General features: G+C 45.6%; 1 protein-coding gene across 1 annotated transcript; it reads right to left on the reverse strand.

Annotated features, from left to right (window-relative positions):
* Nucleotides 1–27,023: 27,023 nt before the first annotated feature.
* LOC123757244 (synapse-associated protein 1) lies at nucleotides 27,024–69,272 on the reverse strand. Its single transcript, XM_045740758.2, has 5 exons — nucleotides 69,090–69,272; nucleotides 65,403–65,542; nucleotides 60,429–60,559; nucleotides 53,408–53,554; nucleotides 27,024–30,614 (listed from the first exon to the last, which is right to left on the reverse strand). The coding sequence occupies exons 1-5, from the start codon at nucleotides 69,255–69,257 to the stop codon at nucleotides 30,466–30,468; spliced, it is 735 nt and encodes a 244-aa protein (XP_045596714.2). The 5' UTR covers nucleotides 69,258–69,272; the 3' UTR covers nucleotides 27,024–30,465.
* Between the last annotated feature and the right edge of the window lie 74,907 nt (nucleotides 69,273–144,179).

The raw sequence follows: 144,179 nt of genomic DNA on the forward strand, positions 1-144,179 counted from the left end.
GAGGCTACAGTTAAGGATTGGCACCCGGTCAATCCTCCCCATCCATGATACGAACCCAGACTAAAGTGCTCGCGAAGCACCGGGCGAGTGCTTTACCACTATGCCACGGGCACTGCTTAAATATTAATTTAATATTAATATTATATTAATATAAAATATGCTCGTAGCTTTTATATTGCTTTGATACAATTTGCAGACGAGTATTGTCTTACACCTCCGTAATTTTTCTCCTAAACAATTACAAGGCCTAGATGAAGTACAAAATGATGCTAAGAGTATCATCTTTGGTTGTTCTTGAACTGTTAGAATTGTTAACATGAGAATGGAACCAAGACTACCTTCTATTTAGAGTCGTTCTGTTTTCTACACAAATTTTGAAAAATAATCGTCCCTCAAGAACTATTCAAATTAAATTTAGATCCATTCTAAACATCTCCGACTGTACCCTTAATCCTCCACAAAAAACTCATTACAATGTGTGGCTCAGTTGTTTGTGTCAATAATCTTACGAAATTGAATGTATCTGTTAACTCTGGTAATTTGTTTAACTATATTCACCCTTGGAAAGACGTGCAGCCCTCTATACATTATATACCCATCAGCTTAAAGCAAGCTTATAACACAATCTACAAGATATATAACACTAGAAGCTACTGACAGTCATCTTTGAAATCTGAAACCAACTTAATAATTCACAGATGGTTCTGTACACTTGGGCACAGGTAGATAAGGTTGTGCAGTATACAAGGCAAATTAAATGATCATCTCTAGAATGCAAAGCTTGAACGACTAGGAAAGCACAATACACCAGCTATTGGGTTGGTACTAGCTAGTTGGTACCTTATACTTAAAGCTGGTGGAGTGACAGTGTTCTGCAGTATTCAAATAACCTACCACAATTAATGTCTGAAGTAGCTTGTAATATTAAATGGAATAAAATAACTTTTGTATAAATTTGTTGTGGATCCCATCCCATGTTGGAAAGCACGACTTCGTAGATCGATTGATCAAATAGGCTTGTAGGAAAGAAAATACACTGACTTTGGACCAACCAATGAAATGATTAAAAACATACAAATTAACGAGATCACAGCAGAGTTAAAAGAACTAAGACATGTCCAAAGACCTGAAAACTATGACCGATACTACTGCGGTCACCTATATCACGGCCGTTGCCGATACACTTGGGAAATGTGGCAATTGTGTACTTAAATGGACTGTATGAATTATTAGGTTACTTTACCTAAGTAAAGTTCCACACAGTTCTTTATTTTCATTTAGGTTGAATTTAAACAGTTCAGTGGACATGAGGCAACCCGTTCTCGCAAATTTAATAAGTCAATATTGACTTACTAAATATGTGCATAGGTGACACTTAACATAATAGTTTCCCTTGAAAAGCTTCATAGAAAACACCGACCTTACCTAACCTACTTAGTATGTTAAGATAAGCATCTTATTGCTTCGTAATTACAATTATTACCTAACCTATACCTATAATAGGTTAAGTAACAATTGTAATTACGAAGCTATAAGATGCTTATTTTAACATACTAAGTAGGTTAGGTAAGGTCGGTGTTTTCTATGAAGCTTTTCAAGGGAAACTATTATGTTTAGTATGTCACCTATGCACGCAACTAATAAGTCAATATTGACTTATTAAATTTGCGAGAACGGGTCATGAGGAATCTTCATTTAAACTTAATTCCAAAGTTCTGATTCTTGTTATTCTAGTTTTCACTCGAGTGACCAGCCAAACGGGTGATTTGGGTGGTCTGATCTGGTGATCTGCACGAACAAATGTGGTACATGGGACAAACCATTAACTTGGACCTCGGCAACACGGCCAAACGACTTCAGACCAGAATTGTGTCCCTATACCGAACCTAAATTGAATTATCAACAACCACTGGACATAAACTTAACAATTACTCAGATCATATAGTGTTAGTAATAACTGGGTTATTTAAAGGACATAAGCCGTATCTGGCTAGGATTCTGGTCACGGTCCAATCCCGTTCAGGTGCCAATATGGCCTCTCTAACACGCGTTGATCTCTAGTGGTGAAACTTTTCTCTCTAAAATCATTCATGCCGGCAACGCAGCCGTTATATTCACAAGTGAGGTAAACATAAAAACCATCTAACACTTGTTTGCCAGGTATGCCTAAAGATCTAGACGATATTTCCGTTATGATTATGGTTGGCAATCCTAACACCACTACTCTACCACCACCTAACATTATGGTTGGCATTCCTAACACCGCCACTCTACCACCACCTAACATTATGGTTGGCATTCCTAACACCGCCACTCTACCACCACCTAACATTATGGTTGGCATTCCTAACACCACTACTCTACCACCACCTAACATTATGGTTGGCATTCCCAACACAGCCACTCTACCACCACCTAACAACCACTTATGTACACGTATAATCCGTCTAACTACTGCAGAACAGAATGTGAGGTGGCACTTAACGCTACAGATAGTGCGTGTGTGTGTGTGTGTGTGTGTGTGTGTATCACTTAACGCATCGACCTGTTGTGGTCAGTGTCTTAACTGTCTGTGTCTGTCCGTCTGTCCCTCTCCCTGTCTCTCTGTCTACTGGAAAGTCCACAATAATTAATAAATGTTTAGCACACGCAGGCTTGAATATTTACGAATACAAGTCGCAAATAGTATAACTCATTAGTTCATAAAGAACTAGTCGGATTTCCTTCAACAGAAACTTTTCAACACCTATTCAGATGACGCTAGCAGCTCATTTAATGGCGTGTAGCAGAGAGGTGACGGCGTCGCCCAACCCTCGCCTCTTCTATGCACTGATTATCATATTAATTACTAAATTCAAAGCAATATTAGCAACAATGGAATTTAAAAGATGCATTATGCATAATCCTATTTGTTTATGTGTAAACAGGTTCGTTTCTCGTTAGAGATTTGAATTATAAACTGTTTTGTTTAGAAAATTATCAATCACCCTCCGTCACTATGTGATGGAGTGAGAAAAGATACGTGAATTCAGAGACAATTCTATAACCAATGTTCCAGCAATGTGTAAATATTTCAGCAATGTGTAAATATTTCATTCAAAATGATGTGCTACCAGAAATTTTAGCCAACTATCCCCAGTTTGCTAACTGTAGGTAGTAACTAAGTAGGTAGTTTAGCAGTCTCCGTGGTGTAGTGGTAAGACACTCGCCTGGCGTTCCGCGAGCGTTGTCATGGGTTCGTATCCTGGCCGGGGAGGATTTACTGGGCGCAATTCCTTAACTGTAGCCTCTGTTTAACGCAACAGTAAAATGTGTACTTGGATGAAAAAACGATTCTTCGCGGCAGGGGATCGTATTCCAGGGACCATAGGATTAAGGACTTGCCCGAAACGCTACGCGTACTAGTGGCTGTACAAGAATGTAACAACTCTTGTATATATCTCAAAAAAAAAAAAAAAACTAAGTGATTGTAACCTATCCACCGCTGCCCACTGCATGGGGGGCGATGTGCAGAACATATCAATTGTGACATTAGCTCTCCACATGTCAGTTTTTTAATTTAGAAACTGTACTTGTGGTCGATCTCGAACCCATCGATGATGTGACACTTGTACTGAATTTTGTAACTAGCTCATCAAGATTGTAACTTGCTTAGCTAAATGAATTATGTGGTTCAGTCCCTGAGCCCATTATGTGCCTCTGTAACACCTTCCACTACCGCCCACAAGATGGGTATGGGGTGCATAATAAATGAACTACACTAACTAACCCACACACCGGTAGTGGATATATTCCCCCACACAACCGTCGACGTCTCTGATACCACTGCTGTCACCGGCATTACCACCGATACCACTACCCTCACAGATACCACTACCCTCACCTATATTTTTCAACCTCACCTATCACTGATACTTCTATTAATCAAATATAAAAGTATTTGAGTGCTGCTGTTTATGTGCCCAATGTTTGTCTACTCCATAATTCTGATTTTTTTTATATCTATAGCCTCTTACATTTCTCACTGTTGTCTCTCTCTCTCTCTCTAAAGCCTCTTACATTTCTCACTGTTTCTCTTTCTCTCTAAAGCCTCTTACATTTCTCACTGTTCTCTCTCTCTCTCTAAAGCCTCTTACATTTATCACTGTTGTCTCTCTAAAGCCTCTTGCATTTCTCACTGTTGTCTCTCTAAAGCCTCTTGCATTTCTCACTGTTGTCTCTCTAAAGCCTCTTGCATTTCTCACTGTTGTCTCTCTCTCTAAAGCCTCTTGCATTTCTCACTGTTGTCTCTCTCTCTCTCTAAAGCCTCTTGCATTTCTCACTGTTGTCTCTCTCTCTAAAGCCTCTTACATTTCTCACTGTTCTCTCTCTCTCTCTCTCTCTAAAGCCTCTTACATTTCTCACTGTTCTCTCTCTCTCTCTCTCTCTAAAGCCTTTTACATTTCTCACTGTTCTCTCTCTCTAAAGCCTCTTACATTTCTCACTGTTCTCTCTAAAGCCTCTTACATTTCTCACTGTTCTCTCTCTCTCTCTCTAAAGCCTCTTACATTTCTCACTGTTCTCTCTAAAGCCTCTTACATTTCTCACTGTTCTCTCTAAAGCCTCTTACATTCCTCACCGCTCTCTCTCTCTCTCTCTCTCTCTCTCTCTCAAGCCTCTTACATTTCTCACTGTTCTCTCTTTCTAAAGCCTCTTACATTTCTCACCGCTCTCTCTCTCTCTCTCTCTCTCTCTCTCTAAAGCCTCTTACATCTCTCCCTGTTCTCTCTAAAGCCTCTTACATTCCACTCCACTCCACTCACTAAAGCCTCTTACATTTCTCACCGTTTCTCTCTTTCTAAAGCCTCTTACATTTCTCACTATTGCTTCTCTCCAAAAGCCTCTTACATTTCTCATAGTTCTCTCTTTCTAAAGACTCTTACATTCCTCACTGTTCTCTCTCTAAAGCATCTTACATGCCTCACTGTTCTCACTTCTCTAAAGTCTCTTACATTTCTCACTGTTGCTTCTGTTTAAAGTCAATTACATTTCTCACTGTTGTCTTTTTCTAAGGCCTCTACATTTCTAACTGTTGTCTTTCTCTATAGCCTATACATTTATCACTTATATCTAAAGCCTCTACATTTCTCACTGAGGTATCTAAAGCCTCTACATTTCTTACTGTTAACTTTCTCTAAAGCCTCTATATTTATCACTGTTGTCTTTCTCTAAAGCCACTACATTTATCACTGTTGTCTTTCTCTAAACCTCTACACTTACAAATAATGTCTTTCTCTAAAGCCTCTACATTTCTCACTTTTCTTTCTTTAAAGCCTCTAGATTTCTCATTGTTGTCTTTCTCTAAAGCCTCTACATTTATCACTATTGTCTTTCTCTAAAGCCTCTACATTTATCACTGTTGTCTTTCTCTAAAGCCTCTACATTTATCACTGTTCTCTTTCTCTAAAGCCTCTACATTTATCACTGTTGTCTTTCTCTAAAGCCTCTTACATTCCTCACCGATCTCTCTCTCTCAAGCCTCTTACATTTCTCACAGTTCGCTCTCTAAAGCATCTTGCGTGTCTCACTGTTCTCTCTTTCTCTAAAAGTATCTTACATTTCTCACTGATGTTTCTCTCTTGAGCCTCTTACATTTCTCACTGTTACTTCTCTCCAAAAGCCTCTTACATTTTTTACAGTTGTCTCTCTCTCTCTAAAGCCTCTTACATTTCTCACTGTTGTTTTTAAAGCCTCTTACATTTCTCACTGTTCTTTCTCTCTAAAGCCTCTTACATTTCTCACTGTTGTCTCTCTCTCACTCTAAAGCCTCTTACATTTCTCACTGTTGTCTCTCTCTCACTCTAAAGCCTCTTACATGTCTCACCGTTCTCTCTCTAAAGCCTCTTACATTTCTCACTGTTCTCTCTCTAAAGTATCTTGCATGTATCACTGTTCTCTCTTTCTCTAAAGTCTCTTACATTTCTCACTGTTCTCTCTCTCTAATTCATCTTACATTTCTCACTATTGTCTTTCTCTAAACCCACTACATTTCTCACTATTGTGTCTCAAAAGCCTCTACATTTCTCACTTATCTTTCTCTAAAGCCTCAACATTTATCACTGTTGTCTTTCTCTAAAACCTCTACATTTATCACTGTTGTCTTTCTCTAAAGCCTCTACATTTCTCGCCGTTGTCTTTCTCTAAAACTTCTACATTTATCACTGTTGTCTTTCTCTTAAGCCTCTACATTTCTCATTGTTGTCTTTCTCTTAAGCCTCTACATTTCTCATTGTTGTCTTTCTCTTAAGCCTCTACATTTCTCACTGTTGTCTTTCTCTAAAGCCTCTACATTTCTCAACATTAAACAACCTGTTGTAACCATCAGTATAAAGCCGATTACAGGAATAAAGTTACAGATCTGAATGTAATTATTAATTACATTAGTGTATGAGTAAAAATATAAGTATCAGTGTAGGGTGAGAGTGGTCTGACCCGACCCGAGTGTAGGGTGAGAGTGGTCTGACCCGACCCCGAGTGAAGGGTGAGAGTGGTCTGACCCGACCCCGAGTGAAGGGCGAGGGTGGTCTGACCCGCCCCCGAGTGAAGGGCGAGGGTGGTCTGACCCGCCCCCGAGTGAAGGGCGAGGGTGGTCTGACCCGCCCCCGAGTGAAGGGTGAGGGGTGGTCTGACCCGCCCCCGAGTGAAGGGCGAGGGTGGTCTGACCCGCCCCCGAGTGAAGGGCGAGGGTGGTCTGACCCGCCCCCGAGTGAAGGGCGAGGGTGGTCTGACCCGCCCCCGAGTGAAGGGCGAGGGTGGTCTGACCCGCCCCCGAGTGAAGGGTGAGGGTGGTCTGACCCGCCCCCGAGTGAAGGGTGAGGGTGGTCTGACCCGCCCCCGAGTGAAGGGTGAGGGTGGTCTGACCCGCCCCCGAGTGAAGGGTGAGGGTGGTCTGACCCGCCCCCGAGTGAAGGGCGAGGGTGGTCTGACCCGCCCCCGAGTGAAGGGTGAGGGTGGTCTGACCCGCCCCCGAGTGAAGGGTGAGGGTGGTCTGACCCGCCCCCGAGTGAAGGGCGAGGGTGGTCTGACCCGCCCCCGAGTGAAGGGCGAGGGTGGTCTGACCCGCCCCCGAGTGAAGGGTGAGAGTGGTCTGACCCGCCCCCGAGTGAAGGGTGAGAGTGGTCTGACCCGCCCCCGAGTGAAGGGTGAGGGTGGTCTGACCCGCCCCCGAGTGAAGGGTGAGGGTGGTCTGACCCGCCCCCGAGTGAAGGGTGAGAGTGGTCTGACCCGCCCCCGAGTGAAGGGTGAGAGTGGTCTGACCCGCCCCCGAGTGAAGGGTGAGAGTGGTCTGATCCGCCCCCGAGTGAAGGGTGAGAGTGGTCTGATCCGCCCCCGAGTGAAGGGTGAGAGTGGTCTGACCCGCCCCCGAGTGAAGGGTGAGAGTGGTCTGACCCGCCCCCGAGCGAAGGGTGAGAGTAGTCTCACCTGTGTAGGGCGAGAGTGGTTTGGCCCGACCAGAGTGTAAGGTGAGAGTGGTCTGACCCGCCCAGAGTATAGGGCGAGAGTGGTCTCACCTGTGTAGGGTGAGAGTGGTCTGACCCGACCAGAGTGAAGGGTGAGAGTAGTCTCACCTGTGTAGGGTGAGAGTGGTCTGACCCGACCAGAGTGTAGGGTGAGTGGTCTGACCCGCCCGGAGTGTAGGGTGAGAGTGGTCTGACCCGCCCAGAGTATAGGGTGAGAGTGGTCTCACCTGTGTAGGGTGAGAGTGGTCTGACCCGACCAGAGTGTAGGGTGAGAGTGGTCTGACCCGAGTATAGGGTGAGAGTAGTCTCACCTGTGAAGGGTGAGAGTGGTCTGACCCGCCCAGAGTATAGGGTGAGAGTAGTCTCACCTGAGAAAGGTGAGAGCTGTCTCACACTGCCACTGGCGCTGCCTGACGAGGATGACGGCGACCACCATGACACCTCCGACTGGCCTCCTCCATGTTGCTGCTGCTGCTGCTCTCACTCCCTTCACCACCTAGCGTCCCCCGGGGGCTGGAGAGTGCTCTCACCACCACCACACACTCGTGTTCTTGGTTGTGGGGGGCGACGACAATCGAGTGGGGTAGACCCGGTATATCGCTGTTATATTGATGCGTTTGTGTGGCGCATGGAACACCCGTCGAGGAGCTGAGCGTGCACGTCTACCCCGCCCGGCTGTCACCACGACACTGGCGGCTGGCAGTCCGGTTGCTTGACTATCCAATACACTCAATGGAAAATTTACAACAGATTATGGCTTTTTAATACTTTACTATCACACCTATCACAAGTGTGTTACCTGATTACAGGTGTTTAATATCTGTGTGTTAGGACATATCTAACCACAGGTGTATTAGGAAATATCTAACCACAGGTGTATTAGGAAATATCTAACCACAGATATGTTAATACATGTCTAACCATAAGTGTGTTAATTCATATCTAACCACAAGTGCATTAGGACATATCTAGTCACAGGTGTGTTAATGCACATCTAACCACATGTGTATTAGGACATATCTAACCACTGGTGTGTTAATACATATCTAACCACAAGTGTGTTAGGACACATCTAACTATAGGTTAGATATGATCCCTAACTAATTAGTTAGATATATAGCTAAAATACAGCTGATTGGACAACGCTCGGGATCCGTAGCCCTGAGGTTCCAGGTTCGATCCCCGGTGAAGGCGGAAACTAATGGACAGAGTTTCTTTCACATTGATGCCCTTGTCTTCCTAGCAGTAAATAGGTACCTGGGAGTTATACAGCTGCCAGCCCAATAGTTTGGGATGCTTCCTGTGGATATGTAACAAAAAGGAGGCCTGGTCGAGGACCGGGCCTGAGGTCTGAGGCAGAGTTTCTTTCACCCTGATGGCCCTGTTACCCAGCAGTAAACAGGTACCTGAGAATTAGACAGCTGTTAGGGCTGCTTCCTGGGTGTGTGTGTGAAAAAAAATAGTAGTAGTTAGTAACAGTTCATTGACTGACAGTTGAGAGGCGGGCCGAAAGAGCAGAACTCAACCCCCGTAAGCACAACTAGGTGAATACAACTGGGTGAATACATGGGATAGCTCAACTGACAGCTGAGGCATACAAGATCATCATCTCAAATCATCTCAAGAAGATCTGCTTAAAGCATGTGCCTGTGAGGAGGGTCAGAAAGAGGACGCAGACAACTGTACAGAAGGACAAAAAATCACGGAAATGCTTAATTAAACAGACGCGATTATCACAAGAAAGGAAAATAAATCTAAATAGGGAGATCGAAGAAATAGAGCAGAGGTTGAAGCGATCACACGAGTCTGAGGAAACAGATTCAATAGAACTAGACTAAATAGAATTGGAACAGAAAGCTATACTGTACAAGAGATAATGAAAAATCCATAATATGTTTTCACATATACAAAATACAAATAGAAACCTTCTACCTGTGTTAGACCTTTACTTACAACCGAAGGTACATACACAGAGGACAACAAAGAAATTAGTGAAATTCTAAAAGGCCAGTATGAGGCTATGTTTAGCACCCCAATAAACAACATGAAAGTTGAAGATCCAGACAGCTTCTTTGTGAATGACATCCAAGCTGCAGATATGTAACTAATATTAATACGAACTCGGAAAACTTTGTAAGAAAAATTGACAACAGCCCAGTTCGTGGAATTCAATATTCGTAAAGAAATGTACCTATTTATTATTTATTTAACGGTAGTAGGACGTTAAATAAAGCCTACTATATTAAATAACGCCTACTATATTAAATAAAGCCTACTATATTAAATAACGCCCTACTACCTATTTAACGGTAGTAGGCCGTTAAATAAAGCCGGCCTCGGGTGAAAGAGGGCTGTGACGATCTCTGTCTGGGATCCGTAGGTGCGGGACCGGGACGTCCACCTCCCGGGGCTTGTGCGGCCCCCCAGGCTCTGCTTCATGAGGCTGGGGTCGTTCATATCCTTGATGGGGTGGTTCTTCTCTGCCCACGACCACGACGGTCTCCGGGTTTGGAGGCCCTGAGCCTTTTTTCATCAATTTCGAGCTCAACTCCGGAGCTCTCAGTTCCTGCGACGGCGCTGGAACCAATCGTATTGGAGTTTGCCTTTCCATTGGAGACTTTCTGTGCCGTGGAGAGGGGGAGGACCTTTTGCATGGGTAATAGCTTCTCCTTCAAATCAACCTACCATGGCTTTGCGTCCTGGGGAGGCCACTCCAAACCGACAACCAGAGCGCAACTTCATAGTCTCCAGAGACTGATGGATGCCTACTATTTATATATATACAAGAAGGTACATTGGGTTTATGAGAGTACATAGCATTGATGATTTTACTTTCTTGTAAAGCCAATAACACGCATAGCGTTTTAGGCATGTATTACACCAGTAGCACGAGCACTCGGTGTAATACGGAGAAAGAGCCAGGTCCCAAACTTGCACAGTGAAATAACAGCATACTGGAACGAAAGATATGGAAGGAAATACAGAATAGAACCAGTGAAGAGTAGAGGTGCCATGGGCACAATCAGAGAGCACTGTCTGAACATCAGAGGTCCACATCTGCATGATTAACACCCTTCCAGCAAGCATTAGAAATACTACCGGAACAAACGTGGATGCATTCAAGAAGCACTGAGGTAGGTTTTTGCAAAAGTGCTGGACCAACCGGGCTGTTGTGGACATGTGAGCCTGCAGGCCGCTCCAGGCAACAGCCTGTTGGACCAAGTTATCACAAGTCGAGCCTGGCCTCAAGCCGGGCTCGGGGAGTAGAAGAACTTCCAGAACCCTCTCCAGGTATGCTCCAAATGTGTTAATACATATCTAATCACTAGGTATGTTAGGACGGATCTAACCACAGGTGTATTAATACAAATCTAACCAAAAGTGTGTTAGGACATATCTAACCACAGGTGAATTAGGACATATCTAACCACAGGTGAATTAGGACATATCTAACCACAAGTGTGTTAGGACACATCTAACCTCAGGTATGGTTATTTATATATATATATATATATATATATATATATATATATATATATATATATATATATATATATATATATACACATATATATATATATATATATATACATATATATATATATATATATATATATATATATATATATATATATATATATATATATATATATATATATATATATATATATATATATATATAGGTCTGACAGCATAACGCCATATAGTTATATATAGTTACAGCATAATGTCACACAAGCGTAAATCCGGGTAGCCGAGCCCTGCCACACGCCGTTGTCCAAGGATCACAATACCGCCTCATGATCTTGTATTCAAAGAACATAATTCCTTAAGGGCAGCGCTCGAGTCCAAATAGCAAGTCGACAAATGGGCTTATATGCAGACAACACAGCGCCCAATAGACCTGACTCCAAACAACACAGCACCCCGTAGACCTGACTCCAAACTACACAGCACCCGTAGACCTGACTCCAAACAACACAGCACCCCGTAGACCTGACTCCAAACAACACAGTGCCACCTAGACCTGACTCCAAACAGCACAGCACCACGTAGACCTGACTCCAAACAACACAGCGCTATGTAGACCTGACTCCAAACAACACAGCGCCACGTAGACCTGACTCCAAACAACACAGCGCCACGTAGACCTGGCTCCAAACAACACAGCACCCCGTAGACCTGACTCCAAACAATACAGCACCCCGTAGACCTGACTCCAAACTACACAGCACCCCATAGACCTGACTCCAAACAACACAGCACCCCGTAGACCTGACTTCAAACAATACAGCACCCCATAGACCTGACTCCAAACTACACAACACCCCATAGACCTGACTCCAAACTACACAACACCCCATAGACCTGACTCCAAACTACACAACACCCCATAGATCTGACTCCAAACAACACAGCACCCCGTAGACTGGACTCCAAACAACACAATGTTCCATAGACCTGACTCCAAACAATATATCACCCCATAGACCTGACTCCAAACAACACAGCACCCCGTAGACCTGGCTCCAAACAACACAGCACCCCGTAGACCTGAATCCAAACAACACAGACTCCGTAGACCTGACTCCAAACAACACAGCACCCAGTAGACCTGACTCCAAACAATACAGCACCCCGTAGACCTGACTCCAAACTACACAGCACCCCATAGACCTGACTCCAAACAACACTACGCCTCATATACCTGACTCTAAACAACACGACGCCTCATAGACCTGACTCCAAACAATACTATGCATCATAGACCTGACTCTAAACAACACAGCACCCCATAGACCTGACTCCAAACAACACAGCACCCCGTAGACCTGACTTCAAACAATACAGCACCCCATAGACCTGACTCCAAACTACACAACACCCCATAGACCTGACTCCAAACTACACAACACCCCATAGACCTGACTCCAAACTACACAACACCCCATAGATCTGACTCCAAACAACACAGCACCCCGTAGACTGGACTCCAAACAACACAATGTTCCATAGACCTGACTCCAAACAATATATCACCCCATAGACCTGACTCCAAACAACACAGCACCCCGTAGACCTGGCTCCAAACAACACAGCACCCCGTAGACCTGAATCCAAACAACACAGACTCCGTAGACCTGACTCCAAACAACACAGCACCCAGTAGACCTGACTCCAAACAATACAGCACCCCGTAGACCTGACTCCAAACTACACAGCACCCCATAGACCTGACTCCAAACAACACTACGCCTCATATACCTGACTCTAAACAACACGACGCCTCATGGACCTGACTCCAAACAATGCTATGCATCATAGACCTGACTCTAAACAACACAGCACCCCATAGACCTGACTCCAAACAACACAGCACCCCGTAGACCTGACTTCAAACAATACAGCACCCCATAGACCTGACTCCAAACTACACAACACCCCATAGACCTGACTCCAAACTACACAACACCCCATAGACCTGACTCCAAACTACACAACACCCCATAGACCTGACTCCAAACAACACAGCACCCCGTAGACTGGACTCCAAACAACACAATGTTCCATAGACCTGACTCCAAACAATATATCACCCCATAGACCTGACTCCAAACAACACAGCACCCTATAGACCTGGCTCCAAACAACACAGCACCCCGTATACCTGACTCCAAACAACACAGACTCTGTAGACCTGACTCCAAACAACACAGCACCCCGTAGACCTGATGCCAAACAACACAGTGTTCCATAGACCTGACTCCAAACAATACAGACCCCATAGACCTGACTCCAAACAACACAGTGTTCCATAGACCTGACTCCAAACAACACATCACCCCATAGACATGACTCCAAACAACACAGTATCCCACAGACCTGAATCCAAACAACACAGCACCCCGTAGACCTGACTCCATACAACACAGTATCCACAGACCTGACTCCGAACAACACAGCACTCCGTAGGCCTGACTCCATACAACACAGTACCCCACGGAGCTAACTCCAAACTACACTATGCTTCGTGGACCTGACTGTACCACGCCCTGCTCTGGTGACTCTCTATTACTCCCTTATCTATCCTTATCTCAACTATGGTATTTGTGCTTGGGGTTCTACTACCCAAAATCACTTACGTCCTCTAATTACCCAACACAAAGCCGCTATTAGAACAATATCCAACTCTGGCCCCAGACATCACTCGGTACCCCTACTCAAATCTCTTAATATGTTAGATATTAAGTCACTGCACATTCTCTCATGTGTATTATACATATATAAAACGCTAAACTATAATGCCAATCCTGATCTTAAAAGCTTCATAGAAGGTTGTAACAGAACCCATGAGCACCACACCAGAAATAAATACAGTTTTGATATTCCTAGAGTACGTCTTAATCAAACTAGAAATGCTCTGCAAATCAAGGGGCCCAGAATGTGGAATGACCTTCCCAACCATGTTAAAGACTGTACCTCTCTCAACCAGTTTAAGATAAAAACTAAACACTACCTAATAAATTCCCTGTAATCTACCTCACTCCTCTATTGTCAACCCATGTCTGTTATTTTCTTTTTTTTTTTTTTTTTTCTTTTTTGTAATCAACACTGTTTGTCAACCTATTGTATTTGTGCTGCTTTTTCAGTCATGTTCCCCCTTTTTTTTATCTTTATTTGTATTTGTTCTCAACATCTTTTATTCTTTATGCTCAATTAGTATTAAGTTCTAGATATTAATGTTTTTCTTGCCCGAAACGCATTGCGTAATAGTGGCTTTAGGCATTGTATGTACTAGCTCTATCTATATATCAATCCATTAATGTAACATCACCTGTATGTATATACCTTACCTGAATAAACATCTGAATCTGAATCTGAATCTGACTCCACACAACACTACGCCTCATAAACCTAATTCCAAACAACACAGCGCCCCATCGACCTGATTCCAAACAATACAGTGTCACGTAGACCTGACTCCAAACAAATTACAGAGCTCCATAGACATGACTCCAAACAACACAGTGCCCGCAGACCTGACTCCAAACAATCCATCGCCGTGCAGATCTGACTCCAAACAAAATACAAACGCCTCACCGACCTGACTCCAAACAATATAGCATCACATAGACCTGACTCAAAACATCATGCAGCGTTCCATAGACCTGACTCCAAACTTCGTGCAGCGCCCCCATATACCTGACTTCAAACACCGTGCAGCGCCCATAGACCTGACTCCAAACATCATACAGCGCCCCATATACTTGACTCCAAACATCGTGCAGCGTTCCGTGGACCTGACTCCAAACATCATGTAGCGCTCCAAGAACCTTACTAAACAACACAGCGCCCCGTAGACCTGACTAAATGACACATTGCCCCATAGACCTGACTAAATGACACAGTGCCCCATAGACCTGACTAAACAACACAGCGCCCCGTAGACCTGACTAAACATCACAGCGCCCTATGGACCTGATAAACAATACAGCACCCCATGGACTTGTGTCCAACTAGCACAGTCCTTAAAAGCTTAACTTTTGAATTCTTCACACTGCCACTGATGTGCCTTCCGTGTTAGAAATTATGTGCTTGCGTGACCTGGAATGCAGTTATATATTTCTCAGCTTGCACGCGAGTGTATTTTTTCACGCGTACGCATATTCCAAAATGATAATTGCGAGGGGTCAGATTCACGAAAGAACTTACGCAAGCACTTACGAACCTGTACATCTTTTCTCAATCTTTGGCGGCTTCGTTTACAATTATTAAACAGTTAATGAGCTCCGAAGCACCAGGATGCTGTTTACAACAATAAAAACAGTTGAATGGCAAGTTTTCATGCTTGTAAACTTTTTAATAAATGTAACCAAAGCCGTCTATGATTGAGGAAAGATGTACACGTTCTTAAGTGTTTGCGTAAGTCCTTTCGTGAATCTGGCCCGAGGTCTTTTGTAGCGCTGCTACTATATCAGATTTATTTGAGAGCTTGTGCATATCAGCTTATTTTTACTTGCGTATTTTTTCATTTGCTTACGCCAGATAAATTGTGGGTATAATTGCTGGACACATTAACGTGTGAAGCTACATGATTTATTTGGAATATTTTGTCATATACGAGTGTGGGAAAAGTATTTAACTGAAGTTGCTTGAGGGCCACTATCTCTCTCTAGAGCAGGGGTCTCCAAACTATGGCCCGCGGGCCACATCCGGCCCGCCACATAATTTCATCCGGCCCTCCAAACAAATCCCTGTGTGGTGGCCTTGAAAAAATAATTATCGTACGAATGGCATCGCAGAATTATTCAAAGCTGGGGCTGCTGACTGGTGGCGCTCAACCCGAGTCAGTTTTCCTCTCTCTCGATAGTGTGACGCACAGATACTAATACTGGTAGGTATGTGTTGTGCATTACAACCAATCAGTTGTGTATAACTGTATATTGTGGGGATGGAGGGCGAGTGGGGCTTCGCTGCTTCCGTTTCAGGGAGCACAAACACTGTACAATATTCTTTTCTCTGTACTTTGACAATGCCTTTATCTTAGTTATACAAAATAGCAATTTCATTTTTTATTCCTCCGGCCCGCATAAATATGGGAAATATATAATGTGGCCCTTACATTGAAAAGTTTGGAGACCCCTGCTCTAGAGGTCTCGAAGGGAACAGGAAGCTGGTATCTTGTTAAACGTGACCCCCCCCCCCCCCATCACTGTTCTTAATGAGCTTTTTTGCCCGAAACGCTGTGCGTATTAGTTTCTTTAGGCATAGTATGTAGTGTATGAGCTCAATTATACGGATGATATGGGAAGGAACCCCATTCGGATAAGCCTAACATCCGGATTAGCTGACTTTTTACCAGGAAAGTACACAAATTAATATTCAAAATCTTTTTGCACCACAACCAACGTAATTTGAATTTTCACGCACACTATAATTAGTGTGCGTGGCTGGGTGGGTGGTCAGCTGCCTGGCTAGTAAGTGGGCAGGGCAAGCAGGCGGGCAGACAGGTGGGTGAGCGGGCGGGCTGGATGACTGGCAGGAAAGTGGGTTGGATGGGTGGATGGCAGGCAAATGGGCTTGATGGTTGGCAGGCTTCCCGCACTGGTTCAGCAGTGCGGGACCCCCCCCCCCCCACTCCGGTGGTGCGGGAACCCCCCCTACTCAGGTGGTGCGGGAGCCCCACTCCTGTGGTGCGGGAACCCCCTCATTCAGGTGGTGCGGGAGCCCCACTCTGGTGGTGCGGGAACCCCCCCACTCCTGTGGTGCGGGAACCCCCTCATTCAGGTGGTGCGGGAGCCCCACTCTGGTGGTGCGGGAACCTCCCCCACTCCTGTGGTGCGGGAACCCCCTCATTCAGGTGGTGCGGGAGCCCCACTCTGGTGGTGCGGAAACCCCCCCACTCCGGTGGTGCGGGAACCCCCCCCACTCCGGTGGTGCAGGAGCCCCACTCCGGTGGTGCGGGAGCCCCACTCCGGTGGTGCGGGAGCCCCACTCCGGTGGTGCGGGAGCCCCACTCCAGTGGTGCAGGAACCCCCCACTCCGGTGGTGCGGGAACCCCTGTCGCAGTTGCTGGACCACTATGATATGGCATTAGATGCTATGGAAGACAAACAAAATGCTGATGTAATTTACACAGATTTCGCAAAAGCTTTTGATAAATGTGACCATGGTGTTATTGCACATAAAATGCGTTCAAAAGGAATTACCGGGAAAATAGGCAGATGGATCTACAATTTCCTGACTGACAGAACCCAATGTGTAATAGTCAACACATTTAAACGATTCTTCGCGGCAGGGGATCGTATTCCAGGGACCATAGGATTAAGGACCTGCCCGAAACGCTACGCGTACTAGTGGCTGTACAAGAATGTAACAACTCTTGTATATATCTCAAAAAAAAAAAAAAAAAAAAAAAAAAAAAAAAATAAAATCCAGCCCATCAACCGTGAAGAGCTCAGTCCCCCAGGGTACTGTGCTTGCTCCAGTACTTTTTCTCATCCTCATATCGGACATAGACCAGAACACAACCTATAGCACTGTATCATCCTTTGCAGATGACACTAGGATTTTCATGAGAGTTGGCAACATAGAGGACACGGCAAACCTCCAATCAGATGTTGATCAGGTCTTTCTATGGGCTACAGAAAATAATATGGTATTCAACGAGGATAAGTTTCAGCTCATGCGCTACGGAAAAATTGAAAACATAAAAACAGGAACCACGTACAAAACGCAGGCAAATCATAACATAGAACGAAAAGGCAATGTAAAGGACCTGGGTGTACTCATGTCGGAAGACCTTACCTTTAAAGAACACAATAAAGTAGCCGTCACAACTGCAAGAAAAATGACAGGTTGGATAACAAGAACTTTTCACACTAGAGATGCTATACCGATGATGATACTTTTCAAAACGCTTGTGCTATCTAGAGTGGAGTACTGCTGCACAATGACAGCCCCTTTCAAAGCTGGAGAAATTGCTGACCTAGAGAGCGTGCAGAGATCCTTTACTGCTAGAATCCACTCAGTAAAACATCTAAATTACTGGGACCGACTAAAGAGCCTAAATCTGTACTCCCTTGAGCGCAGGCGGGAGAGATACATAATAATTTACACGTGGAAAATAATTGAGGGGCTGGTCCCAAACCTGCACACAGAAATAACACCACATGAGACCAGAAGACATGGCAGGATGTGCAGAATACCCCCGTTGAAAAGCAGAGGTGCAACAGGTACTCTGAGAGAGAACTCTATCAACATCAGAGGCCCGAGACTGTTCAACACGCTTCCACTACACATAAGGGGCATAACTGGCAAACCCCTCACAGTGTTCAAGAGAGAACTGGATAAGCACCTCCAAAGGATACCTGATCAACCAGGCTGTGACTCATACGTCAGGCTGCGAGCAGCCGCGTCTAACAGCCTGGTTGATCAGTCCAGCAACCAGGAGGCCTGGTCGACGACCGGGCCGCGGGGACACTAAGCCCCGGAAGCACCTCAAGGTAGCCTCAAGGTAAGGTAAGGACCCCACTCTGGTGGTGCGGGAACCCCACTCTGGTGGTGCGGGAACCCCACTCTGGTGGTGCGGGAACCCCACTCTGGTGGTGTGGAAGCTGTGTTGCTGCCAGTAGTGTTGTATTTCACTTTTTCTTTAAAACGAGTATTTTTACTGCTCATCCATTTTATATGCTCTTAATGATTAACTTCTGGAGTGCTCAATTCTCTCAGCCCTGGGTAACCATAATGCACAATTCTTTAAAAACTGTATGTATTTGAGAATAAATAATTCTATAAGTGATTTCTTTGCATATAAGTTAAAAATACTGAACAGTTTAAATTTTGTAATTCTATATATTTAATTCAATATTCAGAATTTTAAATTACCATAATTAAATTTAAATATTATATCATTTCCTGAACTTTGAATAGTATGTTACACCTTTTATTTTGTGTTTTTTCATGTAGGATTCACAAAAAATAAATATAGGTGCACGATGAAAAATACCAAAATGTCTCAAATTTAATATTGTGAATACAGTAATTTTTTTTTGGTGGTGGTACCACGTTCTCCAAAATTCTTCTAATTAATACTCTTTATGTAGAACAACAAGGTTTATCATTTTATTAGGTGGTAATAGCCAAGGAAGCCAAATCTTGGCAATTATAGTATAGAGATTTATATTAAAAAACCAATTTCCTTAACATTTTATGGTGAAAAGTGTACTGTAATATGACATAAGCCAAATTTACGTTGAAGGGTTAAGATGATATTATTTGTAATCCACCCATAATTTGCTATTGTTATATAGACTACAAATGCCCTACTAGCTACAGAATCTTTTAACTTAAATTTTTCAGCTATAGAAAACCAATATTGACTACTGTCTTATTTTTAGTAGACACAGTTTTGTTTGATACCCATTCATAATAATATACACCACACTCAAATGACCAATGTTACAACAAAATCTGCCATTTGGACATGTCCCCTGCTCTCAAAGCCAATTTATTCACAGGTTACAACACAATAATACATTAATCCTTATTTGTATGGTGAAGATGAGTTACTTTATCCAGTAATAAATCCTCACATTGTTAGAGTGGACAGGGGATGGGAGGAAAAAGATGTGTTGGGAGGGACTAGTGAAACATTTCTAACATATACTGTACATGTATTATTTTAAATATTTATAAAGGCAGGATTTGGAAAAATAAATTAAAGTACAACTGATGAAAATTGTTTTACACGAATAACTGATGCTCCAGAATTCATCGCTCTAAAATGGAATGCAGTTTTATTTTTATATTTTTTTTAGTATTCCAAATTTATATAAAAAATCTAGTAGGCAGATTTGGTCCAAATTTTCAAGAAATTCAATATGTTGGAGTCCGGATTTTCAGGGTGCCAATATACTGTATACAAGTTCAGTATTTGATTCTGGGACCTTGGTGAGAAACTATTGAGTTCAAATAGAGGGACTAAGTATAGGAAAAAAGTAATTTTCAGAAGATTATGCTAGGTCAGTATGTATATGAAGGTTTTCACATATAGCACCTTTTACTTACAATAACTGATTAAAACAAGGTGAAGATCAACATACAAAAGAAGGAAGACAAGATTATATACATTAAAAAGAGATCAAGTTCACTATGAGTGTACCTATACAATATCCAACTTAGGGTCATTTTGCAAGTACTGTACTAGTATGGGCATTCAATGAGGTGTGGAACTATCAGTGAAATAAGACAATTTGGGGCAATTAGGGTAAGGTTTCCTTCCCATTAAATGAGTCTTTTGAGCTAATCTAATATAGCTAGTACACAGATAGGCTAATGAAGCTACCCATTTTTAGTTCTAATGACCTGAAGAAAGCCAATGGGAAACATGTTTAATTAAAACTCAATCTTACTCTCTCCATCTCTGACCACCTCCCCAATAACTCATATCCACCTGATAACAGTTCATCTAATTACCCAAAGCAACCCAAATTTACTCAAAGCTACCCAAAGCTTCCTATCATTACGTAAGTAATGAAGAAATATGAAATATTTACTCACTATAATGTTGGTGCTAAAGGTAGAACATGAAAAAACATATTTTAACTCTGAAATAATATAAATTTATAACGAAATTAGATGAAACTGTGGCATGAGAGGCCATAGGAAGTCGACGATCCAAGCGACAATGTTGTGGAGCGACTTATCTAAGATGAACAAATTATTCAAGATATATTGTTGCCTAGTGGTTATATTAAGTTATGTTTGGATAGGTTAGGTTTAGTTAGGTTAGGTTATGGTTTGGGTAGGTTGGTTAGGTTAGGTTGGTACAGGAGGCTCATATGCCAACAAACATTGACGCTTGGACCGTCGACTTGCTTTGGCATCACCAGCTTCTTATTCTCATCTAATTTCGCTATAAATGATACTTTTCAGAGTAAAAATATGTTTTTCATGTTCTACATTCAGCACCAACATTATAATTAATAAATATATCATAGTTATTCATTACTAACGTAATGCTAGGAAGCTTTGTGTTGCTTTGAGTAAGTTTTGGTAGCTTTGGGTAATTAGACGGACCCCCTGATAACTACTTAATTCCTCTCAAAACCCAGCTCACCCACCCAATCCCCTCCCAGATCCTGCTTATCCAGTCCCTAATCCCAATCCATCCAGCCTATCCAATCCTACCCACAGTATGGATTCCCCTCAACTATGCAGTGCTATAACTCTGCAACCTCTCAACTATGTATTGTTGACCTCTCAACTGTATAGGTCTTGCCAGTTACTTGCCAGCTTGTAGATGGCAAGTCAGTCTTTTTGATAGCTTTGTGGTGGTCATACAAATTTAGGTAGATCGAAAGGAACAACCTTAATTAGGGCATGCAAATTTGTATACATGTTTGCTTTTTTTGGAGGGGGTTGCATTGTTTATTGGGCCTGTTCCTACTTAGCAGTCCTTTTTGTTTGGAAGTAAATAATGAAGTTAAATTTTTGGTCTGGAGCTGTTTCACTCCATTTGAAATTATATTTTTTATTATTCTTTCTTCTGTTTTATGTTGTGAACTCATAGGATAGGATTTGCAATAGAGTTTTATAGGAGGGGGTTGCTTCTTGTTGTGGTGGTTGTATCATTTTTTCTAAATATCTTATGATATGGTCAAGGACTTCTCTATCCATTGTTTATTACTACTTGAAGGCTTCTGTCCAATTCTTTATGTTATGCCAGTCAAAACAGTGCACAAGAGCTCTGCATATACGAGTTTATCACACTAGTCTTATTTCTATCTGGGCATTTGCTGTGCCCATTCACACACATTCCAATGTATATGAACGTGTATGAGACCAAGTAACGCTATAAACACTAAAAAAATAGTTGGAGAAAACTTTGGCCCGCATCAGGTCGGTTTCCCAAGGAAGATAACAAGGCAGATTTTGAAGGATTTGGAGTTAAGAAAGTTAGCAAGAACAGGAAATTGTGAGAGTACTTCTAGCATACTTTAGAGCGACTAAGTCCCCAGAACTTTGAGTACAGCTGGTAACAAACACTAGAAGATGACATTGATAAATGGATAGATTGACAGAGATGCCCCAATCTTTCAAAACATGACTGATGAAGAATTTACAGATTTAGTTACAGAAAAAAGCCTGAGGAGTGCAATGAAGCTGATGGTGAAGAAGAGGAGGAGGAGGAAGTGCTAAAGGAAAAAAGTAACATGGAAAAAATTCAACAACATTTTGAAGGCATTCTTGCATTTATGGAAACAAGTAATTGTGTGATTGACACTAAAGACATGATGAGCAAGTACAATTTGTATATAAAGTTTTTGCAAAAAAGTGAAGGGAATGAAACACATTTCAATTTCAGAGTTGCAAAGGCTTCCAAAGAAACTTGCATTGAACTACCTGCACCTAACTCATCATATGTTGACCCAATAAATTAAATTATTGGATTCAGTTACAGTATTGGGTGAATTATTTAAAAAGTTTTTTTAAATAATTGACACATGATGGGTCACATGTCAATATATGACCTATCGTATGTCGACACACTTTTTACATAATTTTTTAGATAATTTTCCTGGCACATTGATTCAGGGAAAGAAACATGATTTCGAAGTAGGACAGCCTACTCAATCTTATAATGAATACATGAGTGAAAAAACAGGGTGGGTGCCTCTACAGTTGATGCAGTGAGCCCAAGAAGAACAGTCCAGCATAGTATGGTCAGATGAATTACATATAGGGTAAAGAAACCTCACTATGGCACTTTGATGCCCCATGGTTGAATTTCCAACACCTATTGCAGAGGTGTGGAGAAGGGGTGTACTGTTGCACATAGCGCCAGCATGTAAACCAGGAGTAAACTGCATCCAAGCATCCACAGAATCTATAAGATGTCTATGCATTTGAAAATCAGGGCAAGAATGGTCAGCAAGGAATACATCAAAGTATTCGGGTCATGTAGCAGGACCAAACAGGTTCCATAGTAGTAGGTGTAGGAAATGTGCGTACAGTACTTGATGGTGGGAACAACGCCTTGGGCCACGCAGGAGGAGGAAAACAAATGGTGCCATAGTAACTACCAAGGAATTGGTCATTCCAGGTGCTGTGGTAAATATCACCTGGAAAACTACAGTTGGCCCCTCTCAAGGAAGAAGCAGGAGGGAGAAGGGAAATTTAGGTAGTCCTAGACAATGCCTGGTCTGGGCCGAAAATAGCCAGACCTATGGAGCCTGATGTTCCAACATGATCCAACTCAGGGAAAAGGAACGGGGGGTGCCCTGGTTACCAACCCCACAGGTCTGAGAAGGGGACACAGAAAAAAAGAGGGTAACACATACAAAAAATAATACTGAAAGACTGTGCAGTCCAGCACCCCACAAACTATGGAGCCCAACAAGGGAAAGCACAAGCACACTGGTAAGTACCCTCTGGCAAAACAAGACCAGTATATGCAGGCAATTAACGAGAGGCTAAACAGCATCCCAGAGACCAATAGGGAAACCAACCCTACAATGCCCACTTGACTGTCTAGCTAGGTGAGGCTAACTAGATAAGCCAATTGGTGGGCCACACTGAGTCTCCTGTTTTTACTCCTGTTCCTTCTCACCAAAACAGCATGTTGCTTCCCCGGGGGCTGCAGTTGCTTAGTAGGCTCAACTCCCAAGTGTAAGAACATCAGGGAAAGTACAGGTCTCCATGTTCAGCTAACACACAGGAGGGGGGGGGGTATTTAGCTTGTGCACCACCACATCATGCAGGAGAGGAGAGCAGGAACCACTACTTACCCGAGGGTGGCGTGCAAGAGCCCCTAACCACATCAAGGCATCACCAACTATGGGGACCCAGAGAGGGTAGGAGACAGCATATTTAGATCACCAATGAGTTTAACACTCCATGGAACAATGGGTATGCCCATTATTCTATGGCCATTTGACCCCAGTCCAAGTAAACCAGGTACCTAGACCAGTTGTTAATTGATTCAACTGGGCTACATTGACTCTTCCAATAAAATCCTACCCAAGACCAAAAGGGTATATTGCCCCAGGAGCCACATCATCCTATGCAAACTCACCTCCCAAATGAAGGGAAATGAACAATTACAGGACTCCGTGTATGGCAATCATATGGGCGACACAAAGTCACAGACAGCATGCAGTCAGGATTCTAAACCAGTAGTCAGTTTAACAAGGTGGATGACCCTACCAGGTTCCCAAGGAACCTACCAAAGGAGGTGAATGTAACTGAACAAAGCACAGAAGCCCCACCACCACACCAGGGTTGCTGCCACAACAACATATTAAGGTGTTATTTCACATAATTATTGTATATTACAGTATACAGTAATATTATATATACTGTGTATCATATGAGAAACTAAATGTATATTGTACATTGGATTCTGATTATTACCTAAGTGTAGTTACAAGATGAGAGCTTGTGGTGTCCAGTTTCCCAGTACTCTGTCATACAACGCTATGAAACTAATGACGGTTTTGACCCTCATCACCTTCTCACTTAGTTTGTTCCAACCGTCTACCACTCTGTTTGCAAAAGAAAATTCTAATATTTTTTCGGCACCTCTGTTTCCTTAGCTTGAATCCGTGTCCTCTTGTTCATGTAGTTGCTGGTTTCAGAAATTCCTCAATTCAATTTAGTTGATTCTTCTTAGTATTTTGTAAGTGGTGATCATATCAAATATTTTTCTTCTATCTTCTAGTATTGGCATGTTTAACGCCTCTAGTCTTTCCTTGTAGCTCTTGTTTTTCAGTTTCGGAAGCCATTTTGTAGCATGCCATTGCACTTTTTCCAGTTTTTTGCGCTTCTTGAGATTTGGGCACCATACAACTGCTGCATATTCCAATTTTGGTCTCACAGAAGTCATGAACAGTTTCTTTAGTATTTCACTATCCATATAATTAAAAGCAAGTCTGAAGTTGGAAAATAATGCATATGCTCCTCTCACAACGTTCTTTGTGTGTTCCTATGGTGACAGCTTAATATCCAAAACCACCTCTAAGTCTCAGTCTTTATTAGAGTTCTGTAATTCCTTTCTACATAATTTGTATGTTGTGTGTAGTTATTTTCTACAATTCAACATTCAATAATGTGGCATTTGTTCACATTGAATTTCATTTGCCACTTGATGTTCCAAGCACTTATTTTATCTAGATCAATTTGAAGGGCATTACAATTGTATGCATTTCCTATCTTCCCCAGTATCTTATCATCATCCACAAACATGCCTATATAATTCTGTATTCTTTCTGGTAGATCGTTTATGTAAACGATGAACATTCCTGGTGCAAGAATGAACCCTGTGGTACTCCACTAGTAACATTCCTCCAGTCAGATACATTGCCTCTGATTACTGCCCTTATCTGTCTGTCAGAATCTTATTTTCATCCATGTCAGAAGTCTCCCTGTCACCCCTCCTGCATATTTCAGTTTCCAGAACAGCTTCATTTGTGTGACTATTAAAAGCCTTTTTTAGGTCCCGATAGACACAGTCAACCCAACCACCTCTTCCCTGTAGTATCTCTGTGGCTCTATCATAAAAACTAAGTAGATTTGTTGCACAAAATCTTCCTGTTCAAAAATCATGCTGTCTGTACATTATGATGTCACTATTATCTAAGTGTTCAACCCATTTGGGTTTGACTATTTTTCTAGAGTTTTGACTACCAAGCTTGTTACAGCCCATCCTTCTGTTTTGGTAGTACTTATAGTAACAATGAGGACCATAGTACTGGCATATATACCGCCGAACAACTAAATTAGAAAGTAGAAATCTGAACTATTGAGTTGTACAAACCGGTAAACCATTTCTTACTTGTGTTGCTTTGACAAACTAAACTAACCTAACCTCCCTAGGCCTAATACACAATATCTGAGGCTAATATAGTACATGTGTGTGGTATATTAGGCCTAGGAATATTAGTTTGTTTTTAGCTCAATTTATTTTACAAGAATTCCTTACTAGTCAGTATATTACTATCTAAAAGCCACGTATGGACGAATTCATGATTATTGACGAAAGTCCCAATAGGTACTACCTTAACAGGAGGATGGGTTGTTTGTTAATGACATGGGTCTATAAATTAGATGTTCCTCTCGACTACTATTTTTATAGATTGGTACTATGTTTGCCTTTTTCCCTATATCTGCCAAGAGTCCTGTGCACAAGCATGTCTGGAATATTAATTGGCGTGAAATGTTATGCTCAGTTGCACATTCTTGCAGCACCCAAAGTGAAACTCCAAGTCCAACCGCTTTATTTCTTCCTGGCCCCATGAGTAACTTTTTCATTTCGTCTTGTGATACCTCTATGTATTCTATGGCATGCTCTGGAAGTGGTACTTGATCCAGCTTTCTGAAATTCTCATTTTGTACAAACACATGTTTTTTATATGAAAACACATGTGCTTTTTAATCTGTTGAGTAAATTGAATTGAAGATAATGGAATCTAATTATACCCGGTATTATTGAAGTTTAATCTTTGGGTATACAGATTAAGGGAGAGTGAACCTCAAAATATTATCAAAAGAAAAAGTATTTAAAGATTCCTGCTGTTACATAGCTCATAGCTATGTAACAAAGTTGCATAATAACTCATTGTTGACCAAACCACACACTAGAAATTGGAGAGACGATGTTTTGGTCTGTCCAGGACCATTATCAAGTCGATAGAGTTCGGTCCAGGACGGACCGAAACGTCGTCTCCTCTTCAATTTCTAGTGTGGGGGATGTGGTCAACATTTTTCAGCCATGTTATTGTGACTCATCATCTGTATAATAGCTCATTGTATTGGATCAGCTAGATGAGCAAGTAATAATGAGAGAGATATGGGTAGGTATAGGTTTCCAGCTGCAAGATGAAAGCAAGGTTAAGGTAGTCTAGTACAAGGAAACACTGAGCAAGGCAAATTATGAAGAATGGACAAATTATATTTTGTCAAGTGAATACTCTGTCTGGAAATCAATTAAATGTTTACACTATTTAGGGCAATTAAATTACCTTTTAGTTAATCCATTTTACTGGGCACAGGTACCATAGTATAACATAGTAAGGGACAACATTTCTACATCACATGGCAGAGGACAGCTGCCAAACAATGAACAAACATACATACAAACAAACCATCACACAACATCCGTCTAGCTACAGTGTTGAGGCACCATCCATACTTGCACAGTGCACCAAGATGGTGCAGTGTGCCAGTGGAGGTGTGGTCACTCTCAGCTTCTTCACATCTTCATGCTCATTTCCAAGGTGTCTAAAGTTTTCTTATAATTTTAAGTTACGTCGGATTAGAACCTTAATGTAACTGTAAACAATGACAATCAAAGAATCAATTACATTTTTAATGATGTAATTTTTATAATGAATTTTGCAGAGGTAACATTAGCTTTATATATCAGCAGTTGCAGTAAAATATTGTCAGTATATTCCACGAGTAATATCCCACTAAAACTCTTTCATGAAACATTCACGACCCTTAATGAAGCATCTTGGAAAATACTCCAGAAACTCAAAGACAGAAAAGCCACTGAAGCTTTCCACTGGATGCCTCACCATGTAACATTTTAACCAAGTTATGAAGAAGCTGAAGAAGGGCCCAGTGTCCAGGCGGTTTGTTTACAACCATTCATAATTCAAAGTCGTCTGTGCCCAAGTTATCCCAAGGAAGCATGTCTCATTTCATTTCAAGCATAAGCCTACAGACAACATAAGAGGTACTTTAATAATTGTTTGCTGCCTACTGACCCAAGACCCTTAAAAATGACCATTGGTCCAGTGTTAATATATAGGACATTCAAGTCCACCTTATGCTGCTCATGTAATTGGTTCCACCACTCACAAATGGAACTAATGGCTTACTCTTTTATACAAATGCTGTATCATACATCCTAAATGAAAATTGCAATTATTTTTGTAAACAGTTCATTATAAAGATGGTGAGTAAAGAATTGCAAATCAAACCCATTAATATATTCTAATGGACATGGCTACTATCCCAAGATCAAACTTATATATTGTATATATATATATGTATGTATGTGCATAAGTATTACACACATGTATGTATGCAATGCATATTATATATATATATATATATATATATATATATATTATATATATATATATATATATATATAAAAAAACACACACACATACATACGAGGTAAATAAACCTTATTAAAAATATTTTAAGAATACAGTACAACACAAACATACCATGTGATATTTCCCATTAAAACTTATAAAACATCTAGTAAAATAAATTGTATAGCATCTTAAAAATGTAACTGTAGTGGTTATCTATTGAAACACTCATTCAAACTGTATGTTACAAACCATAAAATTAATATATTCTCTGAATATACACAATTAATAAATATTTTATCCACAAAATCAAAATTATTTATATTTTATATTATTTTCTCCACAAAAAAGCTGTGCAGAGCAATGTAAAGGTGTTACCTAAGATTTGTCAACAGCATTGGGCTCTTATTGGTAGTTAATGTCAACACTTTCTCTGCCTCTTGCTTATTGATATACTGATCCAACAAGCTGTCCCTGTTAATAGGTGGTGATACTGCCCAGACAATTAACTTGGATGACAGTCCGAGGGCTTATGTGCTCGTCTGCACAAGATCATGGAGTAACTGCTTTTGTTTGCAAGACTTCTGAAAACACAGACCCATAACAATGGTCATAAAAAATGTCATCCAGTACATGAATCTTCTATATTGAAATAAATACTGTCAAAAAACAGCAAAAGATAACTACTTTCTTGCATAATAAAGCACAGAAAATGTGATGGCTACCTGGGATTTTTTGCTGTTTCATGAATTTCAAAATTTTAGTTACTTGCCACTAAACTATGAAGCTAATTACAATATACCTCATAGAAGCTGGTGGATAAGGGCTTACCAAGTCCATATAACAATGTGGTCCAAATAGTGGCAAAAATCACTAGTTCACATCACATATTAACACTATTTAGAGATAAACTATCAAGGTACTGCATGACTGTTCACTTATTTAATGTGCAGATCATGTTGTGACTAGATCAGCTATTACGGGCCCTATGTACAGTTGGAATAAAGTTCAGTTATCCTTTTAAAATAATTGGAAACTGGAACTCCTATTTCAATGCATAAGGCACATAATCACAAATCTTGATATTATTACATGTGGAAAATTTTTGGTTATGGATGATGGAAGCAGAGAAGTTTTATTATTGCAATGAAAGACAATTTACTAAGCAGAAAATGAAAATCACTACTTATTCCCTTCTACAAATTATTCTGGTTGCAGTACACCTCAAGTTAGTACAGAGTGGACGTAATATTCCTGAAGTGTCAAATGTAAAGATGTACTGTATGTGCTTTGTAGTATACCTTACACGTTTGAATCTTGGCAACTTTGTTAACAGTGTCTGACTGAAGATTTTCATCATGTCACCATAAGCACTTTCAGGTATAGTTTCCATGAATTCTAATGCTAATCTCACATTGTAAAGAAGAAGACAATCGTAACCTTCAAGAACTAATGTAAGACCAGTCTTTTACACAAAAAATCCACCTCATGATTCTAACTTGCCTACACAACTATATTAAGGTTTTTCTTCCTTTAGCTCTAGTGTTCCACATACTATGTTTAACTTCTACAGAACTCCATTCATCTCATTGGCTATTAGGTCCAGTTTCACAAGGCAACATTACTTAGACTCCAAATGTCATGTATTTATGAAGTGTGGGGTAGTGTAGCTTTGTATTTAACCAATAAGAGGAGGGAGACACTGAGAAAATAAACTGATAATAATGGCTTATGGTTTAATTTCCGACCGATTTCTTTCTGTAAAGACTATTTTCTATAGCTTAAATTATAGAAATTGACTTTACAGAACAACCATCTGAAGTTAAGAGACCATATCCACTTATACACTCATATTTAATCTGTATATAGTTGGAGTGTTTCAAATACCAAATGGAATATGAAAATTGATACAAACTGATAAACAACTTTGTTTTCAATCTTGTAAATATTAATACCTGTATTAGAAAATCTGGGACTGATAACTTTTTTGTATCTTATAAGGAATTTTTGTATTCTTATTGTTTATTGTACAAAATTAATGCATCAATCACACCAACAATGAACTTTCAAGTACAATATTAAGTAAATAATGTGTTTATAACTGATAACCTGACAACCCTCATTTCTTAAGGCTACAATTATTAATTTACATCCTTCTTTATACAAGAGATTTTTCACTTATGAATCTGAGGGGCTCCTCGATTACTGTTATGAAACATGGACAGCCTCTGATTCGTTATGGCTAGTCATATATGTTGCCAATCATTCATTATCCAAATGTAATCCTAGTCCTAAAATTTCTAGATATATGAATACATATATAAACATCGCATATCAGGAATTTAAGCCAATAATTATCGGAGGTCTCCAGAATCTTCATCATCGATCATATTTTGAATTTCTTCTTCCCATTTTTCGTTGTCCTTTCCAGCTCCTCCAACCACCTCGTATTCGCCCAATTCCTCTCCAAGTTCTTCACGAAGCTCCTTCTCCCAGTCCTCCTCTGGCACAACAACAAACAACGTCAACGACATTGGCTCACCAACCCCAACCTTTGGCTCAAATATGGGAGTGACATTTATGAGTTGAAAAATGAATAAATCTTTGCTTCTGCATTTATACACAGTATGGAGGATGGCTAAACACAAGTGGTTCACTTTTCTGTTTACTCCATTCAGTGATCCCTCATTTGTACAAATTCAAATAAGTCTTAAAAAGGTAATAAACGAGCTTTCACTAAGAAGAATCTGAAAATATGTTTACAATTTTCTTGAAACAAATTTTTTTGTATTATTCATTTAGTTTCAGGTATTTTAATATTAATCATATTCAGTACAAATAACTTTGAAAAAATTACAAAATCCTTGAACATGACATAATTACCAACCAATTTGAAATAATCAGTTTCAATATTAAGAGTAGAGTGAAAAGCTTATGAAGCTTTAATTAGCAAGTTAAAGTGCCAATAAAGGACTGATACATTTTACAATGCTTTTAGTAAAAGCACAAACAAAATTTCCAGTTATGAACTCTACCCATTAACTGAGCCAGAAGTGGGGGAAAATGTGGGTCCATACAAAAGCTTGTCAAAACTTAAATTTGGTAAACTGATTAAAATGGAACAGCAAATTGTTACAATTTAAAATGACTAATGTTCAAGTATTTTATGTCTAGAATATTCAGGACTTCAATGATTAGTAATACAATATGTTTGGGAGTATCGTTATGTTCCATTTTGTATCAGTTGCTGTAATGGTATCGAGCTGTGCAATTTAATAACTAATAAGTGAAGTGAAAACTATTGACATCATGTCTGCTTTACAAAAAGTTGAAATTGTGAAGCATAACAGGCAAGAGGAAATTGTCAGTGTCTGACAAGAGTAAGAGTTAATGGTATGTATGTCAGTTATATACCATTTAGATGATACACTGTACAGAAACATCTTTCTTTAATTAAAATTTATGCACTTATTTGCTCCAACTTAAAAAAAATAATGAATTGGGTGGGCTGAGTGGTGCATAAAACATTAACGTTGAACTGCATGTATTATAATGTAACAAAATGACTTTAAAGACAATAATATGTATTCCCAAGAGAGAAAACAGTAACTTCAGTTTTAACATGAATCCGTTTCAAGATTATTGAAGAATTAAATCTGTATAATAACTGTTGCAGAGTTTTAAATAATAATCTTAATTTAACCACTATGATTTTGTTCTAGGAAACAGCCAAACATATAAAAAATGTATTTATTATTTGATGAACTTGATGGCATAAACACAAACACATGAGGTAAACAAGTTGCAAACAAAAACCCAGCAGGACACCAATGACAAAAAGCCAACTCAACCATGCATCAACATTTCATTGAATACACATTTCTACAGACATTTATTAGTTTACTGTACTCTACAGAGCAACATTAAACTTTATGAAATATCTGTAAAATTAGAAACTAAAAATACTTTAATAATTGTTTATTATTTATAACTACTGTAATACACTTACTAATCTAATATCATCCATCCATGCTCACAGTGGAAAAATAATACTATGACAGTATAAATTTAAGAGTTATGGGATAGATGACAGCACCTTATTGGACTATATTAAGTATATCACGGTCATCACAACTTTTATAATCCATTATAATAGCTGGAAAAGATGAATTATATATCAGCATCTATCCCAACATGCTAAACATAACCACTCAAACTATCTCGGTAAAACATCTACATGCTCTTGCGCAAAAAACCAAGAAGTGCCAGTGGGACAAAAGGAGGATCGAGCGAACTGTCTCGACTCTTAGGACCACGGAGGGCTGGCTGAAATGAGACAACAACGACAACACTGTTATCAACCCTACACTTGACCTAAGATCTATGATGAGGTGAGTATCAGCTTTGGCAAGGATGTCAAATTTAATATGTACATGAGGATGGGTCACCTTCAGACAATGAAGGTATGCAAACTGCATGTAAATCATAAAAATATAAATTAAATACTTAATGTAGACAAACAAAAAATGTGTCTTGTTTTCAGACAGAACCAAGATATTTAATATGTGTATTAAAGTGTAAGATGGGCCAAGGCCAGCCTGACATCCTGCAAAATCTGAGCCTCTCCTAGAGCAACATTCACTGCCTACACACTGCAGCACTCACTCATACTGACCCCTTGAGATGGAGCAGCCCTCACCAAAGGAAGTGTTAGAGTTTAACCTACAAACACACAGAAAACACAGTGTTAGTCTACACTAGTTCATTTGAGAGACAATTCAGATATTAGTGGCATGTAGGATGATGTAATGGAACACTTTACACACTGTATACTCTTAAATGCATTAGTGTAGTTTTTCTTGAAGCCTCTACACCAGCATCTTCTTCTGGTCAGTACACACAAATACTCCACTCTTTTAAAACTATATCTTAAAATAAATTTTGCTTATTTCATATTTCATTTTCTGTCTATTAACAAATGAGTGGAAGCTTAAGAATATCATAAAAAGGAAAGAATAGGCAATTAAGTGTACAGAAGATTAGTTTCATATTAGAGAGAGGTCTGTAATGTCATTGCTGAAAATGTAATTTTACAATTTTCTTATGTTTTCTTTTGTCAAAATAATCCACGAAAGCATTTTTAATAGCACTATAAAGTTCAATGAAAATTTTTTAGTGTGTTCATTTATCACCTGGTTTGAAAACATATTGGTGGAAAATTTGTTTATTAAAAAAGAAAGAAAACTACTGATCCATCATGTCTAATTTGTATTTGACTTTACTCACTATTAGTTAATTTGTTGTGTGATTAAGCTCAGTATACTGTACTGTAATATCTCAGTTGACATCTACCTTGACATCTACCAACTGCTCAGTAATGAGATCCTGTACTAATTTAAATATTCAGATCTTGTCAATGAATTTATGTGAATAAACAGGTAGTGTATATCAACACCAAACATGAATATGTGATAACTGAATAATACTAAATTACTATAACAGCCCAGTGAGATTAACACACAGATCATAATGATTACTATCATTATCTGGCTTCACACGTTAATAAGGCTGGGAGGGGGGTCCATCAGCCCCCCTCAAAAGAGGGGAACATTCTATGTATTGCAAGAAAAAGAACTGAAAATTAGAAATTAACACACAAAATGATAAGGATATTGACAGTACTATCCATAAATGTCTTCTAAATTTTCAAATATAAATAAATAAATTACATACATATTTTATTTATATATATATATATATATATATATATATATATATATATATATATATATATATATCGTACCTAGTAGCCAGAACGCACTTCTCGGCCTACTATGCAAGGCCCGATTTGCCTAATAAGCCAAGTTTTCCTGAAATATATTTTATCTAATTTTTTCCTTATGAAATGATAAAGCTACCCATTTCATTATGAATGAGGTCAATTTTTTTTTATTGGAGTTAAAAATAACGTAGATATATGACCGAACCTAACCAACCCTACCTTACCTAACCTAACCTATCTTTATAGGTTAGGTAGCCGAAAAAGTTAGGTTAGGTTAGGTTAGGTTAGGTAGGTTAGGTAGTCGAAAAACAATTAATTCATGAAAACTTGGCTTATTAGGCAAATTGGGCCTTGCATAGTAGGCTGAGAAGTGCATTCTGGCTACTAGGTACGCCATATATTTTATATATATATATATATATATATATATATATATATATATATATATATATATATATATATATATATATATATATATATATATATATATATATATATATATATATATATATATATATATATATATATATATATATATATATATATATATGTATGTTGTACCTAGTAGCCTGAACATCGTACTCGGCCTACTATGCAAGCCCCGATTTGCCTAATAAGCCAAGTTTTCCTGAATTAATATATTTTCTCTAATTTTTTCTTATGAAATGATAAAGCTACCCATTTCATTATGTATGAGGTCAATTTTTTTTATTGGAGTTAAAATTAACGTAGATATATGACCGAACCTATCCAACCCTACCTAACCTAACCTAACCTATCTTTATAGGTTAGGTTAGGTAGTTGAAAAAGTTAGGTTAGGTTAGGTAGTCGAAAAACAATTCATGAAAACTTGGCTTAATAGGAAAATCGGGCCTTGCATAGTAGGCTGAGAAGTGCGTTCTGGCTACTAGGTACGACATGTATGTATGTATATGTGAGAAAGCTGCATAAACGAGCAAGCCATATAACACTAAGAACTCTTTGACCCGGCCAGGATTCGAACCCATGCCGTCCAGGATCACCCCTAAACGTACACAGTACTGTGACCACCGCACCAATGATCGTCTCATTGGTGTGGTGGTCCCATGCCGTCCAGGATCACCCCTAAACATACACAGTACCGTGACCACCGCACCAATAGACGATCATTGGCGCGGTGGTCACGGTACTGTGTACATTTAGGGGTGATCCTGGACGGCATGGGGTCGAATCCTGGCCGGGTCAAAGAGTTCTTAGTGATATTATTATAATATATATATATATATATCTATATATATATATAAGGGTAGATATATATATATATATATATATATATATATATATATATATATATATATATATATATATATATATATATATATATATATATATAATATATATATATATATATATATACACACAGTATATATATATATATATATATATATATATAATATATATATATTAAATATTTATTTATTTATATTTGGTGCATCTGGTGTAGGGTGCTACTGGTATGTTAGTAAGTCTAGAAGAATGCTCAGTGAACCCAAGTGTGGCAATGAAGGCTCAACATAAATGGCATCAGCTTCCACAGTAAGGCATTAGTAGTAGGCATCCATCAGCCTCAGGAGACTATGGAGTTGCGCTCTAATTGTCAGTCTCCATTTATTACCCAAATAAACCATACTCTATAAAATACATCTTCACAGTCAAATTGGAAAATAAGTTGGTTTATGGTACCAAGAACATGCAATGCAGTTAATTCTCAGGAAAATTATTCCAAGTCAAGAATTAATTGTCTCAAGATCTCAGGAAAATTATTCCAAAGTATACTACTGTATTAGCAGCCCGTCCTCCAAAAATGGGGTGGTAAATGTAAGGAGACAAATAAGTGCAATTATGTACTATTCATAGCAGTTAGAAATTGTACTTATTTTCACTTAGTATTAAATCGTACTGTCAAATATATTGTGAATATTTGAGTTTACCTGAAAAACTGAAGAGAAAACCACAACCTCACCTAACCGTCTTAGTTTTTGAAGATAATAATTGTATTGCTTCTTAATTACAATTAGTACTTAACCTATAGCTATATTGATATTACAGTTTTATAAAACTAATAAAACAAAACTAAAATATATCAATAAATTGTAAAGTAACTCATGATATTTTAAAATTTTGTATAAAACCTATATTGTTTAATAAAACTGAAAAAGAAATTCCTGATATTTAAAACTTGTGTATTGCTAATTGAAATTGAAAACTGCATCCTAAAATTCTAAGTGTGTTAACAGAAAACGAGGAGAATTAAATCGGGGAAGGGAGTTGGGTAAATGTAACGGCCCCATAAGTACAATTATTCACTGGTTATGACAGTACGAAAGTGTACTTATTACACTTAGTATTAAATCGTACTGTCAATTCGGAGGATGGGTTGGTATTAGGCACATAATTTGTTTATGAAATTAATGTCAACTCAGTATACTGTATATAACTTCCAAGGAACATTAATTCTAATATAACTCGCACAAATTTTGATTTTTGTTTTATTAAGTTGCATCATATTAATGAGCACTGCAGACATCAAATTTAATGTCTACATTGATGTTTGACCTACAAATAATGCCAATAACTTCTAACTAGCAAATGCCTGTGCTGTAATGCAAAATTATATCAACAGTAATGACTAGAACACATTAGAATATGAAGATAGTTTGAGCTATATCAATAAGGCACTGTTGAAGCTTTCTCTTCATTTAGCGTACACATAAAATGAGCATTCGGCTAAATGGAAATGTTGTGTTTAAGATGACACTGTGTTAGATAATTAGCATGTGAACAAGTTAGTCCAGTCTGATTTATAAAGAACAGACCTTCCTCATCGTCATAAAAATTAAAACATGTAGATCTGTAGACTTGTAGATCTGAAAACAAAGCCAGTACAGACCTCATCACTTCCACACTAAAGCAATCAATGTCAATAAAATAATAAGCACCACCTCTGTACCAAGAGGAGAAATAATAAACCTAACAGTATGATATGAACACATTATGAAGAATAACTCTACAGAACAAGATTTTTCATTTTGAATCATTATAATAACTTAATCTATGAGGCATTTCAAAAGTTATAACTGGAAGTGTTCAATTTCACTTCTTAATATAAGATACATAAAGCAATATGCAGCACAGTACAGTAATGTGAATAGAAATATTCTAGAGAGCTGATGCCTTACTTTCTCCCAGGAGTCCCCAATTACAAGTGACCACGTTACAAGTTTCTTCAGGAGGCTTTATTACCAAACAAGCCCTTCACTCGAGATCTTTTACCTATTCCTCCACTCTTACTTTCATATACTGTTATACTCTCCCCTTCCCAGACACTGGTCATCTACCACTACTATATGATCCCCTTATTTCACCCCTTGTACACTCTTGTTAAGCAATGCTTAACATCCTACTAATGTCCATATCACCTAACTGAGTTGCATCTCATCCACTCTACAACTTACTATTTAGTCCTCTCGTCCCTTTCATTCATACCACATCTCTCATATACTATCTCATTGCTATATCCACTCCACATACTTACACCAGCTGCTGCCCTCAAAAATATAATTTCTACTGTTTGTACTTTTGATCACTCTGCCTCTTTCATTGCCTAAGTTTCACTTCTATGTCAGGGCTAGGAGTAGTATACATCATTCTATTTCTCAGTTCTATCTTAACTTCCACTAACATTGCTTCTTTGCATTATCCTATTCAATTCTCCTACAGCTCTTCTCCCATTCATTACTCTCTCATTTCACCTACCATTCCATTCACCTGGGCTCTTCGTGACTCGAACTGTGGACCCTATGCATGTGAGGCCCAAGCTCTTATTATTTCACCTATTTTATCATTTCACCTACCATACATCCATTTTTTTAAGAAAAAAAAGTGTTTCAACCTTGCTACCACTTCCAGTTTCTCTTCCTCCATTTCAGTTCTACAGTTCAAATCCCTCCGTAGTGCAAATCGGTAACACACTGCAAAATCCACAACATGCCATTCCCTTCCCTCAAACACTACAATTTTACTTGTTTTCTTTATTGATCGTCAACCTTTTTTCACTTGTGCACTCGAATACAATATACAGAAACTCCTCCTCAGCCAGCAAAGAATGCAGAATTATCTGCATACAGATTTGCCAGTGAAATGTATTCCCATCAGAGTCAACTTCCACTCACATCCGTAGTGTTCATGCCTTTACCTCATTAATAAAAAATTCCTGTATACAGTATTAGAAGGCCAGGGTGACTGTTTTAAAACCCACCCTAATGCAGTGCTGTATTTATTCTGTTTTTCATTTCACACACCCACACATGTTGTTCTATTCATGTAAAAGGCTTTCACAGCTGATAATAACTAAATTCCACCTCCCATAATGTTTCACAATCAATCTGTCCTTAAACATTTGCTAAATCCTTGATGATAGCATACCACATTAATTATTTCTAATGTGTCAGCTACTTATCACCATAATCACTAATAACACAATCATTAATTAATGACATCTGTAATTACATTAGTACATGTTTGCCAACGTTTCCACAAATCACTTAGGAAAGCCAAAAGTAACCAGCAAGCTTCCCCATCAGGCCAAATGATGATCAACTTGCCAGAAGCAAACCGTGTCCAACACAAGGTTACGTGAAGCTTGGATACAAGCCGATCAGGAACATAGTATCATCAATAACTAATAGTGTTTCACTCACAAACTGCATTCGAGCTTTCCAATCCCATTCTCATTGGAGCTCTATGCTCTCGTTCTCCTTTGAGGACAGCACTTCAGATTCGTAGTCCTGAGGTTCCGGGTTCGATCCCCGGTGGAGGCAGAGTCAAATGGGCAAAAAGTTTCTTTCACCCTCCTTCCTGGAGGGTGAAAGCCAACAGCCTGGTTGATCAGTCCAGCAACCAGGAGGCCTGGTCGACAACCGGGCCGCGGGGACGCTAAGCCCCGGAAGCACCTCAAGGTAACCTCAAGGTAAGGTAACCCTGATGCCCGTTACCTAGCAGTAAACAGTTACCTAGGAGTTAGACAGCTGCTACGGGCTGCTTCCTGGGGATGTGTAACAAAAAGGAGGCCTGGTCGAGGACCAGGTCACGAGGACACTAAGCCCCGAAATTATCGAGATAACCTCAAGATAACCAGGCTCTGTTTTTGGCTCCAGGTCATGCACAAGCTCTCAGTCTCCAGCCACCAACAGCACAAGGTACAGGCTTCACACAAACTTTCCATCTCCGGCCACCACCAGGACTATGTCCTACCTAACTCTGCCAGTAGCACATAACAAGCATCCTTGTCTCAACCGATCATGACACTTCATCTGACTGCTGCAACCATGACTGTATTAAATAAAATATCAAAAAGCACCATACTCTTTGAATATTGTCACCCAAAATCGTATACTTCCTGATCTAACTCTCGAGCCTCAATCTTTCGATTACTCCATCTATTTGTGTGCGAGTCTGACCCCCCCTGGTGCCTCCATCTTAAGTAATTACCTATGAGAGGCCTATGTAGTTTGGTGGCTGTCCACCAAGTTGCCATAGCGTGATCTGTGCACCTACTCAAACAACCCAGTTTTGTTTAAGTGTTTGCCCACGATGGACTAAGCCCTTCCAATCTCTCACCATTTTATATCTGTGCATATTTTTTGCATCCTGCTACTATGCATCTGGAAATGCAGGAAATCAATTGTTCGGGCTTCAACAAGAGAAAGAACCAAGAAAAAACATATTGTAAAGAATTTTAAACAAAAAGTTCAGCCTATAAAGGAAGTTGAAACTGGAATTCCTAAAAGTGTTGTGTGTGCCAAATACAAAGTTAGTAAAACCATTCTTCATGATATATTGAAGGCTAATAAGATGATGAGTACAAGTTATGCTAAAAGTGAAAGTGAGGTAACAATGAACAATATTTTTTTAGTAGTGCCCGTGTTAAAAGTGTTGACGAGGTTGTCTGGAAATGGTATAGGCAGACACATGACGAATCAGAGAAGCCAGTGCCAGCCAGGCTGATTAAGGAAAAATCCAAGTTTTTTCACCAACAAATTTAGCTTCATGATAATTATGTGTACAGTGATGGATGGCTAAGGGGCTTTAAGGTTTGTCATAGCATTAGACATGTGAAATTACAAGGTGACAAGCAATCTACTGATCCAAAAGGTGCAAAGGAATGTGTGTCAACATTTGGAGAGATTGTGCAGGATGATTCTTTATCTCCTGAGCAAATTTATAACATTGACGAAACAAGCTTGTACTGGTGTATGTTGGACAGTTATACATACGCTCATCAGGATGAAAGTGATGGTTCTGCTGGGTTTAAGGCAATGAAAAGCTCTCTTGTACTTAGTTGTGCAAATGCAGCTAGTGTGCACAAATAAAAATTACTAGTTATTGGCAAAAGTGAAAATCCAAGGGCATTTAAGGGTGTTAAGAATACTATCCCTGTGATTTATAAGGCTCAGCCCAGTGCATGGATATCTAGAGCTATTTTTCATGAATAGTTTTCAAGTAATTTTGTACCCAAGGTGAAAAATCATTTTATCAGCATTGGCTTGCCAGAGAACAGCAAAACAGCAAACTGGTGCTCTTTCTTGATAATAGCTCAACACATCAACATGAAAATAAAGTAGTTAAGGGCAATATGTTTGGTACATTTTTGCCACCCCAACACAACTTCCTTGATCCAATCCATGGTTCAAGGAATAATTTTGAACCTCAAACTCCACTTCAGAACTGAATTTGCCAGACAGTGCCATGCAGAGAAAGGGTAACATCAAGGACTTCATGAAAACATTTACTATAAAGTCAGCTGTGTTGTGTATTGCACATGCATGGGAAATGGTCAAGCAATAAACCTTGAAGCATGTCTGGGATAGACTTTGGCCTGCAGCCAATTTGTTTCCTGGCGACAATGACATTGCTGCAGATTTTGAAGGATTTGGTGGAAAGAAAATAAGTGAGATGAAGAAACTAATCCAAGAACTCCTTGCCTATGTTAAAGGAATAAACAAACAGTCCTGACAACAAAGAAATTAATTGATTACAGCCAATCTTGAGGAAGAAATGGATGTATGGGTTGAGTGTGATCGAGATGATATAATTAATTTGGTGACAAAAAATAGCCAGACGAATTTGCAGGATTCAGAAGATTTGTTAGAGAAGGTTGGAGGAGGCCAGAGCAACTCGAGCAAACACGGCAGAGGTATATCTTGAGATGATTTCGGGGCTTTAGTGTCCCCGTGGCCCGGTCCTCGACCAGGCCTCCACCCCCCAGGAAGCAGCCCGTGACAGCTGACTAACACCCAGGTACCTATTTTACTGCTAGGTAACAGGGGCATAGGGTGAAAGAAACTCTGCCCATTGTTTCTCGCCGGCGCCCGGGATCGAACCCGGGACCACAGGATCACAAGTACAGCGTGCTGTCCGCTCGGCCGACCGGCTCCCTAGAGAAGAGTTTTGAAACTAATTTTTTTTCTTTTTTTTTTTTTCTTTTTTTCTTTTTTAATGGAGAGAAAATCTGATGTCAATCCTCAGAGTTTAATGTCATTTTACAGATTTTAACAGTTTTCAAAAATGGAAAGAGATGGATTAAGACAAGTAACACTCAAAGAACCTTTTGAGAGAGCTTCCAAGAGTGCAAAGTGAAACCTCTTGGGTTCCTCCAGCGTATAACCCTCAACATATACCTCCATCTTCAATTACCGCCACCATACTCGCCTAGCCACTATTCCCAGATTATATGTGGAGAAACATCTGCACACTTGGTGGTTACAATATATATTTTTTGCTGTATTACTGTACTGTACCAATATTTTGTTGTGTTTTGTTTAAAGTATCTAGTGAAACAATAATGTATTGTTTCGTATTCGTATTGAACATAAAATTATTATTTGCATGTGTCTGCGGGGATTCGACCACATATCCAGACAACTACTGGTACATATCCAATCACAATTGAAACCAAAGTGTTCAGAAGGGAAAATGTTGTGTGTGTGTATACGTAACACGTGTAACTGGCTCCACTATCCTATATTATGTTCTATCTCTTATTCTTTCAATTTACACTCTTGCATACACTAATCCAATGATAATAAGTACACTAATTCCCTTATAGTTCTCATAGTCATCCTTATTGCCCTGTTCCTTGCATACAGGAGCCATAATGTATTTGGTCGAATCCCCAGGCACCCCCACTCCATCACCTAATTCTCAAACCCATTAGTGATACATTAGTGACTGGCTTGGGACACCATCACTCTGCTGTGCACCAGGCCTTGGCAACCTGGAATAGGGCTTAAGTGTAGTGCCTTGCTTCCTTCTATTCTATTCTTCAATGACTAATGGCAGGTTTTTATACATAAACAACTAGCATTACATGTTGGATTACAACTACCTGTAATAAGAATGGTAAAACTGTATATTACCCAAGAAGCGTCATACTTGGTGAAGACAATAACTGGCAAATATATGTGATTTAAAAATGTATCAATTTGAAATAGCTGCCTGTAGTGAAAATAGTAAACTTATGCTTTATATATGTTTGGCTGCATTCCATGCTTTTTCCATTATACAGTATTTTTGTTTCAACATTTTCCATGACCATGGGAACTCTGAATAATTTACAAATCTTATACTGTATATTATTATTCTTTACCCGCTCTCTATTTCTTTCTCCAAGTCACTCAAGTAATAATCAGTACATTTTAATCATTCAATTCTATATCCTGCACATAGGTATCCCACCCATATGTATCCCACACAATGGTATCCTGTGCATATGTATCCCACCCACACATATCCCACACAATGGTATCACACTCACAGGAATCCAACACAATATCCTACCCACAGGAATCCCATATTAAATTTAAATGCATTTTTTTTTGCCAGAATAGTCAGTATATCTGGTCCTCTATTCCGGGTAATCTGTCCGCCTTGTATTACTACACTGTGTTCCACTTAATACCTTCTCCGTGATGCAGTCTTCTACACTTGCTTCTACAGGTGAGGGATTTCCTCACCACATTATCCTTCTTTAATTGTGTCATTAAAGTACTGAATTCAAACTTTAAGTAAGTTTAATTTACAATGTAATGTTCACAATTTTACCTTATCTGTACATAAAGGAACAAGCGTTGACACTGATATAATTTTCTATCAAATTCTAGAATACTACACTTAACCAACCTAACTACCTTCCCCCCCCCTCCCTCCCCTTCCCTAACTCCCTTCCTTCCCTCCTTCTCTTCCCTTCCCCCTCTCCCTCCCCTTCCCCCTCTCCCTCCCCTTCCCCCTCTCCCTCCCCTTCCCCCTCTCCTCTCCCCCTCCCCTTCCCTCTCTCCTTCCCCTTCCCTAACTCACTCCCTTCCCTCCTTCTCTTCCCTTCCCCCTCTCCCTCCTCTTCCCTCTCTCCCTCCCCTTCCCTCCCTCCCTCCCCTTCCCTCCCTCCCTCCCCTTCCCTCCCTCCCTCCCCTAAAGTGTACAAAGAACTTTCACTGCACTTCCTTGTATTACTCTGTCTAATTTGCAAATTCTGTACCTGCCTTACTATTACAAACTTTTCACATTAACTATACTAGGAAGAAATATACACCAATTATTTTGAAGTAACTGAAGTTACTGTACTACACTTACAATACAGTACATCTAAAGTAAGTGCAAACTGATTGTCTACTTCCATTGAACAAGTAACTAGCTTATTCTCTTAACTACTACTACCAATACTCACCTTATAAACAATATCACTTTTATTAATACTTTACCTTTCATTATTTCTAAATGGCAGAATTTGTAATTATTCCATATTTCTTTTACCACTATTTATTTTATGCTCAACCTGAGCCTTGATAACCAAAAATTTATCTTTATTTGCTAATACTTCTATACATCTCCCTTGCTATAAGCCATACAGTTCAATACACCAATGCTTGGCAACTTAATTTTCCAGCTTTTTTCTGTTCAAATTTCCCACCATGTGTGTGTTTGCAGTAAGTCCATAATATTTTCCAATATTTTTGGAAAGCATTCTACAGTATTTTCTTATTTCACAATCACAGTTATTAAATAAATCTAATATTAAAAAAGTCTAAAACATTGTCATCATTATTTGTTTTCCAATTAGGCTGCCATATAACTGAATACAAATGTAATGCCTCATAGTTTAAATAATTAAATAATTATCCTTATACATAAAGGGTATCTGAGCCAGGAAAATATTACGGGTAAAAATATTTACATAAACAAAAATTCTTTACAATCCATGGGTTAGTCCTCAAGTCACACAAGATGAAATCAGCATTCGAGTGTGAAAAATAGAAAGCAAAACAATAAATCTGTCTTATAATAAGGAGAGGAAAATAGATAACCTTTTTTTTTTTACATACTGTATATGTTATATACTACAGCTTTTTAAACTTTGTTTATCCGAGATCCGAGATATATACAAGAGTTGTTACATTCTTGTACAGCCACTAGTACGCGTAGCGTTTCGGGCAGGTCCTTAATCCTATGGTCCCTGGAATACGATCCCCTGCCGCGAAGAATCGTTTTTTCAATAATTTAATTTTTTCAACAATTTTCAATTTAAAAGTCATAAAAAATTAGTAATGAAGGCTTTTTTAACCATTAAGGTGTAGCAGCTTAATGGTTGACGGCCTTAATAACCGTCAACACCGCTGTGCGCAAGAAATACAAAAATTAATAACAAAAAATTCATCTTATAAAAGTGTTCATTGTGTTCCCTGACCCAGAAGGGGGAGGGGGGGGGGGGGGATTGGGAGTAATGGGGGGGAATCATAGGCGACATATTTTGGCCGCAATAGGGCGAGGAAGTCTGGCAAAATTGAGGCGTTGACAGAGTAGGCGTTGACAGATTAGGCATCGGAGGCGGTCAACTCCACCCGAGCTGTCAGGTGGGAATTGCCACAAAGATATTATTACCTAATTATTTCAAAGTGTCTGATTTTTTCTTAGTTTTTTTTTTTACAGTAATATTATTCAATAGTGTGTAGTGTGATATATTTATATAATAAAATATGTGTGAACTATCGCTATACTCAAAAGTATTGTGATCATATTAGTGATTCAATTATTATGTTCATAAAACAATAAACAAATAGTTTTGCTGTTATTACAGCATAATTATTTCATAATTATTACACTATGTACACACGTTATATATAAGTATCTGTATGTTTTGTTCACCACAACGAACTACTAAGTTGATATAGTGAGTCAAAACAACAAAAGTGGCCGCCACACACCAGCCAGCAAACGAAACGATGCCACCGTCCCCCTCTCACCAACATTCCTCCTCCCACCATACTGGTTTTGCTTTTATTACACTATGTACAGATGTTATATATAGGTATCTACATATTTTGTTCACCATAACTGTACAACTATGCTGGTATGGTGAGTTCAGACAATAACACGTTGCCACACAATCAGCTGAAGATCTTTTGGTGCACCATGCTGCAATCTGAGAGTACCACAGGTGTATACACCTTGTTCACGCAGCTTTTCACTTAATTGAACCGAGTTATCATAGTTATCCATGTATAAATGGTAACCTTTGCTCTTCAGTGGTTCAATCAAGCCCAGAACCGTTTGAATCGTTGTCTTCCCAATTCCTGCACGCACTTCAAAATCATAGATGTAACCAGTATGTGATTCAGCCAGCATGTACAGCTTTATTCCATACTTATCGGGTTTATTTGGATTATAAATCTTGAAAGCTAGACGGCCCCTCCATGACAATGTGCCTTCATCCAAACACAAATTTTTCTAAGGAATGTATAATGTTTTGGATTTTTGTGAGATATTCCATGAATGTTCTAACTTTTAGTCTTTCTTGATTGTCTTTGGGAATGGCATTATTGTTATAAGTATGAAAATCCTTTTAAATCAATTCATATCATTTCACAGTCATAGAAGTATTGAAAGAAGCTACATGCCACAATTTACCTGTTTGCCAATACTGTACATTTTCATCGTTGGCAACTTCATAATGTCCATCAACACTGTCAGTCCCAAATATCTGGCAAGCTCTTTTATACTCACTTCATCCCACTTATTGTTCAAGTTGTCAGAAGCATTGGACAAGCTTTGTGATGCATACAAGTTTGTTTCATACACCATAAATTTCAGCAAATCTCATGCAATGAGTAACTGTAAAACTCCCAGAGGAGTGCTTGGTACTGGAACAGTCAAGTTTGGTGTTCCAGTAAAATTGTCTACAAATGGTGCATTGCTGTCAGTAGACCAGGCTTCACAAGAACTGGTGCGTGGGGTACATGCGGTACAAGTTCTAATAGCTGGTCCTGCACATGTGGCTGTGGCGGTATCAACATCAAAATCATCACTTCCCCTCACTTTCAATTTCATCCTCACCTGCTGTTTCAGTTTCACTATCTACATTATTGTTACTTTCGTCACTTTCAAGATAAGAAAATTCATCAACTAAATCAACTATACTTTTGGCAAACACTACTTAGCTTCTCCCTCATACATGTTATATATGCTTTCATCCTGGAATAGCACTGTTCTTGATCACTATCCATCTTGGAGTAAATGTAGAGTGTATAAAGGCAGTAACAAATATAACCAAGGAAAAATAACCAGAATGGGCACACATGTTAGATGCAAGATGTGGCCACAGCGGTCACAAGATTTCAGACAAAAACAATGAGCCTACGGCAGCAGGCGGTGCCTTGATGCCACACATGGGCCATAACAGAAAATGGGAAGACTTTGGTGCAAAGTTTAAAACACATCCCATAATGATCAGATAAAAAATGGAATTTTAACAAATATATTAATTTTGGACGCTACATATGTCCCCGCCAGACATGTGCAGAGTTATTTGTGGATATCAACTCCGTCCCAGGAGGACAAAAGTGTTAAATGGATGGAAACCTCCAGAAGGATGAATCTGAGGAACTCAAGGACTCCAAATAAACCCTTTAGGGAGCTGAACCCATATCACTCGTACAGGAAAGAGGGAATGCGAAAACCCCGTACCCTGCAACAGACCCTGCAACAGAAAACTCTCCGCAGAAGAAACAAGAGTCCACGAGAGATCAAGTAGGGTCCAACAGCCCATGTCAGGCCTGGGAACCACAGCTGAGCAGAGACGTCATCCACGCTAGAGACCACCCAAGATAGAGAGGTGGAGTCCAAGGGAAATGCTTCAAATGTTGGGCTGGCTGATAAGAAGACCCAGAAGCCTCAGCAGGATCATCAGGCTCAACTGCTTCTGTACCAAATTTGGAAAGGGCAAACTCCAAAGATGACCAGGCCACATTCTGAGCTAAACCTTGCCCCAACCCCAAAACCCTCGGATAATTTGGGCTGGTAGTAAGAGGGGAAGACCAGAGGGAGGGTGCACCTCACCCGAAGGGAAAGGAAGAGGTGCAGATGGAATCACGGTTGAATTAACCAACATCTCCAAATCCGAGTCCCTTAACACCAACTGGGGCAGCTCTGAGGCATCCAACTAGACATACAACCTAGGCCTCTGCAAAACAGAATACCTCAAGCATAAAGCACTCACTGCCTGAAAACCCTGAACATCACAAGGGTTTGTAAGGTCAGTAATGTGTGGAGAACAAGTCCAACATGACTCTGGGTCGAGTGTGTTACCGACCCAGCAGACAGCACAGCAAAGGTAGAAGGTATGAGCATCACCCCATGTCACAGACGATACACAACCCCCGTACTCGCACATGTCAATCTTGAGGTTATCTTGAGATGATTTCGGAGCTTTTAGTGTCCCTGCGGCCCGGTCCTCGACCAGGCCTCCACCCCCAGGAAGCAGCCCGTGACAACTGACTAACACCCAGGTACCTATTTACTGCTAGGTAACAGGGGGATAGGGTGAAAGAAACTCTGCCCATTGTTTCTCACCGGCGCCTGGGATCGAACCCAGGCTCACAAGTCCAGCGTGCTGTCTGCTCAGCCGACCGGCTCCCAGGGAGCAGGTTTAGCAGAGGATATCCATTGAACAACCGAACCTGAAGGGGTTTCCAAGAGCTTCAGAGAATGGCCTAGTAGCGATTCCGAGCATTGGGATCGCTACGCCAGAACCCTAATAATAAAACAGATCCCCCTGTTAGCAAGAAGGGAAGTCTCTCTGTACAGAAAAAAGAAAGGAACAATGTCATATGGACAGGAGAACGGGTATAAGTAGGCCAACCCAGCTCACCGGAGGCTGAGAAGGCTGAACTTGGCATGTCTTGGTTAGGTTGCATGATCCCCAGTGCCAGCCAAAATTTGCACCTGAACTCTGGAAAGACAGAAAGAAAAAAATGGACTTTTCTAGGAAGAGGACTACACAAGAAAGGAAGCCCTTCTAAGGGAGTGAACCATGAACACCCCAGGGAAGAGAACCCTGACAGTGAAAGGGCAGCACTAGTGAGCACAGAGAAAAAAACCTTGTGCACATGCAGTTCAAAGCGCCCTATACTCCTAACTCTTACAGCACAAACATGTTGGAACAGCCACATAATAAGGCAAAAACCACCACTTAGCTGAAGCAGAACATGGGAGCCAGAGCAAAAGAGAGAGGGCACCACACGCTCTCACTATCAGCAAGAACCAACGGTGGAGCAGCCGGCTGACCCGGTCTGCTTACCTCCCCCATCAAACACGGTGGGGAAGGAGGGGTGAACGAGCTTGCACTAGTTTCATGAATTTTCTATTGTTTATATTGCTGTGGAAATTCTTTTGCTGATTTTGAGGCATCAATATTTCCTTATAACCAGAAGTGGTCTGTTTTGTTTTGCTGCAGTTGTGGGTGCTTCCCTGGTGGTGGCAGACATGATTAACCCTTAAACTGTGCAATACATCATATGATGTGTTGAGTAACTGTCGCAAAATTGCGCACCACATCATTTGTTTTGGAGTACCGAGCAAGATTTAAAAGTCCCGTGGCTACACGGGGTTCACATCTGCTTCCTAAGGGCACTTGTAAACAGATGCCATTTTTTTTTTTTAAATCGTGGGCAACATTCCCAGGTGTGAGAGCCTCAGTACTGAGTGAGCCACCAAGGCTGGCACATGCAGCATGAGCTCACAGCAATGCTATTCAGCTTGTGACCACAGCATCGCCTAAAAAATAAAAAATATACTGGTAACGGGTATTATTTAGTGATGATAGTACAGTACTGTATTACAGAAGACCCCTGACTGATAAAGTCCAGGATACTGATAATAGCAGGATTGTTGGGATAATTTGCTCTCTGCATAGTATTGTGGGAGGAGTAATGTTGAGGGAGGGAAGGTGGTGGCGTCATCTGCCGAATTTGTGTAATTACCTAAGTGTAGTTACAGGATGAGAGCTACGCTCGTGGTGTCCCATCTACCCAAAACTGTCATATAACGCTTTAAAACTACTGACGGTTTTGGCCTCCACCACCTTCTCACTTAACTTGTTCCAACTTTCTACCACTCTGTGAAAGTGAATTTTCTTATATTTCTTTGGCATCTTTTTTTAGTTAGTTTAAATCTATGACCTCTTGTTCTTAAAATTCCAGGTCTCAGGAAATCTTCCTTATCAGTTTTATCAATTCCTGTTACTATTTTGTATGTAGTGATAATATTGCCTTATTTTCTTCTGTCTTCTAGTTTTGGCATATTTAATGCCTCTAACCTCTCCTCATAGCTCTTGCCCTTCAGTTCTGGGAGCCACTTAGTAGCATGTCTTTGCACCTTTTCCAGTTTGTTGATGTGCTTCTTAAGATATGGGCACCACACAACTGCTGCATATTCTAGCTTTGGCCTAACAAAAGTCGTGAACAGTTTCTTTAGTATTTCGCCATCCATGTATTTAAAAGCAATTCTGAAGTTAGAAAGCGTAGCATAGGCTCCTCGGGTGATAGTTTTCTATCTAGAACCACCCCCAGCTCTCTTTCTTTATCAGAATTTTTTTTAAAGATTTCTCACATAATTTATAGGTTGTGTGGGGTCTATGTTCTCCAATTCCACATTCCATAACTTGACATTTATTCACATTAAATTCCATTTGTCAAGTGGTGCTCCATATACTTATTTTGTCTAGGTCTTTTTGAAGGGCATGACAATCATCCAAGTTTCATATCCTTCCTATTATCTTAGCATCATCAGCAAACATGTTCATATAATTCTGTATTCCATCTGGTAGATCATTTATGTAGACAATGAACATCACCGGTACAAGAATTGAACCCTGTGGTACTCCACTTGTGACATTTCTGCAGTCCAATACATTGCCTCTTATTACTGCCCTCATTTTTCTATCGGTCAGAAAATTTTTCTTCCATGTTAGAAGTTTACCTGTCACCCCTCCAATATTTTTCAATTTCCATAACAATCTCTTATGTGGAACTGTCGTAAGCCTTTTTTTAGGTCCAGATAGATGCAATCAACCCAACCATCTCTTTCCTGTAAAATCTCTGTGGCTCGATCATAGAAACTGAGTAAATTTAATACACAGGATCTTCCAGATTGAAAACCATACTGTCTGTCTGATATATAATTTCTCTTGTGTTCTACCCATTCAGTTTTTATTACTTTTTCCAATATTTTGACTATTACACTTGCCAATGATACAGGTCTATAATTGAGGGGGTCTTCCCTGCTGCCACTTTTATAGATTGGAACTATGTTAGCCTTTTTCTACACATCTGCTATGACTCCTGTAAACAGGTATGTCTGAAAAATCAGCTGAAGTGGAATGCTGAGCTCAGGTGCAACCTGTTACTGTCTGCACTCACCATACCAGCTTAGTGCTTCGCTATGGTGAATTCAAATGTAGATACTTATATATAACATGTATAGTGTAATAACAGCAAAAGGAGTGTGATGGAAGAAGCCATTTTGGTGAGGAAGGTGGCATCATCGGCATGACTTGTCATGCTGCGTAGAGGGTGGCCACTATGCTCTTTGGGCATCATACCAGCTTAGTTGCACAGTTATGGTGAACAAAACATGTATTTATATATATAACATCAGTATATAGTGTAATAACACCACAAACAATATAGTTGGAGGAGGAATATTAGTGCGTCTGACCTTGAACCAGTGAAGGAGGGAGGGAGCATCAGCTGTGTGTGGCAACCTGTGTCGTCTGAACTCACCATACCTGCTTAGTTGTACAGTTATGGTGAACAAAACATGTAGATACTTGTATATAATGTCTGTATATAGTGAATAAAAGCAAAAACAGTATGATGGGAGGAGGATGTTGGCGAGTGTGGTGTTATTGAGGGAGGGAGTGGTGGCCAGTGGCTGGCTGGCTGGATGGCGGGGCGGCCACTACTCGCTGCTTTTTGACTCACCGTACCAACTTAGTGATTTGTTATGGTGAATAAAACATGCAGATACTTATATATATAACCTGTGTATATAGTGTAATAACAGCAAAACTATTTGTTTACCGTTTTATGAAACATAATTGAATCACTGATATGCTCACAATACCTTTGAGTATAGCGATGGTTCACACATTTTATTATATAAATATGTCACACTACACACTATTGAATATTATTACTGAAAAAAAAAATTCAAAGACATTGAAATAATTAGGTAATAATATTTTTGTGGAAACTCCCACCTGACAGTTTGGGTGGAGCTGACCACCTCTGATGATTACTCCGTCAACGCCTCACTTTTGCCAGATTTCCTCGATCTATTACGGCCAAAAAATATTACCTACTTTTTTTTTTCCCCCTGTGATCAGGGAACACAAACACTTTTATAAGACGAAATATTTGTTTGATTTTTTTTTTGTGCCTGGCGAGTGTTGATGCCCTTAAGGCCCTGAGCAGCTTAAGGGTTAAAATTCCCTGACAATTTTATCATACTGCCACTGCTCCTGCACCTCTTTAGAGGGGACCAGGTTCTGACTTATGGTCTCCAGTAGGCCTAAAAGAAGTCCATGATTGATGGCACTTAGTACTTTGTTATTGTATCAGCACTGGTGCTTCAGGGAGCCACAAGGGTCTTCCCGCAGAAAAATATATATGGAGACAGACTGTCTTCTTGGAGACAGATCTATATATTTATATTTTATTTCTTTTTACTTTGTATAATCCATACATTGCTTTGAGTTGCATGTGAATATCTAATCTGTAGAGACTTATCTCAATGAAAATATATCAATAAAATAGTCTTTTATCACTACAAAAACTGCATAGTGTAAATAAATAAAATTTTAATTGACGGTCATTGATCCCCAGTTACAAACTTGAATGTCATCCAAAACTTGTATGCAGTATGCTCTACAATACACATGAACCAATATACATCATTCATATTTCCTAAGATTCCCAAAATTTTACTCATCATGTAACAATTTACCCAAGGGCCACTAACACACTAGTGGCCTCGTTGAAGTTACCACTACACCAGTCTCCATGGTGTAGTGGTAAGACACTCGCCTGGCATTTCGCGAGCGCTTTGTCATGGGTTCGTATCCTGGCCGGGGAGGATTTACTGGGCGCAAATCCTTAACTGTAGCCTCTGTTTAACTCAACAGTAAAAGTGTGTACTTGGTTGTAACAACGATTCTTCGCGGTGGGGATCGTATTCCAGGGACCTGCCCGAAACGCTACGTGTACTAGTGGCTGTACAAGAATGTAACAACTCTTGTATATATCTCAAAAAAAAAAAAAAAAAGAAAGACAGGAGCTGTCAAAGTTCAGATTCAGGTGGCTTGTCAAAGGTCCTCCCCCATTTGTCCTGATTATTTTTTCAAGCTGGACTTTAAAGCTCAGCAGAGTTTTGGCATTTATGGCTTCAGCGAGTAAGCGGTTTCATGGATTTATAACCCTGTGGGCAAAAGGCATCTGTTTTCAATCCTACATGGTGTCTTGTTGAACTTTAAACCGTTACTCCCTGTTTGCGTTACATTTGACCTTTTAAAGAAGTTGTGCTGATCAACATCCTCCAAATTGTTCAGTATTTTAAACATTTCAATGAGATCAGCCTTATCATATCTTTAGCACTCTTAAAACATTTAGTCATACTATAATTCATTTCATTTGATATTTTAATTTTATATTATCCTCACACTCTTGGTGCCTTTCACAATCCCACTTCTTATCTCAATAAAATCCCTCACCCGCTCAATTTTTAAGACATCTCCCCTCATCAAATTTCATCATAAACGTTTATACATTAAAATATTCAACTACCGTATCATGATGCATGGAAAAATACTGTAAATAAATACAGTTCAGTACTGTAGTTCTCCAAAAGACTTTTGGAGTCAAGGAAAAGGAGCACTTAAGAATGTATCTACAGTTGCAATGACCCAGTTTTTAATGGCATAACACAGAAATTACTGGTCAGACTGAAACGAGGTCAGTACTCCCCAGAACCGCCTCAAGGTAAACTCGAGGCACAAACTCATGAATTTCTATAAAAGAAGCTTCCACCAGTATCAAATATTTTCCTGGCTCACACCATATATTTAATTAAATGAAACCTCTGAAGCTTACCTGAGGGTTTGGTGAGGTTGGAGATCCCTCGCTTCACCTCCTCCAGGTCTTTGGATGATGGCTGGAAAGAGTCTGAGACAAACTCGCTCTCTCCTCCATGACTAGGGCTGTCTGGGTGGTCCACATCATCATCCTTACCCTTTGTTCCTGAGGAGATATTTACACTGAAAAAACCAAATGCAGTTTGTAGAAAATTTCAACTTCAAGGGACCAGGTTTTGTAGATTTGCATTTTTCTTACGGTTGCTTACGCCTCTTAAGAATTTGCAACCATAAAATGATGATAGACTTGCATTTCCTATATACAGTACTGAATATCCTCTGTGCAACCTCTCACAATTTAGCAAGTCAGGCAATAAGACATTCTTTCTACTATCATTCCTTTGCTCAAGATCGACTAACCTCCCTTTACCCCCCCCCCACACACACACACACAAACACACACTTTACTCTCTTAATTTCGCTCTCTAATCTTCTACTTCAAACTAGTGACAAATATTTTTGTCTCACTGCACTTGTACACAAAAAACTTGGGAATTATCTGAAAAATCAAGCATTGAATGTAATGAAACACCCTTTTCTAGGGGGCCCTCGGTAGCTTTACAAGCTGAAATCTGCTACAACCAAGCTTTAGCCCAATGCACCATTCCTTTGAGGCTCGTTAGTTACCTACCAGAAACCATGGGCCAGATTCACGAAGCAGTTACGCAAGCAGTTACGAACCTGTACATCTTTTCTCAATCTTTGGCGGTTTTTAACAATTATTAAAGTTAATAAGCTCTGAAGCACCAGGAGGCTGTTTATAACAATAACAACAGTTGATTGGGAAGTTTTCATGCTTGTAAACTGTTTAATAAATGTAACCAAAGCCATCAAAGATCAAGGAAAGATGTTCACGTTCGTAAGTACTTGCGTAACTGCTTCATGAATCTGGCCCCAGGATCAGAATCTGATTTGCACTGTAAGGTGAGGAAACAGAAGATGAGATATTGACCATAAAACTAGGAAACCCCACCAAAAAAAAAAAAGGTGAAAAAGTTTTCACAATATATACTATATAGTGTACAATATTTTGTATACTCAAAATCCACACAGTAAGGAAGAACTTGAACAAAATTAGGAATTCCCTGATAAAACGAGATAAACAATCATTATTGCACAGGAAATATCCTCCCTGTGATGAGCCTGACCACCAACAGATGACAGCCCAGGTCACCTGAGGCTTCAGCCAGCCTGTTCCTTCACCTTAGAGCTGCCTGTGTAAAACATCATAACCCCATGGGGAAGAAAGAAAAAGGGCAAGGTATGCTACCACACAAATGCCAACTACACTGTGGAAGTGCAGTCCCCAGAGGGCTGACTCAGGTAGAGAAAGAGAGGGCAGCTGAGCAACCCCAAACCAGACCCAGTCCAGCCAGACTTAGGGCACATGGCACAAAAGACACCAACTAGGACATCTAGTTCAGCGGGCCCCAACCTGTGGTTTGCAGGGAAATGTTCGTGGGCCGCAGAAAAATCTGGACATTATTTTCATTTTATATGTTTTATTAATAATAAAACAAAAATAATATTCTAAAAAAATTCTTATATTCTGAATGTATTATTTTATTTGTGTATTGTTTGTGACAGTGTACCGTATTTTCTTAATCTTTTATATTTAATGGCATCAAATATTTTGACTTTAATAACTATCATTTCTTGTTTGATTTCAGATTCAAATGCAATAAACCCATAATGAGTGAACAAAACAGCAAAGGAATATTTTGCATTTCTTTAGTACAGTACTACAAAATATACTATAGCGAATGATAATAATAACAATAGTAATTTGTGTACTTGACTTAACTGTGAGCTGATCAATGATTCAGAGCCTCCACAGTCCTCATCAGCCACCATTAGCAAGAACATTCCAAATGAAAAGCAGAGAAGTAGAAACTCAAAATATCAAGAAAATATGATTCAAACTACATTCTTGAAATTTAGATTTATTCAAGAACCTGGTAGCGAGCTGCAACCACGGTCACTTCGAGTTGTGTGTTCAGAGTTTATCCATTGATGCCATGAAATCAACAAAACTCGAAAGACACTAGCAATCAAAACACCCAGATTTAGCTAGGAAACCACTTGAATATTTTAAAAAAATGTGTGAAAATGTGCAAAAGCAAGTAATTTCTTTAATAAAAATGACTGTTAGAGATAAGTCCTTATTAAAGGCTTCTTATCTGATAGCACTTCAGATCGCGAAAAAGCCATATGCGATTGGAGAAGAATTAATTAAGTACGTTACAAGCTGTGAAGAGGTTTTGGGAAAGCAGGCTGTCCAGACACTGAAAGTAATTCCTATGTCCGCAAACACTGTCAACCGCAGAATTGAAGACATAGCTGAAGATATTGAAAATCAAGTAATAAAAATGGTGAAGAATTCACCATTTTATTCAATTCAACTTGACGAATCAACAGCTGTAAGTAACAAGGCACTTCTGCTTTGTTTTGTGAGGGTTGAATGTGCAGGAGAGTTACAGGAAGAACTGCTGTGTTCCCTCAACTTGCCGGGTGGAACAACTAGCACCGAGATTTTTAAAGCACTTAATAGTTATTTCTTGGGACACGGAAATGAATGGAAAAAATGCATTGGAATATGTATAGACATGACTGGACATCTTTCAGAAATTGTTGCAAAGGTGAAAAATGTTGGTCACCCAGACATTTTTGTCTACACACTGCATTATACAGCGTGAGCAACTTGCGGTGAAAAATGTCCCCAGAACTACATGAAGTATTATCAGATGTTATTAAAATTATAAATGAAATTCAACACTAAGTGCTCAATTCTCGAATATTTGAGGCACTCGGTGAAGAAATGGGTTGCCAGTATACTCACCTTCTTCATGCTGAGGTGAGATGGCTGTCGAGCGGCAAAATACTAACTCAACTGTTCACCCTGCGTGAAGAAGTCAAATTATTTTTCAAGCAGCAAAATAATCCAAAATTTCAAGAACTCTCTTTTTCCGACGATGAGTGGGTAGCCAAGCTTGCATACCTGGCAGATATTTTTTGCTGTTAAACTAAACATATCCTTGCAAGGGAAACCAAAGGACGTGTTCATACTACGAAGTAAAACAGATACTTTTCAAAATAAAATACAGTATTACTGTGGCAAATGCAGTTGGCTGAAGAAGATCTGCAAATATTTTCAAATTCTGATGAATATATGAGAGAGAAGGATGTCAACTGGCAGGTAGTAACCATTGTTCAACAGCACTTACAATCACGCAAAGAATCATTTGCTCATTAAAACCAAAAGAAAGAGGATCCCAGAAGTGGCAATATGTGGATAATAGATTCATTTGCAGCAAACAATGAAGATAGCAATTTGAGCAAAAATTAAAAAGAAAGACTCGTCGATCTATCATCCGATGACAGTCTCAAAGCTAAAATCCAATCCTCCTTATCAAGACCTCATTTTTGGCTCTCCATAAAGCCAAAAGGTGTGTGTGCCAGTCACTACTCGTTGCTTTTTGACTCATAATACCAACTTAATGGTTTGTTATGGTGAACAAAATATGCAGATACTTGTATATAACCTGTGTATATAGTATAATAACCGACAAAGTATTTGTTCACTGTTTGATGAACATAATTGAATCAACACTATGCACACCATAATTTTGAGTACAGCGATGATTCACTCATTTTATTATATAAATATATCACACTCCACACTATTGAATAATATTACAACAAAAAAACTACAAAAAATCAATCAGAGACATTGAAATAATTAGGTAATTACTGTATCTCTTTGTGGCCACTCCTGCCTGACAGCTGGGAGCAACAGATCGTCTGGGACGCACACCGAGTCAGCACCTGTTTTTTGCCAGACTTCCCCGCCCTATAGCAGGCAATATATGCCACTTACGATTTTTTTTTATTTTTACCATGATCAGAGAACACAAATTAACAGGTTTAGAAGAAAAAATATATATATTTTTTTTGGTATGTACCTGTGGGTGACAAATGCTAATTAGCCCTGAGCAACAAAAGGGTTAAAAATAATTCATATTTTTTAATTCATATAAAAAGTCCGTGATATTTAAAATTATGAATTTAGTGGTCCACGAGGTTTGAAAATTGGCGACCGCTGTCCTAGTTGACCAATATGCCAGAGCAGGCCAACTGGAAAAGAACTAGAACCCTCGCCAACATACACTCTGGATGACTGAGGGCCTAAAGGAGTCAGTCACTGAGTCTGCCAAAATGCAGATCCTCTGATGATGAAGACATTGGAGGACCACCAAGACAATCTGGGAAAGATTTGGGGGCCAGAGAGAGACACCAAAAGGCAAAGCTTGAAAAGGGTAGAGAGATGCCCCACTCCAAACCACAGCCAATCCTAAACTCAAAGAAAAGGGATGGACCAAGAGGCATCCCAGAGGTCCAGAGAAACAAGCAAAGTGATGCCAGAAACAACCTAGCAAACCTGGTTTAAGGTAGATAACCAAAATGTGGGACAAGGAAAGACTCCATGAAGAATAAACTTGTCTAACAAAGTGTTGCTCCTAAGAAACCCTCCAGAGTATGGGAAGGAAGTGGTGCATCCTCAATAAGGATGGAGTCACAGCAGGCACATTCTCTATGAACAAGACAAGAACAATGATGTGGAACAGGGGCATAAACTTCATAGCATACCCTTCAAATACTAGAGAGGAAGGAGGATAAAAACCACTTCAGGACCTTGGGATGCCACCTGAAATGTCCAGGCAGCCAAGGACTTGGTGGAACAAACCTCACACACTGCTAGACCTGTGTGAATGTTGAAAATTGTCTTGTGGCCCCCTTCCACCATCACAGCACAGCTAATGAAGCACCACTCCAGCCACAGGGTATTAGTGGTGGGATGAGATAGCTTGAATTGGTTCACATTAACAGGCTCCACAGGAAAAGAATAAATCCTTGGGGAGAAGAACAGCTCCAAGAACCCCATCAAGCAGGTATCTCATGATCTACCCAGAACAAAGGAAACTAGAGGAGGCAGATCTTTGAGGTGGTAGCCCACAACCCTTCAGAGCAGGTATCTAGTGAGGCACAGGGTTACACAGGCTAACTCTAGAGAAGGTAACCCTGGCCACAGTCAGACCAAAATTGAATTTTTTGAAACATGCAATATGGGTGGTATAAACAATCAAGAAGCTTAAATAAAAATAAACAAAGGAACATCCCCTGGCAGAACCAATGTTCTATGGACTTGGCTGAAAGCGGGAAGATATTGAGGGGCTCTGCAGATGTCGCCAGGCATTGAGCTGGTGACAGCAGGCAAAAACTGTAAGAGGGCAGGCTGATATAGGCCTCAGGTAACCTGGGATACCATCTGGGTGGTGGTCAGGTGCATCAGTTAGGGTATTTTCCTGATGGGTTTTGCCTTGTTTACCTTGGGGTTCCTAATTTTCTTAATGCAATTGCTTATTTTATTGTACCTATACTATCTGGTGTGCTTTCCTCATTTTTGTAGATGATCACTGATCCCCTGCTCCCCCTCACCTTGTAGAGTGACCCAGATTGTGGTAGGTGGCAGATGGGTCTCAGAAGCCTGTGTGTTGGGCTAATGCTTGGAGGACCAGAATTAAGCTCAGAATTACAGAGACTTTTTTCAAGATATACTCTACTAGAATAAATTTAACAATACATATATCAACAACTGCTGGCCACTCCAAGTGACAGCCTTTTAGATCAAGTTATCACAAGATAAGCCTGGTACTAGGCCAAACTACAGGAGTATAAGAACTCTCAGAATAAACTAATGAAAAACTACAGGTAAACAACCAAAATGTATTCAAATACAGTACGGTATTATTAACTACTGCATTGTGCATATATTCGGATAATGTTCAAACTAACCCCAACTGAACACAGTATGATACTCATATATTGTACTGCATTGCATATACATACTGTAATGTAACATGTTTCTATCTTCTTGGAAAAAACTCCAGTCATAATATTATTATAAATTAGATTCCAATTTTTAAAGTCACAGTGTAGCTGTTTTCGCATAACTTTGTAAATGATGATAAACACAGCATTTGAATAATTCAGCATATATAGTCAAGTGACTATTTCATTCCATTTACAGTATTTCTGTACAACTAACTGTACATGCCTTCTATCATGTGCATCAGTACACATTGTACAGGTCTTCTTATTTACACTTGTAATGCCTTGTTCCCACTGGGAATTCTCCTTCCTTGAGGGGGGTAGTCTTGTGTGCAATCTTCTACTTTCAAGTGTTAGGCTCTTAAAGGAATACTTCAACATACATTGAAGAACTTTACAGAATGGTCTGGTCATCCATTAGGTGAAGCAATCACCAACTGCACTGAGAATAACAATACAGTATTGGGAAATGATGAGGAAGTAATGTAAAAGATAAAGCAATGATTAGGAGAAAAAGACGAGAGGCAAGGAAGAGACACAAGACAGAATGAGAAAGTATCGAGGACAATGTTAAAAGTAAAAAAAAAAAAGTGACAAAATAATGTCTAATTTTGTCCATATTTCTTGAAATTTAACTTTTTTTTCAATACTGATTCCATATGCAACATGTAATATTTGCATGAATACTTTTATTTTCAGACATCCCATCACATAACTATCACAATAAAACACACATTATCCATCATCATATTTAGCACTGAATGTGCACACACAATTATACAAATGAAAGCATTGTGCACAATAGTTTTTTCAAGATAAATAAATTAGAATGTACATACGTAAATTTATGAATTTGATATGGTTTTTTGTGCTCTCTTCCATTCTGCCTCTCTCTTACCCCATTCTGAGCATAAGTAAATGAACCAAACAAATTATGTCTTGTAAGAAAGAAAGAAAAAATTTTTGCCAATTTACATAAGTACAATAAAGTGCCTGGATGACTAACACTGCTTGAAAGCTACATAGGTACAGCACTGCATCAACATTAATTATTAATATTAAGTCATAGTAGTGCCAAAATCCATATATACCCTTATCTCCATCAGACGTAGTCTTGCTAGCAGCATCCACACCTTCCCTCTCCAGAGATGACAGCTCTGTGCTCTGCCTGATGAGCCCAACACGATAAAAGTAGTTCCTCCAGAAGGTCTCTTCATTGATCCTGTCAGATACATATTGTCAACAGTGTCATTATCACTTGAGAACTGTTGCCAAATATAAAGACTAACATTGACTCAAGAAACATTCTAAAATATATGTAACTTCTGCAAATATGTCATGTATAAGAGGGCACCTACATCCACGCAGCATCATAAACTTATTAAAAGGTATGTGATAGAAAAATCACAATATAAATTCACAAGCGATATTAAAATACAACAAGTCTAGAAACGGAAGAAGGAATTATCAGGATTATTTACTAGGCAGCATAATGAATATACAGCAAGACAAATGAAAATAAATAAAATGCAATATAAAAAAATACTGTATGTGTCATCAGTAACCCTTGCTGTTGCAAAACCATAGAAATGTACAGTATATTATTTCCATCAATTAACAATGGCAGAACAGTACATGTACAAAAAATTAAAATGGGATATAATGGAGAACAAGGAATTAAAAATAACGATAAAAGTAAAAGAAATTATAAAAAAAGCTAAGGTATCTGAAGCTAATAAAAGAAGCAAGGGTTTATGTAAGGGTTTTCATATTCAGTAAGTCATATAATCAAAAAGGTAAACAAAAATGACTGGTCACATAAATTAATATCAGTAAACAAATTAATAACCAAAATTTAATCTTACTGTTGCACACTGGTAAGAGGTAAGAGCAACAATTGTGTTTATTAAAATTCCTGCACACCAATCATGTAATTATAGAACTGACAAATTATGTATGTGAAAGGGTATGAAGAGAATAAAGACAAGAAAAAATGAGAAACGAGGAAGTGCAGTAAAGCGTCTGGTGGGCTAGTAAATGGGAAGATAAAAATAGACATAGGAGAATGTTAAATGGTAAAGAAGAGAATATCTTGAGAAACTAGCAAAAAGAGATGTTAATGTCAACACGAATGGATTGTGTGAAAGAGTGCAAGATAGCCTGCCAACCATCTGCCAATTGACGCATACATCAACGAAGCTCACATGTGAGGAAACTGCACGTTGTCGAGATATACAGTATGAAGAGTCAAAGATGCAGGAATAAAGAGGGTGAAAGACTGTCAGAAGATACAGATATTTTAACAGCTGAGATAATATTTATGTAAACTAGATGAAGCCTTTTTTCATGTGCATGTAGAAAAAGAAACTGAAATGAGTGTGAATGTGAAGTGCTTTAAATGATTAATCAGTTTCTATACTTATGATGTGTGATTGATAAAATAAGTAATGTGTGAAGTCAGAGTTGACAGTAGGCTCAGTCATGGAAGGAAAATGGCTGGTGCAGTGGGAGAAGGAACGAAAAAAAAAAAAAGGTTGCCAGTAGGCCTAACAGGAGTGACCCAGTAGTGGGGAGCCAACCCTGTGAGATAGCTTCAGAGAGCCACCTGCTCTGCAAACACAAAATGTAACTGGTCCTATTTTCCATTTCTTACAACTTGTAATAAAGTTATTACATCTTGGTATGACGTTTTTATGATGTATTAAAATGTCGATACAACTTGTTATATTGGTTGTTACAACTTGTTAGGTGTTAAAACTTGTTCGAACTTTGTAGCAACGTCGTAGTTTCGTTGTGTGTTCGGCAGGTGAGCTCTACCCGAAAGAGGTAAAGCTTTTTTTTTATAAATAGAGCAGTGCATAGTATATTATTTCAGCCTAACATGCCTATAACTGTACTGAAGTTATCGTGATAATTATAAGTTGGTTTCTGGTGCGATTCCTCAAGAGTAAACACAGTAATACAAATCTACTGAGAAAATGTCCCCACATCTGGGAAGAGGTTTATGGAGACCTTAGTGAGGAAATGTATCCAACTGAGGGGGAGTAGAAATAGCCTAAGCTACTCTACCCCTTTGAGATGTATTTCTTTCTTATCTCAATAAACATACTTGAATCCAACTACAGGTAAATTTAAGATGAAAGTGAGGTGGTATCTGTGACATAGAGAGTCTTGCTGAAGACTGTGAGGATGTATTAAAAGTTTTTCTATGAGCCACACACATAGGCTACATAGTGGAATAAAACATGTATGATTTAAACAAACAGAAAAAGCTATACAGTGACTTTTCCACATCACTGTTACAAAACCACACAAATACTGAGATGAATATTGTATATCCTGATGTCTCTTGATCACTGCTATCAATACTGTAAGATGTAAATACAGTATTTTAGTATTCATGTATTAACTGTTTAACATTTAGCATTAATACAATACTTTTGTTTTAAAAATCCATTATTCTCTTTTTTGTTACATATTAATATTTATCAGTGTATTTCCATATTTATATTTATCAGAGAATTATTGGGAAATATAAATATATTGATAAATAAACAACCATAGACACCCTCCCTGCAGTTGACTCGAACCCAGAAAGTACAGCTGTTCGCGCAGCTGCCATAACTGGTACGCCTTAATTGACTACATCACTCGGACCCTTCAAAAGGGATGGAAATTTCGGATTATTTCCGCATCAATCTCCATCCCCCGAGGGCACCAGAGCAGTGTGTGATCAAATCTACGTTTTTCATCAAGTAACTGCATTAACTTTTACTTTTTGGGTTCGAGTCAACTGCAGGGAGGGTGTCTATGGTTGTTTACCAAAAAACTTGCGAGTTTATGCAAGTATATTGTTGTGAATAGAGACACGCATTCTCTCTGTTAATTATTGCAGTTACTTGATGAAAAACGTAGATTTGATCACACACTGCTCTGGTGCCCTCGGGGGATGGAGATTGATGCAGAAATAATCCAAAATTTCCATTCCTTTTGAAGGGTCCGAGTGATGTAGTTGATTAAGGCGTACCAGTTATGGCAGCTGCGCGAACAGCTGTACTTTCTGGGTTCGAGTCAACTGCAGGGAAGGGTGTCTATGGTTGTTTACCAAAAAACTTGCGAGTTTATGCAAGTAAATTGTTGGATATTGATAAATATACATACAGTACAGTATTTATATTTATCAGAGAATTTTCGGGAAATATAAATATTTCCCGATAATTCTCAAGTTACTGTGCAAAGTACAGAGCAAAAAATACTTGGCTAATACTGTAAAGTATTTATATATTTTCTTGTTCAGACAGAAAACATGCATTTACTCTAGTAATGAAAAAATACAAAGAAACATGAAAGTTTAAGCCAGATTTTACCCCTGTAGTACACAGTGATACTTGCAGTGTACACTACATGTTATTTTAATGTTGTCTTGTCTCTTAAACAAGACAATGTACACGGCATGTGTTAATATCCTGTCTTTCCTCTTACTTTAAACATGGTAAGTTTGAGTACTGTACTCAACTGTAAAAAAGTCACTTCTCTCTAAAATTCTCATACAACTGTATTTCCAGTACCCTAACATGAGGTGAAACAAATATACAAAATATTACAAAACCATTGTTCATATATTATTTATATCTAAATATAAGCAAAGATGTTTTAGCATTGCTATAATAGAACTTTTAAAACATCACAATACATAACCTACAATATTTAAATTTCTTATGTAAATAAATTATTGCCCTTGGAAAATATCCTATTTTCCTCGTTTAGGTCATTAAGAAAGTAACAGGCAGCACCATTCCATGCAGTCTTGAAGAAGAGCATCTCTTTAGATGTGCAAATCACTTGTACATAACATATATAATGCAACATTCTTAAACAATGATAAGATAAAAGAGCCGAAATAGAAGGAAGAAAAGAGCTATCATCGCTTATCATATTTGTTTAGATAACAAATTCTCTCAGAACAAACTGTACTCTAAGGTTTTGTTGGAATGCCACTCTCTATCAAACCTGGTTAAAATCTGATCACAACTGTTTAAATTATTGAAATACTGTTGACCAGACCACACACTAGAAGGTGGAGGGACAACGAGGTTTCGGTCCGTCCTGGACCATTCTCAGTCGATTGAGTTGCGAGTTGTGAAATCGACTTGAGAATGGTCTTAGATGGACCGAAACGTCGTCGTCCCTTCACTTTCTACTGTGTGGTCTGGTCAACATACTTCAGCCACGTTATTGTGACTCATCGCCTGCATATTGCAATACTGATCCTAATCCTCACCTCTTATGATGTAAGTAAATATTAAATACTAGTATGGCTGAAATTTTCTAGTACAGTAATCCAATTTGCAATGTCTCATACTTTGCTTATTACTAAATTTTGTTGCAACCCAAGCATACTGTATTGAAAATTACTGTACTAAAAAAATATCAAGGATTCATACATATGTACAAATGAAAGAGACATAGACATGCAGCGCAGTTTGTCTCCCCTCTCCAGCTCCACTGCAAGTGATGGTAAAATCAAAACAATTGTTAAAATTATTATATCAAATAATATTTAAGATTTCATTTTGACAGCTTCAATGCTTCAATGTGAAGAATAATATCTGAGGCTAAAGATAAATACACAAATATAAAAATGATGGAGTTTTGAAGAGGATAATGGAGATGCTGGAATTGAAGCTTTACTTATCTCACAAGTACTAGCATGGCTTTAATGTTCAGTTGCCTCTCATAATAAGTATATGAAATATATGGCTCACCCAATATTATTCCCACATACAGTTACAAAAATGAGTTTCAAAGTAATGCATGTTTGTGACGTCAATATAGAGAGCAATATGGAGACAGAGTGATACTCAGAGTACTGTATCACTTGGTGTCTCAGAGTGACCCAATATAAATCTTATAAATCCAGAAGTAATTAGCATGCAAAAGCATGAGTATCACAATGTATCTGTTCATCCAATTTGCAAGCAAGCAAAACAAAATTTACCTCTCAAAGTATTTTTTTTTATTATTATAATTCACAAGATAACGGTACGAGCAAGGAAAGAGCTTACGTCTTGGGGACCAGTTCAAAGCGCATCTTCTCCAGGTTAGGGTCAGCAGCGAGGGTGGCCTGAGCAACAGGCAGGAAGGCCTCCAGCTCAAACTCGAAGCTCACGCCAGTAGGAGGACTACGAACAAAGTTCCGTCGATCCTGCAATGAACACTGCATTAACCCCCACAACACTATGTAATGTAGTATGTTAGTGGTACATTAATTCTGAATAAATAGTAAGATGGTGCTAAGTGCTGTATTTTTTTCATCAATGGCATATTGTAAGGAGCTAAGCAATAAATTACTGGGGCTTTGGTGGCTATGTGTGTGTGTTTAAGAGACAGTATGTTTTGAACAAATATAAATCATAGATTGCACTTGGACACCAATTACCGTGATAATGTAATTAACTTTACAGTTTCAGAGGAAAAATGTATTTGAAGATTTATGAACAATATGGCCACCAAAACAACTAATCTTTTAAGTTTTAAGAAGAAAATTTGCAAATTAATCATAAAGGTGGGGATGTGTAGCCCCCCCCATGAGGGGTGTGGGCCCCCCCATTCCATGAGAGGTGGGGATGTGGAGCCCCCCCATGAGAGGTGTGGACCCCCCCATTCCATGAGAGGTGGGGATGTGGAGCCCCCCCCCATGAGAGGTGGGGATGTGGAGCCCCCCCCCATGAGAGGTGGGGATGTGGAGCCCCCCCCCCCCATGAAAGGTGGGGATGTGGAGCCCCCCCCCCATGAGAGGTGGGGATGTGGAGCCCCCCCCCCATGAGAGGTGGGGATGTGGAGCCCCCCCCCATGAGAGGTGGGGATGTGGAGCCCCCCCCCATGAGAGGTGGGGATGTGGAACCCCCCCATGAGAGGTGGGGATGTGGAGCCCCCCCATGAGAGGTGGGGATGTGGAGCCCGCCCCATGAGAGGTGGGGATGTGGAGCCCCCCCATGAGAGGTGGGGATGTGGAGCCCCCCATGAGAGGTGGGGATGTGGAGCCCCCCCCATGAGAGGTGGGGATGTGGAGCCCCCCCCATGAGAGGTGGGGATGTGGAGCCCCCCCCATGAGAGGTGGGGATGTGGAGCCCCCCCATGAGAGGTGGGGATGTGGAGCCCCCCCCCCCCCATGCGAGGTGGGGATGTAGACTCGCCCCCCATGAGAGGTGGGGATGTGGAGCCCCCCATGAGAGGTGGGGATGTGGAGCCCCCCCATGAGAGGTGGGGATGTGGAGCCCCCCCATGAGAGGTGGGGATGTGGAGCCCCCATGACAGGTGGGGATGTGGAGCCCCCCCATGAGAGGTGGGGATGTGGAGCCCCCCATGAGAGGTGGGGATGTGGAGCCCCCCATGAGAGGTGGGGATGTGTAGCCCCCCCATGAGAGGTGGGGATGTGGAGCCCCCCCCCATGAGAGGTGGGGATGTGGAGCCCCCCCCCCCATGAGAGGTGGGGATGTGTAGCCCCCCCATGAGAGGTGGGGATGTGGAGCCCCCCCCCCATGAGAGGTGGGGATGTGGAGCCCCCCCCCCATGAGAGGTGGGGATGTGGACCCCCCCCCATGAGAGGTGGGGATGTGGAGCCCCCCCCATGAGAGGTGGGGATGTGGAGCCCCCCCCCCCATGAGAGGTGGGGATGTGGAGCCCCCCCATGAGAGGTGGGGATGTGGAGCCCCCCCATGAGAGGTGGGGATGTGGAGCCCCCCTCCCATGAGAGGTGGGGATGTGGAGCCCCCCTCCCATGAGAGGTGGGGATGTGGAGCCCCCCTCCCATGAGAGGTGGGGATGTGGAGCCCCCCCATGAGAGGTGGGGATGTGTAGCCCCCCATGAGAGGTGGGAATGTGTAGCCCCCCCATGAGAGGTGGGGATGTGGAGCCCCCCCAAGAGAGGTGGGGATGTGGAGCCCCCCCAAGAGAGGTGGGGATGTGGAGCCTCCCTCCCATGAGAGGTGGGGATGTGGAGCCCCCCTCCCATGAGAGGTGGGGATGTGGAGCCCCCCTCCCATGAGAGGTGGGGATGTGGAGCCCCCCCCCCCCATGAGAGGTGGGGATGTGGAGCCCCCCCCCATGAGAGGTGGGAATGTGTAGCTTCCCCCCATGAGAGGTGGGGATGTGTAGCTCCCCCATGAGAGGTGGGGATGTGTAGCTCCCCCATGAGAGGTGGGGATGTGTAGCCCCCCATGAGAGGTGGGGATGTGTAGCCCCCCCATGAGAGGTGGGGATGTGTAGCCCCCCCATGAGAGGTGGGGATGTGGAGCCCCCCCCATGAGAGGTGGGGATGTGTAGCCCCCCCATGAGACGTGGGGATGTGTAGCCCCCCCATGAGACGTGGGGATGTGTAGCCCCCCCATGAGACGTGGGGATGTGTAGCCCCCCATGAGACGTGGGGATGTGTAGCCCCCCATGAGAGGTGGGGATATGTAGCCCCCCATGAGAGGTGGGGATATGTAGCCCCCCCATGAGAGGTGGGGATATGTAGCCCCCCATGAGAGGTGGGGATATGTAGCCCCCCCATGAGAGGTGGGGATATGTAGCCCCCCCCCCCCCCATGAGAGGTGGGGATATGTAGCCCCCCATGAGAGGTGGGGATGTGGAGCCCCCCCCCCATGAGAGGTGGGGATGTGGAGCCCCCCCCCCCATGAGAGGTGGGGATGTGGAGCCCCCCCAAGCCCCCAACCCCCACCCTTCCGTGAGAGACAGGGTGAGGAACACGGAATATTTTGCATGTACAGTATTCCTAAATAACCTGAAGTATACGAAATCCCCCCCTTGGATCAATGCGGGTCACTTAATGCCTAACACCGCCAAAGGTTATGAAGTAGCTTGCCTTCTGTGGTCCAACACAAGCACTTTTATTATCAAGATAATGCCAGATGCCATTCTCTAATTATGTCGGTGAAGTCATCACGTAATACATGGTTGTGAACCCGTCCACAGAGGGAGCTCCACTGATCAGTATCAACCCCAAGTGTTATCATTGTCTAGTAAATGTCCGAGCACATTCTTACCTTAATGCTAGGCTGCCAAACAAGAACCTAAAATGATTGGAAATTGGCTACTCGGCTGCTTCACATGCCAATTTCTAGACATTTTATTTTGTATTTTTGTATTTTTTACCCACAGGTGGGTACAGGAACCGGTGGGTACTTCTGACTCTGGTTAGCAGGCTGAGAGCTGTCCTTACCCATAGCGAGCCCTACCCCATTAGTTTTCCCTGTAACACAACCTGCTAATAAATGGCTAACAACCAGATAATAAATGGCTACTAACAGTAAAGGGTAAACAGCCCCTTTACTGCTGTGTGAACAGGAGTAAACAGTTAAGGATTGGTGCCCAGTCAATCCCTGGTTCCTGTTATGAATATGTTCTATATATATGTGTTTCAAGTTTAAAATGACTGAAACGAGAGTTATGTATTTGTGATCTCATAATACTGTTAAAATTACCATGAGGAGCTAGAAATAGATCCACACGGCAAATACTGAGCCTAAGTAATCGCACAGGAAGTGCAAGTATGTTGTAGGGCGGAGTGTGAGACACTGATCAAACCCAGTCACAACACACTAATACACGACTCATAACTGGGGGTAAAGTGCAGGAACTTTATACAGCACAAGTGTAAAGTGTGCACTTGTGCATGGTGTAGTGGGGTGGATGACTGGGTGCAGGTGCCGGGGTGGTAAGATGGTGAGTGGGAGGGTGGAGGGACTCACGGTGGAGAGCGCCAGGATCTCCTCCTTCAGACTGTCTTCGTCAGGGTAACCCACCCAGGGCGGCAGGGCCTCGCCGCCCTTGCCACCCTTAGCCTTGATGAACGCCTCCTGCTCCTTGTTGAACTCGGTCAGCAGCGTCTGCAACACAACCAACACACACATTACCATCACACCAATAACATCAGTAACAAATTAATTATATTACTGCAGCATTACCATTACTAATACTAGTATTATTAAGCATGTTTATATTATTATTTAGTAGACATTTATTACGCACCCCACAGCCATCCTGTGGGCGGTGGTGGACCCCCATGCCCATCCTGTGGGTGGTGGTGGACCCCCATGCCCATCCTGTGGGTGGTGGTGGACCCCCATGCCCATCCTGTGGGTGGTGGTGGACCCCCATGCCCATCCTGTGGGTGGTGGTGGACCCCCATGCCCATCCTGTGGGTGGTGGTGGACCCCCATGCCCATCCTGTGGGTGGTGGTGGACCCCCATGCCCATCCTGTGGGTGGTGGTGGACCTCCATGCCCATCCTGTGGGTGGTGGTGGACCCCCATGCCCATCCTGTGGGCGGTGGTGGACCCCCATGCCCATCCTGTGGGCGGTGGTGGACCCCCATGCCCATCCTGTGGGTGGTGGTGGACCCCCATGCCCATCCTGTGGGTGGTGGTGGACCCCCATGCCCATCCTGTGGGCGGTGGTGGACCCCCATGCCCATCCTGTGGGCGGTGGTGGACCCCCATGCCCATCCTGTGGGCGGTGGTGGACCCCCATGCCCATCCTGTGGGCGGTGGTGGACCCCCATGCCCATCCTGTGGGCGGTGGTGGACCCCCATGCCCATCCTGTGGGCGGTGGTGGACCCCCATGCCCATCCTGTGGGTGGTGGTGGACCCCCATGCCCATCCTGTGGGCGGTGGTGGACCCCCATGCCCATCCTGTGGGTGGTGGTGGACCCCCATGCCCATCCTGTGGGCGGTGGTGGACCCCCATGCCCATCCCGGGGGTGGTGGTGGAGCCCCATGCTCATCGCGGGGGCGGTGGTGGACCCCCATGAACATCCCGGGGGCGGTGGTGGACCCCCATGAACATCCCGGGGGCGGTGGTGGACCCCCATACCCATCCCGGGGGCGGTGGTGGACCCCCATGAACATCCCGGGGGCGGTGGTGGACCCCCATACCCATCCCGGGGGCGGTGGTGGACCCCCATGAACATCCCGGGGGCGGTGGTGGACCCCCATACCCATCCCGGGGGCGGTGGTGGACCCCCATGAACATCCCGGGGGCGGTGGTGGACCCCCATACCCATCCCGGGGGCGGTGGTGGACCCCCATGAACATACCGGGGGCGGTGAAGGACCCCCATACCCATCCTGGGGGCGGTGGTGGACCCCCATGAACATCCCGGGGACGGTGGTGGACCCCCATACCCATCCCGGGGACGGTGGTGGACCCCCATACCCATCCCGGGGACGGTGAAGGACCCCCATACCCATCCCGGGGGCGGTGAAGGACCCCCATACCCATCCCGGGGGCGGTGAAGGACCCCCATACCCATCCCGGGGACGGTGAAGGACCCCCATACCCATCCAGTTCGCATATGCCAACTAATGATGATGTGACCCTTCAGAAAAATGCTCAAGGAACACTCAGAAATTCTTGACTCAGCAACTGGCGGCAGGAATTACAAATCCTAGACGTTATCCTCAAAGAATAAAACCCGAATATCCACACACAAAACATTGCCTTTGGCCTCATTACCAACACTGTGGCCTATAAACCCCAAACCACTGGAGGAGGATGTTATAGCAGATAACCCCCCCCCCCACCACCACCACCACCACCCCCACACATTTGGCAGCACCCGGGCCCCCAGTGCCCCCCCCCCCTACCTTGCGATGGGGGTCAGCGTCCCCGCGGCCCGGTCCTCGACTCGGCCTCCTATGTGTGCATACATCCCCTCACCATATTACAAGATGAAGTAAACAAATTCCGTGAGATGGTCTCACAAGTGGCTACTAGAAATTATCCTTAACAAAGGAAAGGTTATGAGGCTAAGAATTGGAGTAAGATGAGCTCATATACAGTACAGGGTGATGGGAAGACAACGTCCAACTTGTGAGAGAGGTAGACTTAGGAGTGGACATAACTGGGGCTGTAACACCAGAGGCGGACATCAGCAGGATAACGAGGGCAGCAGACGCCACACTGGTGAACCTCAGGTTATCCTTCACCAACTTGGACAATGATCCCTCCCCAGCGCTGTGTACATCCTCTGAGCCTCATTGTTGGGTATAAACAATGAGTTCATACTCAACAATCAGTCTCGCGAACTCAATGAGTCTCAATGTCTCTCTCAAACTCATTGTATGAACAAATAGTTTTTTTTTTACCTTTTCAGAACTAGAAAAGGTAAAAAAAGTATGCAACAAGGTTCGTCCCTAAGCTAAGGGGCATCAGCTATGAAGAAAGATTGAAGGAGCTGGACCTAACCACACTGGAGGAAAGAAGGAATAGGGCAGAGATGATTACGACATACAAGATACTAAGAGGTATAAACAAAGTTGATGTAGATGCAGCGTTCAAGTAACAGATGAACGAGACGACATGCTTGGAAACACAGATGAGTCAGCTATGTCAGGAAGAACTTTGTCACTCTAAGAGTCGTAAATGATTAGAACGGGTTATCTTGAGGTTATCTTGAGATGATTTCGGGGCTTTTTTTTAGTGTCCCCGCGGCCCGGTCCTCGACCAGGCCTCCCCCCCCCCCCCAGGAAGCAGCCCGTGACAGCTGACTAACACCCAGGTACCTATTTTACTGCTAGATGAAGTTAGGAATTAGATGAAGTTGTTGAAGCCAATTCGAGATATAATTTTAAATGTAAGAAAAACTAGTTTAAATGTCACTACACTGAACTACTGACGGTCGACTGAGCAGATACTCGAGCCCGCAAGCACAAATAGGCCACCACCCACGACTTCATCAAGCCTTCTGTAAAATCAATGTCATCAGACCGCCACATTCTCCTCCACAAGAAGGCAGATTTAATCTTGGAGTACGATTAGTCGAGTCCCTCAGACAATACACGACTCCAGTTGCCACAACCTAATTTATCGGTCTTGTTTAATATGGCAACACACTCTAAGGTCTACACCCAGGTCCCGAGGCCCCCCCCCCCGGGGGTACCTTCGGCCTTCCCCCCGGGGGTCCCTTCGGCCCTCCCGCCCCCCCGGGGTCCCGAGAGCGCTACCCACGCCCCCCCCCCCCCGGGGTCTTGAGAGCTCTCCCCCCCTCCCCAAGGTCCAGAGAGCCCCCCCACCCTCTCGTAATCTAATGCACCACTAACTCTACTTGCCGGTCGACCGGATGGAGTCACACTACGCCCACGGAGACGCTGGATGTACAGCCCGTCCTCCAAAAATGGGGAGGTAAATGTAAGGAGACAAATAAGTGCAATTATGTACTATTCATAGCAGTTAGGAATTGTACTTATTTTCACTTAGTATTAAATCGTACTGTCAGATATATTGTGAATATTTGAGTTTACCTGAAAAACTGAATAGAAAACCACGACCTAACCTAACCGTCTTAGTTTTTGAAGATAATAATTTTATTGCTTCTTAATTACAATTAGTACTTAACCTATAGCTATAATGATATTACAGTTTTATAAAACTAATAAAACAAAACTAAAATATATCAATAAATTGTACAGTAACTCCGGATATTTTAAAATTTTGCATAAAATCTATATTGTTTAATAAACCTGAAAAAGAAACTCCTGATATTTGAAACTTGCGTATTGCTAATTGAAATTGAAAACTTCATCCTAAAATTCTGAGTGTCTTAACAAAAAACGAGAATTAAATCGGGGGAGGGAGTTGAGCAAATGTAACAGCCCGATAAGTGCAATTATGCACTGCTTATGACAGTAAGACAGTGTACTTATTACACTTAGTATTAAATCGTAGTGTCAATTCGGAGGATGGGTTGCAAGGCAGACAACTGTCATGGGACTACACTTTTGTTTCTACCTTGGCAGCCACATACATCACCACCGCTGTTGAACAAGGTGATGATCCAATACATCCTGGGCACCCTCATCACGGCCCTTGTGGATTTGTTCATTTGATGCTGGTCAAGCAGGAGCTGCTGCCACACTCACACAAATCAAACAAGTACACGGAGATAGATCCCTGATCCAACTTGGTTCCATATGACCCGAGACCTTGATCCACGGGGAGAGAGTGCCAGCAAGTGTCTGAAGGAGCTGTGTTCCAGGCTCGTCAAGACAACAAGAGGCCCAAGAACTTCCAGCACCTCAGTGTGGCCACCCAGAGGGACAATGTCCAATACATCCTGGGTACCTGCCCGATGGTCGAGTCCGAAGAAATCTATAGCCTCTAGGAAGTAAACTTCAGTTTGTTTCCTCTCAATGTTCACATTTTGTAACGAATGATTTATGCAACTGTGTAATCCTGTATCATTTAGTGCATAATAATAAAAATAATAATAATAATAATTAATAATTATCACTCTTCCTTCTATTTGGTCTTGAAGGAGGCCGGCCTCGGGTGAAAGAGGGCTGTGACGATCACTGTCAGGAACCCGTAGGTGCGGGACCGGGCCGTTCACCTCCCGGGGCTTGTGCGGCCCAGGCTCCGCTTCAGGAGGCTGGGGTCGTTCATACCCTGGATGGGGTGGTGGTTCTCTGCCCACGACCACGGCGGTCTCCGGGTTTGGAGTCCCTGAGCCTTTTATCACCAACTTCGAGATCAACTCCGGAGCTCACAGTTGCTGTGACGGCGCTGGAACCAATCGTATTGGCGTTTGCCTTTCCATTGGAGACTTTCTGTGCCGTGGAAAGGTGGAGGACCTGCTGCATGGGTAACAGCTTCTCCTCCGTATCAACCTACCCTGGCTTTGTGCCCTGGTGAGGCCATTCCAGACCGAGCACAACACCATAGTCTCCTGAGACTGATAGCTGCCTACTGTACTAATGATGATAATAATAAAGGAATGACAGGAAGAGTAAACACTCATATGTATTTAGTCAAATGGAAATTTCGATCGGAATGCTCTATATTCCCTTCCCCGAGGCTATGGGTCCTCATAATTGCACTACGGGCGGTACCAGTTTTACACATTTATGCCATGTCTAATAGCCAGAACGCACTACTTGGCCTAGTATGCAAGGCCAGATTTCCCTAACAGGCCGAGTGATTTTAGTTCTTTTAATTTCTTTTCAAATTTGTTTATTTAAATTAATAATATATTATATTTAGAAGAATTACTGACTTAGACATGATAATTTTAACATAGAAATTTCAAAGCTAACACAAATATAAGAAAATTAAAATAATATTATACAACAGAAAGCTTTATCATTCAATAAGATTTTTTTTTGACGCCAATACATAATTTCAGAAAACTGTTAGGCAACTTGGCCTATTAGGTACAACACACACACACTTATATATATATATATATATATATATATATGCCCGAAACGCTATGCGTATTAGTGGATTTAGGTATTGTATGTACTAGCTCTATATATATATATTATATATATATATATATATATATATATATATATATATATATATATATATATATATATATATATATATATATATATATATATAAATCCAACAGTATGTTTGCAACTCTGCATCTATGTATGTACTTTTCCTAAATAAAATGTTATTGTTATTTTTTGTTATATGTATAGATACATATATCTGCTTTTATTATGCTAGCTTTTATATTTAAATTTCTCCACAAAGTTGGTGAGAGTGGCCGAGTTCAGAGCCCATCCTTGACACTACATTTACACACTCTCTCACATTGCTATCTCCTCCACTTCCTCTAATCTGTGTCGTTGTGAAATAATTTGTATCCCATAATTTTATATTCAGTTCCCCGTTTTCTACATTCATCCACGTTTTTGTTATCTCAACAACAGTTAATGTTGGTGTCCACAAAAGCACTCAAAAGCATCTGTTTTGATTCTAATACTCTTGCAAATGCCCCTTAATTAAGGCAGTTCTCATGGCCGCCTCCGAACCTCTTGTTTTTACTCAAACTTTCTTCATTCACTGCCCAAACTTTCCCCTACCAGCACACACACCCTTAATTCTCCAACTACACCTCTCATCTAACAGTCTCAACCCAGACAAGCCAAGATCTGTGCTCGTACACATTGCCTACGACAAGTTCGACTTGACGCGCGTTCATGTCGTGGCTACAGTTCTGTCCAACATCAAGAACAGCACAGAAAACGATCAAGAAAATATAAATACCGAGAAAGAGGAATATGGTACGATGAGAAAGCCTGCCAGACACACACACACCTGTTGGTGCATCTTAGATGAGCGGGAAGGGTGCAACTTTTCCTCCAGTAAAGGAGGGGAAGACAGAGGCAGGCGATAAACTGAAGCAAACACTGTATATCTCACAGCACTAGAAGGTTGGGAGTAGTTGTACCAGACTAGTGGTTGGGACGCCGCCTTGTGTGAACGTCGTCCAGCGGGGACGCCGCCTTGTGTGAACGTCGTCCAGCGGGGACGCCGCCTTGTGTGAACGTCGTACAGCGGGAACGCCGCCTTGTGTGAACGTCGTACAGCGGGGACGCCGCCTTGTGTGAACGTCGTACAGCGGGGACGCCGCCTTGTGTGAACGTCGTCCAGCGGGGACGCCGCCTTGTGTGAACGTCGTCCAGCGGGGACGCCGCCTTGTGTGAACGTCGTACAGCGGGAACGCCGCCTTGTGTGAACGTCGCACAGCGGGGACGCCGCCTTGTGTGAACGTCGTCCAGCGGGGACGCCGCCTTGTGTGAACGTCGTCCAGCGGGGACGCCGCCTTGTGTGAACGTCGTCCAGCGGGGACGCCGCCTTGTGTGAACGTCGTCCAGCGGGGACGCCGCCTTGTGTGAACGTCGTCCAGCGGGGACGCCGCCTTGTGTGAACGTCGTCCAGCGGGGACGCCGCCTTGTGTGAACGTCGTCCAGCGGGGACGCCGCCTTGTGTGAACGTCGTCCAGCGGGGACGCCGCCTTGTGTGAACGTCGTACAGCGGGAACGCCGCCTTGTGTGAACGTCGTACAGCGGGGACGCCGCCTTGTGTGAACGTCGTACAGCGGGGACGCCGCCTTGTGTGAACGTCGTCCAGCGGGGACGCCGCCTTGTGTGAACGTCGTCCAGCGGGGACGCCGCCTTCTGTGAACGTCGTCCAGCGGGGACGCCGCCTTGTGTGAACGTCGTACAGCGGGGACGCCGCCTTGTGTGAACGTCGTACAGCGGGGACGCCGCCTTGTGTGAACGTCGTCCAGCGGGAACGCCGCCTGCCTCCTGGAGTAACCACTAGCGCCCATCACTCCCCGCCCTCCGCTATACGAAGATAAGTGGGAGTGGGAGGCGGGAAATAGGACAGAAGAGGAAAGAAGGAAAGAGATGGACTTGTAGAATATATAGACAGAAGAGGAAAGAAGGAAAGAGATGGACTTGCAGAATATATAGACAGAAGAGGAAAGAAGGAAAGAGATGGACTTGCAGAATATATAAAGTGACAGCGAGACAAAACTATGTATTAGTGAAGTGTGTGAGAGGGAAGGGGGGGGGGGAGGAGCCGCGACAGAGAAGAAAGAAAGGTGTCAGGTACACAACACAGCCTCACAATGGCCGCAACAAAACAAAGGTGTTGGCCTACCCTGGGACCTCTGTGCTCTCTCTCCCCCGCCAACACGGACCAACCCCCGGTCCACCCGGACTAACTTACAAGTATACCAGTAGCATAACATCAGCCCCATTCTCTACAATGACATGTCACAACATCGTTCAGGAACCTACATAATGAGACATTTAGATCACTCTACACCTACGTGAGACCTGTCGTATGCCGCCCCAGCCTCGAGTCCTCGCCTTAAAAACACACAGGAAAACTAGAAAATGGTTGGCAACGAGGCTCTTTTTTTTGGGGGGGGGGGGGGATTACGAGGGAAGAGGGGAAGAAACATGACAAAGAACTAGACCTGATGTCGCTAGAAAATAGGCGAGAGCGGATGACATGATAGATACCTATAAAGTTACTGGGGGAACTGACAGTGGACAAAATAAATTCAAAGTTAAATCCCCGCCGGATGAGGAAACAAATTTGCAGTTTCTTTCACCCTGATGGCCCTGTTCACCTAGCAGTAAGTAGGTACCTGAGGGGGACAGATTCACGAAGCAGTTACGCGAGCACTTACGAACCTGTACATCTTTTCTCAATATTTGGCGGCTTTGTTTACAAATATTAAATAGTAAATGAGCTCCGAAGCACCAGGAGGCTGTTTATAACAACAGTTGATGGCCAAGTTTTCATGCTTCTAAACTGTTTTAATGTAACCAAAGCTGTCAAAGATTGAGGAAAGATGTACACGTTCGTAAGTGCTTGCGTAACTGCTTCGTGAATCTGGCCCCTCGTGTACCTATTTACTGCATGGTGATCAGACACATCAGGGTGAAAGAAACTCTGCAAACAGGTTTCCTCTTCAGCCGGGGATTGAACCCGGGGCATTAGGACTACGAGCGCGGAACGCTGTCCACTTAGCCATCAGACCCCAGGATATACAAAGGGCAAGTACAAAGGGCAAGTAAGACAATGTCAGTAACGGGGAAGCGTAGATGTGGGCAGAAAGAGGGGAGACTGCACCTGGGGTGGGTTTGGGGAAGGAGTTCCACTCACCCGGCCCGAGGCCAGGCTTGACTTGTGTTAACTTGGTCCACCAGGCTGTTGCTTGGAGCGGCCCGCAGGCCCACATCCTACCACAGCCTGGTTGGTCCGGCAGGAACGCGTTTATTTTTTTTAAGCATGTCCACTTTTGTTCTGGCAATGTTTCGTATGTTCACGCAGAGGATTATAGTGTTCATGAATAAAGAAGTCCGGGTTAAGAAGGCCTTGGCAATGGAAATTCTGGTTATAACGCCTTGTTTTATATATTTCGTAATAAACCTATTTGATTTAAGGTGCTCCGTGAATATATAGCGTCCTGGCCTAAACGGTTCTGAGCAAGAGTGTTCCAGGATTCCAGACGGAGAAGCCGGAGGCGGCGACGTTTGGCGGCGGAATATCCTCCATCCGGTAGTGGGGCGGAAACTGGCGCCCCTTACTCCATCTCCTGCTGCTGCCCTTACTCCCTTCTCCTCCCACACCCGCCCCGGCCTCCCACACCTGCCCCGGCCTCCCACACCCGCCCCGGCCTCCCACACCCGCCCCGGCCTCCCACACCCGCCCCGGCCTCCCACACCTGCCCCGGCCTACCACACCCACCCCTACCCCCACACCCTGCGCACCACCACAAGGTTCCCCTTGGTTACAGCAGACGGTGGCGCAAGACAACCCAACATTTACCAACTAAATATCTCCCAGAAATGGTATATTATCTCAAGAATGCGCTGGCAAACTATGAAATTAAAAATATTAAAGAATGAGAGAAATCTGAAATGCTTAACAAAGAATATAAAGAAAACGTCCAGGAATGCCCCAAAAATTATAGAATGCAAATTAAAGGCCGAGGAACGCCAAGGAAGGTAAATATAGAGAGAACTTCAAGTGTTTTTAAACAAATATAAAATACGTCTTGCACAGAAACGCCGAGATAAAAGTCAACACAAAGTCCCAGCGACTGTGTAAGGTACAATACGTCTGCAGGTTGGTGAAGGCTGGAAGGTCACGACGACTGGGAACAGGCCGGGGGGGGGGGAAGGTCACGACGACTGGGAACAGGCCGGGAGGGGGGGGGGGAGGTCACAACGACTCGGAACAGGCCGGGGGGGGGGGAGGTCACGACGACTGGGAACAGGCCGGGAGGGGGGAAGGAGGTCACAACGACTCGGAACAGGCCGGGGGGGGGGGAGGTCACGACGACTGGGAACAGGCCGGGAGGGGGGGGGGGAGGTCACAACGACTCGGAACAGGCCGGGGGGGGGGGGGAGGTCACGACGACTGGGAACAGGCCGGGGGGGGGGGGGAAAGGTCATGACGACTGGGAACGGGCCGGGGGGGGGGGGGGGAAAGGTCATGACGACTGGGAACAGGCCGGGGAAGGTCACTACCACCAGTCTCCCGTCTCGGTTAATTCCGTATGCACACGATTTGAATATTTTCCTGCAGGTAACATCTGGCCGTGACTACGCCCCGTGCCCCAGCCTGCCCGTTCCTCCAGGGGAGGTAACTCACCACATACTCGTGCCCCAGCCCGCCCGTCCCTCCAGGGGAGGTAACTCGCCACATACTCGTGCCCCAGCATGTCGTCCTCGCCCCCTCTACACGGAACATCATCATCTCATCCTCAGGCGAGTATACTCCGTCATCCTCTTCCATACGTTCCATCACTCTTTGTGTAAACTTGACCTTTTGTGATGTATACTCTTGTGGTGTTGTGGTTCTCGCACACCCCAACCATACAAACTCCTCCCAAACACACAACCTCGCCTCCACCACACCTGTCACGGTACTGTACCTACTGTACCGCCATACACACCTCAGAACGCAATATTTGGTGGAGTGCTCGCGCCTGCAGGGTGAAGGCTCACACACCCAACCATTCTCAAAGCCTCACCCTTGAACATTTTCCCCGCCATTCTTGCACTGCTGCTTTACTTACGGACGTGTCCGAATATGGTGGTGTTGGCTCTGGCATTGTTACTCCTCATACAACCTTCACGTGCCACCTCCCAACACACCAGTATTCTGACGGTCGAGCTATAAGCCAGTTACTTGCTCTCGGACAGTTACCTCACATGCGTCAAGTATAAAAGTATTGAGCCTCGCACGCGTGGGGTCCACGGTTCGAGTCTACAAGAGCCCAGGCAAGTGGAATGTGTCAAGTATGGTTTTTACAGTTCTCTGGCGGTACTCCGGTGGCCCTAGAGTCTTACAACCTTGCTCATCCCATGCTCACTCAAACCCAACATTGGCTGTAGCTCATCTTTAGATACAAGTTTATTGTTGTGTTGCCAGACATAGCGGTGTTGCCGCCCTCACCTAGCGGACGCCACTACTCACAAGGCTGTCGTGCCTCTCCCGCCTCCATGAATGTATTTCCTTATTCGAATTCTTACCCTGTCACCAGTAACGTGATCCACAACCGTTGCACAGCGATGGTCAGCCATTGTCAATATACCAATTCTTCATAAGACATCATGCTGTGACATGCCTATCACTGTGACGTTCCTGGTGTCGCCATAACAGTGGGCCCGGTCTCTGGTCAGGTTACGTGCTGGTCACATGGGATTAACTTAGGGCCTCCTAGGATGTTCCGATATCTAGTTTCCCACTGTTTCTTCCTGTCTTGTACCTGGTTGGTCTACGCCCTAAGCCTTACCCGAGGTCAGGCTCGAATTGTGAGAGCTTGGTCCAAAAGGCTGTTGCTTGAAGCAGCCCACAGGCCCCCACATCCACCAATACAACCCGGTTAGTTGGCCACTTCTCGCAGAAAAATATCCAGTTTTTTCTTGAATCCCACTTTTGTTCTGGCAATATTTCTTATCCTTGCTGTGAGGCTACTGAACAACCGTGGAGCTGTGATGGTCAGTGTTCCCTGGGTACCGTCCTGGGCGAGTCTCGCACCGTCGACACCACGTGTGGGGCGTCTATCTGGTCTGGTCCTGGCATACTCCACCACATCTGGCCACTCGGGAATATTCTGCACCACAGATGGTGATGTTATCCTCCAGGGACACAGCATTCTTGGGGGTAAATTACTTAATGTCTTCAGGTGATAGCTCTTTGACAAGTAATTTACAGCTCGTAGATGTGATGAGCGTTCCCACATGTGTGTGGTCCAGGCCAGTGACCCTGGCCAACCACAGCTCTTTGGATCGCACTCTACATATAGTTATTAATTATAATAAGAGTACCTGGCAATTACCTGTTTACTCTAACGCCACCCCCCCAATTAGAGGTACAGCCCCTACTTCCCCCCCCTCCCTCACGAGAGGTGTAGCCCACACCTTCCCTCCTGAAGGAGTAATGTCTCCAGCAGGTACATATCACGGCTCCTACACTCCAGCCTTGCTCGATAGTAATAACGGCACCTTCCTCACCCAGCGCCCCCCCTACCCCTCCCACCACACCACCTCCCCTAACACCACCTTCACGGCCGGCCGGCATAACCATTGCAGAGGTCCATAAAACAATTATGGGTTTCAAGAACAAGGCGCCGGGCAACAGCAAGATAAATAAGATGGTATTATCCAACCTTCCAGTGACTGCACTCCATCAATACACATGTATAATAAATGCAGCTCTTGCATCTGGACTATTCCCCACATACTTCAAGAATGCCACAATAAGATTAATCCCTAAGCCAGGTAAACCCCCAACCCAAACTGAAAACTACAGGCCAATTTCCCTCCCCGAAGTACCAGGTAAAATATTCGAAAAAATAATGAGAGACTTGTGAAGTACAGTACATGGCAGAGGAAGGGAAGTATAACACCAGGCAGCATTGGTTTAGACACCGCAGAGGGGCCCATACAGCTATAGCCCTGATCTACCAGCATATAGCAGAGGGGCCCATACAGCTATAGCCCTGATCTACCAGCATATAGCAGAGGGGCCCATACAGCTATAGCCCTGATCTACCAGCATATAGCAGAGGGGCCCATACAGCTATAGCCCTGATCTACCAGCATATAGCAGAGGGGCCCATACAGCTATAGCCCTGATCTACCAGCATATAGCAGAGGGGCCCATACAGCTATAGCCCTGATCTACCAGCATATAGCAGAGGGGCCCATACAGCTATAGCCCTGATCTACCAGCATATAGCAGAGGGGCCCATACAGCTATAGCCCTGATCTACCAGCATATAGCAGAGGGGCCCATACAGCTATAGCCCTGATCTACCAGCATATAGCAGAGGGCCCATACAGCTATAGCCCTGATCTACCAGCATATAGCAGAGGGGCCCATACAGCTATAGCCCTGATCTACCAGCATATAGCAGAGGGGCCCATACAGCTATAGCCCTGATCTACCAGCATATAGCAGAGGGCCCATACAGCTATAGCCCTGATCTACCAGCATATAGCAGAGGGGCCCATACAGCTATAGCCCTGATCTACCAGCATATAGCAGAGGGGCCCATACAGCTATAGCCCTGATCTACCAGCATATAGCAGAGGGGCCCATACAGCTATAGCCCTGATCTACCAGCATATAGCAGAGGGGCCCATACAGCTATAGTCCTGATCTACCAGCATATAGCAGAGGGGCCCATACAGCTATAGCCCTGATCTACCAGCATATAGCAGAGGGGCCCATACAGCTATAGCCCTGATCTACCAGCATATAGCAGAGGGGCCCATACAGCTATAGTCCTGATCTACCAGCATATAGCAGAGGGGCCCATACAGCTATAGCCCTGATCTACCAGCATATAGCAGAGGGGCCCATACAGCTATAGCCCTGATCTACCAGCATATAGCAGAGGGGCCCATACAGCTATAGCCCTGATCTACCAGCATATAGCCAACGCAATGTCGAAAAAAGATCGGTGTAATATAGTGCTTAGAGACGTTTCGAAAGCCTTCGACAAAGTGTGGCACACAGGCCTAAAATATAAGATATCTGAACTAGGACTTCCTGAGAGATTTACTGCTACTCTCTGCAGCTTTATAGACAACAGAACTGCTCGACTTAATATCAGCAGCTACTTGGGTGACGTAATAGAACTGAAAAGTGGAGTACCACAAGGAAGCTGCCTCTCCCCCACTCTATTCAATATATATATACAGCTGACCTACCCCAACATGGAGAATACATCACATACGCTGACGATGTCACCCAAATAATATTCCAACCGGAACCATCAAAGCCGCTACTAGCCGACAAGACCAAGGCAGCAATTGAACTCAAACAACTTTGAGAAGCAATGGAAAATTTGCACCAACAAACAAAAGTTTCAGATAATACACACTGCGAAGATAAACCCGGACATTATCCTTGACAAATATCCGATCCAATATGCGGAGGTAGGCAGAATACTGGGACTCATGATCAATAGAACAGGGATACAAATTCATGTAAGGGACCAACTAAACAAAGCCAAAGCAGCATTAGGAAAACTGAGGAGATTCCGAAGCCTCAGTATAAACATTCAGATCCACCTATATAAGGCTCTAGTTCGGCCGTATCTAGAGTATTCCCCAGTACCACTACACGCCATAAAGAAAACTAACATGCAGAAACTGCAAGCAGTACAAAATAAGGCGCTAAGGAGAGCAGCAAAACACCGTCCACCATATGATCAGACAATCCAGGAGCTCCATGAACTCCTGAACATACAGCCACTAAACATCAGACTGCAGCACCAAGCCATCAGGGTGTGGAACACCATCGAAATGTTAGAGGACCCAATGTTAGAAAGATTACTCCAAGATGAGACGCCCCGCTCCCACAGCTGGTGGCCCAAGATGAGACTCCCCACTCCCACAGCTGGTGGCCCAAGATGAGACGCCCCACTCCCACAGCTGGTGGCCCAAGAGCCGCGATATACTAGATGAAAACCCCGCCCCACAGTACATAATTCCCAGATGAAATACTGACCAGAAATCCTTCCCCCCAAGAATTGGAAAAATCGAGTATGTATGTGTATAGATGTGTATATGCATATGTATGTAGATATATAAACAAATGTGTATCTATGACTAAATCAATAAATAATAATAAAATAAATAGCCTTGAACAAAACATATGTGGAAACATCAAGGTGTGTATATATGAATGCTACACAGTTTTTATCTACAGACATCCATATATGGTGAAACACATGTGAAGAACCTCTCACACACTCACAGCTCCCTGACAAGAGGGAGCCAGCTTAGCTTAGCTGCCAACACCCACACATCGTGTCAGCAAGGCGGACAGCCCGCCTGCTTTCATACCTCTCACTGTATTTCCCACTTCTATGCTTCCCTTCACCTATGCCTCTTCTTCCTCCCCCCCCCCTCCCCCCCCAAAAAAAACGGCCGACCTTCCTCACCCAGTCCCCCCCCACCCCCCCTCCCACCACGCCACATCTGCTGCGGCAACAGAGCAGCTAGAGCAGGGGTATAGAGCTAGAGCAGGGGTATAGAGCTAGAGCAGGGGTATAGAGCTAGAGCAGGAATATAGAGCTAGAGCAGGGATATAGAGCTAGAGCAGGGATATAGAGCTAGAGTAGGGATATAGACCTAGAGCAGGAATATAGAGCTAGAGCAGGGGTATAGAGCTAGAGCAGGAATATAGAGCTAGAACAGGGATATAGAGCTAGAGCAGGGATATAGAGCTAGAGCAGGAATATAGAGCTAGAGCAGGGGTATAGAGCTAGAGCAGGGATATAGAGCTAGAGCAGGGAAATAGAGCTAGAGCAGGGATATAGAGCTAGAGCAGGAATGTAAAGCTAGAGCAGGAATATAGAGCTAGAGCAGGGATATAGAGCTAGAGCAGGGATGTAGAGCTAGAGCAGGAATGTAGAGCTAGAGCAGGAATATAGAGCTAGAGCAGGGATATAGAGCTAGAGCAGGGATATAGAGCTAGAGCAGGGATATAGAGCTAGAGCAGGAATATAGAGCTAGAGCAGGAATATAGAGCTAGAGCAGGAATATAGAGCTAGAGCAGGGATATAGAGCTAGAGCAGGAATATAGAGCTAGAGCAGGAATATAGAGCTAGAGCAGGAATATAGAGCTAGAGCAGGAATATAGAGCTAGAGCAGGAATATAGAGCTAGAGCAGGGATATAGAGCTAGAGCAGGAATATAGAGCTAGAGCAGGGATATAGAGCTAGAGCAGGGATATAGAGCTAGAGCAGGGATATAGAGCTAGAGCAGGAATATAGAGCTAGAGCAGGAATATAGAGCTAGAGTAGGAATATAGAGCTAGAGCAGGAATATAGAGCTAGAGCAGGAATATAGAGCTAGAGCAGGAATATAGAGCTAGAGTAGGAATATAGAGCTAGAGCAGGAATATAGAGCTAGAGCAGGGATATAGAGCTAGAGTAGGAATATAGAGCTAGAGCAGGAATATAGAGCTAGAGCAGGGATATAGAACTAGAGCAGGGATATAGAGCTAGAGCAGGGATATAGAGCTAGAGCAGGAATATAGAGCTAGAGTAGGAATATAGAGCTAGAGCAGGAATATAGAGCTAGAGCAGGGATATAGAGCTAGAGTAGGAATATAGAGCTAGAGCAGGAATATAGAGCTAGAGCAGGGATATAGAACTAGAGCAGGGATATAGAGCTAGAGCAGGGATATAGAGCTAGAGCAGGGATATAGAGCTAGAGCAGGAATATAGAGCTAGAGTAGGAATATAGAGCAAGAGCAGGAATATAGAGCTAGAGCAGGGATATAGAGCTAGAGTAGGAATATAGAGCTAGAGCAGGAATATAGAGCTAGAGCAGGGATATAGAGCTAGAGCAGGGATATAGAGCTAGAGCAGGGATATAGAGCTAGAGCAGGAATATAGAGCTAGAGCAGGAATATAGAGCTAGAGCAGGAATATAGAGCTAGAGCAGGGATATAGAGCTAGAGCAGGAATATAGAGCTAGAGCAGGAATATAGAGCTAGAGTAGGAATATAGAGCTAGAGCAGGAATATAGAGCTAGAGCAGGGATATAGAGCTAGAGTAGGAATATAGAGCTAGAGCAGGAATATAGAGCTAGAGCAGGGATATAGAGCTAGAGCAGGAATATAGAGCTAGAGCAGGGATATAGAGCTAGAGCAGGAATATAGAGCTAGAGCAGGAATATAGAGCTAGAGCAGGGATATAGAGCTAGAGCAGGAATATAGAGCTAGAGTAGGAATATAGAGCTAGAGTAGGAATATAGAGCTAGAGCAGGGATATAGAGCTAGAGCAGGAATATAGAGCTAGAGCAGGGATATAGAGCTAGAGCAGGAATATAGAGCTAGAGCAGGGATATAGAGCTAGAGCAGGGGTATAGAGCTAGAGCAGGAATATAGAGCTAGAGTAGGAATATAGAGCTAGAGCAGGGATATAGAGCTAGAGTAGGAATATAGAGCTAGAGCAGGAATATAGAGCTAGAGTAGGAATATAGAGCTAGAGCAGGAATATAGAGCTAGAGCAGGAATATAGAGCTAGAGCAGGGATATAGAGCTAGAGCAAGGAGTCACAATATAACATCAAGAGGGGAGGGAAGCGAGTCTGGCAATAACTGCTGCACTGTTATATATGACCGCCACTATGTTCATCCCTGCTGTTACTGCCCCCACACTGCTGCCCCCACACCCCTGCCCCCACACCCCCTGGCCCCACACTGCTGCCCCCACACCCCTGCCCCCACACTGCTGCCCCTACACACCCCTGCCCCTACACACCCCTGCCCCTACACACCCCTGCCCCCACACACCCCTGCCCCCACACACCCCTGCCCCCACACCCCTGCCCCCACACACCCCTGCCCCCACACCCCTGCTCCCACACTGCTGCCCCCACACACCCCTGCCCCCACACACCCCTTGCCCCCACACTGCTGCCCCCACACACCCCTGCCCCCACACCCCTGCCCCCCCCACCCCTGCCCCCACACCCCTGCCCCCACACCCCTGCCCCCACACCCCTGCTCCCACACTGCTGCCCCCACACACCGCTGCCCCACACACCGCTGCCCCCACACACCCCTGCCCCCCACACACCCTTGCCCCCACACCCCTGCTCCCACACCCCTGCTCCCACACCCCTGCCCCCACACACCCCTGCCCCCACACACCCCTGCCCCCACACACTCCTGCTCCCACACCCCTGCCCCCACACCCCTGCCCCCACACCCCTGCCCCCACACCCCTGCCCCCACACCCCTTGCCCCCACACCCCTTGCCCCCACACTGCTACCCCCACACCCATGCCCCCACACCCCTTGCCCCCACACTGCTACCCTCACACCCCTGCCCCCACACCCCTTGCCCCCACACTGCTACCCCCACACCCCTGCCCCCACACCCCTTTGCCCCCACACTGCTACCCTCACACCCCTGCCCCCACACCCCTTGCCCCCACACTGCTACCCCCACACCCCTGCCCCCACACCCCTTGCCCCCACACTGCTACCCTCACACCCCTGCTTGATACCTGCTTGATGGGGTTCTGGGAGTTGTTCTACTCCCAGAACCGGACGGGGTGGGGTGGGGTGGGGGGGGGGGGTAACAATACATCACACAACGTAGTTACAGCCACTAACAGTTACAGCCACTAACAGTTACAGCCACTAACAGTTACAGCCACTAACAGTTACAGCCACTAACAGTTACAGCCACTAACAGTCACAGCCACTAACAGTCACAGCCACTAACAGTCACAGCCACTAACAGTTACAGCCACTAACAGTTACAGCCACTAACAGTTACAGCCACTAACAGTTACAGCCACTAACAGTTACAGCCACTAACAGTTACAGCCACTAACAGTTACAGCCACTAACAGTCACAGCCACTAACAGTCACAGCCACTAACAGTTACAGCCACTAACAGTCACAGCCACTAACAGTCACAGCCACTAACAGTCACAGCCACTAACAGTCACAGCCACTAACAGTCACAGCCACTAACAGTCACAGCCACTAACAGTCACAGCCACTAACAGTTACAGCCACTAACAGTTACAGCCACTAACAGTTACAGCCACTAACAGTTACAGCCACTAACAGTCACAGCCACTAACAGTTACAGCCACTAACAGTTACAGCCACTAACAGTTACAGCCACTAACAGTTACAGCCACTAACACGCCGAACACGACCCTCATACAAGCCAGCGTCTCTATCACAATATAAACAGTAAAGGTGAAGACAATAAATGGTACAAATTCGAGACGAATTTTATATATACTTGTCCCCCCCCCCTCGGGGACCTGAGAAACAGGCACCACACCACCATGGACCACGGTACGGTGTATGGTACATGGTACGTGTCCGCGGGTTGTGCCTTCCTGCAGGCTACAAGCACACACCGGCACACACCGCCAGACACCGGCACACACCGCCAGACACCGCCAGACACCGCCAGACACCGGCACACACCGGCACACACCGCCAGACACCGGCACACACCGCCAGACACCGGCACACACCGCCAGACACCGGCACACACCGCCAGACACCGGCACACACCGCCAGACACCGGCACACACCGCCAGACACCGGCACACACCGCCAGACACCGGCACACACCGCCAGACACCGGCACACACCGCCAGACACCGGCACACACCGCCAGACACCGGCACACACCGCCAGACACCGGCACACACCGCCAGACACCGGCACACACCGCCAGACACCGGCACACACCGCCAGACACCGGCACACACCGCCAGACACCGGCACACACCGCCAGACACCGCCAGACACCGCCAGACACCGGCACACACCGCCAGACACCGCCAGACACCGCCAGACACCGCCAGACACCGCCAGACACCGGCACACACCGCCAGACACCGGCACACACCGGCACACACCGCCAGACACCGGCACACACCGCCAGACACCGGCACACACCGCCAGACACCGGCACACACCGCCAGACACCGGCACACACCGCCAGACACCGGCACACACCGCCAGACACCGGCACACACCGCCAGACACCGGCACACACCGCCAGACACCGGCACACACCGCCAGACACCGGCACACACCGCCAGACACCGGCACACACCGCCAGACACCGGCACACACCGCCACACACCGCCAGACACCGGCACACACCGCCAGACACCGGCACACACCGCCAGACACCGGCACACACCGCCAGACACCGGCACACACCGCCAGACACCGGCACACACCGCCAGACACCGGCACACACCGCCAGACACCGCCAGACACCGGCACACACCGCCAGACACCGGCACACACCGCCAGACACCGGCACACACCGCCAGACACCGCCAGACACCGGCACACACCGCCAGACACCGGCACACACCGCCAGACACCGCCAGACACCGGCACACACCGCCAGACACCGGCACACACCGCCAGACACCGGCACACACCGCCAGAAACCGCCAGACACCGGCACACACCGCCAGACACCGCCAGACACCGGCACACACCGCCAGACACCGCCAGACACCGCCAGACACCGGCACACACCGCCAGACACCGGCACACACCGCCAGACACCGGCACACACCGCCAGACACCGGCACACACCGCCAGACACCGGCACACACCGCCAGACACCGGCACACACCGCCACACACCGCCAGACACCGGCACACACCGCCAGACACCGCCAGACACCGGCACACACCGCCAGACACCGGCACACACCGCCAGACACCGCCAGACACCGGCACACACCGCCAGACACCGCCAGACACCGGCACACACCGCCAGACACCGCCAGACACCGGCACACACCGCCAGACACCGTTAGACACCGCCAGACACCGCCAGACACCGGCACACACCGCCAGACACCGGCACACACCGCCAGACACCGGCACACACCGCCAGACACCGGCACACACCGCCAGACACCGGCACACACCGCCAGACACCGGCACACACCGCCAGACACCGGCACACACCGCCACACACCGCCAGACACCGGCACACACCGCCACACACCGGCTATTCTCTAAGAACAAAACAGAGTATTAGCCAAGTCAACAATTACCATGGTGCCGTGTCAAGACACAGTTGACCTCAGTTGAGAAGTGTCGTTACAAGTACGAGGCTGGACCTCCCAGACGCACTCAAACCTGCCTCACCCTTAACCTGCCTCCCCCCCCTTTCCACCCTCTCACACTTGCTCTCTCTCACGTCATCAACCACGGTGGAGGAGCTACACCACCGCCCTCCACCACTGGTGGAGTAGAGAGGGAGAGAGGGAGAGGGAGGTAGGGAGAGGGAGCCGCCTCCGGCAGGATGCTGACGGCATCTCTGCAACATTCAGAGGTTGATTTCGAAGCTGCGGTTATGACGTCAGGGGCGGGTCTGGGAGGGGGGGGGGGAGCCGGCCTCACTCACGCACTCATACAATCGTGAGTGCACTCAACCTCCCACTCCACGCGACCACACCCACTCCTCTCATACCTCTACACCGCTATTATCCTCACACACGTGACTGTTGGGGGAGTGTCTCCGTCACACACACCTGACTGTTGGGGGGAGTGTCTCCGTCACACACACGTGACTGTTGGGGGAGTGTCTCCGTCACACACACGTGACTGTTGGGGGAGTGTCTCCGTCACACACACACACGTGACTGTTGGGGGAGTGTCTCCGTCACACACACACACGTGACTGTTGGGGGAGTGTCTCCGTCACACACACACACACGTGACTGTTGGGGGAGTGTCTCCGTCACACACACACACGTGACTGTTGGGGGAGTGTCTCCGTCACACACACGTGACTGTTGGGGGGAGTGTCTCCGTCACACACACGTGACTGTTGGGGGAGTGTCTCCGTCACACACACACACCTGACTGTTGGGGGAGTGTCTCCGTCACACACACGTGACTGTTGGGGGAGTGTCTCCGTCACACACACGTGACTGTTGGGGGAGTGTCTCCGTCACACACACGTGACTGTTGGGGGAGTGTCTCCGTCACACACACGTGACTGTTGGGGGAGTGTCTCCGTCACACACACACACGTGACTGTTGGGGGAGTGTCTCCGTTACACACACACACGTGACTGTTGGGGGAGTGTCTCCGTCACACACACACACGTGACTGTTGGGGGAGTGTCTCCGTCACACACACACACGTGACTGTTGGGGGAGTGTCTCCGTCACACACACACACGTGACTGTTGGGGGAGTGTCTCCGTCACACACACACACGTGACTGTTGGGGGAGTGTCTCCGTCACACACACACACGTGACTGTTGGGGGAGTGTCTCCGTCACACACACACACCTGACTGTTGGGGGAGTGTCTCCGTCACACACACGTGACTGTTGGGGGGAGTGTCTCCGTCACACACACGTGACTGTTGGGGGAGTGTCTCCGTCACACACACGTGACTGTTGGGGGAGTGTCTCCGTCACACACACGTGACTGTTGGGGGAGTGTCTCCGTCACACACACGTGACTGTTGGGGGAGTGTCTCCGTCACACGCACACACGTGACTGTTGGGGGAGTGTCTCCGTCACACGCACACACGTGACTGTTGGGGGAGTGTCTCCGTCACACGCACACACGTGACTGTTGGGGGGGAGAGTGTCCCCCGTCACACACACGTGACTGTTGGGGGAGTGTCTCCGTCACACACACACACACACACACACACACACACACACACACACACACACCCCTCCCCCCCTTTCCTTCCCGTCCTCCCTCCCCTTTCACTCCATACCCTCCCTGTCCCTCCCCCTTCACTGGATTCCCCGCACCTCATCCCAGTATCCTCTGAGACCCTGTTACCCACCTCACAGGTCCTCACACCCATGGAACAGCCTCCCCCACCAGCAGAACACTCACCAAGGAGGCGATTTGAGAAGGGACAGAAGAAAGTGAGCCTCAAAGCGATGTACACAAACATAGATGGAATTACAAATAAAGCAAATGAGCTTGGAGAACTGGTACTAGAGGAAAACCCAGACATAATAGCCCTCACAGAAACAAAGATCACGAAAACGATAACAAATGCAGTGTTCCCACAGGACTATTATGTTATGAGGAAAGAGAGGGAAGGAAGAGGTGGGGGTGGTGTAGTTCTGCTGGTAAGACAAGGCTGGGATTTTGAGGAGATGGATATTCAGGGCTGTGAAGGTTTCAGTGACTACATAGCAGGTACTGTAACAAATGGAGGGGAAAAAATTATAGTCGCAGTCATATATAATCCACCACCAAATGACAGAAGACCTAGACAGGAATATGATAGAAACAACATGGCCACCATTAACATAATAGAAAGAGCAGCTTCTGTTGCTAGCAGGAATGGATCTGGACTACTAATTATGGGAGACTTCAACCATGGGAAGATAGATTGGAAGAACAGAGACCCGCATGGAGGACCAGAAACATGGAGAGCTAAGCTGCTGGACGTGGCAACAAGAAACTTTCTAAGCCAGCACACCAAAGAACCAACAAGAATGAGAGGAGAAGATGAACCAGCAATGCTTGATTTGATATTTACCCTAAATGAATGGGATATAAGGGAAGTTAAGATGGAAGCGCCCTTGGGAATGAGTGACCACAGTGTATTGAATTTTGAGTACCTGGTAGAGCTAGGACTTATCTCCCCCCAAAAAGAACTAGGAATCAAAAGGCTGGCATACCGAAAGGGGAATTATGAACAGATGAGAAGTTTCCTAAGTGAAATACCTTGGGACACAGACCTCAGAGACAAGTCTGTACAGGGTATGATGGACTATGTTACCCAAAAGTGTCAGGAGGCAGTAAACAGGTTCATCCCGGCCCAAAGGGAAAAATCCGAGAAGCAACAGAAGAATCCATGGTATAATAGGGCATGTATGGAAGCGAAGAAACTGAACAAAAAGGCGTGGAGGAACTTCCGGAATAACAGAACACCAGAAAGCAGAGAGAGATACCAGAGAACCAGGAATGAGTTCGTCAGGGTGAGAAGAAAAGCAGAGAAAAATTTTGAAAATGATATAGCAAACAAAGCCAAGACCGAACCAAAGCTACTCCACAGTCACATCAGAAGGAAAACAACAGTGAAAGAACAGGTATTGAAACTTAGAACAGGCGAGGACAGGTATACAGAGAATGACAGAGAGGTGTGTGAGGAACTCAACAAGAGGTTCCAGGAGGTCTTCACAATAGAACAGGGTGAGGTCACTGTGTTAGGAGAAAGGGAGGTAAACCAGGCGGCCTTGGAGGAGTTCGAAATTACGAGAGAGGAGGTCAAGAGAAACCTGCTGGATCTGGATGTTAGAAAGGCTGTTGGTCCAGATGGGATCTCACCATGGGTACTGAAAGAGTGTGCAGAGGCACTTTGCCTGCCACTCTCCATAGTGTATAGTAAGTCACTAGAGACGGGAGACCTACCAGAAATATGGAAGACGGCGAATGTGGTCCCAATATACAAAAAGGGCGACAGACAAGAGGCACTGAACTACAGGCCAGTGTCCTTGACTTGTATACCATGCAAGGTGATGGAGAAGATCGTGAGAAAAAACCTGGTAACACATCTGGAGAGAAGGGACTTCGTGACAAGTCGCCAACATGGATTCAGGGAGGGTAAATCTTGCCTTACAGGCTTGATAGAATTCTACGATCAGGTGACACAGATTAAGCAAGAAAGAGAGGGCTGGGCGGACTGCATTTTCTTGGATTGTCGGAAAGCCTTTGACACAGTACCGCATAAGAGGCTGGTACATAAGCTGGAGAGACAGGCAGGTGTAGCTGGTAAGGTGCTCCAGTGGATAAGGGAGTATCTAAGCAATAGGAAGCAGAGAGTTACGGTGAGGGGTGAGACCTCCGATTGGCGTGAAGTCACCAGTGGAGTCCCACAGGGCTCTGTACTCGGTCCTATCTTGTTTCTGATATATGTAAATGATCTCCCGGAGGGTATCGATTCATTTCTCTCAATGTTTGCGGACGATGCTAAAATTATGAGAAGGATTAAAACAGAAGAGGACTGTTTGAGGCTTCAAGAAGACCTAGACAAGCTGAAGGAATGGTCGAACAAATGGTTGTTAGAGTTTAACCCAACCAAATGTAATGTAATGAAGATAGGTGTAGGGAGCAGGAGGCCAGATACAAGGTATCATCTGGGAGAGGAAATTCTTCAGGAGTCAGAGAAGGAAAAAGACTTGGGGGTTGATATCACGCCAGACCTGTCTCCTGCAGCACATATCAAGCGGATAACATCAGCGGCATATGCCAGGCTGGCCAACATACGAACGGCATTCAGAAACTTGTGTAAAGAATCATTCAGAACTTTGTATACCACATATGTCAGGCCAATCCTGGAGTATGCAGCCCCAGCATGGAGTCCATATCTAGTCAAGGATAAGACTAAACTGGAAAAGGTTCAAAGGTTTGCCACCAGACTAGTACCCGAGCTGAGAGGTATGAGCTACGAGGAGAGACTACGGGAATTAAACCTCACTTCGCTGGAAGACAGAAGAGTTAGGGGGGACATGATCACCACATTCAAGATTCTGAAGGGGATTGATAGGGTAGATAAAGACAGTCTATTTAACACAAGGGGCACACGTACTAGGGGACACAGGTGGAAACTGAGTGCCCAAATGAGCCACAGAGATATTAGAAAGAACTTTTTTAGTGTCAGAGTGGTTGACAAATGGAATGCATTAGGAAGTGATGTGGTGGAGGCTGACTCCATACACAGTTTCAAGTGTAGATATGACAGAGCCCGATAGGCTCAGGAATCTGTACACCTGTTGATTGACGGTTGAGAGGCGGGACCAAAGAGCCAGAGTTCAACCCCCGCAAACACAACTAGGTGAGTACACACACACATACACACACACACACACACACACACACACACACACACACACACACACACACACACACACACACACACACACTGTACTCGGTCCTATCTTGTTTCTGATATATGTAAATGATCTCCCGGAGGGTATCGATTCATTTCTCTCAATGTTTGCGGACGATGCTAAAATTATGAGAAGGATTAAAACAGAAGAGGACTGTTTGAGGCTTCAAGAAGACCTAGACAAGCTGAAGGAATGGTCGAACAAATGGTTGTTAGAGTTTAACCCAACCAAATGTAATGTAATGAAGATAGGTGTAGGGAGCAGGAGGCCAGATACAAGGTATCATCTGGGAGAGGAAATTCTTCAGGAGTCAGAGAAGGAAAAAGACTTGGGGGTTGATATCACGCCAGACCTGTCTCCTGCAGCACATATCAAGCGGATAACATCAGCGGCATATGCCAGGCTGGCCAACATACGAACGGCATTCAGAAACTTGTGTAAAGAATCATTCAGAACTTTGTATACCACATATGTCAGGCCAATCCTGGAGTATGCAGCCCCAGCATGGAGTCCATATCTAGTCAAGGATAAGACTAAACTGGAAAAGGTTCAAAGGTTTGCCACCAGACTAGTACCCGAGCTGAGAGGTATGAGCTACGAGGAGAGACTACGGGAATTAAACCTCACTTCGCTGGAAGACAGAAGAGTTAGGGGGGACATGATCACCACATTCAAGATTCTGAAGGGGATTGATAGGGTAGATAAAGACAGTCTATTTAACACAAGGGGAACACGCACAAGGGGACACAGGTGGAAACTGAGTGCCCAAATGAGCCACAGAGATATTAGAAAGAACTTTTTTAGTGTCAGAGTGGTTGACAAATGGAATGCATTAGGGGGTGATGTGGTGGAGGCTGACTCCATACACAGTTTCAAGTGTAGATATGACAGAGCCCGATAGGCTCAGGAATCTGTACACCTGTTGATTGACGGTTGAGAGGCGGGACCAAAGAGCCAGAGCTCAACCCCCGCAAACACAACTAGGTGAGTACAACTAGGTGAGTACACACACACACTCTTCCTCTCAATGTTTGCCGACGATGCAAAAGTTATGAGGAGGATTGAAACAGAGGATGATAGTAGGAGGCTACAAGATGACCTAGACAGACTGAGTGAATGGTCCAACAAATGGCTGTTGAAGTTCAACCCGAGTAAATGCAAAGTAATGAAACTAGGCAGTGGAAACAGGAGGCCAGGCACAGGATACAGAATAGGAGATGAAGTACTTAATGAAACAGACAGTGAGAAAGATCTAGGTGTTGATATCACACCAAACCTGTCTCCTGAAGCCCACATAAAGAGAATAACGTCTGCGGCATATGCGAGGCTGGCTAACATCAGAACGGCGTTCAGGAACCTGTGTAAGGAATTATTCAGAATCTTGTACACCACATATGTAAGACCAATCCTGGAGAATGGGGCCCCAGCATGGAGCCCGTACCTTGTCAAGCACAAGACGAAGCTGGAAAAAGTCCAAAGGTATGCTACTAGACTAGTCCCAGAACTAAGAGGCATGAGTTATGAGGAAAGGCTGCGGGAAATGCACCTTACGACACTGGAAGACAGAAGAGTAAGGGGGAACATGATCACAACCTACAAAATCCTCAGGGGAATCGACCGGGTAAACAAGGATGAACTATTCAACACTGGTGGGACGCGAACAAGGGGACACAGGTGGAAGCTGAGTACCCAAATGAGCCACAGAGACGTTAGAAAGAACTTTTTCAGTGTCAGAGTAGTTAGTAAATGGAATGCACTAGGAAGTGATGTGGTGGAGGCTGACTCCATACACAGTTTCAAATGTAGATATGATAGAGCCCAGTAGGCTCAGGAATCTGTACACCAGTTGATTGACGGTTGAGAGGCGGGACCAAAGAGCCAGAGCTCAACCCCCGCAAGCACAATTAGGTGAGTACACACGTGACTGTTGGGAGTGTGTGTCTGTCACACACGCGTGACTGTTGGGGGAGTGTCTCCGTCACACACACACACGTGACTGTTGGGGGGGAGTGTCCCCCGTCACACACACGTGACTGTTGGGGGAGTGTCTCCGTCACACACACGTGACTGTTGGGGGGGAGAGTGTCCCCCGTCACACACACGTGACTGTTGGGGGGGAGTGTGTCCCCCGTCACACACACGTGACTGTTGGGGGGGAGTGTGTCCCCCGTCACACACACGTGACTGTTGGGGGAGTGTCTCCGTCACACACACGTGACTGTTGGGGGAGTGTCTCCGTCACACACACGTGACTGTTGGGGGAGTGTCTCCGTCACACACACACACGTGACTGTTGGGGGGGGAGTGTCCCCCGTCACACACACGTGACTGTTGGGGGAGTGTCTCCGTCACACACACGTGACTGTTGGGGGAGTGTCTCCGTCACACACACGTGACTGTTGGGGGAGAGTCTCCGTCACACACACACACGTGACTGTTGGGGGAGTGTCTCCGTCACACACACGTGACTGTTGGGGGGAGAGTGTCCCCCATCACACACACGTGACTGTTGGGGGAGTGTCTCCGTCACACACACGTGACTGTTGGGGGAGTGTCTCCGTCACACACACACACGTGACTGTTGGGGGAGTGTCTCCGTCACACACACACACGTGACTGTTGGGGGGGAGTGTCTCCGTCACACACACACACGTGACTGTTGGGGGGGAGAGTGTCCCCCGTCACACACACGTGACTGTTGGGGGAGTGTCTCCGTCACACACACACACGTGACTGTTGGGGGGGAGAGTGTCCCCCGTCACACACACGTGACTGTTGGGGGAGTGTCTCCGTCACACACACGTGACTGTTGGGGGAGTGTCTCCGTCACACACACACACGTGACTGTTGGGGGGGAGAGCGTCCCCCGTCACACACACGTGACTGTTGGGGGAGTGTCTCCGTCACACACACACACACACGTGACTGTTGGGGGAGTGTCTCCGTCACACACACGTGACTGTTGGGGGAGTGTCTCCGTCACACACACGTGACTGTTGGGGGAGTGTCTCCGTCACACACACACACGTGACTGTTGGGGGAGTGTCTCCGTCACACACACGTGACTGTTGGGAGAGAGTGTCTGTCACACACACGTGACTGTTGGGAGTGTGTCTCTGTCACACACACGTGACTGTTGGGGGAGTGTCTCCGTCACACACACAGACGTGACTGTTGGGGGAGTGTCTCCGTCACACACACACACGTGACTGTTGGGGGGGAGAGTGTCCCCCGTCACACACACGTGACTGTTGGGGGAGTGTCTCCGTCACACACACGTGACTGTTGGGGGAGTGCCTCCGTCACACACACACACGTGACTGTTGGGGGGGGAGAGTGTCCCCCGTCACACACACGTGACTGTTGGGGGAGTGTCTCCGTCACACACACACACGTGACTGTTGGGGGGGAGAGTGTCCCCCGTCACACACACGTGACTGTTGGGGGAGTGTCTCCGTCACACACACACACGTGACTGTTGGGGGAGTGTCTCCGTCACACACACACACGTGACTGTTGGGGGAGTGTCTCCGTCACACACACACACACACACACACACACCGAGCCTATTAGACCTGATTTTCACCCAGAACGTAGAAGATATCGAGAATTTAGAGCATGAAATACCTCTAGGGGCCAGTGACCATTGTGTCCTAGTCTTTGACTACATGATGGAATTCAAAATTATGACCATGGGACAAGAGATCTGGGAAAGGAGAGCTGACTACAGGAAAGGGGACTATATGAGGATAAGGGACTATCTGGGTGAAGTGCAGTGGGAGGAAGAAATTAGAGGAAAAACAGTCCAAGATATGATGGACCTAGTCATACAGAAATGCCAGGAGGCCGAAGAGAGATTTATACCAACGGTAAAGGGAAAAAATAAGAAGGAATATAATAACCCATGGTTTAATAGACAGTGTCAGGAAGCAAAAATGGCCAGCAGGCGGGAGTGGAGGAAGTACAGAAGACAAAGAACAGAGGACAACAGAAGCAGATACAACAGAGCTAGGAACGATTACATTAACATAAGACGAACATCGGAAAGGGACTATGAGAACGATATTGCAATCAAAGCGAAAAAACAACCTAAGTTACTACACAGTCATATAAGAAGAAAAATGTCGGTGAACGACCAAGTGACAAGACTAAGGAAGACAGAGGGGGCATATACTGAAAGTGTCAAGGAAATCTGCGAGGCACTGAATGCCAGTTTCCATGGAGTGTTCACTACCGAGCCTGAGCAGCTCCCATTGTTGGAAGGGGTTACCCTAGATGAAAGACTATCAGATATAGAGGTGACAGCAGAGGAGGTAATGAAACAGTTGACAACTCTAGATGCAACTAAAGCAGTTGGACCAGACAAAGTATCACCGTGGATACTAAAAGAAGCAGCACAGGCCCTCAGCGTGCCTCTGGCAATGATCTTTAATGAGTCACTTATGTCAGGAGAATTGCCCAGTTGCTGGAAGAAGGCAAATGTCGTGCCGATCTTCAAGAAAGGAGATAGGGAGGAGGCACTTAACTACAGACCTGTATCACTGACAAGCATCCCCTGTAAAATACTGGAAAGAATAATTAGGCTACGACTGGTTGCACACCTGGAGAACATTAGGTTTGTGAACAAACATCAACATGGGTTCTGGACAGGGAAATCGTGCCTAACAAACCTTCTGGAATTCTATGATAAAATAACGAGGATAAGACAGGACAGAGATGGTTGGGCAGACTGCATATTTCTGGACTGCCAAAAAGCCTTTGATACAGTACCGCACATGAGACTGCTGTTCAAGCTCGAGAGGCAGGCGGGGGTGGGGGGAAAGGTCCTAGAATGGATAAGGAACTACCTAACAGGAAGGAGCCAAAGAGTTACGGTAAGGGGCGAGAAGTCGGACTGGCGAACAGTAACAAGTGGAGTACCACAAGGATCGGTGCTGGGACCAATTCTATTTCTTGTATATGTTAACGACATGTTTACAGGCGTAGAGTCCTACATGTCGATGTTTGCGGATGATGCAAAGTTGATGAGAAGAGTTGTGACAGATGAGGATTGCAGGATCCTCCAAGAGGACCTGAACAGATTGCAGAGATGGTCAGAGAAATGGCTACTAGAATTCAACACGAGCAAATGTAAAGTTATGGAAATGGGACTAGGAGATAGGAGACCAAAGGGACAGTACACAATGAAGGGGAACAGCCTACCTGTAACGACGCGTGAAAGAGACCTGGGGGTGGACGTAACACCTAATCTATCTCCTGAGGCACATATTAATAGGATAACGACAGCAGCGTACTCTACACTGGCAAAAGTTAGAACATCATTCAGAAACCTAAGTAAGGAGGCATTTAGGGCGCTTTACACTGCCTACGTAAGGCCAGTCTTAGAGTATGCCGCCTCATCATGGAGTCCCCATCTGAAGAAGCATATAATGAAACTGGAAAAGGTTCAGAGGTTTGCAACGAGACTCGTCCCAGAGCTACGAGGGATGGGGTATGAAGAGCGCCTGAGGGAACTGTGCCTTACGACACTAGAAAGAAGAAGGGAGAGGGGGGACATGATAGGAACGTATAAGATACTCAGAGGAATTGACAGAGTGGACATAGACGAAATGTTCACACGGAATAGTAACAGAACGAGAGGACATGGATGGAAGCTTGAAACTCAGATGAGTCACAGAGATGTAAGGAAGTTTTCTTTTAGCGTGAGAGTAGTGGGGAAATGGAATGCACTTCAGGAACAGGTTGTGGAAGCAAATACTATTCATAATTTTAAAACCAGGTATGATAGGGAAATGGGACAGGAGTCATTGCTGTAAACAACCGATGCTCGAAAGGCGGGATCCAAGAGTCAATGCTCGATCCTGCAAGCACATATAGGTGAGTACATATAGGTGAGTACACACGTGACTGTTGGGAGTGTGTCTGGAGAATGGTCCAGGACGGACCGAAACGTCGTCGTCCCGTCACCTTCTAGTGTGTGGTCTGGTCAACATACTTCAGCCACGTTATTGTGACTCATCGCCTGCACTGACAGCAGAGGTGGGGACACCAAGATCTAATTCAACTTCATCCTTGTTACACGCTAATTTGGCTGTCATTATGATGGGTTATATTTGTGTGTGATGGTATCCATACAAAGGAGATTCGAAACCCTTTGCTCTGTGCAGCGATTAGGCCATTTATAATTGATAGTATTCACCTAGTTGTGCTTGCGGGGGTTAAGCTCTGCTCTTTCGGCCCACCTCTCAACTGTCAACCAATCACCTGTTACTAACTACTAATTCCCCAACTCCCCCCCCCCCCACACACACACATACAGGAAGCAGCCCGTAACAGCTGTCAAACTCCCAGGTACCTATTTACTGCTAGGTAACAGGGGCATCAGGGTGAAAAACTCTGCTCATCTGTTTCCGCCGGCGCCGGGAATCGAATCCCGGGCCACAGGATTACGTATCAAGCGTACTGTCCACTCAGACATCAGCGCCCTTGTATGAGGTTCTTTCTGTCGATCTTCCAGGAGAAAAAAAATCCACTATAATAAACTCTATGGTAATGGCACAACTCATTTCACTTACTTGTCGCTACAGTTCAGTGTACTTATATTACGAAGAAACCTGAGTTAGGTTGAGAGAGGAAGGAAGTTTATCAGTATTGGGAGAGTTAACACTGGAGTAGTCTCCAGCCCCCTGCCACATGTTGATGGCACATGTTGCCATGATAAGTGTAGACTAGTTTATGTGGTGCTGGAGGGCAGGTGAGGGCGGCAGGCCATCTCCTGGGCTGCCGCTCTTTCCTCGAAATACTCATTACAAAGCACCCGAGTGCCAGAAGGCTTCCCACCACAGGCAACAATAATATTGTCTTCCCTGACTGTGGTATGTCTTGCCTCAACAGTCCTCAGTAAACTACTTGAGTTGACCTGTGCAAACACCAGTGAAATAACATCACATGAGACCAGAAGATATGGCAGGATGTGCAGAATACCCCCGTTAAAGAGCAGAGGTGCAACAGGTAGTCTGAGAGAGAACTCTATCAACATCAGAGGCCCGAGTCTGTTCAACACGCTTCCACTACACATAAGGGGCATAACTGGCCGACCCCTCACAGTGTTCAAGAGAGAACTTGATAAACACCTCCAGAGGATACCTGATCAACCAGGCTGTGATTCATACGTCAGGCTGCGAGCAGCTGCGTCCAACAGCCTATTGACCAGTCCAGCAACGAGGAGGCCTGGTCGGAGACCGGGCCGCGTGGCCACTGGGTCCCTAGAAGCTACACAAGGCAGACACAAGGAAGCGTCCTAGTGGTGGCACCAAGACCTTCGCTCGTCTAGGTCCTACTACCAACACTACCTTATTCACTATTACGTCAAGTTTTGTAATGGTCTAAAAATAATTTGGGCATGTTGCTCTCTCTCCTTCCTACCATCTTATCACGAAGGTTACACCTGAGGCAAGGACCTGCTCAGGGAACAATAAGACCAGTTTCTAAAATGACACCTTAAAAGACTAATGATGCTGTAATGGAAAAAAAAAACTCGCTTGGAAAAGGATTAGTAACACAATGCCAAAATCCCGAGGCATTATTCAGTCATGGCCTTTTAAATCCTGAATCTAAAGCCATCAAAAAGTGAGAACATTGACGGTAAAAGATGTTATTAATTATATTTGCTGGACTGATTACTGCAAGAGCCATTAGCGTAAGTAATTACTGTAGGTGTTGGTACGTTAGAACCCGGGGGAGGGGGGAGGGAGGACCTGCAGGTGCCTCACTCTCTCCTGACCTGTAACCGTACACACTACCTCACACTCTCACACAGTACACAGTACCACACAAGAGACTACTGCACAACCTGGAGATGCAGGCGGGAGTGAAAGGAAAGGTACTTCACTGGATAAGGGAGTACCTAAGCAACAGAAGACAACGCGTCACTGTGAGGGGTGAGGTCTCAGATTGGCGAGACGTCACAAGTGGAGTCCCTCAGGGGTCAGTCCTTGGACCTATACTGTTTCTGATATATGTAAATGATCTCCCAGAGGGTATAGAATCGTTCCTCTCATTATTTGCTGATGATGCAAAGATTATGAGGAGGATTAAAACAGAGTAAGATAGTAGGAGGCTACAAGATGACCTAGACAGACTGAATGAATGGTCCAACAAATGGCTATTATAATTAAACCAGAGTAAATGTAAGGTAATGAAACTAGGCAGTGGAAACCGGAGGCCAGACACAGGATACCGAAAGGGAGATGAAGTCCTTCACGAAACGGACAGAGAGAAAGATCTAGTTCATATCACATCAAACCTGTCTCCTGAAGCCCACATCCAAAGAATAACATCTGCGACGTATGCGAGGCTGGCTAACATCAGAATGGCTTTCAGGAACCTGTGTAAGGATTCATTCAGAACCTTGTATACCACATATTTAAGACTAGTCCTGGAGTATGCGGCCCCAGCATGGATCTCGTACCTTGTCAAGCACAAGACGAAGCTGGAAATAGTTCAGAGATATGCCACTAGGCTTGCCCTAGAACTAAAAGGCATGAGTTACGAGGAAAGGCTGAGAGAAATGCACCGCATGACACTGGAAGACAGAAGGGTATGGGGAGACATGATCACTACCTACAAAATTTTCAGAGGTATTGATAAGGTAGATAAAGATAAACTGTTTAACACGGGTGGTACGCAAAGAAGGGGGGATGGGGGGACATGTGGAGACTGAGTACCCAAATGAGCCACAGGGACGTTAGAAAGAACTTTTTCAGTGTCAGAGTAGTTAACAGATGGAATGCATTAGGCAGTGATGTGGTGGAGGCTGACTCCATACACAGTTTCAAATGTAGATATGATAGAGCCCAGTAGGCTCAGAAACCTGTACACCAGTTGACTGACAGTTGAGAGGCGGGACCAATGAGCCAGAGCTCAACCCCCCACAAGCACAGGTAGGCGAGTACACACAGGTGACCTGTAACCATACACAGGTAATGAACCAATAAACACACCATTATGTGATACACCAGGACCTCACGCACCAGCCACTACCACCACCTCATACTCACTACCACTCACTACTTATCTCATGCTGTAAGCAACAACACCAAGACATTACAACCCAGCAATAATCACAAGTGGTATAAAAAGTTTACATTATCAACTTGGCACATTAAGAAACCTGCGAGGACTATTATACCCTTGGCTATCACTGGTAGAGTCCAGTATGTAACGTTATCATTTGACTCCCAGCCAACAGCGTCCAAGTGAACTACCAGACGCAAGTATTACCATAACACTCTCAGTAACCCACATGATGCACAACCATTTAGCAGCAGCAGCAAAAGGAAAATTCACTCTGGTCTTCACATCTTTTAGTTCAAATTCAGCTAATATTTCCTCACTTACTACATTCACCCATGTTTTTGGCCGTGTAATACTTCCTAATGCGTGTGTGTACACGAACGCTTAAGTCAGTGTTTTGTCTCAAACACCCCGCCCCCCCCCCGCCCCCCTGGTTGTGTAGTACACCTCCAGGATGGTGGTACACCTCCAGGATAGTGGTACACCTCCAGGATGGTGGTACACCTCCAGGATGGTGGTACACCTCCAGGATGGTGGTACACCTCCAGGATGGTGGTACACCTCCAGGATGGTGGTACACCTCCAGGATGGTGGTACACCTCCAGGATGGTGGTACACCTCCAGGATGGTGGTACACCTCCAGGATGGTGGTACACCTCCAGGATGGTGGTACACCTCCAGGATGGTGGTACACCTCCAGGATGGTGGTACACCTCCAGGATGGTGGTACACCTCCAGGATGGTGGTACACCTCCAGGATGGTGGTACACCTCCAGGATGGTGGTACACCTCCAGGATGGTGGTACACCTCCAGGATGGTGGTACACCTCCAGGATGGTGGTACACCTCCAGGATGGTGGTACACCTCCAGGATGGTGGTACACCTCCAGGATGGTGGTACACCTCCAGGATGGTGGTACACCTCCAGGATGGTGGTACACCTCCAGGATGGTGGTACACCTCCAGGATGGTGGTACACCTCCAGGATGGTGGTACACCTCCAGGATGGTGGTACACCTCCAGGATGGTGGTACACCTCCAGGATGGTGGTACACCTCCAGGATGGTGGTACACCTCCAGGATGGTGGTACACCTCCAGGATGGTGGTACACCTCCAGGATGGTGGTACACCTCCAGGATGGTGGTACACCTCCAGGATGGTGGTACACCTCCAGGATGGTGGTACACCTCCAGGATGGTGGTACACCATATTGAAGCTCTTATGTCCATAATAATTATTTTTACCCAATTTTATTTCATTCACTCTTTAATTTTTTTTTTTACCTGACAGCACTCACCATTATTACTTCCCTTCACAAACACCACTCACATACCTGACCACAAACGGTCTTTAAGTTATCTTGAGATGATTTCGGGGCTTTAGTGTCCCCGCGGCCCGGTCCTCGACTTGGCCTCCACCCCCAGGAAGCAGCCCGTGACAGCTGACTAACTCCCAGGTACCTATTTACTGCTAGGTAACAGGAGCATCAGGGTGAAAGAAACTTTGCCCATCGTTTCTCACCGACACCCAGGATCGAACCCGGAATAACAGGATCACGCGTAAAGTTCTGTCCGCTCAGCCAGCGGCTCCCTGGGTCACAACACACTGCTTCAAGTATCAAAATCAACCACTAGGAATGAGAAATATATTTTCATCTCGGCAGGTTTTCGGGAGTAATTTCCTTCCTCGTAGATGGGGAGAGATTAAGAACTTAGGCGGTGCAGGTGGTTGGGCACCATTCCTTCCCTCCGTCCCACCCTACACCCTTACCCTCATATCCCTGACAAGTGAGCTTAGCACTTTCTCCTCATAATTATCTTGCCTTACCTTCATGCAACACAAATCCATCCAGCAACGATCCTTTGCTCTCTAGGGGAAAGCGAAGGGTCGGAAGGTTATCGCGGGAAGGGAGAGGGAGCGCGGGGAGGGAGCGCGGGGAGGGGGGGGGCTGAGTGGGAGGGATCGAAGGGAGGGAGGGTCCCAGCCTGACGACACAGCCCAAAAGGTGACCATGTTCACGGTCTTCCTCCTGAGTGGCCGATTGGTGCCTCGGCGTATGTCTGCACCCGGCACTATACGTGTCTGCCCCCCCGGCCTCCCGGCACTATACGTGTCTGCCCCCCCGGCCTCCCGGCACTATACGTGTCTGCCCCCCCGGCCTCCCGGCACTATACGTGTCTGCCCCCCGGCCTCCCGGCACTATACGTGTCTGCCCCCCGGCCTCCCGGCACTATACGTGTCTGCCCCCCGGCTTCCCGGCACTATACGTATCTGCCCCCCGGCCTCCCGGCACTATACGTGTCTGCCCCCCGGCCTCCCGGCACTATACGTGTCTGCCCCCCGGCCTCCCGGCACTATACGTGTCTGCCCCCCAGCCTCCCGGCACTATACGTGTCTGCCCCCCAGCCTCCCGGCACTATACGTGTCTGCCCCCCAGCCTCCCGGCACTATACGTGTCTGCCCCCCAGCCTCCCGGCACTATACGTGTCTGCCCCCCAGCCTCCCGGCACTATACGTGTCTGCCCCCCGGCCTCCCGGCACTATACGTGTCTGCCCCCCGGCCTCCCGGCACTATACGTGTCTGCCCCCCCGGCCTCCCGGCACTATACATGTCTGCCCCCCGGCCTCCCGGCACTATACGTGTCTGCCCCCCGGCCTCCCGGCACTATACGTGTCTGCCCCCCGGCCTCCCGGCACTATACGTGTCTGCCCCCCGGCCTCCCAGCACTATACGTGTGTGTCCCCCGGTCTCCCGGCACTATACGTGTGTGTCCTCCGGTCTCCCGGCACTATACGTGTCTGCCCCCCGGTCTCCCGGCACTATACGTGTCTGCCCCCCGGTCTCCCGGCACTATACGTGTCTGCTCCCCGGCCTCCCGGCACTATACGTGTCTGCCCCCCGGCACTATGTGTCTGCCCCCCGGCCTCCCGGCACTATACGTGTCTGCCCCCCCGGCCTCCCGGCACTATACGTGTCTGTCCCCCGGCCTCCCGGCACTATACGTGTCTGCCCCCCGGCCTCCCGGCACTATACGTGTCTGCCCCCCCCGGCCTCCCGGCACTATACGTGTCTGCCCCCCCCGGCCTCCTGGCACTATATGTGTCTGCCCCCCGGCCTCCCAGCACTATACGTGTCTGCCCCCCGGCCTCCCGGCACTATACGTGTGTGTCCCCCGGTCTCCCGGCACTATACGTGTCTGCCCCCCGGCCTCCCGGCACTATACGTGTGTGTCCCCCAGTCTCCCGGCACTATACGTGTGTGTCCCCCGGCCTCCCGGCACTATACGTGTCTGCCCCCCCGGCCTCCCGGTACTATACGTGTCTGCCCCCCCGGCCTCCCGGCACTATACGTGTCTGCCCCCCCGGCCTCCCGGCACTATACGTGACTGCCTCCACCCTCCCGGCACTATACGTGTCTGCCCCCCGGCCTCCCGCAACCCGTTCTCGCAAATTCGTAAAGTCAATATTGACTTATTAACTACGTGCATAGGTGATATACTAAACATAATAGATACCCTTAAAAAGATTCATAGAAAACACCGACCTTACCTAACCTTGTTAGTATCTTAAGATAAGCATCTTATTGCTTCGTAATTACAATTATTACTTAACCTATACCTATTATAAGTTAGGTAATAATTGTAATTACGAAGCAATAAGATGCTTATCTTAAGATACTAACAAGGTTAGGTAAGGTCGGTGTTTTCTATGAATCTTTTTAAGGGTATCTATTATGTTAAGTATGTCACCTATGCACATATTTAATAAGTCAATATTGACTTGTTAAATTTGCGAGAACGGGTTGCCTCCCGGCACTATACGTGTCTGCCCCCCCGGCCTCCCGGCACTATACGTGACTGCCTCCACCCTCCCGGCACTATACGTGTCTGCCCCCCGGCCTCCCGGCACTATACGTGTCTGCCCCCACCCTCCCGGCACTATACGTGTCTGCCCCCCGGCCTCCCGGCACTATACGTGTCTGCCCCCCGGCCTCCCGGCACTATACGTGTCTGCCCCACAGCCTCCCGGCACTATACGTGTCTACCCCCTCGGCCTCCCGGCACTATACGTGTCTACCCCCCCCCCCCGGCATCCCGGCACTATACGTGTCTACCCCCCCGGCCTCCCGGCACTATACGTGTCTACCCCCCCGGCCTCCCGGCACTATACGTGTCTACCCCCCCGGCCTCCCGGCACTATACGTGTCTACCCCCCCGGCCTCCCGGCACTATACGTGTCTGCCCCTCAGCCTCCTGGCACTATACGTGTCTACCCCTCAGCCTCCCGGCACTATACGTGTCTGCCCCTCAGCCTCCCGGCACTATACGTGTCTGCCCCTCAGCCTCCTGGCACTATACGTGTCTACCCCTCAGCCTCCCGGCACTATACGTGTCTGCCCCTCAGCCTCCTGGCACTATACGTGTCTACCCCTCAGCCTCCCGGCACTATACGTGTCTACCCCTCAGCCTCCCGGCACTATACGTGTCTGCCCCTCAGCCTCCTGGCACTATACGTGTCTACCCCTCAGCCTCCTGGCACTATACGTGTCTACCCCCACCCTCCCGGCACTATACGTGTCTGCCCCCCCGGCACTATACGTGTCTGCCCCCCCCCGGTCTCCCGGCACTATACGTGTCTACCCCCCGGCCTCCCGACACCATATGTGTCTGCCCCCCCCCCCCCCGGCACACCGTCTGATCCTCCCCATCTCAGTAACCCTAAACGTTTCCCCTGACAACGTTTATAGCCTCAAATACGGTAATACCTTTACGAGTAAACGAGCGAGAGGTCCATGAAGTGGAATCACTGCCCTTTTACGGCGGGAGCAGACTAGCCAAGTGACCCGGAGCCGGTCAGGGCCGGCCCCTGTCTGCGGCCCTTATTGTTGTACCCCCCCCCAGCCACCATGGTGCACTTAACACCCCCCCCCAGCCACCATGGTGCACTTAACACCCCCCCAGCCACCATGGTGCACTTAACACCCCCCCCCAGCCACCATGGTGCACTTAACACCCCCCCAGCCACCATGGTGCACTTAACACCCCCCCCCAGCCACCATGGTGCACTTAACACCCCCCCAGCCACCATGGTGCACTTAACAGCCCCCCCAGCCACCATGGTGCACTTAACACCCCCCCCCAGCCACCATGGTGCACTTAACACACACCCCCAGCCACCATGGTGCACTTAACACCCCCCCCCAGCCACCATGGTGCACTTAACACCCCCCCAGCCACAATGGTGCACTTAACACCCCCCCAGCCACCATGGTGCACTTAACACCCCCCCCCAGCCACCATGGTGCACTTAACACCCCCCCCCAGCCACCATGGTGCACTTAACACCCCCCCAGCCACCATGGTGCACTTAACACCCCCTCCCCAGCCACCATGGTGCACTTAACACCCCCTCCCCAGCCACCATGGTGCACTTAACACCCCCCCCAGCCACCATGGTGCACTTAACACACCCCCAGCCACCATGGTGCACTTAACACCCCCCCAGCCACCATGGTGCACTTAACACCCCCCCAGCCACCATGGTGCACTTAACACCCCCTCCCCAGCCACCATGGTGCACTTAACACCCCCTCCCCAGCCACCATGGTGCACTTAACACCCCCCCAGCCACCATGGTGCACTTAACACACACCCCCAGCCACCATGGTGCACTTAACACCCCCCCCCAGCCACCATGGTGCACTTAACACCCCCCCCCAGCCACCATGGTGCACTTAACACCCCCCCAGCCACAATGGTGCACTTAACACCCCCCCAGCCACCATGGTGCACTTAACACCCCCCCCCAGCCACCATGGTGCACTTAACACCCCCCCAGCCACCATGGTGCACTTAACACCCCCCCAGCCACCATGGTGCACTTAACACCCCCTCCCCAGCCACCATGGTGCACTTAACACCCCCTCCCCAGCCACCATGGTGCACTTAACACCCCCCCAGCCACCATGGTGCACTTAACACCCCCCCCCAGCCACCATGGTGCACTTAACACCCCCCCAGCCACCATAGTGCACTTAACACCCCCCCAGCCACCATGGTGCACCTAACACCCCCCCAGCCACTTGGTGTACTTAACACCCCCCCCCAGCCACCATGGTGCACTTAACACCCCCCCAGCCACCATGGTGTACTTAACACCCCCCCCAGCCACCATGGTGCACTTAACACCCCCCCCAGCCACCATGGTGCATTTAACACCCCCCCGAGCCACCATGGTGCACTTAACACCCCCCCAGCCACCATGGTGCACTTAACACCCCCCCCCAGCCACCATGGTGCACTTAACACCCCCCCAGCCACCATAGTGCACTTAACACCCCCCCAGCCACCATGGTGCACCTAACACCCCCCCAGCCACTTGGTGTACTTAACACCCCCCCCCAGCCACCATGGTGCACTTAACACCCCCCCAGCCACCATGGTGTACTTAACACCCCCCCCAGCCACCATGGTGCACTTAACACCCCCCCCAGCCACCATGGTGCATTTAACACCCCCCCGAGCCACCATGGTGCACTTAACACCCCCCCAGCCACCATGGTGCACTTAACACCCCCCCAGCCACCATGGTGCACCTAACACCCCCCCCCCAGCCACCATGGTGCACTTAACACCCCCCCCCCAGCCACCATGGTGCACTTAACACCCCCCCCAGCCACCATGGTGTACTTAACACCCCCCCAGCCACCATAGTGCACTTAACACCCCCCCCAGCCACCATGGTGCACTTAACACCCCCCCCCAGCCACCATGGTGTACTTAACACCCCCCCAGCCACCATAGTGCACTTAACACTCCCCCCAGCCACCATGGTGTACTTAACACCCCACCAGCCACCATAGTGCACTTAACACCCCCCCAGCCACCATGGTGTACTTAACACCCCTCCAGCCACCATGGTGTACTTAACACCCCCCCCCCCCAGCCAGCATGTTTGTGGGGGGGGTGCAGGGATGTGTTAAGCCTCACCACATTAGTCCTGGCTAGGAGTAGTTTAGCAGAGTCCGGCGGCAATTTGAAGCAGAGATAATTAGGAGCATAAATGAGCATAATTAAAATACGAGAACTATAGTGTGTAGTAATAATGTGTTCCCGGAGTGAGGAGCGTGAGGTGACCAGTGCTGGGAGAGGTTACCCACTAAGCTCTCTCTCACGGCACCACAGTTATGGCGCCTTCTGTCACAGAACAACAACCAACCATTCTCATTTATTGGCAGCAGTGGCAACGCTAATGGACTTATTGGCCCGGCCCGGCCCGGCCCGGCCCGGCCTGGCCTGGCCTGGCCTGGCCTGGCCTGGCCTGGCCTGGCCTGGCCCGGCAAATTCTCCTTGCCAGAGGCCGCTGAAAATTCAAACCTCTTGGAAAATAGTGTGAAAACTGCATCACTGCTGAACACTAAACCATTCTCAGGCCCGAAACTGGTAATATTAGTCAAGACATTATATCACAATATAAACCGCACAACATAGGTGTTGGGAGCTTCAAGGCTGCGAGGCAGGGAAATATACCGAGAATACTCGCCCCCACATCCACTCCCTCACCTCTAAAGTATACTCCTTGGTGCAGGCGCGAGGTGTAGACCACTATACACCTATATCAACACTCATATATCCTTACTGGACCCACACACAAGACCAAGGTGCTCAGAGACACCCAAGTGTTTACACACACGGAAGAAGTGTGTGTAGCGAGGCGTGGGGAGCTGTCGGCGAGGAGCTCCAGATACACTGAGGCAGGGGTGACACCGGTGCCAGAGGTGACGGAGTGACGGGGGTGACAGGGGTGCTGGAGAAGCACAGGGAGCACCTGTGAGGGCTCAAGAAGGAGTGCTGGCCCCAGGGGTGGGAGTGTGGTAGAGAGACGCTGGCCAAGGCCCCGGGTGTTACCCCCAGTGTGAGGCCCGGCAGGTCCCTATCACCAGTCACCAGTACACCTACAGTTACTACACTGGGTCAGTGTCGTGTACGTACACCGGCCATGGTGTACATGTGTACACGGCTAAAACTGTGACACAGAGCCATGTAGAGTGACCACATGACACTGTCATGTGGTCACACATGACACCATGTGTCAGTGTACTCGCCTCATCACTAGACGAGTACACTGACACCCGCCCTCCCCCACACCTATGGAGCTCCAGAAGCTCAGGAACCTGTACACCAGTAGAGTGACGGTTGAGAGGCGGGACCAGCGAGGCGGAGCTCAACCCCCGCAAGCACAACTAGGCGAGTACACCCTCACAAATATCCCTACCATAACTATACAAGGGGTGGGGGGGGAGGGGGACAAAAAGGTACATGTTTATGGAAGACAAAAATGGCGCCAGGCTTCACGTGGAAGACAGTCGCCCTCTCCGGCTGGACACATTCACAACGACAACATTTATATTCAGGTTTTGACCACCAAATATATAACAAATATTAACTTTTACATGTTATTAATGTGATGTTTCCGCGTGATGTACTGTACAAATCCACATTTGCGATATTTAAAAAAAAAATTGTATTTAGACAGGAGTGCGTGCTGCCCCCTATGGCGGCCAGGGGCGGCTGACATAGCCACTAACATCGTATGTTAACACACACAACCTCATGAATTATATCAATCATACAGCAAGGAACTCGTAAGTTACATAACAAGGAACTAAATTCTAATTAAAACATGCATTAAATATTATCTTTTTATACCAACACAAGTAGTACTGGCACATGAGGCAGCGAAGGGAAATATCAGGGGGAGGCGCCAAGCCATTACGATGATATAGCACTTGGAAGGGATCAGGATGAGGATTTGGGATGGGACGGGGGAAGGAATGGTGCCCAACCACTTGGACGGTCGGGGATTGAACGCCGACCTGCATGAAGCGAGACCGTGGCTCTACCATGGAGGGCGAGGGGTAATATTAGCAACCTTCCCACTGACAGCGTCACCCCCCCCCCCCCACACACGTGCCGGGAACACAAACTCGCACACTGAATTTTAAACTAAATATTGAACACAACTTTCAACTCCAACTCTCAATAAATTACCGACTTGGAATTACGTCAAAGCCAATCATTAAGTTCAGTTTGGAGCATTACACCAGTGTACACTATTGTACACTAGTGTACACTATTGTACACCAGTGTACATTACTGTACACCAGTGTACACTATTGTACACCAGTGTACACTATTGTACACCAGTGTACATTACTGTACACCAGTGTACACTATTGTACACCAGTGTACAGTAATGTACACCAGTGTACACTATTGTACACTGGTGTACAGTAATGTACACCAGTGTACACTATTGTACACTGGTGTACAGTAATGTACACCAGTGTACACTATTGTACACTGGTGTACAGTAATGTACACCAGTGTACAATGTACACAATGTTCTCAACACCACAGTGGGTGTCGTTGGAGCTCACAATCATCTTAATACGACCACGTGGTGTTGTAGGGGGGTGAGGGGGGGCCCTGACACATACAACATGTGAGGGGGGGGGCCTGACACATACAACATGTGAGGGGGGGGGGCCTGACACATACAACATGTGAGGGGGGGGGCCTGACACATACAACATGTGAGGGGGGGGCCTGACACATACAACATGTGAGGGGGGGGGCCTGACACATACAACATGTGAGGGGGGGCCTGACACATACAACATGTGAGGGGGGGGCCTGACACATACAACATGTGAGGGGGGGGCCTGACACATACAACATGTGAGGGGGGGGGCCTGACACATACAACATGTGAGGGGGGGCCTGACACATACAACATGTGAGGGGGGGGGCCTGACACATACAACATGTGAGGGGGGGGGCCTGACACATACAACATGTGAGGGGGGGGCCTGACACATACAACATGTGAGGGGGGGGCCTGACACATACAACATGTGAGGGGGGGGCCTGACACATACAACATGTGAGGGGGGCCCGTTGTCTTACTAGAGTAGCGTGTGCAGTGTGGCGTGCTCCGGACCCATTCAGACCAACACCACCACAACCACAACCACCTCCACCACAGCCACGCACCACAACTCTGCCTCTCTCTCCTCTTTCCCTTAGAAACAACTTATTTTCTCCAATTCAGACCTCTTGGGTTGGATTGGAGCGACGGTCTCGCTTCATGCAGGTCAGCGTTCAATCCCCGACCGTCCAAGTGGTTGGTCAACCATTCCTTTCCGCCCGTCCCATCCCAAATCCTCATCCTGACCCTTTCTTAGTGTTATAGTCGTAATGGCTTGGCACTTTCCCTTGATACTTCCCCTCCCCACCCTTCTTCTCTCTCTTCCTGGGTGTCCTCCTTCCTGTCTTCCCTTCCCAGAGTGTTCCCCTCTCCCTCCCTGCCTCTCCCTCCCTCCCTGCCTCCCTCCCTCCCTGCCTCCCTCCCTCCCTGCCTGCCTGCTTCTCCCTCCCTCTCTGCCTGCTTCTCCCTGCCTCTCCCTGCCTCTCCCTGCCTCCCTCCCTGCCTGCCTGCCAACTGGTGTAAATATTGACTGGTCAACACAACACAGCTCATGTCTGCACAGGTCAGTCATCGCCTCGGTAACACGGCCACTATCAATACTCAAGTTATCAATCACCGTTTAATAACATCAACCAATCAAGGCTTCATTAACAAAAATAGTGAGACGTCACTAACACATCATTAGCTGGTGCAGTACACCCGGGCCCCGGGACACAGCCGGGCCCCGGGACACAGCCGGGCCCCGGGACACAGCCGGGCCCCGGGACACAGCCGGGCCCCGGGACACAGCCGGGCCCCGGGACACAGCCGGGCCCCGGGACACAGCCGGGCCCCGGGACACAGCCGGGCCCCGGGACACACCCGGGCCCCGGGACACACCCGGGCCCCGGGACACACCCGGGCCCCGGGACACACCCGGGCCCCGGGACACACCCGGGCCCCGGGACACACCCGGGCCCCGGGACACAGCCGGGCCCCGGGACACAGCCGGGACACACCCGGGACACAGCCGGGACACACCCGGGACACACCCGGGACACAGCCGGGACACACCCGGGACACACCCGGGCCGCCAACATGGCCCATATTGGCCAACACAACACATCACGCTATAATGTTGCAAGTCAACATTGCCAAACATTCAGCGACAAGATTAACTTTCATACTACTTAATAACCACTTAACCACCGTAAAACTAAACATTAGATTTAAGCACATTACAAAATAGATGGATTTAACACGCAGGCCTACTCACAATAACGCTATAATGCTAGTTTCAAAGCGTTATATGGCAAAGAATGCTGGGAAGACGGGACACCACGAGCGTAGCTCTCTCATTCTGTAACTACACTTAGGTAATTACAAACACACAGGCCTACACACACACAGGCCTACACACAATTGGGGACTCGTAATTCTGTGGCGCGGGTTCGATTCCCGTACGAGGCAGAAACAAATGGGCAAAGTTTCTTTCACCCTGAATGCCCTTGTTACCTACCAGTAAATAGGTACCTGGGAGTTAGTCAGCTGTCACGGGCTGCTTCCTGGTGTGTGTGTGTGGTAAAACCACACACACACAAAACAGGTAAAACCTTCAATAACTGTTACCTGCACTCCCAAAATTATGACATCTTTGCCCAATATTCTCTCTCACATTTTCTTTCCAGGACAAACTGTCTTCACACGGCAACAACAAGCGGTCTTGAGGCTGTTTACTACATTCCATCCAGCGGTCGACCCCAAACACACATTCATCAATATTAAAATTAAAATGCTTTTCATTCAAAACACAACTCCTGTGTGGCGCGACACACAATTTATATTTTCTCAAGTAAAATGACTATTATTATTAAATATTAGCATATTGTGCATATTTAGGCGCAGGTTAGGTTAGGTGTTTCTAGGTTCTGCTGGCGATTATTCAACCCGTCCTCAGACCAAGTCCATTCCATCCAGCGGTCGACCCCACAGACGCATTCATAATTTTTTACATGCTGTTCATTCAAAACGGGAATTTTCCCAAATATAAGTTATTATAATATATTAACATATTGTACATATATAGGCATAGGTTAGGTGTTTAGGTTCTGTTGGCGATTATTTGTATTTGTAGTACGTGGGTGAAGCATTTATAGCGTTGTGCTTCGAACAGGTCGTCAGTGAAGCACTTGTTCTAGAGGTGTTCAAACGTCATCAGTTGTGAGTCGTATGTAAACCGTTTTTCATTCATAAACAGCTGGTTTGACATTCACTTGGCCCATTCATCCCACCAGCCCGCACACCCACCACCCCACCCCCGCCCGCCTGTTCCCCCGCCCAAAACCCTGCCCGCAACCCCACCAGCACCCCATCCCCGCCCGCCCGCCCTCCCGCCACCACACCCGCCTGCACACCCCCACCACCACACCCGCCTGCACACCCCCACCACCACACCCGCCTGCACACCCCCACCACCACACCCGCCTGCACACCCCCACCACCACACCCGCCTGCACACCCCCACCACCACACCCGCAAAGCACCGTCCCTAGCACTTCCCGCCTTACGCTCACAATAATTTAACATGTGATATATAATTCGTAAATACCGCCAGTGCCGACTTTAGCGAGCCAACCGCAGCACCGCCAGCGTCAGCCTGCGCAATGTTATTGGCTCGTGGCCTAACCAATCACGGTTCACTTTCATTCTTGGCGGCGCGGCTTGGGTAAAGAGTGAGGCTTCGGGGCAGCCAATAGGTCAGTGGTTGATGACCAGCGTCGGTGGGGGGGGGGGGGTTGGTAAGACCGTTAGTGACTGGTAGAGCAACGTGACGTCAAACTTACATGAAAGAATGATTGGGAGACTCGCTCCGGACACTCCACACCAACACTAACAACATCTTCACCAGCTTATTTCTCAAGTAAAGGTTAGACTGTTTGGAATTACTGCAAAAATTAAAGAGGAGTTGTGTTGGTTAACTACGACAAATGCTGGAGCTACTACTACACTATATTATCAACATCCCAACATACCAACAAGTTATGGTTCTGTTGGCGATTATTTGTATTTGTAGTACGTGTCTGAAGCATTTACAACGTTGTGGTTCGAACAAAATTCGTCACTTAAGCACTTGTTCCGCAAGTGTTCGAACGAAATCAATTCTGAGTCGTGTGTAAACCGTTTTGCATTCATAAACAGCTGGGGGTTTGGCGGGTGGATGGAATCACTTTTGGCTCTTTGTTCGGAGGATGGGCTGCCATGCACCCGCCAAACTCGCTGTTTAAGAATGAAAAACGCTTTACACACGACTCAACTGATTTCGTTCGAACATTCGGAACAAGTGCTTCACTGACGAATTTTGTTCGAACCACAACGCTGCAAATGCTTCACCCACGTACTACAAATAATCGCCAACAGAACCTAAACACCTAACCTAACCTATGCATGCACAATATGCTATTATAATGTTAATATAATGAGAAAATTTCCGTTTTGAATGAACAGCATGTTAAAATTTGTGAATATGTCTGTGGGCTCGACCGCTGGATGGAATGGACTTGAGTCGAGGACAGGTTGCATCAGTTGTGAAAAGTGTGTACACCATTTTTCATTTATAAACTCTGTTTTTGGCGGCTGGATTAACAAGCATTTGGGTTTTGTTGATGGAGGTGATTGAAAGGTCAATACACCTTTGTTCCCATAGCGTCTGAGACGCATGGTCCCTGGGGCAAGAGTGCCGTGGAATTTGTCAAGGAATTGGGCTCCAGGCTCATTGACGTCACCAGAGACCCAAGGGCTGTCAGTTTCTTGTTTGAGCGCCTCAGTGTGGCGATCCAGAGGGGAAACGTCTGCTGCATCCTCGGTTCCTGTCCGGAAGCGGAGGAGCTCCAAGGGATCCATAACCTTTAAGAACTCATTGTATCAACCAATGTACATCTAGTAACCTTTAAATATCTAATAAAGCACAACAAAAGGGGATGGTAGGAGAAAAAGACAAACAGTATTGGAGGGGACCTAAACATTCCCTCTAATGCGTTATGTGTGGCTTAGGGTCCCCTTCTTCCAGTCACAGGTGGTACTCCCTTCCCTATTATATATATATATATATATATATATATATATATATATATATATATATATATATATATATATATATATATATATATATATATATATATATATATATGTCGTACCTAGTAGCCAGAACGCACTTCTCAGCCTACTATGCAAGGCCCGATTTGCCTAATAAGCCAAGTTTTCCTGAATTAATATATTTTCTCTATTTTTTCTAATGAAATCATAAAGCTACCCATTTCATTATGTATGAGGTCAATTTTTTTTTATTGGAGGTAAAATTAACGTAGATAATGACCGAACCTAACCAACCCTACCTAACCTAACCTATCTTTATAGGTTAGGTTAGGTAGCGGAAAAAGTTAGGTTAGGTAGTCGAAAAAACATTAATTCATGAAAACTTGGCTTATTAGGCAAATCGGGCCTTGCATAGTAGGCTGAGAAGTGCGTTCTGGCTACTAGGTACGACATATATAAAATATGCGAACAAGCCTGAACGGTCTCCAGGCATATATGCAACTGAAAACTCACACCCCAGAAGTGACTCGAACCCAAACTGCCAGGAGCACTACAACTGATGTACAGGATCCCTTAACCAACTCAGTTGATATATTTCAGAAATATCATATATTTCAGTTGCATATATGCCTGAAGACCGTTCAAGCTTGTTCGCATTTGTGTTCCTCACGTGTGCCCCAAAGAATGAGGTGATTTGATAAAATACCATGCCCAAGATTACCAACAGAGTGCCGGCGGGGGGATGGAGAATTAGCCTCGGCTACCATCCTCTTTCGTCCGGTCGTGTTGGTCGAGTGGTTAAGGGATCCTGTACATCAGCTCGAGCGGTCGCTGGTGTAGTGGTGTCAGTACCAGCGCTGAACACCACCTGACAACCAATCATATCACCAAATACAAGATAACAACGACATCATCGAATCATAATTGCCAATTTTCCACCATTGTCAGTTGATGTGAAAGTAATGGAAATAATTACCACTTGTATTAAGAGGTATTAATGACTAATTACACTACAGATTAAGGTCGTCAAGACCTGTCATAACACGTCAAGTGCAGCACAATGTAATTACTCATGTTGAACTGCTTGTTACAGACTCCTCCCCGTCATGGCGGACACCTGGGAAACCTTCCGAGTACTGTGAATATCCCAATTATGTTTACCGAAGCTCGCCCCCGTCACCAACCACCACAATCCCAACTACCACCACCTGGCAACCCCCCCCCCCCCCCCCCCACCCACCACTGCCAGTGGCGGCAGCTGGGGTCTGTCTTGGGTGTTGCATTCACCTTAATTGTATTGCACGTGTTTTACAACCACTTCTGGGATGATCAATGTCATTGGCAGTGTAAGTATATGTGTAGCCAGGCCTTGTGTTAGCTAATACTGTAGTGGCCAAGACGCCACCCGGGCAGGTCTCTACAAGGTTCTCTCATTCAATACTGAATGATCTTTTAATTCTTGTAGTGTTTCTCGTAGACTGACACATGGTTCATCCTGCCCTTGTATCTCTCTCACAACCGGCTCACTGACAAACTTTCTACCGAAATGTCTGACCAAGAACCTGGGTTGATCCTTGACCTTCGTGGCTATGTACGTGTTATGAGTGGAGGGACCCGTCCTCAGAGGCGTGTACCTTGGTGGTAGTCACCACACCTACGATATTATTGCCTTAATGTGCTTCCTATCTTTGGGTTGGTTAGGGTTACTGCCAGGTGTTGTATCCTCAAACACGTGAAACGTGAAATTCTGGCCTACCTCAGTATCCAAGAATTTACTATTAAAGAAAACGTTGGCCTGAGGGCTGATCAAAGAACGTGTGAGAGTCTCTCAGGTTCCTGCCGCTGGTTCCAAGTTGCAGAGCTGTTGCCTGTGCACTTGAGGCGCAACTATATCCGCTCATATTGCACAGGCAAGTGCGCAGAGTCTATCTCCCTTGGTACTGGACGAGAACCTAACGTGTTTGGTGTGTGTAATGAGAGGCCATGATGCAAGCAGCACGGTGACGTCACTCGAGGTATAGTCCGTACAGAGATAGAAGGGGTGCAACCTTCCAGTGTAGAAGCCAGCACCAGTCAGCCACCTATTAATGGTAGGTACAAAGGGTGCAGTACCATGAGGATCAACACTTAGGTCCCCAGCAGAGGCAGACGAGGGATACCATGATGCGGTATTGACGATACCAACCCACGTGACCTCTGATGACCTATAACAAGTCCAGTATGTCCACGCCGACATAGCAGCTCATCCATGATTGTCTAGTCTTAGAAACAAAGGTTGGAAAGTAACTGGAGCGGGATTCCACGCCAGTCAGGGCTTTCCTGCCTAAGAGAGCCAATACGTGTGTGTAATGAGTTAGAGGCTAATAACTAAACCACATTGTCCAATTCCTGGGTCGTCTAGTTAACACAATGTTATTGTTCCTTGTTAAGATGAACAAGCGGCCGGAATCCCGCTGTGCAAATATTACTGAAGTGTTACGTGAAGTGACTGGCAGGTAGACACCAGGAGGCTGGCACCCGGCGGCAACAGGACTCAGCAGTGTACCTTTGGATCGTGCAATATCGATGTCATCGGTGAAGTTCAAGTTACAAAGGTGCCGAGTGAACGTTGTATGTGAACCCTGTGTTAAGCAATAGAGAAGCTCAACTGCCTAGTGAACTAACCTGAGGATAGGCTGGCGAGGAGAGAGAGAGAGAGCAACATTAAGTTAGTAACCAAGCATAAGGGTGAATGTACGAGAGTCGTGAACGGAACGGTACAAAAGGGCCAGTTGGACTTTAGTATAGAGAGAGTGGGGCCCAAGCCAGGGAGCCTCGCACCAATACGACGTCACTCAAATCTGACGCATCTCTTACGTCACTACGTCCATGACGTTATGGTAGGAGCGTCATATACATCGTCATGTACCGCGGTATATACATCGCCAAGTGTACCACTCATTTTCAGTGTATATACGCTGAATTTACCCCAAGTCCCGAACCATATTAAGGACTAAAGTATATTTGCTGGTTGGTCAGTGAGCTATTGTGGTGGTCTTAATAACCCTCCCCGGGTTGATGGGCCTTAAGTCCAATATCAGATCAAATCCATAAGCCCCGTCAGCGGGTCCAGAGGGAGAGAATGTTGGACGGTTCGTACATAAAGTTGTGTATACACTACCTGGCGTGACACGCGGCACGGCCACACTACCTGGCGTGACACGCGGCACGGCCACACTACCTGGCGTGACACGCGGCACGGCCACACTACCTGGCGTGACACGCGGCACGGCCACACTACCTGGCGTGACACGCGGCACGGCCACACTACCTGGCGTGACACGCGGCACGGCCACACTACCTGGCGTGACACGCGGCACGGCCACACTACCTGGCGTGACACGCGGCACGGCCACACTACCTGGCGTGACACGCGGCACGGCCACACTACCTGGCGTGACACGCGGCACGGCCACACTACCTGGCGTGACACGCGGCACGGCCACACTACCTGGCGTGACACGCGGCACGGCCACACTACCTGGCGTGACACGCGGCACGGCCACACTACCTGGCGTGACACGCGGCACGGCCGCTCTCAACACTCACCTGTAACAAGAGAGACAAAACATTAATATCCTCCGTCTTCATCTATCATCATAATGACAATTAAGTTGGAAATCTCTTTATTGACATTAATGATTTAAATACTAATGAGATAAATATAAAGCAACAACGGCCTCAAACTACCATACCCCCCCCCCTTCCGTTACTACCAACTACCCACCCCTCACCATCACCACCACCTCACCATCACCACCCCCTCACCATCACCACCCCCTCACCATCACCACCCCCTCACCATCACCACCACCTCACCATCACCACCCCCTCACCATCACCACCCCCTCACCATCACCACCCCCTCACCATCACCACCCCCTCACCATCACCACCCCCTCACCATCACCACCCCCTCACCATCACCACCCCTCACCATCACCACCACCTCACCATCACCACCCCCTCACCATCACCACCACCTCACCACCATCACCACCCCCTCACCATCACCACCACCTCACTACCATCACCAACACCTCACTACCATCACCAACACCTCACCACCATCACCAACACCTCACCACCATCACAGCCCCCTCACCATCACCACCACCTCACCACCATCACCAACACCTCACCACCATCACCAACACCTCACCACCATCACAGCCCCCTCACCATCACAGCCCCCTCACCACCATCACCAACACCTCACCACCATCACCAACACCTCACCACCATCACCAACACCTCACCACCATCACAGCCCCCTCACCATCACCACCACCTCACCACCATCACCAACACCTCACTACCATCACCAACACCTCACCACCATCACCAACACCTCACCACCATCACAGCCCCCTCACCATCACAGCCCCCTCACCACCATCACCAACACCTCACCACCATCACCAACACCTCACCACCATCACCAACACCTCACCACCATCACATCCCCCTCACCACCACCTCACCACCATCACCAACACCTCACCACCATCACCAACACCTCACCACCATCACCAACACCTCACCACCATCACAGCCCCCTCACCATCACAGCCCCCTCACCACCATCACCAACACCTCACCACCATCACCAACACCTCACCACCATCACCTCACCACCATCACAGCCCCCTCACCATCACCACCACCTCACCACCATCACCACCACCTCACCACCATCACCAACACCTCACCACCATCACCAACACCTCACCACCATCACCTCACCACCATCACCAACACCTCACCACCATCACAGCCCCCTCACCATCACCACCACCTCACCACCATCACCAACACCTCACCACCATCACCAACACCTCACCACCATCACCAACACCTCACCACCATCACCAACACCTCACCACCATCACCAACACCTCACCACCATCACCAACACCTCACCACCATCACCAACAACTACCCACCATCACCAACAACTACCCACCATCACCAACAACTACCCACCCCTCACCATCACCACCACCAACACCTCACCACCACCAACTACCCACCCCTCACCATCACCACCACCTCACCACCACCAACTACCCACCCCTCACCATCACCTCACCACCACCACCACCATCACCTCACCACCACCTCACCACCAATGAAGTACCTGGCTGCCAGTTCTCGCAGCTCGGGTTACGGGCTCGCCATAGCCCGTGCTACATGAACATTTCATTCTGATTAGTTAAATGTAAAAGAAGAAGAACAGGTGTTGGAGGGGTAGTAGAGGCGTGTTCAGGTCCACTGACCACACACTCAGACCAACACTTGTCTGGTGAGGTATAATTGTAGTCGTCTTCTCTGGTTCCTATATGCTGGCGTGCGTGTACTCGCCCGGGAGCGCCCGTCTGCTCAAACAACTACTAAGTCTCGCCTTTCCTGCGGGCTAGAGCAAGGCCGGGAGACCCTCCTGGCTGGCACACGCCGCACTTGGCCAATATAATTGGTTTCCATCTAATGGCGATGGCGAATAGAAATAGATTTAAACATGGGGAATATATTTGGGTTGTGAAGCAGCCTGTGGCTCACCTTCCTCCTGGACATTACCGTCACACTGAGGAAGTGTTTCCTGGCGCCTCTTACCCCACACGGCACCCCTGGCGCCACACTTAAAGCTGCACTCCTTCCATATATGCCTCTTTTACCCCCCTCCCACGCTGGAGGGCCCCCACTCCCACGCTGGAGGGCCCCCTCCCTCCCTCCCACGCTGGAGGGCCCCCTCCCTCCCTCCCACGCTGGAGGGCCCCCTCCCTCCCTCCCACGCTGGAGAGCCCCCTCCCTCCCACGCTGGAGGGCTCCCTCCCACGCTGGAGGGCCCCCTCCCTCCCTCCCACCCTGGAGGGCCCCCTCCCTCCCTCCCACGCTGGAGGGCCCCCTCCCTCCCTCCCACGCTGGAGGGCCCCCTCCCTCCCTCCCACGCTGGAGGGCCCCCTCCCTCCCTCCCACGCTGGAGGGCCCCCTCCCTCCCTCCCACGCTGGAGGGCCCCCTCCCTCCCTCCCACCCTGGAGGGCCCCCTCCATACACCAACACCACAACCTTCCACCATGTAGTAACACCACCCTTGACCCCATCCTTCTGTCTCCCACTTCGCCCTTCCCTTCCTTCTCTCCTCTTCCCCTGGAATCACCCCCTCTTCTATCCACCTTTCCCTTCCCCCTCCGCTTCAACCACCTCCCCATGCACCCCCTCCTCTGAGCCCCTCCCCCATCGTCCTCCCCATATGTCCATTTAATACATGTATCATCCTGCCATGCCTCCTGGTCTCATGTGGTGTTATTTATGTGTGCAGGTTTGGGGCCAGCCCCTCTACTATTTTCCATATGTAAATTATTATGCATCTTTCCCGCCTGCGCTCTAGAGAATACAGATTTAGGCTTTTAAGTCAGTCTCAGTAATTTAGATTGTACACCGAGTGGATTCTAGCAGTATTCCACTTTAGAGAGCACTAGCGTCTTGACAAGTATCATTGGTACGGCATCACTTGTTGGAAGGTTCTTGTTATCCAACCTCTCAATTTTCTTGCAGTTGTGACGGCTATTTTATTGTGTTCTTTATATTATATATATATATATATATATATATATATATATATATATATATATATATATATATATATATATATATATATATATATATATATAATATATATTATATATATATTACCTTCTCGGTCATATGTTGAATATGACCGAGAAGGTAAGATTAATATTTCTAACACATTTTCTCAATATTTCTTATGTTTTTCTTCATTGTCGAGGATAATTGAAATATCAACTCTCCAAAATTCATTTTTATTTTTGGTCTGATGCTTAGAAGCGTTTCGCAAGGGCTTCTTACATTCTCAAAGACTTGTTTTCACTTAACACTACACTTATGATACACTTCATACACTGTGTATGATATATTTAACCTACATCCTGGTTTTATATTCGTTTTGGGTGAGGTGCGTATATAAGAATGAAAGTAACTGCAGAGGGCCTGTTGGCCCATATAGGGGTCTTGAAGTGCGTATAATGTAGTTATGCGTTAATTGGCTGTGTGTGTGTGTCTGTGTGTAGCACCAGGTGTGACTACCGCCAGCCACGTACACCTGTACGTATGTACGTACCTAGTATGGAGTTGTGTGCACACGCGCACCACCACCAGTGTTGAGACCTGTGCACCACAGCACCTCCCTCCCCCCCCCCCCCTCCCACAGAGCGTGCAACACCCAGACCAGATATTGAGCGCCGCAACACAACTACTGTGATCCCAGACATTCCTCCCTCACCTCCCCTTCCATACCCTTCCCCTTCCCTCCCACCTTACCTCTCTCCTTCACTATCCTCCCTCTCCTATCTTAACTGCTGCCCTAACCTCCATGACCCTGGTCAGACCTGGGACGCCCTCCCGCCCTCACCCACCAACACCCTCACCCACCAACACCCTCACCCACCAACGCCCTCACCCACCAACACCCTCACCCACCAACACCCTCACCCACCAACACCGTCACCCACCAACACCCTCACCCACCAACGCCCTCACCCACCAACACCCTCACCCACTGACCACTGTTGTTCCAGCCACAACGCTGTGAATGCTTCACCCACGTACTACAAATACATATAGTCCCCAACAGAACCTAATCACCTAGCCAATGCCTAAATATGCACAATATGCTAATATATAATAATACTCATTTACATTTGAGAAAAGTTCAGTTTTGAATAAACAGCATGTTAAAATTGATGAATGCGTGTTGGGGGTCGACCGCTGGGTGGAATGAACTTGGTCTGAGGACAGGTTGTTCAGGTCAATACCTGCCTGCAGTGTTGCACAGCGAGGCCTGCAGTGTTGCACAGCGAGGCCTGCAGTGTTGCACAGCGAGGCCTGCAGTGTTGCACAGCGAGGCCTGCAGTGTTGCACAGCGAGGCCTGCAGTGTTGCACAGCGAGGCCTGCAGTGTTGCACAGCGAGGCCTGCAGTGTTGCACAGCGAGGCCTGCAGTGTTGCACAGCGAGGCCTGCAGTGTTGCAACACTCAACATCCAAGCTTAACCAACTAAGTTGTGTGTGTTGCAAAGTCATGCCCGATGATGGTGAATAGTGTCCCATCCCCTGATGATGATAGTGCCTCAAGTTGGAGATGTTGTTTGGTATTACAGTGGTTAGTCCCCCTGGTATTACAGTGGTTAGTCCCCCCTGGTATTACAGTGGTTAGTCCCCCCTGGTATTACAGTGCTTAGTCCCCCCTGGTATTACAGTGGTTAGTCCCCCTGGTATTACAGTGGTTAGTCCCCCCTGGTATTACAGTGGTTAGTCCCCCCTGGTATTACAGTGCTTAGTCCCCCCTGGTATTACAGTGGTTAGTCCCCCTGGTATTACAGTGGTTAGTCCCCCTGGTATTACAGTGGTTAGTCCCCCCTGGTATTACAGTGGTTAGTCCCCCCTGGTATTACAGTGGTTAGTCCCCCCTGGTATTACAGTGGTTAGTCCCCCCTGGTATTACAGTGGTTAGTCCCCCCCCCTGGTATTACAGTGGTTAGTCCCCCCCCTGGTATTACAGTGGTTAGTCCCCCCCTGGTATTACAGTGGTTAGTCCCCCCTGGTATTACAGTGGTTAGTCCCCCCCTGGTATTACAGTGGTTAGTCCCCCTGGTATTACAGTGGTTAGTCCCCCCCCTGGTATTACAGTGGTTAGTCCCCCCCCCTGGTATTACAGTGGTTAGTCCCCCCTGGTATTACAGTGGTTAGTCCCCCCCTGGTATTACAGTGGTTAGTCCCCCCCTGGTATTACAGTGGTTAGTTCCCCTGGTATTACAGTGGTTAGTCCCCCCTGGTATTACAGTGGTTAGTCCCCCCCTGGTATTACAGTGGTTAGTCCCCCCCCCCGTGGTATTACAGTGGTTAGTCCCCCCCTGGTATTACAGTGGTTAGTCCCCCCTGGTATTACAGTGGTTAGTCCCCCCCCTGGTATTACAGTGGTTAGTCCCCCTGGTATTACAGTGGTTAGTCCCCCTGGTATTACAGTGGTTAGTCCCCCTGGTATTACAGTGGTTAGTCCCCTCTCTCAGAGTACCTGTTGCACCTCTGCTCTTCAACGGGGGTATTCTGCACATCCTGCCATGTCTTCTGGTCTCATGTGGTGTTATTTCTGTGTGCAGGTTTGGGACCAGCCCCTCTACTATTTTCCACATGTAAATTATTATTCATTTCCCCCGCCTGCGCTCAAGAGAATACTGATTATTCTTTTAATCTGTAAATTTAATGTTTTAAAATATAAAACTTTTTATCGGTCCCAATAATTTAGATGGATTATAAAGTGGATTTTAGGGAAAAGATTAAGTTACAGGGATAGATAATGGCGTTACCCCATAGGGTTAACGGTCACGCCCCGACCTTCCTGCTGGATGGCCACCATTCCTGCCCTCCGTCCCATCCCAAACCCTTATCCTCATATGCCTTGCAAGTGATCTATAGTCGTAATGACCTAGTGCTGTCTCCTTATATTTACCTCTACCAGTCTAGTAATGGTCAAGTGCCGGAGCCCAGGAACTGGAAGCTATTTCCAGTAAACTCGTGCGAGAGTTACGAGTGAAAGTGTAAACTGGCGTAAGAGAGACTGAATTGTTGTAAAGTAGAGTAGTACACTATAACCCTGGTCTTCGTGTACTCACCAAGTTGTGCTTGCGGGGGTTGAGCTCTGGCTCTTTGGTCCCGCCTCTCAACTGTCAATCAACTCATAATTTTTTACTTTTTTTCTATCCACATTTTTGAGACAGTATACAGTCAGTATTATGAGAGCACGTCACTACATACAATAATGCCATTATACTCCTGAACACAGTTAACAGCGCCACAACAAGACACGAGGGGTAATATACGGGTAATAAATCAATATAACTAAGATAGTCATAAAATGCAGGAGACGGGAGTGAGGCGGGTTAGAGTAGAGGAGGAGGCAGGAGACGGCAGTATGTAAGGCTTATATTACACCTCTGATGGACACGGTGGGATGAACACTGTCTTCACCCTCCCCCTTTCACCCCCCTCCCCCTCCCATCATTACCCACATTTACTCACCTCCTGAGTGTTCACCTTCATTCAAGCTGTACACACTGACTCACATTCGCGTGCACAGACCAGACACGGGGTGTCGTCTTGCACATGTGAGGTGCAGGAGAGGCCAGGAGAGTACTGGTCCGGGGACCAAACCGCCTTGCTATCATACCACCTTTAATACACCCCCCCCCCCCCGCCTCCCACTAAGCTATCACCAGTCCTCCCCTCCCCCCCACCACACACTCATGGGAGAGCAGTGAGGGAGGGGTGAACTAGGCCACCCCCACCCCCTCACACCCATGACCCCTGCAACACAGTACTCGTCACCACACCACCACCACAACACACCACCACTACTCAACACAACAGACCGCACATCCAAAGACAAACTGTAAACATGTCCAAAACTTTTGAACTTTAAATTTATAAAGAAATGCAAATTGGGTGAAGCAGAAGGGTTCAATGTAGCCTGGCGGCCAGGCTACACACCTGGCGGCCAGGCTGCACACCTGGCGGCCAGGCTACACACCTGGCGGCCAGGCTACAACTGGGCACATCCCATAAACATTAACATCAACCAATACACCCCCACGCCAGTAACGGGGAAAGCAACAGCCGGGTTAAACACCGCCGCTCTCGCTAACAATGCACTTGATGACTTTTCAAGAGAGTCATCAGGAGTCCAATCCTGATTTACGGTTAACGATGACCTTGACACCCCACACTGGCGTGGGAGTGGAGTGTGGCCGTGGAGTGACAGCCTACAAGATGATCACGTCCGGTCGTGATGGTCGAGTGGTTAAGGTGTCCTGAACACCAGTTGGTAAGTGCTCCTGGCAGTATGGGTTCGAGTCACTTCTGGGGTGAGAGTTTTCAGTTATATATATATATATATATATATATATATATATATATATATATATATATATATATATATATATATATATATATATATACATACATACACACATACATATATATATTATATATATATATACGAATTTTTACACGAATTCCAACACGAATTTTCTCAATCTTTCGTACATTTCTTTTTACTGTTGGAGGTAATTCAAAAATCAATTCTCCAAAATTCATTTTTATTTCTAGTCTGACGCGACACTTGAGCGCGTTTCGTAAAACTTATTACATTTTCAAAGACTTTACACATACACAACTGAATAGAACTTACATATCTCCGATTTGTTTATATCTACATTTGAGTGAGGTGGATGGGGTGAGGTGGTATTTAATAGGGTATTAATTTCATCAACACAAGACAGAACACGAAACAATGGGTATTTGAAATGGAAGTGATTCAAACAAAATACCCATTGTTTCGTGTTCTGTCTTGTGTTGATGAAATTAATACCCTATTAAATACCACCTCACCCCATCCACCTCACTCAAATGTAGATATAAACAAATCGGAGATACGTAAGTTCTATTCAGTTGTGTATGTGTAAAGTCTTTGAAAATGTAATAAGTTTTACGAAACGCGCTCAAGTGTCGCGTCAGACTAGAAATAAAAATGAATTTTGGAGAATTGATTTTTGAATTACCTCCAACAGTGAAAAGAAATGTACGAAAGATTGAGAAAATTCGTGTTAGAATTATTAATCTTACTTTTTCGGTCATATTTAATAATATATGTCTACAGGAAAGACTGCTACCAAAATATACTAATATATATATATATATATATATATATATATATATATATATATATATATATATATATATATATATATATATATATATATATATATATATCGTAATTCACGTAATTGTCACGTAATTCCCCAGGATAGCCGTGGAAACTGCCTCTTCCTACCACCTTCAATGCCTCATCCTACGAGTCATCTCTACGACAGCATAAAGCCAGACAGTCGCCCCAGACGTGTGTGTATGGATATACTGTACCCGTCACCCTCCACCAGCCCCGTCACCCTCCACCAGCCCCGTCACCCCCCAACCCGTTCTCGCACTTTCTTATAGTCAATATTGACTTATTAAATACATGCATATGTGACATACTAATTTAAAAGGTAAACTAAAATATTCACAATAAAGCTTCATAGAAAACACCGACCTTACCTAACCTTCTTAGTATGTTAAGATAAGCATCTTATTGCTTCGTAATTACAATTATTACTTAACCTATACCTATAATAGGTTAATATTTGTAATTACGAAGCAATAGGATGCTTATCTTAACATACTAAAAAGGTTAGGTAAAGTCGGTGTTTTCTATGAAGCTTTTTAAGGTAAACTAAAATATTCACAATAAATTAGTATGTCATGCACGTATTTAATAAGTCAATATTGACTTTAAAGAAAGTGCGAGAACAGGTTGCACCCCCAGCAAGGTGCAGCTCACCGGTGATCTATTACTGGCCGCTAACTACCTGTTATACCGCCGGCTCCTCGTCATCTACACCGCTGCCACCAGACGTCACCTCACCAGCAGACGTATATATATAGTCCTGCTGTTCCAGGACACATGATGTCCTGGAAAGGCACGGAAGATCCCCCGCTCCTGTGCCAGGTTAAGTCCACTACGGGCTCACTATAGTCCGTGCTACTTGGAACTTTTTGTTCTCCGTAGCTGAGTCTATAACAGCAACAACAACAGCCTACAGAATTATCAAAGCAGACTGGACGAAGTTTCAGGAATCTCCTGAACCTTGGCACCAAAACTACACTCCTGACATCATCGATGAAATGGAAAAAGATTTAGTAAATGCAATACACAGAGCAGCAAATCACGCCATCCCCAAGAGGAAAACAATTACCCAACAACACAAGGACCATTGGTATTACTGTGATAGGATCAAAGAGCTACATAACAGACTAAATTGTGCACGAAAGAATTTCAGAAGAGATAGAACCGAAGCTAATCTAGGACTTCTTAGAGCTGTCCGAGATCATGTGCACGAAGAAACTGCAAAAATCTGAGAAAAGAAATGGCTTGAGTGGTGTGCCAAGCTAAATCAGCAGACATCCTTGGGCGACATCTGGAGGCAGATCGACAAGGCTCAAGGAAAATCGCCTCCTGCTCCTCCGTATCATATTCATCCAGAGCAAGAAGCAGAAAGGTTAGCAAATCTATTTGCTTCAAGAGTCAGTTCCACTCAACTTCCTCAAGCAACTCTGACTCACCAACAAAGACTTCAAGCAGCAAGATGGAAAAAAAATAGATGATGCTTTAGCCTTACCTGACGAACTAGACCAACCTTTCAATCTGAAAGAACTCAGAAGTGCTACAAAGAAAACTAAAAACACAGCTCCAGGCGAGGACAAAATCACTTACAACATGCTGGCCAAGCTAGGAGAAAAGGGTGAAGAAGCCTTCTTGAATCTCATCAACAGAGTATGGTGACAAGAACACGACCACTCTCTTGGAACAGTACAATTATAGTTCCCATTCCAAAACCCGAAGACCCAGGGAAGCCATGACCCATCTCATTAACAAGCTCTTTGGCCAAAACTTCAGAAAGAATGGTTCTTAATCGAATTGACTGGAAAGCCAATCCACTGCACCAAAATATATTTGCTTACATAAAAGGTGTTGAAACGACAGAATGTCTTACCTCCCTCCTGGATCAAATCAATGACAAACCTGGAATTCTTATTTTTCTAGACCTAGAAAAAGCCTCCGAGTTAGCCAATGTTCCAGCTACACTGCTTTGTCTGGTGGATAAGGAAATCAAAGGATATGCTCTTGCCTTTGCCAAAGGAAGTCTGCTTAACAGAGAAACTAAAGTCAAATTCCAAGGAAAAACATCGACCTCAAAGAGGCTGGAAATGGGACTCCGCAGGGAGGAATACTAAGCCCCTTCCTCTTCAACTGTCTCATGGAACAATTCATGAAGCTCAAGTTACCAAAAGCCAAACTTCTTAACTACGCAGACGACTTTGTGGTCATCATCAATGGCAAATGCGCCAGGAACCATGCACAAAAATGTCCAGATATTATCAGCAGGGAAGCGGAACGCATAGCAGTGAAAATAAACAGCAATAAAACAAAAGCTATGGCCGTTAAAATGAGAACTCAAGACATCAGACTCGCAATACAGGGACATGAAATTGAGTGGGTTACCTCTTTTCAATACCTGGGAGTCATAATACACAGCCAGTTGAAATTCACTCAAGAAATTGAATATCTTCGGCAACGTTGTAAAGCCAGAAACTCAGCTTTGCGTTCCCTGACCAGTCTTAGAAAGGGTGCATCTCTACCAGTACTCAAAATGTACTACGTTCAAGCAGTTAGGTCACTCATCGACTATGCTGCTCCTGCTCTTACATCCCTCAGTGATAACTAATGGAAGAAACAGTTAGTGTCTCAAAAGATGCCCTCAGAACAATGCTGGGAGCACTTATATGGACGCGTCGAGAGAATTTAAGAATGGAAACCAACTTACCAGCCCTAGAAAACAGGCTCAAATAAAGAATAACCACCGTAACAGCAAAACTTGTTGGAACCACCGCCAGACTCGACCAAGGATAGCATACACAGGTCGCTTTAGAGACCTTCAATATAGAACAAGTGGATGGACGGATTATCTGGTCATGATTCTAGAGAAAGTGGACTTGGAATGCACTATTAAAAACAAAGGAGAAGATAGACCATATCAACACTTCCGGCAGCCTCCTCCTTGAGAAGAATTGTGATGTGTACCTAAACTACTTACGTTGTGTAGTCTAGAGATAATCATTGAAGGATTACCAGTTAAAAAATCAGCATGTGACTCGCAGAAGCTCAAAGCAGTCATAGAACAACCAAATGGAAACCATCTCAAGACCTACAACGACTCACATCTTCACAGACGGATCAGTTGATCAAGAAAGAGGCTCTGCTGGGCAGCAGTTTACACTACCAACCATGAAGCTTACTGGAGCATGAATAGTGGGTGCTCAACATTGCAAACAGAATTATATGCCCTAACGGAGGCCATAAATTATGTATTTGAGAATAATTTACATAATTTCCATCATTCATATCCACTCTAAATCCCCCCCCCCCAGGCATTGTTATCCAGCCAGCACAGAGATAATATTCAACTCATCACAGAAATCCAACATAAAGGAAAAGAAGCACACAATCTAGGGCTGTCAATCACCCTAAATTGGATACCAAGTCACATTGGCATAGATGGTAATGAAAAGCAAACTCACTAGCAAAAACTGCCACTGCTCTACCTGTTGTACAGGTTCAAATACCTCCAAGTTTTCATAGATTAATGAGCAAATCAAGAAGAAAATACTTCCAACTATCAAAAGTCACCACAGAGCAGCGGAAGATCCACTGCGATGTGATAGGAACAAGCCTCTGGATACTACTCTTTCAAGCCTGGCTTGAAGATATCCAGAGACACTGCAGTAGCCATACACAGACTCAGACTTGGTTACCAGTGCTGCTGGGAGGTAATAAACCCAATAGTTAAAGAATGTCATATCTGTGGAACAGATGCAGAGGCATCACTGTTGCACTACTTACTGGAGTGTGAAGCCACTGAAGCCCTGCGCATCACACTCAACCATCAACCAACAAGAGCAGCTGCATTAGATGCAAAATCCAGTGACTACAATGATTAGAAAAGCAGTTGAAGAATGGAACACACTAGTGAACACTGTGCATCAACATCCTCCACCAAGATAATGTTAATAAAACAAGACTAAAACCAGTGCGCTAAACCAGAAGCCAAAAAGAACCTAGGGGGGAAAATGAGGAAACCCCTACGTCCATTTAAAACTTTGACCCAAATATCACAGTAACGAAGTTATCGCATAAAAACGAACCCAATTACGGGCTGACTATAGCCCGTGCTACATGGACATTTTGTTCATGTAGCTTGTCTCTGCGTAGCTAAATCTAAAACAATAACAGCAGCAGCAGCAGCCTACAGCAGCCAGTCTCTCTTCCTGTGCTCCTGGGAGTCATCACTGCTTCCTTCACTCACCGTCTGCTTCGTGCCTCATCGTGTGACAGTGGTGGGGGTGATGGATATATAAATATTGTATAAAGTCATCACTAATTAGTTTACAAGTAACTTAACAGTGTTCATTTATTTCTTTATTGTATTTTCATGTATACTCGCCAAGTGTTTTCAGGTACCGGGTTGTTATGTTTATTAATATTTAGGATTATAGTAAATTGTATTAATTGTTCCCTTGTTTCTTGTTTAATCCTGCAACTTTAACACCTGAAGGGTCAAGGCGGCCCCCCTTTGTTTTAGTCAATGAGAGTGAGAGCCACATTACAATTGCCTGACACAGCTGCGATACTGTTACACGTCACAATTACATATATTATATGAGTGTCAGACCACGGAGGAAGAATTGAAAGAGGAATTTCCTTAAGTACTTTCGTATATTAATATATCTTCAGAAGGAATGTGGTTAGCCACATTCCTTCTGAAGATGTATGTGACACTAACATTTTTCATCACGTGTTAATTTTCGTGTTTTACACACACACACACAATATTATATATATATATATATATATATATATATATATATATATATATATATATATATATATATATATATATATATATATATATATATATATATTATATCAGCCTATGTTCCCCAGACCATTCCCCCTCGACAAAGCTGTGTGAGGCTAGCCACGAGCATCTGGAGTGTGTTTATCTTGAACAGATAAACAAAATCTCTTGTATAGAAAAAAATACAAGTTACTTATATAGAAAAAAAATACAAGTTACAGCTTCGTTTAATCTTTTGCAGACAATACTAAAGTCAGCATGAAAATTACATTTGAAGAAGATATTGACAAACTCCAATACGATATCAATAAAACCTTCGACTGGGCAACATAAATTAACATGATTTATAACAGTAATAAAGTACAGATCAACGCCGACCCAACGTTGAGGAGGAAACAGACCATCAGCCACTAATATGATCACTTGGTTACGACAACCTTCACATTCCGGAATTTTCTCACTATTCATACGACTTTTGTTTCTTCGCCTTGAGTACTGCTCGATAATAATAATAATAATAATAATAATAATAATAATAATAATAATAATAATAATAATAATAATAATAATAATAATAATAATAATAATAATAATAAAAATAATAATGATAATAATAATGAGAAAATCCACTAGTGGTGTGAGGTGGGCGCGGACCTGCGACCACAGCGTGGTCAGCCCCACACACTACCACTAGAGACCAAATATGTGGCTGGCAGTGCCTAGGTCGCTGGTGACCGCCCACCTCACAGCCCTAGCGGGTTTTCTCATTGATATATATCAAGTTAGTGTGATTTGTGAGCGTTAATAATAACTTACTATAGCGTAAGTTATGTTAGGAAATGCAGACTAGAGGCAGTGAAGGGTAGAGGCGCTGCAGCCACAGCTGGAGACCTGTATGGCCATCACAGGTCCACGGATAGTCAACATCATCACAGTAAATATAAGAAATATTACCGGAACAAAAGTGGAGGTGAACAAATCCACACCCGGGGAGCCGGTCGGCCGAGCGGACAGACGCTGGACTTGTGATCCTGTAGTCCTGGGTTCGATCCCAGGCGCCGGCGAGAAACAATGGGCAAAGTTTCTTTCACCCTATGCCCCTGTTACCTAGCAGTAAAATAGGTACCTGAGTGTTGGTCAGCTGTCACGGGCTGCTTCCTGGGGGTCTAGGCCTGGTCGAAGACCGGGCAGCGAGGACACTAAAGCCCCGAAATCATCTCAAGATAACATCCGTCCAACCCTCATCATCACGTCCCTCGTGGATTTGTTCATTCGGTATATCACGCTATTGTGATTTGTGTGTATAAAAGTGGAGGTGTTGAAGCAACACGGCGACCACTTGCTGTAGGAAGTGAGAACCATCCGGGCTGCAGTGGCTGTGCGTGCCTGCGGCCGGCTCCCACCAACAGCCTGCTAGACCAAGTTATCACAGGGCAAACCCCTCACCGTAGACCACACTTGGTGAATGGAGCTCTCAGAACCAACTCAAGAAAAATTATCACCATTAAACTACCACCACTTCCGCCACCGCCACCACACATCAAGAAATTCGTCTTCAAGACAACAAACAAGAAAGAGGTGACCACGAGCACAAGGAGCCGGAGCTCCACAACAACACCACCACCACTACAGGCGCTGTATTAAAGGTGGGGGTCGATAGTGCAAGAGAGCTGGGTATTACCCCCTGCCCACCACCCCTAAGGTGAGGGTAACACCCCCCCCCCATACCCATAGGCAGCTGCCGGGGGACCCACCACTTTCCCCCCCCCCCCCCCCACACACACACACACGAGGCAGCAGTACAGTGGGAGGGGAGGCGGGGGGAGGTACCTGGTTGATGGGGTTCTGGGAGTTCTTCTACTCCCCAAGCCCGGCCCGAGGCCAGGCTTGACTTGTGATAACTTGGTCCACCAGGCTGTTGCTTGGAGCGGCCCGCAGGCCCACATACCCACCACAGCCCGGTTGGTCCGGCACTCCTTAGAGGAATAAATCTAGTTTCCTCTTGAAGATGTCCACGGTTGTTCCGGCAATATTTCTTATGCTTGCTGGGAGGACGTTGAACAACCGCGGACTTGTTATGTTTATACAGTGTTCTCTGATTGTGCCTATGGCACCTCTGCTCTTCACTGGTTCTATTCTGCATTTTCTTCCATATCGTTCACTCCAGTACGTTGTTATTTTACTGTGTAGATTTGTAACTTGGCCCTTCAGTATCTTCCAGGTGTATATTATTTGATATCTCTCTCGTCTTCTTTCTGGTGAGTACATTTGGAGGGCTTTGAGACGATCTCAATAATTTAGGTGCTTTATTGCGTCTAGTGCCGTATATGTTCTCTGTATTTCCTCTATTTCAGCAATCTCTCCTGCTCTGAAGGGGGAAGTGTGTACTGAGCAGTACTCAAGACGGGACAACACAAGTGACTTGAAGAGTACAACCATTGTGATGGGATCCCTGGATTTGAAAGTTCTCGTAATCCATCCTATCATTTTTCTGGCGTTCGCAATATTTGCTTGGTTATGCTCCTTAAACGTTAGGTCGTCAGACATTATTATTCCCAAATCCTTTAACTGCTGTTTTCCTACTATGGGTACATTTGATTGTGTTTTGTACTCTGTATTATGTTTAAGGTCCTCATTTTTACCGTACCTGAGTACCTGGAATTTATCACTGTTAAACATCATGTTATTTTCTGATGCCCAGTCGAAAACTTTATTAATATCAGCTTGAAGTTTTTCAATGTCTTCAGCCGAGGTAATTTTCATACTGATTTTTGTGTCATCTGCAAAGGATGATGCGAAGCTGTGACTCGTATTTTTGTCTATATCTGATATGAGAATAAGGAAAAGCAGCGGTGCAAGGACTGTACCCTGAGGTACAGAGCTTTTAACTGCACTTGGACTAGATTTTATATGGTTGATCGTTACTCGCTGAGTCCTGTTTGACAGAAAACTGAGTATCCAGCGTCCTACTTTACCGGTTATTCCCATTGACTTCATTTTGTGTGCTATCACGCCATGGTCACATTTATCGAAAGCCTTTGCGAAGTCCGTGTATATCACATCAGCATTCTGTTTTTCTTGTAATGCCTCAGTGACTTTGTCGTAATGGTTAAGTAGCTGTGAGAGGCACGACCTTCCCGCTCGAAATCCATGTTGGCCTGGGTTGTGAAGGTTATTAGTCTCCATGAAATTGGTGACCTGACTCCTAATCACTCTCTCAAATACTTTTATGATGTGCGATGTTAGTGCAACTGGTCTATAATTCTTTGCCAATGCTTTGCTCCCTCCCTTGTGTAGAGGGGCTATGTCTGCTACTTTAAGTGCATCTGGTATCTCCCCCGTGTCCAAGCTCTTCCTCCACACTATACTGAGGTGATGACCTGGGTCACCCTCTGACCCACCCGTGGTGTTGGTGTACTGCTGGAGATGAAGACGGTGAGGGGGGGTAGAGGCGGGGAGAGGGGCACCACTGACAGTGAGGAGAGGAAGAGCGCCTCACTGCTCACGCCCCCAACCCTCACTGACACTACCGCCCCCGCCTCACTACGCCTGGGTAGTGAACACCAGGCCCCCTCCCCCCATACAAACAAGACCCCCCCACCACACACACACGAAGTCTCCCCCCCCCCACACACACACCAAGCTCCCTCCCCCCTCACACACCCCCACCCCAGCCCTAGTTGACACACCCCGGCCGGGGTCGCCGCTGACGATGCTTACTGATCCACAGTTCACCAAATATAAACTTTCCACACAGTTTCAGAGTTTCCAGCGCTCGGTATTTATAGTAACTGTCACATAACATTGAGCCCAAGCAGAGTGAACACTTCTGTACCTCAGGGCACAGTCCTTGCACCACTACTCTGTACCTCAGGGCACAGTCCTCGCACCACTACTCTGTACCTCAGGGCACAGTCCTCGCACCACTACTCTGTACCTCAGGGTACAGTCCTTGCACCACTACTCTGTACCTCAGGGCACAGTCCTCGCACCACTACTCTGTACCTCAGGGCACAGTCCTTGCACCACTACTCTGTACCTCAGGGCACAGTCCTTGCACCACTACTCTGTACCTCAGGGCACAGTCCTCGCACCACTACTCTGTACCTCAGGGCACAGTCCTCGCACCACTACTCTGTACCTCAGGGTACAGTCCTCGCACCACTACTCTGTACCTCAGGGCACAGTCCTCGCACCACTACTCTGTACCTCAGGGTACAGTCCTCGCACCACTACTCTGTACCTCAGGGCACAGTCCTCGCACCACTACTCTGTACCTCAGGGTACAGTCCTCGCACCACTACTCTGTACCTCAGGGTACAGTCCTCGCACCACTACTCTGTACCTCAGGGCACAGTCCTCGCACCACTACTCTGTACCTCAGGGCACAGTCCTCGCACCACTACTCTGTACCTCAGGGCACAGTCCTTGCACCACTACTCTGTACCTCAGGGCACAGTCCTTGCACCACTACTCTGTACCTCAGGGCACAGTCCTTGCACCACTACTCTGTACCTCAGGGTACAGTCCTTGCACCACTACTCTGTACCTCAGGGTACAGTCCTTGCACCACTACTCTGTACCTCAGGGTACAGTCCTCGCACCACTACTCTGTACCTCAGGGCACAGTCCTTGCACCACTACTCTGTACCTCAGGGCACAGTCCTTGCACCACTACTCTGTACCTCAGGGCACAGTCCTTGCACCACTACTCTGTACCTCAGGGCACAGTCCTCGCACCACTACTCTGTACCTCAGGGCACAGTCCTCGCACCACTACTCTGTACCTCAGGGCACAGTCCTTGCACCACTACTCTGTACCTCAGGGCACAGTCCTTGCACCACTACTCTGTACCTCAGGGCACAGTCCTCGCACCACTACTCTGTACCTCAGGACACAGTCCTCGCACCACTACTCTGTACCTCAGGGCACAGTCCTTGCACCACTACTCTGTACCTCAGGGTACAGTCCTTGCACCACTACTCTGTACCTCAGGGTACAGTCCTTGCACCACTACTCTGTACCTCAGGGTACAGTCCTTGCACCACTACTCTGTACCTCAGGGTACAGTCCTTGCACCACTACTCTGTACCTCAGGGTACAGTCCTCGCACCACTACTCTGTACCTCAGGGTACAGTCCTCGCACCACTACTCTGTACCTCAGGGTACAGTCCTCGCACCACTACTCTGTACCTCAGGGTACAGTCCTCGCACCACTACTCTGTACCTCAGGGCACAGTCCTCGCACCTATGTGTTTTCTTTTTCTCATATCAGATATAGACAAAAACAAGTCACAGCTTCGTGGCACATTCTGTGGACCACAAAAATCAGTGTGAAAATTACTTCTATAAAATACATTAAAAAACGACAGGCTGATAGTAAAAAAATATTTAATTTGGCAAAAAAAAACACGCTGTTCAACAGTGATAAATTACATATACTGACGTACGGTAAACATTTAAGACCTTAAAATACATGAAACAAGGGAATCAAGTCTGCCCATAGTAAGAAAGCAGCATGTAAAGGATCTGGGAATAATGATGTCTGACGACCTAACGTTCAGGGATCATAACCAAGCAAATATTGCGTCAGCCAGGAGAATTGTAGGATGGATTACGAGAACTCGGGGCCTCGTAGCCTGGTGGATAGCGCGCAGGACTCGTAATTCTGTGGCGCGGGTTCGATTCCCGCACGAGGCAGAAACAAATGGGCAAAGTTTCTTTCATCCTGAATGCCCCTGTTACCTAGCAGTAAATAGGTACCTGGGAGTTAGTCAGCTGTCACGGGTTGCTTCCTGGGGGTGGAGGCCTGGTCGAGGACCGGGCCGCGGGGACACTAAAGCCCCGAAATCATCTCAAGATATCTCAAGATAACCTACAAATCCAGGGATCCCATCACAATGGTTGTACTCTTCAAGTCACTTGTGTTGTCCCGTCTTGAGTACTGCTCAGTACTCACTTCCCCCTTCAGAGCAGGAGAGATTGCTGAAATAGAGGGAATACAGAGAACATATACGGCACGCATAGACACGATAAAGCACCTAAAGTATTGGGATCGTCTCAAAGCTCTCCAAATGTACTCACTAGAAAGACGACGAGAAAGGTACCAAATAATATACACATGGAAAATACTGGAGGGCCAGGTGCCAAATTTGCACGGTAGAATAACAACATACTGGAGCGAACGATAGGGAAGGAAATGCAGAATAGAACCAGTGAAGAGCAGAGGTGCCATAGGCACAATCAGAGAACATCCAGCCCATCCTTGTGTTTTGGAAGTACTTATAGTAACGATGACGACAACAGTACATATATCGACGTACAATGCGATTATAAAGTAGAAACCGGTACTATTGAATTTGGACAACCCGGAAAAGAATCTCTATGTTGCAATGGCAAATTAAACTAACCTAACCTAATCTTCCTAGGCCTAATGCACGCTATCTGAGGCCTAATACAGTACATATATGTGCTATACTAGACCTGGGAGGATTTAAGTTTGTGTTTCATCTTAATGTTTTCGGACTCGGTAGAATTTGGTACAATTCAGTTTACAATATTATTGCTTAGTACGTCAATCTGTGTACTATAGTGCCCGTAGTTACAAAAACTACCATATCAACAGGAGGATGGGTTGGAACATCAGAGGTCCACGGTTGTACAACGTCCTCCCAGCGAGTGTAAGAAATATTGCCGGAACAACCGCGGACATCTTCACGAAAAAGCTGGATAGTTGTCTTCAAGAAGTGTCTGACCAACAAAGCTGTAGTGGATATGTGGGCCTGCGGGCCACTCCAAGCAACAGCCTGTTGGACCAAGCTCTCAAGTCCAAACTCTGGACTTGAGAGAGTTCTACTCCCCAAGCCCGGGCCGGGGCCGGGTCCGGGCCGGGGCCGGGTCCGGGCCGGGGCCGGGTCCGGGCCGGGTCCGGGCCGGGCTTGGGGAGTAGAACCCTCTAACTTCCAGAACCCCATTCAGGTACAGGTACTCTTACAATTTCCCAATTAATTTGCAGAGTCAAATCATGGCCAACAAGTTAATGTCCCGAGCCAGGCGTCCCGGGCCAGGCGTCCCGGGCCAGGCGTCCCGAGCCAGGCGTCTCGGGCCAGGCGTCCCGAGCGAGGCGTCCCGAGCCAGGCGTCCCGAGCCAGGCGTCCCGAGCCAGGCGTCCCGAGCCAGGCGTCCCGAGCCAGGCGTCCCAGGCTAGGCGTCCCGAGCCAGGCGTCTCGGGCCAGGCGTCCCGAGCCAGGCGTCCCGAGCCAGGCGTCCCGAGCCAGGCGTCCCGAGCCAGGCGTCCCGAGCCAGGCGTCCCGAGCCAGGCGTCCCGAGCCAGGCGTCCCGAGCCAGGCGTCCCGAGCCAGGCGTCCCGAGCCAGGCGTCCCGAGCCAGGCGTCCCGGGCCAGGCGTCCCGGGCCAGTACTCCAGCTTCACCCTGGATTTCCCTCCACACAAATATTGCTACCAAGAAACTTCATAAAATCAATACTACGAAAATACGGCAGTCGGCGCGGCCCACCAATAGCTCCCGCGGGGCGTGAAGGTCCTCGCCCTGGCCGGCGGCGGGGCGGCGCCGTGGGCGGCGGACCTCCACCCGTTAGCCGGACGCAAACCTAGCATGTCCTAGATTATATATATATATATATATATATATATATATATATATATATATATATATATATATATATATATATATACACACACGCACGCACAGACGTAAATGTGTGCGTGTGCAGGGCATAAGCCGTACCATCACCTTCTGTGACTGGTTGTTCAACATATCACTGAATTATATATATACAAGAGATCACTAACCGTGTCCTTGGAGGGACAACAGAAAATGTTATCCTGGTTATTACTGTAAATGTTTGGCCACGACTGTGGTGGCAGGAAGAGGGGGGATGGCAGGGGTGAGGGTGGCAGGAAGAGGGGGATGGCAGGGGTGAGGGTGGCAGGAAGAGGGGGGATGGCAGGGGTGAGGGTGGCAGGAAGAGGGGGGATGGCAGGGGTGAGGGTGGCAGGAAGAGGGGATGGCAGGGGTGAGGGTGGCAGGAAGAGGGGGATGGCAGGGGAGAGGGTGGCAGGAAGAGGGGATGGCAGGGGTGAGGGTGGCAGGAAGAGGGGGATGGCAGGGGTGAGGGTGGAAGGAAGAGGGGGGATGGCAGGGGTGAGGGTGGAAGGAAGAGGGGGGATGGCAGGGGAGGGAGAGGGGTGCCGGGAGGCGGGACGCAGCACCCCGGCGAGCGGCAAGTTTTCCAATATCAACCATCATCCCCAGGTTGTGAGGAGCCGCGCCTGGGGAATGGTGGGGGGGGGGTGCAGAGGGATGGGGGAGGGGGTGCCGAGGGATGGGGGAGGGGGTGCCGAGGGATGGGGGAGGGGGTGCTGAGGGATGGGGGAGGGGGTGCAGAGGGATGGGGGAGGGGTGCAGAGGGATGGGGGGAGAAGGGGCAAGATGAAGGCACCATGGAGCAGTTGTCTAGAGGGAAGGTATAGGAGGACGAGTGGTATAGGTGGGTAGAATCAGGCACAATAAACAAGAAGGAAGGGACGGGAAGGGAAGATGGAAGGAAAGAAGGAAGGAAAGAATGAAGGGGAAGGAAGGCAGGCAGTCAGGGAAGGCAAGGCTAGTGCCGCTTGGGGTTAGTCTTGCCCAAATTTGCAGTGAGAGTGTTGTGGGGTGAGAGACGGTCACAGGCTGGTCGTGGCAGACTTCAGTTAAATGCTTTAAGAAACTATACCGTCCATACACCCCCCCCCCCCCAGGCAACTGTCATCGAGACAAGTGTGAAATACACGGTGTGATTTCCATAGAATTTGTATTGATTGTAATATATTTTCCGAGAGATCCTACGCAGTTGTTTTGGTGCGTCTTAATAAATTTTCTGAGAAGGGGAGAGGGAGGAAGCAGAGGATATGTGGGGAAAATTGGGGTACCTGGCTGCTGCTGGCTCTCTTGCCCCCTCTTTCCACCCTTTCCCTTCTCTTCCCCATTCTTCACCCCCATTTCCCCCTTGACTCCCTCTCACCCCATCCCCTTGGTTCCGTCTTCGTCTCTCCTCTCGTCCTTCCCATTTCCCCCATGTCCTCCCTTCCACCTTTCTCTCTCAGAAATGTTATCACTAAGAAGCACAAAAACAACTGTATGGGCCTCAGAAATTATATTCATATGACTTGATAAACTCCACTGCTATCATGAGTCATATTTCACTTCACTCCATGAAAATGGTCTGAGAGGGGGGGGGGATAAATGTTAACAATTCCTAAAGAATTTAACTTGGGCTTACCCGGACCAGGCTATGTCCGTCCCCTACCCCAGACCATCCCCCCTGCAAATTTGCCTAATGCTAGTCCCAAGCATCCGGCCACCAACTGTGGACAAAGAAGCAGGCATTCTCTAATGTTTTATATATGCATATATATTCCAATTCCCCGAGGAAAATATAAACGTCACTCTCGGCACAAAATACAGCTGTATTACCCAGAGGATTTGTGAGTGGCTCCACAGGACCACACCTGGGGCAGGTGTGGGGAGTAACAGTGGTCCTCCCTCTCTGGTGGTCCACCAGATGTGTGCGCTATCTGACCTTGCTGGAAAATGGTCTAATGAACGGAGGCTGAAAACTCTTAGACTAAGGGTGAGATAATAACCAATAACATAGTTTCAAGTGGTGGATACGACAAGCAGTAGTGGAGTGTATTATTTCCCTATAACTGGTATGGCGGGGCTCTGGAGGTAGCGCTAGACCCGGCTAGCACATGTAGGCGTGCACATGTAGGCAAGCCCGGGACAAAACAATTACGGAGCTCAGCCGGGACGGCAGAGTTT

Source organism: Procambarus clarkii, chromosome 13 (genome assembly GCF_040958095.1).
Source record: "Procambarus clarkii isolate CNS0578487 chromosome 13, FALCON_Pclarkii_2.0, whole genome shotgun sequence".
Classification (NCBI taxonomy): Eukaryota; Metazoa; Arthropoda; class Malacostraca; order Decapoda; family Cambaridae; genus Procambarus; species Procambarus clarkii.

Bases quoted from the DNA above. Each gene is read 5' to 3' on its own strand.
- LOC123757244 (XM_045740758.2), bottom strand. From the start codon at position 69,257: ATGGTAATGTGTGTGTTGGTTGTGTTGCAGACGCTGCTGACCGAGTTC. The intron at 53,555-60,428 runs GTATATATGGAT...ATATCTCCTCAG, and splicing joins TACGTCTGATGGAGATAAGG to GAACAAAGGGTAAGGATGAT. The intron at 30,615-53,407 runs GTAAGCTTCAGA...TTGTTGTGCCAG, and splicing joins CAACCTCACCAAACCCTCAG to AGGAGGACTGGGAGAAGGAG.